Source organism: Columba livia, chromosome 1 (assembly GCF_036013475.1).
Source record: "Columba livia isolate bColLiv1 breed racing homer chromosome 1, bColLiv1.pat.W.v2, whole genome shotgun sequence".
NCBI classification, from domain to species: Eukaryota; Metazoa; Chordata; class Aves; order Columbiformes; family Columbidae; genus Columba; species Columba livia.
In genome coordinates this window covers 122,562,258-122,706,436 of record NC_088602.1, presented here as the reverse complement: position 1 = coordinate 122,706,436, position 144,179 = coordinate 122,562,258, and the positions used below count along the sequence as shown (strand labels likewise).

Below are 144,179 nucleotides of genomic sequence, written 5' to 3'. Positions count from 1 at the left end.
ATTTGAAATGATGTTCTACAGTATCTCGAGCTGTTTTCTCCAAGGGTTTCTGATCTCTCATCCCATTCTCTTGGTTTGGATCAGGTTTTCCTATTTACAAATAGAGGTACTTTTCTAAAGGATTTGTACATTTTGGCAGAAGAATGCTTGCAAATTATGTTTTCTCCCTTCACTTGCGGTTGTATCTATTATCTCTAGGTGCACTTAGGGTAGAAATGCAAGTGAAGCCTTTGGAAGAGGAGGGGAGGAAGACACAGCTCCTTCAACCAACTCACTCATATCAGCTGACCTGAATGGCAGATGACAGCTCAGGCAGCCAAATCAGCCAAACAGCCACAGTAACAGGAGGATAGTAAGATCCCATCTGTAACACTGTCTAACTTCTTGTGAGGTCTTTATCTATGCAAAAAATTTGAGATCAATTTCTTTTTTTCTGATGTTTCCAGAGTTACTGTTGTTATTAAATGTTTTCCTCTTTACAGAGAGCAGCATTCACCAGAAACAGAGATTTTAAATTTTAGATGGGAGAAGGGGAGGGGGGGAGTTTCTTATTATTTCATTTCCATTTCATTACATCAAATAATTGAATGAAGGATTTTGAGTCCTTTGCAGTATCTAACAACTTCTTAGGTGGTCAGATTCCATCAAGTCTCTTCCAGTAAATAAGAAGCATTCCCTTCTGAAAACCTAAAATTAAAGTATATATAGTTCTCATTAAAGGGCATAAACTATGTTTACCCAACTGCTCTATCGAACCAAAGAGCAGAGGAGATGGGCATGGTAACCAGTACACAGCTATCTGCAAAAATGCACCTTGGTCTTGTGGCAGAGCCTGTATCCAGCCCATTAGGTAAAGCCAAGTGCCCATGCAGACTCAGTCTTGCAGAGACTCCCACTCCACACCATCATAATTTTTAAGAGACAGCTATGCATCCTCTACATACAAGCTGTGTTGGCTTCCAACCAGTCCATCAGCAACAACTTTGTCACCTCAACAACTTGTCTGGCTTCAGCATAAGAAAGTGCTCACAGGTGAAAGGCTCTGTACTCCATCACCCATCACATACCACCTGCTCCTGCCAACATCCATATATTAATTGCATAGCATTCGCAAACAAGAGCTTGCTTCTTTGTCACCATTCAAAATCAATTCTGCGAAGAGCAACTAGACCTTATAAAGAACAGCTAATAATTAATTACACTCCAATGGTCTTCCAGCTAGCTCCCATACATCATAGGCTGTTGGATGCTTTTAATCAAAGTGCTTCATTATCATATAGCAATGTATCACTTTTTCTTTTTTTTTTTTTTTTTTTTAATAAAGGATGACATTTTTATGGCAGTAACCTTAAACTTTCCAGCCACACATCATACTAGTTTAGAAATGCCATGAACAACTACAGATATAGTAGCAAACTATTCCTCCCTTTGCTAAGTGGCACCCACATGCTTTTGTGGTGGTGGAGGGACGGATATAACAAGTATCATATCACTTCAACAAGGCAGTGAGGTATGCAAGCAACTTTTACCTTTTCTCCCTCCCCATCGAGCCAGATTAGTGACCCACTCTGTCAGCAGCAGGGTATGGCACTCCTGAATTCCCTGACGCAATGCTACAACCCATAAACTCCTTTCCAAGTTAAGCAATCTTGTTCACCACTTAAAAACTAATCCTGCAGTTGAAGTGACCTGCAATAATAATTTGTTCAGAATTTTGAATATTGCTATTCTGTCCAGTGGGCACTGAGAAATCCTAGACAAATGGCCACAGTTTTCACATTCCTCAGAAGAACTTTCATGAGGAGGAAAGGCAGGGGGAAGAACACAACACAGACACCACAACTTGGAAAATCTGGTTATGAGACAACCACCAGTCTTGAGGTAAGAATCATGTCTGCTCACCTACAACATTTAGTTCTGCATTTTCTTCTGTTAAATAACTCGAAGTCCTTCCCACACATGTTCAATATATTGTACTGACTACTCTCCCAAACGCATAAAAAATGCTCTCTTGAAGAAAAGTAAGTCCCTTCTAAACCATTCCTGACAGTGGACTTCCACCCTTCCCTGCTTTTTCAAGGTTCACCTTCTCAACAAATGTCTGTTCTCCAAGAGCTAGACTGTAACTAAAAAATATAGCTAACTGCCATAAGGCTGTTAATAATGTGGGGTTTGTTTGTTGGGTTTTTTTTTGTTGTTTGTTTTGTATTTTGTTTGTTTGGTTTACATTTGTTTATGCCCTGCTGGTAATCTGTGGGTTGTTGGTATGTTTTTTATGAAAACTATGTATATATTACGGAACTTTCATATGTTTTGAGACATAGTAATAATCTGCTGACATTCTAATGGAAAATTAATCACACAAGACCAAATACATCCAGCCTTTCTGTTCAAAAGGCCGGGCTAAAAAGCCACACAATTCATACTCCAAGAGCATGTAGCCAGTTTTATGTTTGTCACCCACTTTCAAATCTGTTAGGGCTTCTGATGACAAAACTTCCCACAAGAAAAAGTATGCTGAACACAGCTTTAAGGATTCTGAACAGCATGGAAAGTTAAACATGTTTCAGGTGAGACAGATATGACCTATTGAAATAAAGTAAGCAATACAGAAATCATTCAAGTTGTGCCATATGACCTTTCCCGTTTCTTTCTTGTGGAGACAGAAGGCAAATACAATTTTACCCACACAGAACAACACATGGGTTAAAAAATATATGGTGAAGGCCACCTTATATTGAGGTTCTACACAGCTTCAACCTTTTTTTAGACCACAGGGCCTTTGCAGCATGCTCAGTACCAGCTACTGCAGCAAGGAGTGCTCTGCGCTCCCACAGAGCAAAGAGGCAGTCGGCTGTACTGAGCTACTGTAGCCATTTCCTAGATGTGAGCCATCATAAAAGCCCCAAAGAAAACATTACACTGTGTCTTGTAAAGCTTTCTATAAAGCCATAAAAATACAAACTTTTGGCCCAGTTCACTGCAATGGGTTTAGGGCTCAGCAAACACATCACCTGGAAACAGGTCTAACTGATTTTTAAGTCTGGTACTGCTTTTCTTCATCATAACCCCTAAGATCTCATCTTTTGTGTTTTCTTAAAGAGCATTCTGGACATATCTGGAGAAAGCACACTATATTAATATCACACAAACTAAAAGGTGTGCTTAGTAAATGGCTGAAAAGGAACAAAAACCGTCTCAGGTTTTTCTGCTTGCTTTTTAACTACCTATGAAGCATAAGTACAACAGGGAAAATTGAATTCCTTTTTCACAAAAGGAGAAATATGAAGAAACAAAACCTCCTCCTAAAGCCTCAAAGTCTCATCCATCTTGTTTCTCCAAAGAGCATCCCAGATATACATGGAGAAAACACGACATATCATTATCACCAGAAATTTGAAGTATCATCCCTTTATCAGATCCTATAATTTCATTTATGTTAGACATTAGGTCAAATTAAGGATAAATGCCTCCTCCAAATATTTGCATAGAAAATGATGGTTTCCTTCAATGAGCAGTGTTTCACAAGCAAAACCAAACAATTCTCAGCTCCAGAGTATTTTAAACAGTATAAGCTAAGTTCCCTTTCCACTCTCACATAATGCACTTCTGGGATCAAACATGCAGATAATATAAGTTTCTATAGCATCATATCCCCCTACTGTTACTTGGCCTCAATTCTTCTTTCCTTGAGGTATGAGAATGGTCACTCACAGTGCTCAGGAGTGATCAAGATATAACATAAATAGGAGAAGTATTTTAAGGAAGCTTTCTGGTCTCCTCTGTCCACTGTGACACAAATTTTAACCTGTCCATCTAGCACATAGGTTATTTTTACATACCTGATAACAGACAGATATGGAAAAGACAGTCTAATGGTGAGACAGTGGAAATAAATTTAAGGTACTAAAAACAAACACATGCTTTTACCTTTCATCCTAACAACAACAAAAAATGTTATCCTGACAAAATAAATATTATGCTATCATACAAGCCAATTTGAAAACCCTTAGAAGAGGTATTTTTAATTAGTTCAGTCATATTTCTTGTCTTAGAAGTAATCTTCTTTTGGGTTCTTCTGACATTTGGTACTAAGACTTTAGTTTCCAGGTTTTTTTAAAAAATCAGCTTCCTACATCATTAAAGCAAAATGTAAGCAGTTCAGAAATTTGTTTTCCAATAATACATATTCAAGTAGGAATGAACAATTAAGCTTCGACTATCCAAGTTGCAGTATTCAAGTAACTCCTTGAGTACATAAATGCATACAAAGGCTCAATTCATTTGAATACACTAACTGCCTATGAGATGCACCATTTCCTGAGCTTTTGTTCATATAGCTGCTTTTATACAAAGGCCTCATCGTATTTCATTAAAGCTGGTCAGTAAGCATCACTCAGTCACATTTGTCCAAGCGCTTTGACCACTGCCAGCACAACACACAGTGCTATGGAAATGGAGAGACAGCAGCAAGATGTGGTGCCATTGGACGAGATGATCATTATAGGTCACTTCTAACTGAAAATATTCTATTCTAAAAGAGTGTCCATGTCATCCAACAGCAGAGGGCCAGACTGTCCCCAGGAGATAACCAGGCTGGGTTGCCCATGGTCACAGCCACCTCCAGGAACCTTGGCTCTTGGGAAATCCTGGCAGGAGTTCCCTGTTTACCACAACTAGAAAACCAGGGACATGGGGAATAGCCTTGCCTTAGACACACAATCCTTTCATCCAGCATTTAAGCAATGAATTGTCTGATGAATGGCTATCTCCCACAACAATGGCTCCAGTCAATGGTGCCAAGCTCACCAAGAACAGGTGGTTCCCTTTTTCCTTTTGCAGAAGTCAGAAACAAACCCTTGACCTCTCACATCAGTTCCTAGACAGAACATCTCCCACGCCAGCAACACAAACACCTGCTTTCACCTAAATGAATACAAGTACATGATAAAGCAGCCAGCAAAGGATCCCCCCCCTGAAGGAGGGTTCTTATGACAGGCTAAACACTCACACTTTGGTTGCTGGAAGCCACATCCAGATGTACTTTACATTGCTTACCTCACACGACTGACACCTGTTCCCTGATCCGCACATCATGCCTGCACAAGAGTCTTCAGATTTGGAATTTAGCTCCTTCTCACAGTAACTTCACTGACAGCCCTGGAAAACCTGGATGTCTGGCAGCACTTTGAAAACCTTGGAACATCATAAGCCACTTTGATTCCTACTCATTGCAAATATTTAAAAGTTCAAGAGTGCTTAGACAGCATCCTAGGGCATGCTCACACCTCTGAAATGGTCAACTTGGGCAATTGCAAAAGGATGCTTTACAGCCCAGATTAGTTTACCAACAGGCTCTCTCAGACATTTCCACCCCAGGCAGAAGCATGTCTATGGGGTATAACCCAACTCATCAAATTTGAAGGAAAGACAATTTTCAGACCTGCCAACTGAGAGATGTCATTATTCAAAACAACAAGCTTAAAGAGGTGGAAGGGGGGGAAATCATTCTAAATCAGGAGTATGAAGTTACTGACACAAATGAAAGGTCATTTCACCAATTATCTCCTGCACATATTTTGCATTAAATGCTGCATTATTCATAGCTTCACTGGGCTTTCTTCTGATTGCTATATGGAGAACTGAATATTTACGTGGAGCATAAGGTTAAGTTACAAGTCACTGAAAAATTATGATGATGAATTTCAGCTTAATAAGTAGTGACACAAGGGAAAAATATATATATGTATGTATATATATATAAAATAAATACACTGTGCTTAATTGATTGAAAAAGCCTGCTTTTCTATTCAAAGTGTTCCTTTTACTATGCAAAAGAAGGAGTGTTAAGGAAGATTTCAGGATGGTTCAAAAGAGTTTCATTTCCTCTCTGGTTTAATGTTCTGATTGATAAACTTTTTTCTAATTACATCGTGCCAATATTAAACTATCTCCATTTACAAATTTTAATACTGAACAGAAGTCTCTAAAGCCATACTTACAGGAAGAATTTCCCCCCCCCCACACACACAGTTCTTTCAAACCAGTCCACTGACTGGCAGCAGAGGAGCTGGAGGGGAACAAGCCACCCGCTTACCCACGACTGATGGTGGCTGGGTGGAGGCCAGGCGCGAAGCCCACGGGTTGCTGGTGACAGAGACAGATGCCTCTCAGAAACAGGCGTGTAGCTGTACAGATGGCACCAGCAAGAGATCTTTGGCTTCTTTAACTAGGGGATGTTATCCCGTGAAGAAGTGTCTCTGAACAGAGACAGGCAAGAGCAGGGTAGGAAGTATCAGCTTGCCTATCAAGTGGGAAAGATTTTAAGGCAGATTGAGTCGTGGCAGATCACAAAATTCTCATATTCTAAAAGCAACGATCTGGCCCAGAGGGCTGAAATCTGGGGAAGTGTTAAGAAACTATAGTAGAGTCTATCAGAGAAACAGCAATGAGACACTTTGGGAAACTTAGATGTCTGTATAGTACCCCTATGAGCATGGAAAAGAGAAACGGAAGAACTGGAAGCTGTAATATTTGAACCAGTACTAGAAGAAATACTCTTGGGCAAACTGTACAGCTGAGCACAACTTACTGTGTAGGAAGAAAGCAGGACATTATTACATTAAAGTTCAAGAGCATGTATAAAAAAATGCAATAAGGAAAACAATAACAAAAAAAAAACAACAAGAGTGATGTCATTATAGGAGTCTTAGCATGGCTAGATCAAAAACACACTAAAAAAGAAGCCAGTGTTTCCTCATGCATAGAGCAAAGAACTTCATCTAGATATGTTGATAAAGCAGCACAGGGCCACACTGACAAACTGGAATTCAGGGGGTTAATGTTTCAGCTGGATAGCCTTTTCCCTCCTGCCCCCCACAAGAAAAAAAAACACAGAGGAAGTACTAGAGGGGAGCTATTTCAGCTCCAGTCCTGACTAACAGGAGAGTACCAATTGAGAAGTTGACATATGGGGGTAATAAATAACACTTTGGATTAAAGCAATCAAAAAAGTATGTGTATATACATACACAATTATTTTAAGCGAAACAGCTTTTCTTCTGATATAGAGGAACAGAATGCATAGCAAGACCATCGAGGCAGTGCCAGAAGTTATTTAAGGCACTTGAAAACAGAAAGAAACATAAATCATATGTCAAAAACAAGTATACATGGCTGAGGAATACAAAAGAATCAACATTAATCAAAGCACATTAGAGACAAGACACAAAGGGACAAAATGCATCAAGAGCAACTTCATTGGAATACAACAGGAGGAAACAAAGGAAAGCAAGACCTCCTTCCTAAAGAAAAGATAATGAAGTATTTACTACTTTGTGCCACAGACTTCACCAAAAGGGGACGCATCTTCAGCTTCATGGGGTAACTCCTGGGAGAGCAGACCAAGGGCTGGACAGGCAAGTTTCATATCAGCTGTTAGACATGGAGAACATTCCCTTGAAAGATGTCAGAAGCTGCAGGAAACAATCTCCAAAGCAGGTACCCCAACAGCACATAAAAGGAAACCAAAGGGCTGGAGACAGGCAAACACAGCACCAGCTTGTGTGGAGGAAAGAGCACCCACTGCTTGTACAGGGGCAATCGCCCAGCCTACTGCCACTGCGAGAACTACCCTAGCTCTGTCAAAATTTAAGATTCTTGGTACCTGATGTGATCAAAGGGGGTAGGTTTCCCCTGGCAGACCAACCTCTGGTCTGTTATGGAGGCACATCACTTTGATAAAAATCAATTGACTCATTTGGTAGGGTCCAACTTTTGATAAGCTGGACGGCTTTGCAGAAATTACCTTCCTAAATTCATTGCAACAATAGGATAAAAGTCTCGTTTCCAGTCTTTGCTCCCTCTCTCCTCCTTTGCCTCCTATACAATGCCTTTGAAAGGTTAAATACACAGGTACTTCTCTGCAGCTCTTCACTGTCTACTTGATCTCCCTAGGAAGTTCTCCATTGATATAGGATAATTAGGAAATTTCATGCTGTTTGGACCTGTAAGAGTGCACATCTCCTTCTGTAGTGGTTAGGCAGTGGTAGGTTTGCTCCAATAAAACCTAAATTAGGACAGCATTCCCCCATCATTATCTTTTACTTCTCTGGGAAACCAAATCACAGAGAGGAAACATTTAACTGCCATCTCTAATCCAGCTGTGTTTGCACAACCAAAAAGGTCCCAATGCAGTCTCCTGGCTGCACTCAAGATCAGAGCCCAAGCCCTACTTGCCTCATAAACATACAGTATACGCACATCTGGAAAACAAAGCAGAAAATTTTAAACAGCATTGGGAGGTAAACTACAACCAGTAACAGAAAATTATAGTCATGCAGGACACATGAGAAAGCACGTTTTGAGACAGTAGAAGCTGCTTTTAATCTTGAATTTCACTGATGTGCAGTTATGTGTTGTTATGCTAGTGCATTGCACATCCAGTTAATGTTATAGGAGGATTTCTGAAAATGCTCCTTAAATTTTAAACAAATGTTAAACTCTTTGGCAAATGGAAATTATGGAGGATTTCCCTATATTTTTTGTTTGAAAACATTAGCTTAAATAAGTTTTCGTAGAAGAAATATACTTTCACAGTAGTAGGTAGAAAACTTTGGTCTGAGTTTATGCTTTAAGCTTGCCTAACAATGTTCACTGCATAAGTAATGTCAGGAGAGCACCGGAACTGAATTTTTAACCATTCACACTTCAATAAATTTTACACTTCAAACTGTTGTTATTGAAATGGTAACTATAGTCTCTTTATACTTATTGTAATTTTCTGTTTCTTAGGAAAAAAGTTATTTCATTAAAGCTGTAGCTCACAAACACCAGCTCCAAAAGCTTACAACTGCAAAATGGCTTGATACCATCTGGTCATTAGTAGTTATGCTAGGAGATGACATCTCATCAGTATCACCCTGATAGCAGTAGAAGGTAGACCAAAGGATTTTTGCACAATGCAAGAGGCTGTAGACGTTAGCCAGATGATTTCTACTGTGCTATAGGCCACATGATCTACACATTCAACGGCAGACAATCTTTCATTTGCATCAAAAGACATACCGCCAACATCTTAGGAAGGAACACCATTAAAACAAACAAACAAAAAACCAAACATACAAGAAGCAGCGAAGGATCAGATTAGTCAGACACCCATCAAGGATGACTTCAGTATACTGCACTCTGGTGGACCACTTTTTTGTCAGGTTCACTCCATGTTTATACTTCTATCCATCTATCTCAAGATCTTCTAGAAATCAAGCATGAGATGTGGCTGCAAGGCACAATTAGGCATGAGAGTGGTGACATATGAGAATTGCTTGTCATTATTTGATCTCAAATGATTTTCAATAATGCTTTACTGTTTCAATAATTTGCATTCTTATTAAGATGAATTAAAATCATCATGTTGTATCATGACACACCTCATTAATACAAAGCAACTTTGTACCTTTATCAGTAATATGCTTTTTCTCAAAAAGCCCAGTGTCCTTGCACTAGAAAGCTTGTAATGTTAAGTTACGTATTTTATATTTTCTCGACATGAGCATGACAAATCCTTTCTATGGCTTCTTTGTGTATTATAAAGTACTTCATGTACAGAGGCAACATTTTGCTTAATGTATAGTGGAAGCACAAGTATTGCATTAATACTATCCTTGTACTGTTTCTGCATTTTATACCCAGACATAACACAGTGCATTAACACACTCCAGTGGATTTATGTTAACAGCTGAGTAATGAAAAGATAAGCATTTATAAAACTTGATATGATATTGAATCCATTTGGACCAAGACCAGGTATAGATGTCCTGTGTGAAAGTGATGGGGAATAGGAGACATTCCCTCTACCCCCATATACTATTTTATTTTGACTTGAGAACATGATATAATTTGAAATACACACTCTCCAAGCAGCATGATAGAGAAATTTCCTCTCTAAAAAGCAGGAAGCTATTTTTCAAATGCCAGGTTTTAATTTTGAAAAAGACTACATTCAAGCTAAATCAGCTACCAATATTTTTTAAGTGATCTGAAACATGACAAGCTTAGCCAGCAATAGAAAACCCATACAATCTATTCTCTATTGTCTGAGGGTTAATATAGTTATACCAAGCCTATTACTTCTGAGCCTCCTAATGAAAAATGTTCTATTTAACAAAGTGAACATCAACATCCTGAAGAGGTTCCTCTGCTATCTGTCTTCTACCTTTAATTTTAATTAAGAAAACAAATGGACAGTAAATTTGAAGCAAAGAATCAACATTAATCTCTAAATCAAAAGGATTTATATTGAGATTACAATTAATCACATGCATGAAATATCTTATTTAATAGGGTGATGCCCTCAGTTACTTTGTTTAATCACTAAAACAATTCAATTTCCAAAATTAGAATTTGGAACCATTCCAAACATAACCCATTAAGATTATCAATCCAGCAAGAACAATGACACTAAACCTCTGAAAAATAAACTCTTCAAAACTTTTTAATTCCTACACTGAAGAACATAAAGTGTGCCCAGACCGAGCAACCCCTCAATTAAAAATAGGGAGGTATAACACACCATCTAATCAAGAAGGTGACCCCAGGACATTTGCACAGAAACTTGTTGGTGACATTACTCAATCCCCATTCAAATGAAGGCAATTAGGCCAGATTTTAGCCTTGAATTAGCAGATCAACTCCACCATATTCCTACATTTCCCTTCAGTTACACTGGATGTGACTTTGGCTATTTAATCGAGAAAGGATTTTGCCATCACTCTTAATAAAGAGCAGAGAAGACAGAGTCTTAGATTTGCACTCACAATTACCAGCTGCCATGTGAGATATTGCACAGAGATCACATCTTGGCCCAGATGCACAGGCAGGCTGTCATCAAAACGAAGGCCCCAAGGTACACCCAGCAACAGCTTCTACAGCTGGCCAAGCCTTTTATTCAGGTTCATTTTAAACCTGTTTCTTCAGCAACCTTATTCAAACAGAGTTACCAAACAGTTACAATAATCATTTTCCATGCCTATCTGTTGTCAAGAAGGGGCAATCAAATTTCCCTACAAGGAATCTCATGTTGTCCTCAAAAACACATGAAGATGGGTGGTGGGATTTGAGAAGGCAAACCAACACAGTCAGTTTCAATTTAACCTCGATGTCATGTTTTAGCCAGCACATCAAAGCACGGCCAGAACTATTCACCAAAACATGAATCTAAACACACATCTTTTACCTCAAGCCAAATGCCATAAGTCTTCAGATATTGCCTCAGCAAAATTAATGCAAGACTATTCATTATGTGATCAATAAGCCTGTCGTCTTACAGGCCTTTTTTCTCTCGCCCCACTTAGCTTCCACTCTGTGGCAGGGTGGATATATTTAAAGGTATGATATACATTAACTGAAGACTGCCCAATGATTTCTGTTCTCCTCTTGTACTCTAGCACTATGTCTTCCCTTTTTTTTTTCTAAAAAAAAAAAAAAAAAAAGAGAGAGAGGAGGGGTGGGAATCAAGAAGAAATTGGGTTGTGCTGCTCTGGACACCCTGAAGTGTGTTTGTGAGATAACGTCTGTGTCGTATCTTAGTAGAGAAGAGCAGTCACATACTGCTTTCTTACTTAAATGACACTTCTCATCTAAAAAGTCATTTTTCAAGTAGATTTTTTTCGCTTCATGTGTTCAGAGTCATGCTGCCAGCAGAGAGGAACAAGCCCTTCTGGCTCCCTGCCCCTCTCCACATGCCAAGACTCCTCCAGTGGCACCTCAACCACCTTCTTTTCCACCTTCCCATGGCTCCAGCCATGTACTGCTCTGCGAAGCCACTGGCAGATGCAGAAGAGCAAAAAGCACCTCCAGCTCCAAAGCCAGACCTGACACTGAGACCTCCCCAGCCGGCCCTCACCTTCAAACCTGGTCACTGAGCCCTCTGATAAGAGACACCAATTCACCTTGGTCCAGGGACAACCCCAACCACAAAAGACATTTACCATTACCCCTCAAACCATCAGCCCATCTCACTGCCTGGAACAGCTGAGCAACTTCAGTCATTCCTCTAACCCTCAGGAAAATACAAGTTTACTCATTAGAGCAAGGAGCCCACAGGTGCTCTGGAACTAGCATCAGACAAAAGCAGACATCAGCATGCAGGAACACGCTCTGGGCATTTTCCTCAAGCACACACTTAAATGCACAATAAAAACAATGGAGATGGCTGCTCACAGAGACATAGTGACAGAACTGAAGTGCAGACCCACCACAGACCGTGACATGTCAGAGTGTCCTCTGCACGCTGGCAGAGAGGGAGGCTGGATTGCATGGGGAAGCTCCCCACACCCCTCTTCTAGGCTCTGCTGTTATCCAGGGCAGGAGATGGAGGTTTGTGCAGATAAGTCTAAGCTCTCACTGAGTGTATATTGCCTGAAAAATAGCAAAATGCAAATTGCACAACAAACTAGATAAACTTGCAGGACAGCAGGGGATGTAGCTACAACCTAGTGAAATCCTAACCAAGACAAGGGAGGTTGTTGCCATACTCAGTATTTTAGTGCTATGTTGTCTTACAGGATTTTTATGAAGCTTCCCTTTATGCTTCTTCCTCCTAAAAGCTTCTTTAGGTAAAGGCTAGTTTTATACTGCCTATTTCTCTTTGGCAGTACTTTTTGAAATGACAACACATGCCACATACAAGGGATTAGAGCTCTGACTGTTCCCTAACCAGACCTCCCATCCACTGAGAAATGTTGTCATCTTGTTACCTCCAGGAACACTATAGGCTTGAACTTCCCTGAGTTTCTGATGCATGTGGAGGAAGTGCCAGCAGTTAATACAAAAATAAGACCAGCTACTGGAGGGGGCACCATCTTACAAAAAAATATGAAAAAATATAAAATATAAAATATAAAATATAAAATATAAAATATAAAATATAAAATATAAAATATAAAATATAAAATATAAAATAATGCCACACTTCCCAGCTAGCTCTGCAGCTTGTCTTCTTGATGTGTCAGCTACCATGTTGCCTTCGGGCAAGAAATTAAGAATATTAACCAACAAAACAAGTAAACACATATTTTTGTGTGCTTTTATAGTGTATAAAGATAATGCTTCCTAAATAATTCTTATTTTTGCTGGCACAAAACCAGAAGCAGAATATATGCAGAAGCAACCCATCTTACCTCTTCTGAGCACCCACAGTGAACTAAAGGGAGCCAAGAGCAAAGCATTAAGCTTCTCTGTTCCATAAAATCAATTGCAACAAATTCAGCAAGAAGACACAACATTTGAAACCAAGGGCAGTAACAAGAAGGCAGTTTACTTCATGACACTGGGCACATACTTCAGCCGTACCACTTGTTCTTCCCACTAAGTCAGCATTCCCCTCAAAGCCATGCCAGGTGTAGGCTCCTTGGGGCAAGGATGAGGCACTGCCATGGAGCCCATGCTGCCTTACAACAGCCCTGCTCAGCTGGAGGAGACTCAGCCAGCCATTGCCAACCAACACAGCTTCTTCATACCCACAGAGCCAAGGAGGGTTGATTGATTGTATTAATAGGGGAAACAGGACACCTTACATTAGGGGAAACCAATCCTTCCCATTGGCAATGGAGGCCCTGCCTAGAGCAGCACTGATGCTAAATAAAGCAGAGTGATTAATGGAGAAGAATTGATCCACCCAGTCCTTGTCAGGCAGCCAACAACTGCTTTAAACAAAGACGTCTATGTGTAATGCTACCAGGTAGTCACTCAAATCATGCCACAGCTTATAATGCCTCCTCATATATTTCCCCACTTAAGTCCACCCTTCCTTTTTAACAGCTACTTATGCACTAAACAATCGCCTTTTCTACACACAAGACTGACAGCAGAAAAACATCCCCAAGGTACAGCAGCCTTATCCACCCAGCTTTCCACAGGTCACGTCCACTTTTTTTCAGAAACAGAGACATAAAATGTTTTCAGAAAAATTAAGGGAGTTCAGGCCAAAGGAACTCCTTCAAAGGAAAAAGCAAGATCAAGGAAGGTCTTGTGAAGCTTCTCTGAGATAGAGTTTGTCAACAGGTAACAAAGGAGCTAGGAGGGAAGATGTGTATGGCTTTCAAGACTGAAGTGTACCGTGCCAAAACCCAGCTTGGACTAGCCACAATGAAATATGATTATTGCCTGTTGTCTTTTGGCAGTATATGTCACATCTATTCTTTTATTATTATTATTATTATTGATACATTTTCCTGAATTAACAAAAACTCTTTAATTCCTTGGCATGGTTGGGCAGGGGAGTCACATCAATCCCTCCATGAAGGGCAGAAGCACTCCTCTCCTTCAGATGTGACCCTCAAAACTCATTAATTGCAACAGCATCCTTAGGGCCCAATGTTTGCACATAATGTCCCTGAAAGGGGAAGGGAGGGAGAAGAGATGAGCACACCTCCAACGAACAGACGGCCGACTGCTTGATCTGGCTTCCCTCCACCCCCACTATAAAAGTCCCCAGGGCAGAGCTCAGCTAACAGAAAGGGGCTTTGCAAATACCATGCTAGATAAGCACAGTTGCATACGCAGCTTTTGGCATCTGTTTATCATTAAAGATCACCTCACCTGAATGGCTGGGGAAACAGACCACCTGTTTTTAAAAATAGGTTTAATCTCTTTCTTACAGAAATCTGCCTGCACTGAGTGATGCTTTAAAAATATACCAAGACATAGTGCTAACACTGAAGCATTTCCTTTCCCAGCCGGGCAGGGATAAGATCTGCATCTCGCAAAAGGCCAACATATGGTGCTGATAGCTCCCTGATTATGTCAACATTTATTAGTTAAGTAAAAATCACCAGTCTTCTTTAAAGGAAGGAGCCCAGATGCCTGCAATTAATATTTCTCCACCCCACCGAAGAAACTGTAACGTAATTCCTGATGTCTCTACTTGAAAAGACTCAAAACTCACAAATTATGTCATTAGAAACAGCAATGGGTAACAAGAGGTTCAGTATAATGTATTTTCATTAGCCGAGGCTAATTGGAGCCAAATGAGTAAAACAATGCTGTAAGGGCGAGCAGCAGAAATCCTTGGGTCTTTAGTAGACGAAATAAATGAGGGTAATCAGCAGCGTATGCAGAATACGGCATGTTCAATTAATATAAATAGGATAGCAGTCAACTGCAGCGCTCCGCCGGGGCACAGATGAGTGCTGGTGGGCAGCAGATGTCTTATTATATTGTACAAACACAAGCAGTATGGCAGCCTAAACCAGCGAAAACACTCGGGTTTGAGGGATACCCAAGAAACAGAACTGAGGAGTTAAGAAACCCACAAATTGCCACAGGAGGAGGTTCTGCTGAGCTGAGCCGAGGTGTCTGGAGAAGGGGGACCTGGGGAAGAGATGGAGAAAGGGGAGGAGGCAGCTGCCTGTCACGTTAGAGGAGAGACAGTCGTGGCAGCTCTAACCTTGGCAGCTGTAACACTTGCCACCTGCACACACAGATATTTTGTGGGGGTGGATTATCTGATCCATCCTCCTCCTCCATCTTTTCATCACGTCAATTTAATTGTTACAGTAACGATAGTAAATTGATTTTGCAATTTCAGCTTTCAGACCCTTCTGAATTGAATACAACCAACCTTGTCTTTCACTTCAATCTTCTTCTCAATAACATCAAGGCTGCTGCCCCTCAATTTTTTCTCCTTTTATGAGAGAGAATAATTATGAGATCCCTCTTCAGCATTTGCCTCTGATCTCATATGTGACATAGTGTGACTTTTTTTTTCTGTCCCCATTAGGCAACCCCCCTTTTTTAATATTATGCTTTGGAACTTAAGGCTTTAGTCAAAAAAAAGTCACAAAATGCATGTGCTTTTCCAAGTTATTGGATTTTTTATTTAATTCCCAATATTTTTTCTTTTGCAATTCTCAAATAGCAATTGCCAGTAATTCTATTGTTGTTCTCCAAGTATAAAGTTCATAGATTCACATCCCTGTGCAGTCAACACTAAAGTCTACCATAACAAAGCTACTGAATTTAAGCAAATCATCTGAAAGCTTAGTGAGTTATCTATCACCCACATCCACAGAAAACCTGCCTACTTTTCATATTCTGCAAAACAGTAATAACATTCTGCAACCATTAATAAAGTTACAATTTCATTATCAAGTCCGCACTGACTAATCTTGACTTTCATCATGTAGTGTCATTACATGATGCCCTAGTGACAAGCAGTGTACAACACATTTTCAGTCAAAGACTGATTTTATCTTTTATTAATTTATTAATTTTTATCACTTGATACACACAGGTTTTGGGTTTGTGTTTGGGTGGGGTTTTTTTGTTTTGGTTGGGGTTTTGTTTTTGTTTTGTTGGTTGTGTTTGTTTTTTCTTTTTGTTTTTAATTCTAAGATCTCCTCTCCCTCCTTACTCTCCCCTAGTAGAAAATAGCTCTCACATTCAAGAAACCCAGGAAAAGAGACAGATGTTAGATACTAGAGGAACGTCAAAAAGTCATTTCACTATGAAACTGAAGGTGAGTTAGCATTTTTATTTCGTACTGTGTGCATGGCTGTTGTCTGAAGGTTAAGGCAGACAAAAAATTGCACAAAAGTTAACTAGCCAATATGGTCACAATGAAAATAAAAAAGTAGTCAAGTATGGTGTATCAGGAATGGTTTAGGAAACAGTCGCATACAGGAGTAAAGAGTTGGAAGTAATTACATGTAGTGAGTCATGCAAAATTACTGATGAGCAGCTGAACATTCATAACCATAAGCTGTTAAAATACATCCCACATTCCTGAATTTTACCTAGACATTTGTCTCTTAGCTCTGTTTTTTGGCCCTAGAAATCAATCTATCTATACCAAATCCGAAGAAATGTGTTAGTACAAAATCAAACAGCCGTAATCCTGAAACTGATTTATGGAAGAGGTTTAAGGCTGTATCACCCAAACAATGCTTTAAAACCCTAGTAGAGGCAAACTCATAGACCCTGCTACCACTGAATCTGGAATAAGTACATGAAATCCAGAGCAAAAAGTTAAGCTGAAAGAATTAATCCAAGTAATCTACTAAATGCTTCACAAGCAGCAATTGCCAGCACCTGCTCTTCTGATGCTGTGTTATTATTCTGCACCAGACAAATCATGCTAAGAGACATTAACGTTTTTGGTTTTTTTTCTGTCCTGTATGGAGGAAATAGAATGAGTTATAAGACAGACTATACAGATCTCCTGAAATAAGTGAATGTGCATGTTTGAGCTGACCAAGGTCATTGGCAGTGCAGACAGGCAAAAGATCAACTCCTTGGATCACTTACAGACACTACAAAAGAAGCCTGACTTAGATTTAAATTATCTTTTCATAGAAAAAATGCATTCCAGGGATATTTCCCTGTGAAATATTGGAGAAAAAGAAACAGATGACTGACATCCATGTGCTTTTCTGGTCCTTAGATTGTTAGATTGATGCTAAAAGCAAAATAATTCTGTTCCCGTCTTCCCTGAGTGGCTTAGAACAAGGAGAAACTTGAAAGAAGAATCCATACATCCACAAGGAAATTCAATAACGTTTTTTTAAAGCTACAGAAGAATCTGTGATGATAGAAAAAAAGCCTCAACACTTGAGATGAAATCCTGGTCCCAGTTAAGATAGTGGTGAAACTCTCAAGAAGCCTATAGATTTGCCCCTTCTGCTTTCTTGTACTCTTCCTCCCACTTTCAAGTAATTGAGCATAAAAGTGGTTAAAAGGAAAAACTGTGAAGTGTTTCTGTGAAACAGAAATAAAACCTCCCAAAACCACAAATCCACACTCATTTTAAATAATATTTCCCCCAAAATATTGCAAAAAAGTAAAGCAACAGTCAAAAATGTGCATGTGCACACTTTCAGGTGGAGAAACTCTGGTGAAATATATTTCTTTTTTAGAAATAATTCAGCATGAGTATTTCTGTTAATACATGTATTTCAGATGTAGGTGAGAACAGTTTTCTAGAACACTGCAGAAAGAACATAAGTCAAAAGGTGTTATTCCCAAGCATAGTGTCCAAACCACCTTCAAAGTGAAATCTTACAGATTTTGCTATCGTCTCAGTATTTGGCTTCCATATGAAATAGTGGGAGAAGTGACAGGAAGATGGTCAGAGGGAGTAAGTCGCATGTTTTTCAGCACATAGCTGACATCTACCTTTGTAAATACATTATCTTAAAACATCTCAGTTACATCACTGCTAGGAGAGGCTTGAAGGAGCTGCTTAAGATCAGAAGCCAGCCCAGACTTCAGCTGCAGGAACTGCTACAAGCAACCTGCAAGCTGTTAAAATACATTCCGAGTTCCTGTCCTGCCCTGGGACTCACGGCAGCACCCTGCTTGGCATCAACATCTCCAGACAGAGCTTTGGAGGGAAGAGCTAGGAAGAAAGGAGAGAAGACGCCGTAAGCAAAGAGAATAAAGCCTTATGAATCAGAACAGAGTGCGTCTTCCTTAAATCTGGTCTTAAATCAGTCTGTTTACTATAAAAGTAACTGCAATTTAAACACTTCGGTTTTGGTTTTTAAGTTGCTCCTCCAAGAAAAGCAACATCTTATCTCTTCCCCAAAATAATCTTGGTAAAACAGAGATACTTCAAGGTTTTCCAGATAAACGGAAATTGTTGAAAAATCTGGTTTTCCAAGTTATATGTACATGTGTGTATAATTACCTGGGTTTAGCTTTTACTATATAGATCATATTACGTAGGGCAAGTAACTTGTGAGCCAGATCACCCTGACACCAGAGGTACTACTGGGCAGTCTACCTGCAGCAACCCCTTCTTCCAATAGCAAGCCCATCCCAAAGGTTTATCTGATAGATTGCTTAGGTTAAACTCCTGTATTCCATCTCACGTTAATGTACGTGTTTGAGCATTTTTGTAGAAAGGCTCCCTATTTCCCACCAGCCTTGCTTCCTTGGCTTCCTTTTTGCTCTATATTCTCTTTGCTATGTAGGCAGAAGGAAATATCATCCTTCTGATACAATAATAGTGATTTTCAATTAGTGGCCCCTCTTCTATCTCAGGCTTGAATATCAGCCAAAGAAACTAAAAGTGCTGATGTAGCGACCTTCAGCAGCCTTTCCACCAATACCAGCTAGAACAGAGGTCTTGTAAACTTTTTCTCATAAAACAAAAAGCTCAAAATACTACTGCTAAACTCACCCTTTGTATCACTGTATAACAGAAGACTTGTACAGGTACACGGTCCTTGCATTTTTTATTGCCACTTCAATGGGGAAAAACCATCGTGAACAACTCCACTGTACCACAGTCAGAGAAGCCATTGGACAATTACCAACTAAGTTTCACAGCCAAAGAAGATGAAGATAATCAGTTCAGCTGATGTTTATTCAACAGACTCACAGCTGAGGGTTCACTTCTGCAGTGCCTAGCTTGGCAGATTAGCCAGAGACCAGTGAATGTTTCTCTGCAAATGCTCTTTATTTGCTGGGCAGGAACTGTGGCCAGATAAGGCTTTCTGGCCTGACAGGCTGTCTCAGGCTTTTGGTTTGATTCCTCACATGACCTTTGCCAGTGAACGTGAAGACCCGAGGAGGCTGTGGGAAGAGCGCTCTTCCTCAGCAAAGAGGCTTAGGAGGCTCCAAGTGTCCTTGCTCTGCTCAGCATTCAGGAGTCCCGTGTCTGGTGTTTCCAAAAAGGAATACTCATTCTCCAACTCCCCTCCCTGGAAATACGTCAGTCCTTTTCCCCCTCACAAAGGAAAACATCTTTGCCAGTTCCCTTCAGCATTGCCAGTCTGAAGACTATGTTATCCACAGTTCATTGCTTTGCTTTGATACATTTAGGATTTCCTGCCAGAAAAATAAAGTTCTCTTTAGGGGCAGGGGGAAAACCTCAGTCACCATGATGTCCAAAAGACACAGTTTTCCTTTCACAGCTCCTTGGAAACATGCAAGGACACAGTGCTGCAAACATCACAGGCATTTACAAGCATGAAGAAAGCTTTAATAGAAAGTTACAGACAGTAGCAAGATTGGTTTTGCCCCTCACCTTGTTATCAGTGAAGCACTGATGAAGTATGTCATTAGCACCCTCCTCTACACTGACTCAGCTACTCCAGTACATCTTCAAACTTGGATGTCCCAGTTACACCCTTACAATGGAACCTACATAAATGGCTTTGTTTGAATCTGTGTGTTCTACAAACAGAAACAGTTTCCCTATTACCACTTGTATGCCACCCGCATCCCAATTTCTACCTTACACTACTAAAATTCACCTTTCTAGGCTACTAATATGATATTGTATCAGTAAAAACATGCAGAACCTGGTGAAGATGATAGGCTCCAAAACTCTCACGAGCAACTTCTGTGATTAACTTTTTACAACTTTCAGGCATGAATAGAAAGAGTTATATTTAATCTATTGTAAAGGTACGTGTGTTTCAGCTGCTGTTTTCACAGCTTGTGCTTTAAACAGAAAAGCAATAGATAAATGTCAGCATGGGTTTTAACTACCCTATTAGCATGCAAGTTTCAATTCTGATTTCTCTCATCTTTCTCTTACACCAAGAAGTGATTCTCTGGTTTTTGAGCAATACCACTTGTAATTAAAGTTACAAAGAGTGTAGATAAACTAAGGAATAGGAACAGGAGAGAGAAAAAGAGCACCAAGACTGCAAAAAGTGACTTATAATAGGTCATGCACAAGAAGCATTAAGCTTTTTCAGAAAGGACAGCAGTTGTGTAAAATCACTAGCACAAACAGGCTATATTCATTTACAAACAAAGCACATAACCAAAAATGCCTCACACTCAGCAACACCACGACAATAGCAGAAAATTCAGGCAGCCACTAGCTAACAAACCCAGAACTTTGTTTCATTCAAGAGCACCATAGCAGCCTCTACTGTCATTACTTCCAGGCAGGTCTCTCTCACAGCATGTCCTCAAGCCTCTCAAATTCAGAGCCATTTAAAACACAGTATTTTGTGTTTAGAATACACCAGAATTAAGACGTGAAGACCAAGTTTCATTTCTGTAATTTCTGAATAATTTCACAACACCTTAGCTCAGTGCTGCTAGCCACTGTTCAGTTCTCTTTTTTTCTGCAGATAGAGGGAAAACAAAAGCTGCCACAAATACTGATCATCAGGCCTCTTCCCTTCAGGAAGGACTTTTACCATGACAGTGAAAACCAGGTCAGCAAGGAGCAAGTTCATGATTCTATCCAGTACAGTCACCAGCTTGCTGAGCTATACTTGTAGGTTTTGCGCCAATACCTCACCACAAACAAGCCCCAGTAAGTCTTTCTTTCTAGCTCTAAAAATGACAAAAGAGGCTCCCTCTAGCATTAATTTTTTCCCCTGGCCATTATTGCTGTTACCACATCAATTCTGGTAAGCAGACTGACCAGACACCTGAGAGACCAGTGAGCAGGAAGAAGCACAAGGTGTCCAGCTCTCACAGGCCATGCTGGTGGCTACACGGGCATGCGGAAAAGTTCTAACCACCCACTGCTTTTTCCCCAGTCAATTTTCAATTCATACAAACCACGTGGGATCAGATTTTATATCACCTGAAATGAGACTTGTGCCATAGGACAGGATTGTTTGAAAGTTCAGGCAATGGTTGTTCTTTACTCCGTTATTTTTATCCATGCCATCAGATGTTGGTATAAAACATTACAGAAATAACCCTTATACCCCTCTTGATGAGTGGGTCTCATCCACTTTCACCAACCTTCTCTGCCCCATGGCAGATGAGACACCAGAAGATCAAACAAAGGGTCCTTCTGCTGGAGAAAGAGCTCTCTCCACTTAAACAGGGCATCTTCTAATTAAATTCAAAGTAAGCCCAAATAAATGCCTTGCTCTGCTCTCAAAGAGAGAAAGAACTTGACCTAAATTGCTGCTTAATTTTTGTATTACACTCCCATCATTCATTGCCATTGACAAGTCAGCTGTGATTAATCATACATGATTGCATAAATCAAGACACTCCACAAAATAATAATTAGTATATTAGCACATACATATAACTTTGCATTCTCAGAAACACTTTACAAACATTAACCAATCAGTGTTTCTTAAACTTCTTTCCCCTGCATCTCACCTAGCTCCCTCCTTTTGATTTCCCCTTCTCTCTTGCTGAGCTCTTGCTTGTTGCAGGGAAGCTTCTTCCTCTCCCAGCTATAAAAAAAATCTCTATGCTACCCTTTCAAACCACACCCTTCTCCCCCACTTGCTCCCTTGTCTTCTCTTTTCTGCTTTACACCCTCAGGCATCCTTGTTCCAATTAAAAAAACCCAGCTGGAGCAGCTGAAAGCAGCCTAAGTACCCTAATGAACAGTGAGATGTAGCAAAAGAGATATTCACAGCTTTACAACGAGGTGAGCAACACAGAGGAAAGGGAATATTAATGACAGAAAATAGGGTAAAGTATGTTTGCCTAAAAGTGAGGCCAGCAGAGAGCTATGGAAAATAAAGAATTAGGAGAAAAGAGGAAAAGAACTGTTCACATTAATGTTTGCCTTTTCTTATCATGAAGGATTCAGATGTGGTGAGCTCTCTTATTGCAAGCTGCCCATGGAGACACAGCACCATGTAAACCGTAGCGAAGACCAGAAGCTGTTGTTGACAGACATTTAAAACACACAAATTCAACAGCTCAGGTTTCATTCTCTACAAATTTCCAGATATCCACAGAACAGAAATGAGATATGGACAAAATTCAATTTGCATTGAAGAAAGAAGAAAAGGAAATTGTAAAATAAACACCAAAGATTCAAATAAGTCATTTTTTTTTCTGTTCAGCATGATATTCTGAAAAAGTTACAAGAACAGAAATTTCAAGGAGAGATAAGAATCATTTAATTTGAAGGCAATGCATGCAAAAATCAGATTGCTACAACTTTATTAATAAATTTGAAAGTAACCATTTAGAAGTTCCTAGGAATGAGAAACGTGAAGGTCTCAAAAAGCCTAGCAAGCAAAATTAAAAGGAACCTCTCCTGCACCAGCTCAAGTTTCACAACCTGATGGAAGCGATTGTAAAACAAAATAAAGATCCATTGAGAAAGAAAGCTCAGCTGGTGATATCAGATGCCCAGTGTCTCCAAGGAAGTTCAGAAGAAGTGGATCACTCTTAGTTTCCTGCTTGTTTTTGCTGCAGCCATTCCACACATCCAGGTGCACTGGGGTCATGCACAAAGTCCAGCGTGGACTGTATATGCACAACTGGCTTTTTTTAAGATAATTTCAGTGTTGCTGTGAGGTGTTTAAGACTGACCAGACATCCAAGGTGAAAATTCGCTTACTTTCATACTACGTGATTTTGATATTCAGTGTCTGGCTGTTAGGTTTGAGGTAAGGAGTCTTCCTGAAAGTGAAACCGAGTAGGGTCATTTTGGTTTTAACTTTTTTCCACAAGATACAGTACCATTTGTTGTCCTAGGATCATCTGGGAATCCAACATAGGAAACCTCTGGTTTTCCCAGGGACCCACAATATTAGTTGATGACATCCCTCTCCTCTGCTCTCTTCCTGCACCAAAAGGCAGCTGTAGCTGTTGGTCCTTCCTGGGAGGCTTTGTATGCATTACCACATTTTGGAAAACACCTTGGGGCTTGTGGAGAAGACATTCTGCAGATGCAGACAGAATAGGGAAAATAAATTTAAAAAAAAAGGCTAATATTTGTAAAGGGAAAAATAAACATTGCAAACTCATGGCTATCCATTCTTCCCAGGTGATAGAGCTGTATGCTTTGAGCCTCCAGCCTATTCAACTCTGTTCAAAACCCGCTCATTGCCTTTTTGAAGGGCTCCTCTGGTGACACTGTAAGCCCCCAGCCCACTTTGCTGTTCTCGTCCCCTGCCTTCCCAAGCAAATATTGCAACAGTGCTGGCTGGCTCTGCAGGCTTCACACATGTCCCATCCAGTTGCCCAGAGGTCCATAGCTGAGGTTCAACAAGAAGGTAGCGGGCTGCCTACTGGCATCAGGGCGGCATGTCTGAGACCTTCTCACTCTTCCACATGGGTCTTCTGGCTGGAGAAAATCTCCAAAGACACACACAGTGCATGCAGGGACTGTACCACAGAGCAGCATTTGCCTTATTTGCACAGTGTAATGCTGATTAAAAGACAAGGTGTGGGACGGTCACACTAGGAATGACTTCTGTTTTGCTGGTGATGGGAAACAAAAAAAGTATTGTGGTGAAACTGGCTCAATAAATTACATGCAGCAGACTTAATGCAGGTGTGCTTTTTTGGCTGGGGCTTTACACAGAGCAGGCAGGGGACTCAAGTAGTGACTCTGAGGCAGGGAAATTTGAGATTAGTGGTTCTGCCTTCAGCAGAAAACTGATTATTTGGAATTAACGTTAATAAATCTAGCTTTCTTTTCCTATACTTACTCCCCCTTCTCCCACTCCTTGCACAAAGAGTCCCTGCATGCTGCTGGCTGATTACAGTAGCCAACACAAAACAAACCTCTTTCCTTTTCTTTGTGTCACGTATATGGAATGATACAAAACCTTTGTGTCTCTTGCCACGGCTGACATGCCAGCCAGAGCCAGCAATCTTCACTTGGCAGGAATTTCCATGTGAAAGGAATATTTTGAAGAAAGCCTGTGGGCCGGAGCCAAGGTAAAAGCTCCTCACTCCCTCTAGCAAATGCTGCTTTTCCAGTGTGAAAGCATGAGCCACTGCCCTCCAAACCATCATACCCATGGATTTGCCCCCAGTTGGAGCCTGTCATCTTCACAGCAGGAGCAGAATGAGGGTTTTCCAGTAGGATGGGGATCACCAACAGCACAAACATTGTTTCTTCATGAAGGAAAAAAACTTCAGTCCCAGGTTTTGGCCAGCAACTTCTCTCTAATGCAGACAGTCCTTAAGCACTTTGCTCGATAGCATATAGAGAACCTTCAAGGGGAGGAAATGCCAGGATAGAGATAGGTCACTTGGCCTTGCAGGGAGAGAGGTACAATCACAGGCAGTGCCTGAAAGCTAAATCCAGGTGATTTAAAATGAGAAGCAAGGTACACATTTTTAACAGCTACCCATTGAAATGAACTGTCAGGGGGGTGAAGCTGGCTGTTTTCTGTTTTGTTTTACTTAAATTTCTCAGATCAAGACTAGATGCCCTTTCCTGTGTCAGAAGTTACTGGCGCTTGGAATAAAAGTAGAAGTGAGTGAGACTTGCTGAGCTGCAAATATCCTTGTATGGGGTGAGCACTGCAAAAGAACAAAGCTCTGTAGTGCCAGGGTTTCAGCAGGAATATTATAAATTACCAATATTGGTACTTCTACCTTTTCAACTTGAGCCATTAGTTGGATTCGGAATCTTGCCAACAATGTCCCTTAGGAGGGGCAACAGGTGATGGAGTCAGGAAAGTCTTCACACAGCTAGTCCCCAAGCACAGGAGGAATTGCAGAAGAGCAGGCAGCGACTTTACTGGTGAGGCAAAGCTCTTCAAAGTCACCTCAGCAACAAAAATCCTCTCTTGGCTTTCACTAGGAGTGTGCCATCAACATCACCCTCAGCTTTTTTGCTGCCTCTTCAGTGCATCTGATACCTGTTGCTGAAATAATCATTCAGTTATGCCCCAGGCAATTTTCATCCCCAAATTTACCTCCAGACTCCAGGCCAAAACTGCCTGGTTTTGGTCAGTAATTCTTACTGTTTCAGCCGTCCACCCCTTGAAGGATCACAGTGGCTTCCTGCTGTCCTGTGGGATGAGGAAGGGGAAGACAGAATTACACTCATCAGCTCCTGCAAGCTTCACCCACCACAACTGAGCTGTGCACACAGCAGTGACAGACAAGCTCGAGTGATGGCAGGCAGCAGGAGATGGACCATTGCTAAAAAAGACCAGCGCATTTGTTGAACTCTGCAAGCAGAAGCAAAAACTGCTAGGTGCCATTTCACCAAGCAGGTCTCTGCTAATTTCCCTGGAGGGTGGCTGTGCAAACCTCGGGATCGTCACACGGGAGATGCTTGTCTTGTGGACGAGATCCTGCAACAGGATCCATCCTGGGCAGGAGGATGTCAGCATGCTGCTCTGTGTACTGTTGCTGTCACTCTGCAGCACGTGTTATTGTGAAACTTGTCCCCGCTTGCTGGGAGCTATCCTGAGACAGGTAGAAAGCACAGGGGTCATGGAGGGCTTGGCCAATGATGCTGCAGCGGAAACAGGAGATGCCACCACATTCACCTTCCAGTGCTTTCTGCCATAACTGGGTCAAGCAACATGGCCAGAAGCGGCTTTAAGAGCTATTGCCCTTACACGGGGACTTACACACATTACCATTTCTTGCCCTTCTTATTTATGGCGTAAAAGTTTGTTTAATCAATAAGCGTAGGTGGCAGATGCTGTAATTGCACTGCAGATGAGATTTATCGTTCCATACACTAATTGCAATAAATACGCGTTTACCATAAGACCCAGGGGGAGGAACATTGCAGACCCCCCCCTCCCCGGCAATGCATCGCTCTGCAGCTGCACCGCATCCCTTCGCGTCGCCCCTTAAGGCTCGGGCTCTGCTAGGTTCAACCCCGCAGGGCTGCGGGGACACGGGGAGCTGGAGCCACCTTCCTCGCGGCAGCGGGCAGGGACACGCCGCTCCGCTCGCTGCCCATCGCCGCCCGCCCGCCCGCCGCCACCGCGGGGCAACAGCGCCGCGCCGCGCCCGCCAAGCGCACTGCGCCGGTGCGGGTGGCGAGAGGGGACTGGGGTACAGCCCGCTGCTCCTAAATCCTCTCCCGCTCAGCCTTTTGGGGGGATCGCTGACTGCCACAGGGCGGAACCCCAGGTTCCAGTATAAGCTGGGGAATGACCTATTAGAGAGCAGGGTAGGGGAAAGGGACCTGGGGGTCCTGGTGGACAGCAGGGTGACCAGAGCCAGCACTGTGCCCTTGTGACCAGGAAGGCCAATGGCATCCTGGGGTGTATTAGAAGAGGGGTGGTTAGTAGGTCCAGAGAGGTTCTCCTTCCCCTCTACTCTGCCCTGGTGAGACCACATCTGGAATATTGTGTCCAGTTCTGGGCCCCTCAGTTCAAGAAGGACAGGGAACTGCTGGAGAGAGTCCAGCACAGGGCAATAAAGACGATTAAGGGAGTGGAGCATTTCCCTTATGAGGAAAGGCTGAGGGAGCTGGGTCTCTTCAGAGAAGAGGAGATTGAGGAATGACCTCATTAATGTTTATAGATATGTAAAGAGTGAGTGTCAGGAGGATGGAGCCAGGCTCTTCTCGGTGACAACCAATGATAGGACAAGGGGCAAAGGATACAAACTAGAACACAGGAGATTCCACTTGAATATGAGAAGAAACTTCTTCACAGTAAGGGTAACGGAACCCTGGAAAAGGCTGTCCAGGGAGGTTGTGGAGTCTCCTTCTCTGGACACATTCAAAACCTGCCTGGACACATTCCTGTGTAACCTCATCTGGGTGTTCCTGCTCTGACAGGGGGATTGCACTAGATGATCCTTCGAGGTCCCTTCCAATCCCCAACATTCTGTGATTCTGTGAAAGGGAAACCCAGCCGACAGCCTGCAGCTCAGTGCGGGGCTTGGAGTTGAGGTGGGAGAAAACTGAAGGGGAGCTGGGGTGCACTTGCTGCGCCCCCGCTTCACCCAGCGCCTGGCTCTGCCTCACTGTTTCACAGGGCTCCCTTCCCCACTTTCTCCTGTCGTCACTTCTTGGCTGGCTGTGGAAGTACCAAAGGTCTGGTTTGCCACGGGTTCACAGGTCTGACTGATGCCTTACTGCTGCAGTCTTTAGTCTTACGATAAACTTCAATACATCATGAAGAGCAATCAACAAGTGGGGAGGAACTTTCCTTTTTCTAACTCACCACCTGTTGAAAATGGGTTTTGGAATTACCCCTTACTGCAAGGGGCATTTCTTTTCCTGACTTTAATGTTTCAAATATAGCTTTGTTTTATTGCAAATTACACTTGTTTTATTGCAAATTACAGCTGAAAGGCTCTTTTCTGGAAAGATTCCTTTCTGTAGAGGAAATTTGGTAATTGCAAGCTTTCTTTGGGCCGTTACTTGGCCCATCCTCAAAGTAAGCTCCTGCTGGGTGGGATGACATTGTTCTGCGCTGGTGGTTATGAACTATAGATGTTAGTTCACTGGCCCTAAGAGAGATTATAGATTACCTTTAATAGGTATAATCACTTCAGTCAAGACTTCCATGCTGTCTCCTATCACTTGCGCTAAGGGACTCCTGCTTTGGGGGATTTTTCTTACTTATAAGCTAGCGCAGATGAAATATCCCATAGAGAAACACTGCTAGTACATCACATATACTGTGTTTTCTGTCTTGATGAAATTTGCCAGACAGATGACAATCACATGCAACTACACACACCCTGCTCAGGTATAACACATTACACAGACAAAGGCAAATTTCTCCGCCACAGCCCCTAGAAACACATGCCCTGTGCCTATTGATGTCATCATCCAGCCCAACTCTGCGTGGCACCAACAACTCTCACCCTCCTTCCCCAGTTAGCAGATAACCAGACATTCCTCACCTTCCCAGCTCCTCTGCATCCTATTCCCTTCACCCCAGCAGCCAACGTAATCACCAGAGGGCTCCTTATCTCTGTGATAATCTCTTGAATTGTCTTCTGTCTCCAACACCTAATCGCCCTGCCCCTCACCTACTGAGATCAGCTGCTTTCCTATTGGGAATAAGAATAAAAAATGAACTCTGGGAATAATAAAGAGTACAGAAAGCTTTCAAGTTCAAATATAAATAAATAAAAGGAAAGAGGGAGGGAGAATTGCATGCTTCTTTTGATTAATTCCCTTTCTTCCCGCCCCCAAAGACCATGCGGTAAATAAAATGAAGTACAGTCCTGACAGACACAAACCTTGACTGTCTGTTTATAGACGGCGTGAGTGCCAATATTCCAGAGGGACTGTGCAAAATGGATCTGTCAGTGAATCAGAGCACATGTTACAGAGTGTGAAGGTACATGCTTCACATTAAAAACAAATCCTTCAGAATGTGCAGAATACCCTAAATCTACATCTGCCACACTGGTTATTTCTATTACATTCTTAAAATTCATACTGAATTTTATTTTCCACATCTTGGAAGTGTTAGATCTGCAAACCAGTATTATAACGGCAGCTGTTATGAAGTTCAGCTCTGAATAAGTATGTAGCTGAATGTTGGCCGGAATTCTGAATTTTCCCTCTGAATATTTTTCCCACCATCTTTTGGAAGCTGCCTGGTTTGAGAAAACCATCACTTCTGCCTCCCGCTCCCATGATAACTGATACCTACCATGTTTCAGGATGATCAGAAAATGCCATTTTTTCCACACCTGACTCACCCCAACTCCAGTATCATCTTTTTCTTTTCCTCTTCCAGTCCTGCAACACCAAAGCCCTGTGCTGCTGCTTTTACATCTCCATTACTTTGGGCCAAAGAGCCACATTCAATACCACTGATGCCACAGTCATTAGAATGAATTTCAAGGAGCAGAAAGAAGTTTAAAATTGCCAGGCAAATGACTAAATTTGGTTTTTTTTAATCTCCTTTGTCACCATTACCACCTCTGGACAAAGGAAGCAGATTTGAGGAGAGTTTATGCTGTACAGCAATTTATAATCAAAATTTTGAGTAAGGTCTTTGATCATACCAGAACGCAGTCATCTGCATTATGAGGTAAATATAACACAAGAGAAACAAGTCCAATTATGAGATATGGTTTAGTATCAACCAATAACCATATTGACTGATTGTTGGTTTGTTGTTTTTTTTTTCATAATGAGTTACAGCTGCATTATATACAGTCGCTTGCACCAGATTGCAGCGTGATTTTCAAAGTGTCATTTTTCAGATATGAGACTTTTATAAAAGCTTTCATCACAACAAAAGCTGTTGTGAAAAAGCTATCATCCTAATAGCATACTGTCCTAAGTTCATATCTACAACAAATTGAAACATTTTAATTTTTTTTTTTAATCCGCACAAACATGAATGCAGGCTGGAGCACAGCAAAAGCCAAACCCTTTTACTGTTAAGAGCTACAGAAAATGCCAGTTTTGCTCCTTCTGATCTTGTTTTTACTTGGAGGTGGAGGAGAAGACAACTGAGCATTTCTTCCCTGGTCCTACACTTCAATGGAGCTGGAAGCTGTTGCCTTCCTCTGGTTGGTCTTTGCCAACTGAAATAGTATAAAATATTTCAGTTCAGCACTCCTGTTTTAGCTTAGTGCTCCTAACTCACAGCTTTTCCTACAGGACTTTGAAAAATCCGTTTCCTCAAAAAACAGCACAACCCTTTCCCACCCTCCAGCTGGAGATAACAGAACCAGCCAAAGGCATCAACACAACTTTGCCAGGTTTGAGCTGTGTCTCTGCAGAGTGTTCAAAGTCTTGACATGACACAAAGCCTAAAAAAGAAGAAGGAAAAAAACAAAGAAAAAACAAAACAAAAAAGTTGTTGCTATGCATTCCAAATCTTGGCTCACTCATCAATTAGAAAGTATGAAAAAAGCCACGCAGAAGTACTGCAGAATATTCTTACCCCTGGCTTCTCAAAATCAAGGTCCCTAGCACTTACTAAAGCTTTTTATATTCTATTTTTATATTGTTGCGTTTTCTCCTCAGGTGCATGTTGCAGCTGGACAGACCTCTCTGTCCCCGGTGATTCCCCAGAGCAGAGGGGACCACCCCCTTGCCCTCAGGACCGCGCTGGGTCAAGGTCCCCTCACAATTACACTGCCACTTCATTTCCTTCAAGACATTCATAGTGGTCAACACCTTGACCAAGCAGCCTGCTTCCAGGCAAAGCCTGGGTTTCTTTTGCACGCCGGCATCACCAGAAAAGCACCCATGGACTGATCTCACGTGTGCACTTTCTCCTGCCGCAGCAGCTGGGTCAGAAGGACTCCCTGCAGCAGCTTCTGACAGCGTCAGCACACTGTTTGCATGTCATACAGTCATAGAATGTCCTGAGTTGGAAGGGACCCACAAGGATCATCGAGTCCAATTCCTGTCCCTGCATATACCTTTTTGTCCCTGCTGATACCTTTGGGACAGGCATTAGCAGTTCTCCCCACACACACCAGGGACATGAAGGAAAGCCATCTAGTTCATGCTGAAAAGTTGCTTTTCTGACGTCGCCTCCCTGCATTAAGGCATTATCTGAGCACACACAGTAAGTAGCAGTCTTAGATGAATATTACACTTACATGCAAATAAACTTCTCTGTACTGCCCAGGCCACATAATTCCAAGTTCACTCTAGCATCCAAAATGGTGTTTTCCACACCAGCAGATGTCCTCCACGCAGCAGCTTCACCTTAGTGAGAAAGATCTTGCAGAATCATTGTGAATGCTGTGAGAGTGTTTACTGTCTTGGGTACATACAGAAGATATATCTAACTCATGTGCTGCTGAAGGACAGGAATGGAGGTTTTCGTTTGCTCTCAAGCCCACCCATCAAGGAAATACAAGAGGCAACAGTGCCATCAGGGACGTGCCACCAATCCCAAGTAAAAGGTCAGGAAAGGAGTTGTGTGAATAATTCTTCAGGGATAGCATGAAATTAGAAAAAGAAGGTGACTTGATCAATGGAAAATGTTATTTCTGTTGAGAAGAAAAAGGGTCACTTCTGTCTGTACATAAAATATGAGAATAAATGCATTCGGACACAACATTTGACTGAAAAACCAAGAGAGCAATCACCAGCACTACTGTAAGTGGCAGTTTACTTCCCCTTCTACTCACCTCAGGTTTTGCGATACACCTCTGGATTTAAAACTAAAAGAAGAAAACAAAAGAAAACAAACAACAACAAAAACACAAACCAAACAAACAAACAAAAAAAATAAAGAGTTTGCAATATTCGGTCTTGCACTATTCCTTGAGGACATTGCCTGGTGTGCACTCAGCAGCTGAGATACACCCCAGAGCAGCAAAGCTGGAGGATAGGAGGGTAGGCAATATGCAAGTCAATAAGAAAACCAGAGAGCAGGCCACATATATGACCAAAGGAAAGAATGAACGCAAGAAAATGAGAATTTGAAATTAAAACATACTAAATACTGTACGTTCAGGAGCACAAAGGTCATCTGATAACTTCCACCTGCAGAGATCAAGCTACGCCAGGAAAAAGTAGTTAAATAGAACTCCATTCTAGCAGCCCTTCACTTTTGGCCTGGGATCTGAAGCTGTACTTTTCTGGTCTAATTTTACATCTGTTCAAAAAATGTAATACTACATAAAGAATATCTCTACAGAGAGTAGCACATATAGTACTTACTTTTGTACATGGCAAGTCTACCTAACCTAGTTAGAATTTGCCAGATTAAAAATAGACTTTGAAGATTTGAAGTGTGGCAGATGACTCAAGCAACAACAAAAGAACACTCTCTTTTAGGTGATGGAATTTTTTTTTCAACTGGATCCAGGATAGATATACAACCCATTTTCTTACTGGAGTGAACTACAGTCCAGAGTGCAACACAGGACTCTGCATGTTAATGATGCTGCACTAAGTACCCCACGTGCTGTGGTAGGAAGTGCAGAGCCATTTCCCTTCTTGAGGAAACACAAAACACAACATAGTAAGGGAAACAACCTGAAAATATGTCCTGTATTCAAGTTAAAAAGGTGAGAACTAGAAGATAATGGAAGTTAAAATATTTTTTTAAAAAGCCTATTCCCTATTTTTTAATGCTGTAGTTGCTGTAAGCAGACAGGAAAATACAAAGCCTCTCATTCTCTCCAGCCTTCCACAGGGTACACAAGGCCAGGGGAAGCACATGGTGGGATATACCATGTGCCTTCTGATATGAAACACAGATTTAGGCTCTATGCACATGAGTAAATTAGGCAAGGGTAGCTGTCCTAAAACACTACCTAGGTAACTGCACCACCTCCATGCAATTGCAATGTGGCATAGTTACTAATTAAACTTCCAAATATACAAAACGTTTCTGCCTTCCAGGACATGATAAATCCCAGCTTATTTCTTTACGCAGAAGGAACCAACACCTTACAAGCCAGCTGCAGGATGCTTTTCTTAGCAACCTTCTACGTGCGGAGTCACACAACCAAGAAGCACGTTTCAGGACAACCAGACACTCTTTACCTCTGCCCAGAGCTGCTGGAGGACAGGGCTGGTGATTTTTTCAAAGGAGCTGCAGCACTGTTTCTTCTGTTAGGGGATCAGCAAAAAGAGTCATCTATGGACCAGTTGTTCCCTGTGGAGCCTTCCATTACTTGGAGCCTGCAGCCAGGTATTTTCCATGACAGGGTTTAAAAAATACATATACATCATACTTAGCAGTGTCAGCTGGTTGCCAAAGTTTGTCAGCTACAGCTTGCACGCATCCAACCTTCTTTAGGCCTGAAACAAAGCCGTCTGTTATGTATGTAAAAGCATTAGGGCAAACATGGTGTTCACACTCCCAGTGCAAAATTGCTTGTTGTTGGTTTTCCCTGATGCAAAAGCCTTTAATGACGTTTTAATTAGAATGCATTAAAAGAAAGTTTTTATTATCTAATTGTTTTACTGTCACCACTCAGTATACCAGTGACACTGCTTATGCGTACAGGTCCTTGTTCGCCAGCCAGCTGTAAACAATGGCACACTGGGCTGAAGCAAGTGCTGTCTTCTCAGTCATAGAATCATAGAATAGTTTGGGTTGGAAGAGACTTTCAAAGGTCATCTAGTCCAACCCCCTGCAGTGAGCAGGGACATCTTCAACTAGATCAGGTTGCTCAGAGCCCCGTCCAGCCTGGCCTGGAATGTTTCCAGGGATGGGGCATCTACCACCTCTCTGGGCAATCTCGCTTTCTTCTCACTTGTCCTGCAGCACCTGGCAAGCTCATGAGCTGGTTGACCTGGGCTACAACTATAAAAGCTGAAAGATTCATAAGAAAATCCCATTTGGGGCCAATAATATGGAAGACCAACTAGCACTGAAATTCAGCTCACCTGGGGAAGAATTTGCCTTCTATTCCTCTGAAAGCCCTTGTCCTCACTATTAACCCTTCACTGACATCAAATTATCTGGTTTATTGTTCTCTTGCCTCTGGGAGAGTCCTCTCCCTTTATGTCTGGGGAAAGCGACTGTTGAAGACACACAGAAGGAGACTTTTATGATTATTATAGTAGCTGCAAAAGTCATGTGCCCCATGGAAACACACTCAGGTTGGTTTCAGGCTCAGCAGCACCAACGCTGCTTTTAATGTAGCAATGTGTCCGCAGACAGCCAGGGGTACCCACAGCAGCCCAGCTCAGACACATTTCAGAGAGTGGCACCTGCAAGGGGATGGCAACACCCTGGAAGATGCAGGAGACCTGTGAAAGGAACCGTTGTGTGGGGACACAGCTGGAGACACGCTTGGAAGGAGGTGCTCCATGTCAAAGGGGGTCACAGCTCAGGGACCCTCGCTGAGGCAGGGACAGCCCTGAAGGTCCGCAGCCAGCCCACACTGGGGTATGGACACCCTTGAGGGACTGTGGCTTGCTGACCCTCCATGCCAGGGCAGGGGCACCGCTGAGGGTAACACATGGCAGCAGCAAGGGAAGGGGAGACCAGAAAGGTGTTTGACTGAAGCTGACCCTGAGGAAGGCAGAGGAACAGGTTTTCCCTGAGTTTTTTTTCATAGGTTTTCTTTCTTCTCAACCAGCAGTCAGCAATTAAAACTTTGTGTTAACTGGCAGTAAATTTAGTCACGTAAAAATTCCTCAAATCAAGACAATTTTGCCCATGGCACATAATACCAAGTTAAGTTTGCACTTACCTTGGAAGGCTTCCAGCTTATTTTATCCTATTGGACACAAATCTGAAACACACAAAGCACTAAACAACAACGTCAGGCATCCAAAAGGCAGGTGTGTAAAGTATTTCCACTTCACGTTCCTTTACATTACCATAGTAGTCAGTGGCTAAGGTGCAACAGGTAAATTCAGTCCTTATAACCCCCCTAGCCAAGGCATGAAGGGTTCACACATGACGTGGCCTTTGCCGAAACTGTATCTGATGTGGATGCATCCACCACTGTCTCCCTTTGCAACTTGCTGATACAGAGACCTCATCGTTTGGTCACTGTCAGTCTGTCCCAGATGTGATAAAGTGTACCACCAACTAAATTGAATTGTAAATTGAAAATACTGAGATCCTTTCACTGCCACAACAACTATCTCTAATAGCAGTGTTTATAGCGTTTGCATCTCATAAGCTGAACTTTCTAATTTCAGGAAAAAAATGGCTGTTCATCTGAGCTGCATTTCAGATGCACGTCAGCTAGCAAGTAATTGAAGACAAAGTGTTTTTTCTGTAATAAACCTCCATAATGAAAACACCAGAGTAAAATCCTAAAGTTCAACTCAATACATCACACTAATCTTCAGAATGGGATTTTCTCACTACTAATCTTGTTAGAGCTAGGGCACTCTACAAATATATCTAAAACCATAATTACTGAAGAGATATTAAAAGGATCAATTTATTTCAATAAAAAATGCAAACTTTGAGAAGAATTCATTAATACTCAAAATCCAGCCATGCAATAAATCATACTAATGAACTGAGAAAAAGGAATAGATGAACAAGTACTGACATGATGTCTTATGCTTATCGCTGTTAAAGAGGAACTGACAATTACTCTGTTTGAAATGTAACTCTAGTAAGGGAAATGCTAGAAAGTGAGAGAAAGGCTTGTTAAAAATATGTATGTGCATATGTACACACATTTTAAAAATGTATTATGACGAAAGCTGATTTAATTTACTCCTAAGGAGGCTATAACACCATTTTCAACACCCTTAAGCTGTGTTTACATTAGCACGCAGTGCTGTGCAACAGGAGCATGAAACAGCTGTTGCAGAGAAGCTGCCAGCACACAAACTGTACGTGTGCTGGGGAGGGTTACTGCCAGCAAGCTCCAGGCTGGTCCCGTGCGCTGACTGCCAGCAGTGAGCAGGGTACCCAAGGTGCAGGGCTGGAGGATCCCTCTAGTTTGCTTTTGTCCGATGGGAACTGAAAGTGCACGCTCCAAGGGTGCTCTGTAACGTGAACCAAAACACGTTGATGGTGTGTGCAGCAGCAAACATGAAATTGTCATCAAAAACAGCTCCCTGACTTGCACTAAAATGCCTCCTACAGTGGGAGCACTCAGAACACTGTAGATGGTTTGCTCCAGAACAAAAACAATGAGACACAGCAGAAATCTAAGTGACACACTCACCCACGTTACCTAGATGATCCAGTGACAATAAGGGGTACCTAAAATAGCCTTTTCAGTACCAATGGGCTGTGATAGCTGTCAAGACAGAATGTAAAAACATGTTTTTCCATATGCTTGTGAGGTTCTGTGATTTGCTAAGATGAAAATTCAAACATTTGGGTTGGTATTTTGGAACTGAATTATGCCTGTTCGAATAGCGCACTTGGAGTTAGCCAGTCTGCTTCAATGGACACTTGCAGTAATTTTCTATAGGCTTCCAACACAGGCTGAGACCATTTTACCAATACCTGTATGTTCAGTGCTCCTTAAACTCACTGAAGTGAATTCCTGGTGCCTCAGCTATGAGACAAAGAGGAGATATGTGTCATGATGGGATCTGCACTGGCCACAGGACATGCTTTTCTACGGGAGATTAAAGCTTTGCATATTATGAGAGAACACCTTTTCACACCCTATTATCTTCAAGGAGTAACTTGAGAAAGAAGCTGGAAATGCCAACATGCAAAAGATAGCTGTTATAAATAGGTCAATTATTTTTTTTACTGCAGAAGCTGATTCTAACCTCACCCCAATTTGTTTGTGCAGTTGAAAAGACGTACAGTTCCTAGGTCTCCTTAAACAAGTCACAATACACCCGAAGGCTGAAAATGCCTGTCCAGAGAGACAAGATACTGTGATCCAACTAGATACAAGAGACAGAGAAAACAAGCAGCAAAAGCGTACAAGATACATTAAAAGAGAAAATAAAAAAGCTTCCCTGACACTTAACTAAATAGAAAGAAGCATCTCATCACTTTTTCCTACCTGCCATCTGCAAGCTTTACTCAATTCTCCAGTTCTCACAGCAGAGGAGATGGGGAGTAGTACTTGCTGCCACCTCTCCTGGTGGAGAAGTCTTAGTCTGTTCACTCATTACTCACCTGAAAAGCTGCTCAGGCCCATTATTACAGACAGTAACTACTCTTTTTCTTCTTTTGAGGTTCTCAGACACAAGCCACCAGGTTTGGGGCAGACTTCAGCAGCTCAGGAGCGAGAAAGCTCTGAGACAAAAGATGAGCCTCTCTTTTGTTTTGTTGAATTACAGTCAAGTTATTAAAAATCGCTCTTTCCTTTCTTTCAGTAGTCTCATGTGGGAAAATGCTGGCAAGGCACCAAAACCTCATCTAGATGAGAAGCTTCGGCTTTTACTGGTTTTAAAATGAGTGATTTATGGCAGCACGTACACCATGATGTTATTCCCCTTGCAGGCATGCTCTCAGAGTGCAGAGAAGAGGCGGGTGTGCACCAATTACATGTCCCTTGCTGCTTCCAGCCTCTTCCAGAGTGGAGGCAGAGGTCAACCAAACCAAAGACCAGAATGGAGGAACCATCAGGCTGCGTGCCATTCCCCCCTCTCCTTTCTAACTGTCTAACTGTTAGTGGCTTTCTGGATGCTTTTTTACTGCAATTTTAAAACCGAAGCCAGTACAGCTTGCACCATTGTCTCTCCTCACAATTAAGACTATCACAAAAACCTCTGCTTTGTTCTAATTCATGTCTCTAAAGAGCCCATGTCAGGGCAATTACTACTGGCAACAAACCAAATACATTTTTGTATTTTTGTTCTCTCCGTAAGTTTATCAAAGCAAGATAAGACATTTCCTGCTTCTCATTCTGCTCTATGCAAAATGCGATGGGCTGGGCATGTCCAGCTTCTCTGCTCAAACATAATCGCTAATATGTTGAATATGTCTGTTTCCTTGGCATTTTCAAGGAGGACTGGGGAACCTGAAATACAAAAAAAAAGATACACTTTGAACACAGCGTGATGCAGAGGGATAGAGGTGATTAGGATTTGCAGTTACGAGCAGTATTGAGAAACAGCCAACTGTGCTGTCTTCAGGATGCGAGTCATTTAAGCTAAGCATTCTGGGAAAGAAAAAAAAAAAAACAGAAAAAGGAAAGAAAAAAAAACAACAAACAAACAAACAAAAACACACAAAAAAAACAAAACCAACCAAACCAAAGAACACACACAAACAAAACAAAAACAAACAAAAATCCAAACCAAACAAAAACAGCCAACCACAAACAACACAAAACCAAAACAAAATAAACAAAAAACAAACAGCCCTCCCCCAAAAAAACAAGCACGAACAAACAAACAAACAAACAACCCCCCCAAAAAAAACAGGGAAGCAGATGCCAAAAGACACACATTTGTTAACAAGTCAGCTGAAATTTTATTGCCAGGAAGCCACCTTATCATCATAATGCTCCCTTCTACAACCCTAGAAAAACAGGTTTCCTGAATATCACAGCTTGACATCACGGATGGGCTGAAATCCTCAGAGCATCCTTCAGATCCGTACCGAGGGCTGACAGATCGCCTTCAAGCCCCCACTTTGACCAAGGCGAGGGAGCCACTGGCGATGTCTGGCCATTTCGTGGCCAGCAACGAAAGGGGTAAAGCCGGCACCGCCTCCCCTCTCTCCAGAGCAAGCCGCGGCTGCTTGTGCCTCATCTGTGCGGGGTGTGACCCAGCGCAGGGACGGGCCAGCGGCGAATCCGCCACCAGGTGTCACCAAACGGCCGCGCTGGCCGCAGGATCCGAGCCGAGCCTCGGGATGTCCCGCAGACGGCGCAGGGGCGTTAGAGCACGGTCATTATTACCTTTACGGTTACAGGAGGTCCTTTCTTTCCACTACTTACAGCTGAAAATTAGCTTCTTTTTAAAAAGAGGATTCTTTGCTGTCACCGTTTGACTGCAGGGCAACAATAAACCGTGGCAGATGCTTTGTTAACCCTCTCCCCTACTCTCCTTCTCAGCCCCCGTCACCCTCCCCACTAAGGAAAGGTAATAGGAGGGCAAAGAGAGGCAAAGAGAGAGGGAGGACTTGCAAGCTGGAAAAAGTTTAAAATGTTTTCCTAATGCTACTAATAAAATAGAGAAAATAATACAAAATATACAAAACCAATCTTGACATTCCCAGCACCAGCTGCTCCAGCAGCTGCAGGGCAGGCACCCAAAAGTCCTGGGTTGGACTCTGAAGCAGACCAGAACTGGATTAAAGGATGCAGGGTCTGTCATTAAGCCTCAGATCACAGGGACGACAGGCAGGGTCCTCCCCAGACACCAGCCGTAGTTGAAAAGAGACAAGACTCTCGCGATTGCCCACTCTCATATGGTGTTATGATGTGGTTGGGATGGAATACTTAGTCGGTCAGTTTCAGTCACCTGTTCAGTTCACTCCTCCTTGCTTACGGGATGTGCATCCTTATCAGCGACCTTGCATATCATTGCTAAATCTACCAAAACACGCATCCAACTTCAGAAAAGTGCAGTTACTAAGAAGAACTTAGCTGAAAGAAAAATTCACTAAAAGAGAAACTGGTCTTGCTTTTAATAAAACCAGAGCACTTGCAATCAACTGGCATCATTGTACATTGCAGGTTTACTCACATGGCATACGGGCTAATTGACCTCCCCAGAGAGAGGCTTAACTTCACACCAGCCACAAACTGAAACTCAAAATCTCAGATTAAGGATTTTAACACCCGTGGAGGCGTTGACAGTATACCGCAAGTTCTGCTCTTTAATGTCTTGCCCTCCTCAGCTAGCAAGATGCTCCACCAAGCACTGCTGTGGTCACAGCTGTCAGTTGTCCTCCAACTTTCCTGCACATGGGCCCACCACAATGGCTTGCCTCACCCATTTCTTCATCAGTCTTTACTGATGGCAATTACCAAAAATAAGACCTACCCCAAAAATAAGCCCTAGCATGATTTTTTCAGGATTGAGGATGCTCAAAATAAAAGCCCTACTCCAAAAATAAGCCCTAGTTACAGTTTGTAAAAAAAGCCGATTTAAATAATGTCCAGGCAGCTATACATGTAAAAAATGTAAGCATCTTTGGGAGCAAAAATTAATGTAAGATCATGTCTTATTTTCAGAGAAACAAGGTGAGTTTGTCTCTTTCTTGTCTCGGGCTGCAATATGTCCCTGCTAGTACTAGAGTCTGAATTGGCAGCTGCACTGTAAGCACATCAGCGTTGCACAGAAGGCAGGAGAGCCCCACGTTCTGTCTTGGTGAACACGTCAGACTCTAAATCAGAGCCTGAGCATTTATAATGAAATACATCTGCAAAAATAGCTGTTGACACCAGTTCCTATTAACTCCACGCTGTGGAAGAAAGACGACATTTAATTTAAGATTTCTACTTTGTGTCCTGAAAAAATAAATAAACTTCCAATCTGCAGTAAGTCTTAAAAAAAAAAAAAAAAAAAATCATTTAAACACTGAAGTACATTGCGTGAGCTAATGGCCAAATCCTATGATTTTTGCACTCTTTATCAAAGGTCTATATTTCTCCTTTTACAGAACTTTATCACCTTGCAGAATTTACCCTTTCAAACACTCTGGGGAAAAAGAATAAGCTATTAAGACTGATAAGGGATTGCAAGAAATAGCAAGCAATGCAAAAGAAGCAGAAGTGTCTCATGACAAGGGAACATAGAAGACTTCCTGCCATAATGAAGACAATCAACACAGGAAAAAAAAAATAAAAGCAGAACAATAAAGAAATTATAAAGTTCCATCACCTGGAATGCCTTATTTAGCTGTTTGTGTCATTCATAGTCTTGGAAGTGCCTCAACGCTCAATTTCAAATACGAGCATGCATTAGAGGAAACAACTAAGAAGAACATGGCATTACTTACCCGTCTTTAGACTCCATTCTAATAAATGTCTGTGACTCTTTAAAACCAGTTTTTCAAAAGTATGTGACATTTGTCCAATATATCTGGAAACTAGAGAAAAATCAATATTTCAAGCAAAAATTCTCCTCCAGTTCTTCATGCTTAACAGTTAAACCTGTTGAGTTCTCTTGGTTTAGTTTGAAGAGATCCAGAAATCAGTCACAAGGTAAAAATACATTGCAGCAGGTGACATTTGAAGACTGATAAAAGAAAACACTGCAGTTCCTACTAATGTCATGCTGGCAAAGTAGCTGCATTTGCACATTTGATGTAATATTAGATCTTAACATTTAATAAAATATACAGAGAGTATAGAGATACAGTACCTCTGCAACAATGCAGTCTTGCTGCTGCAATCATCTTTTGCATTTATTAACACTAGGATTTCTTCTGCCACCAGTTACTGAATGGCAGGACTCCGTAGGATGAACTTACTCTACACATTCCTTCGCCACCTTTAGATCTGTTGCTTTCTTTCAACAATTACGTAATTCATATTAAATCTGTTTTCAGGTACAGACCACAAAAAGCATTTGACTTATGTGAATTATTTCAACTGTTAAAAATGTTAGTAAAGATTTTACAAATAAAGTCAAATTCATACTATTTGGAAAGCATAAAATCCATGCCTAGGAGGTATACTGCATTAAGACAGTTTCCTATAGCAGGTTCTCAAAAAACACAGCACAAGCACTTGTCCAAGCAACAGAGCAGAAGATGGGTCAGCACCACTGATTGTCCTGCAGACATCTGCCTGCCCCCCCCCCCACAGCAGGGTTTGCTTCTGAGCTGCAAAGCCAGTATGACCCTCAGCTTGAAGAACTGTCCTCAGAAGCATTTCAAGTCCAACATACTGTTAGCTTCCCATTTCAAACACACAACTACTAATTAGGAGATCTATATGCTTCTGAAGGCATCCAGATCCCCTACAGAATTAAGAGCCTGCACTTTTACAGAGCGCTTAGCAGAGAAACTTCATTTCTATCCTGACTCATTTTGATGAAGATATATGAAGAGGACTGTAGGTACTCTGCAGCCAGTGTGAGAAATGTTATTGCTCGCAAACATTTCAGATGAGAAAACTATCACAATTGCAAACAAATTGTCTTCCTCAATACAATGGTTTAACAACTGAACTACTTCTGCAGCCACCACAGAAGTATATTACAATAAATCTGTGAACTAATAAACTAGATCTAATCTGGGATGTGAAGCTTTCTTTCCAGAAGCAATGAAGAATCCACACTTTTTGAAATAGTGCCTGTAACAAGTATTGGGTTTTTTAAGTTTGGGGAACTGGATGTACGATGCAGAATCAAACAGCTTGCTTAGCCTTCAGCCTTAAGATTTCCTTCTCTGATTATCAAGCAAGCAGGACCTACAAGAAGAATATTACACACCTTTTACAAATTCCTAAATGCACTAAAAAATCGAATTTCATGGAGGGAGTGAACATCCAGAGAAAACACATTTCTTTTATTACTGTTACAAGCTTGATAAAATAACATGAAATTGAGCACTACTGGATATTTAGTCCACAGATGCAAATCAGAACTCGTTTAATGCTCTGTTGAAGGTCTCCTTGTGACCACTTCTGCACAGCCAAAGGAATACAGCATAACCTGCAGTAGGGTAGCTGGCCTGCATAATCACAGAGGTTCTGCTCATATATTGCTGTAAGACATTACAGCTTCCTACTTTAGAAACAACAGCAATGAAAAAATCAGTCTCTGGTATGGCTGATTAGGACAGAGGGTCACGATTTCCACTGTTTAACAGTTATACAGTTCAGCAGGTTCTGCCTGCTTTGTTGCAAGTCAGCGTTTTCCTTACGATCAAATTACTTTCCAGAGACAGATCTAGAAAATGTAAATTTAGCATTTCATCTTAAGTGGTAGTGATATACATAAAAAAATGTTAGTCAAAGCAAACACTTTTATTAAATACTACTACAAAGAAAAAAAATCTATAAAAACAGTTTTAAAGAAGTTTCATTTAATTTCATTTTTCTGAATCTCCTAAAGGCAACTGAAATGGTCATTGTTTCCAAACGTCAACCACCTAGAATTTATTTCAGGTGTGAACAGCAGCATCTATAGGGAGTGATGAAACCACTTCCACAAATCTTTCAAGCAAAGTTTTTTAGCTGTACCCCATTTAAACAAGTCCTAACTTTTTCCTTAAAGTCAAGGTTAGACTAAAAGTACCTTCTGAAATTTACCCTGCAGTTAGTGTTTCTCTAGTCTTAAAAATTCTGAACGTGACATTGATTTGAAAACTGAATTCTGAATTCCCAGTAAGAACACATTATGTAAACAATAACCAGAACACCAGAAACAATATCTGTGACATCTTGTGGTGTAGTACTACAAATACAACATCACAACTGTCACGTGGCACAAAAGCAACACACTTCTACATACATGAAATGTCAAAGAGCAGAGGCATCACCACCTCTCTGCCTCCTCTACAACTGACTACAAACCAGCAGCAGCTTTTAAAACACAGTTCTGCCTCCTTGAAGACTGAGAGCCTGAAGAACCATTATAAAACTGGAATCTTTTTTCCAAGTGGAAATAAAATGCATTTAGAAGGGTTGAGTATGCTTTTGAAAGAGGGAATGCCTGCCTGGGAGAAAAAGAGGAAGGTGTATCACAGGATAAAAACTCATACTGGTTCCTAACTGCAAAACTACAGTTACTCAGCATCAGCTGACTGTCAGTGCCACCAAGTATTCAGGTGGTGAGACTGTAAAGAGCAGACACTGAATTGTACAGCAGCAGCCTGGGATAACTGCTGCTCATCCAGAGCCATCAACTGCTGACACCAGCTGCTCCTTGGCAACTACAATTTCAAGTAACCATACACCAAAATTAGCTGCTGCTGAAATCAGTTACCACTCAGCAGCTAATGAGCACAGACTAACATATGCAGATTCTTAACAGCCTGATAAAAAATGCAAGAGCAGCAACTGCACCAAGAGTTAATCAGTAAATCATGATTTACTGATTACTCCACCCCACAACAGAACAGGGATTTACACAGAGCTCACAAAGCTGTGACAATTTAACTTTTTCTTGCGTACTTTGCGTAGGGGAACAGAAGATGCAAGAACAAGTTCATTAGCTATCAGCCCTAGCAAAAAACTGATCTACCACAAAGCTCCTGACATTCAGTATTTTGAAGTTACCTAGCATAGACTTTTTGAAGGTAAGAATTAAGACTGCTGTTTGATCACTTGCTTAATCCCACAAGCAATCAAGGTCCCACCAAAAAACCACAAATTTTCATCACTGTTCTTCAAGCTGATACTAGCACTGGTGTGGCCAGGCTTCTTACAGAGCTGACCAGCCTGAAGGGTTTCTGACAACACATTGGTTTTCACCGGGATCAGTCCCCACTCCCTCGCTCGCCTTCAGAGTCAGGACAGGTGTTAATGCCAACACAAGGGGGAGGTAGGGACAGGGACCGGAGCGGGGGAAGGGGACCACCTGCACCACATCAGATTAAAGCAGTGATTAACACACCACCCTTGGTCATCTTCATGTTTAATACACTGACTAAAGTAATAGCTATGCTGCCAGTTACAAAGTACAGTTCTGCAAACGATAAAATATTTAGTTGGATTACAGGCCATCATACTGAATGTTGACAAGGTATCCATTCAGGCTTTTGTCCTCACCTGAAGAACAATGTAATTCTCAACACATATGAGGAAACTGCCTCTTCCAAATTTTAAATTCAGGTTGATTTTTATTTATTGTACATAAGGAGCTGAAGAAGTGACAATTCAACTTTTTATAGGGAAAGAACATTCTAACACAGTATTTGAAGTTTTGCTTAGAAATAATTTTAGACATTTTTAAAGAGAACTCAAGATTCATACTGTTCATACAAATCCATTCCGTGCATACCTGAATCTTCTTGTTTCCCCTCACCCACACATCATTTTACCATTTGTTGTCTTTGACAAATACATCAAAACCAAAAGAACTGTTCCCATGTTAACAGGGAATGTTTCAATTTTCACAGTTTGTATTGGTGAAGCCATAAAATGAAAACAAAACTTGCAAACAATCCAAGCAAGCTGTGGAAAAAAAGTTTTCATCTTGTTTTCACCTCTAATCACTTATAAATTAAAAAAACAAACAAAACAAACAACACACACAAGTCCTACCATGGTAATGATTTAAGTTTTTAAGTAGTAATTGGACTATTTATTTAATATCACCTGTCTTTGTAACTGCCCAGTGTTAAAAAAAATTGACTTATAGTCAATGTAGTAAAGCAGCTCAGAGCAGATAAAATTCTTATTTTGAGAAAACATACAAAAATCACAACCATTATATTAAAAACTCTGTTGTAAGTATATACAAAATAATTATCAAAGCATTTGCTTCATATAGTGTTGCTGGAAGTCATGAAATCAACTACTTGATCCAGGACAGTTCTAGAAATGGACGTCTGGGTAACCATCTCAAATTTGTCTGCTTGGTGACACAGAACAAGAGAGTTTGTCTGTATTCATTACAAAATTGGAACCATAAGGTAAAAAGGAAAGTATTAATCCAAAATAAAACTACTTCAGTGACGTTAAGTTCCTTGCACTGTCCCATTAAACTACTTCTGTTGTTCAGTGAGGGAACCGCATTTAGAACATAAATGGCAGCAGCCTCCACTCATGTTATTTTGTCTGTTCTCTCCAAAAGCTCTTACATCAGCAGATGGTTTTCTTGGGACTTAGACGTCCGTTTCGACACTCACCAAGCCCAATTTCAAAAAGCCAGAAGCAATGAAATCCTGTTACAACTCAAGAGTTTGAACTGGTGACCTGAAGAGAAGCCACCTGCAGTTTGTGAACCCCAAGTCATCTACTTCATTATATACTGCTGCCAACCCATGTTGAAATGTAACCATGTTTTATAACCCAGAATAACCAAACTAATGCCATTCCTAACTACAGTACAACATCTAAAGTAATACACTAAAATATTTGTCAGCTGTTGGAAAGGTGCCCAAAAGCATCACCCATGTTAATACTTTAAACTCTGCATCTCAGTTTGTCATCCAGCAAATCTGACTCAAAAAAGAGACAACATCACATGGCTGCAACCATGTCAATATTCAGCTATGCACTGCAAGTGCTGTATGTCCCCCCCTCACCTAATCAAGTCAGTTGTGAAAATGTTGCTCAGAATTTCTGAGGTTCAAACAGTCAGGTCTTCCCCATCATACAATTCTTGCAGTTGGTTTGGTTCGTATTTTATGGAGGGTTCTTCAATTTGTGTTCCAGGCTGCAGGGCATTCTGTCCAACTATTTTAAGATTCACAACTTTTATTTTCCAGGTATTCTCCCTAATGGGACAGCTAATGAGTCCAAAAATTAGTTCAAAGATGCCCAAACAAGTGTTGTCTCGATGTACTGTGCCAGCCACTGCTACCAGTACTAACCCATGTGGAGACATGGCACATTTCAGTCCATTGCCATGCAAATTAGGGTTGAATAGAAGACATTCCTCTTTAACCAAGGAGAGCAGGCGAAGGCTCACCATTTCTGCACCAACGTATTCTTCCCTGTTTTTTTCTAATGTGTTGTAATGGAACTTCATTCTGGCATTCTCCCAAAAATGCTGTGGTCCCCATCTTTCTTCAGATTTTACTCCCAAGGGATGTTGAGAATTCAGGAGTTCAAAGAACCACTGACAGAATACTTGTCCTAGAGCATGAATGTCTTGTGACGACTTTTGTCTCTCTCCATGACTCTGCAATCAAACATATGTTTTTATTAAAACTATTTAGCCTTAGCATGCGAGATTACCACTTAGAACAACACAGAATCATGTAAATACTTATTTTAAACATTCTTTCTTCCTCAAGTGTTCTGAGAGAGTGCCTGAAGAAAAACAACTAAGTAAAATCTCATTTATTTTTAAGATCATAAATTATCTTATACTCTAGAGAATCAAGGTAGGCTCTTTGAATTACAGTCAGAATAGTCACTTCAGTTTTGTTTTGGTCTACAATTTATAAACAAAGAGGAAAATCCTGGTTCTACCAAAAAAGGGCATAGGAAGGAGTTTTTAACAACTTCCATGAGACCGGGCTTCTCACAGTGAAAACCAAAATTTGTCCTGAGTAAAACATGCTTTGGTTAGTAACTTTTAACTGGCCTTTACGTTTCCAAAATAAGGTTACAGAAAAACAAGGAGGACACAGACACAACCCAAAAAGCTAATTTCATATTAAGGCATATCAATTTACTAAGAAGTGCTTATAAATAAGCAACTATGTTGAGATGTTTTTCCTGTTTCATGTTACCTTCAGTCTTTTCTTCTTAGTACCTTTTAATTTAGTTGTGTTGGTCTCTGCATCTTCATATAGCTGGTAAGAACAAACAGTACCTATTGGGAAGTAAGTCACTCACATCCTAATATCCAAAGCTCACGGGATACTTCTGATTTATGGGGGTATTTTACTTAAGTCCGTGGAATACACTAACAAAATGCACAATTAATCCAGGAAGAACCAAAACACAAAGAAGTAATGTATTCCAGAACTTTTTCTCCACCAGCTCATGTGCCTGGATTTAGCCCTACTGGGCAATAAGCCTGCCAAAAGTCATCCAAAAGATGCTTGGTCACTTTAATGAGTGATGTTTGTCATCTTCACCTTTTTCTAACAGGAAAAGATCCAAATAAAAGAAAACTGTAGGTTATGTTACCCTTGCTCCTCCAAAACAGACAAAAGCCTTGAGGAATCTCACTTTTCTATTTGTACAACTGATCACTTAAACCAGACTGAGACAATATGACATTGCGATAGGAGGGCTGCAGGGATTTTCACAGAGCAGCACAGGCTTACTCTGGGAATGAAGGCAACTCCATTCAGCCTGTCATAAAACCCTTGCTTCAGACTCATAAAATCCTTTCTTCAACACTGCATCTTCTGAGAAAGTATTTTTAAGGAGTGAGACAAAGTAAACATTGCTAGCAGACGGCTAAACCTTCAAAGAATAATCTGAAAAGGCTCAAAGATTCTTGTCTTGTTTAGAAGCCTAGAAGAATGGGCCAGTGAAAGAAAACAGGAAACCGCCCCAAACACATTGTCCACTGGTTCCCCGTAGGTTATGGATAAGCCACTTGTGTCCTTTTTTGCCTCGTTTTACAGAAAATGATACACACATTCCTAAAATATATCTAAGATGTAGGGGAATAAGAAATACTTTAAATATGTACTGCACCAAAGCAAGCAGTAAGATTTTTTAGATGCTATTATGGGTCAAGCTAAGCAAAATATCTAATCCTTGCAGTTGAATTCTTGGTATGTGTAGAAGAATAGCAAAATTTAAATACAAACATTTAGGAAACAAGTTGCTTAGGAATTAGATATTTAAGACAGATTCTTAAGTTGATTATAAAACATGTTTAGTTTAGATGACAATTCTTTCTAAAGGAAGGTTCACTGTAAAAGGCAACAACTGGATGCTCAAGTAACAGTCCCGTGAGCCTACTTAATTTATACATATATAGTTTGCTTATCCTCTACTTTTTCTTACAACAGGTAAGATTTTTTACTTAAGAAAAATCATCCAGACTTTCCAGTGTAAAGATACATGACCTCCAACTGTAATATGGCATGTTGTTTTGAACAAGAACTAAATGTATGGTTATTTTGTAGGGCTTCTCAGTATTTGCAACTTGACAGCAAGATGTTTAGAAGTAAATGAAATATCAGGTTTGCTAACATCAAAGTCTAGTAAGCATTAGATTAAGTAAGTTTTAAGTCGGTACTAAGTCTGAAAAGTTTGGAGATTCCTATATAGAAATGCTGTAATTGTTTCACAATTAACAGTAATTAATTTCTAATTCTGTTATGTAGGTTCATGTTACCCATTTCTTCACAATGGTGAGGGCCACAAGAATTAAGAGAAAACAAAGGCAAAGAAAGATGTATGTAATAAATAATCCAGCTGAATTTCTCATTCTTTGTGAATGTGCTTTAAGTACTTTGGAGAATTTTGTTTACTTGCCTTCAATCATGAAACTTTGCTAGGGCGTGATACCTGGGAAGTGTTCTTGCACGAGCAACATTCTCATTTTTTTCCCAAAGTACACACACAAAAAAATTGTTTTGAAAACAAATCTCAGCTAAATTCTCATGGGTTAATCCCTGAGAGAAAGCTCAGCGCAACAGGTTGTCAACAGCTACAGAGCTCCAACAGTCCAGCTGGTGGGGCTGTTGCCCATTAGGTCTCAGAAGTACAACACTTAAAAGAGCAAAGTGGCTATTTAGAACTAGATGGTAAAGATCCAAGACTAATAAAACACTGAAAGTTCATTACACCACCAGGATTTGCTAAATGTCAAAATTCTGAACTTCAGAATAACCTGTAATTGCCAAAACACATTTAGTTCCACTGTATTAAGTGTTACTAACATCAGAGGAGAAAAAGTTACATGGATCTGGCACTGCTACAAACTTTGCATTTGAACAATATAAAAATTCTCTAAAATCCATTCTGCACTCTATTAACTACAAGAGCTAAGAAGGAAACACTTCACAGACAGTGCTACTTCGATTGTACTGTCTCTAGAAGTAGATCAAGGCCACTTACAAAGAGACGATTTTCTCTCCACCCACCCCAGCTCCCCCAAAATGTTTCAGACTACATTCTGACACGTTTTCACCCTGTGATCTACTAGCATCTCTTTGCTCTGCTCCGGTATGTGCCCTATCAATGGTATAACTAATACCTGGTGTGACAGCAGGATGACTGGAAATCCCAGATCCACACCAAAAGTTTAAGAAGATCCACCACATTAAAAAATCACAGGGGGCTATGCAGGGTTTCTGTACCCAGACAACTGTTTTCAGTTGTCTTTGAATCCACAGAATTACTTGTGAATATCCTCTATTTTAGCTTACAGTACAACTTCAAAATGAAAAGAATGAAAAAGAACCCACACATTAGAATTCAAATGCACTAATATACTTTGCAAGACAGAGCAGAAGACTGTGCTCTGCAAGTGACAGGTTGGCATAGACGCCTTAAAGTGAGGTAATTTAAAAAACAAACTAACACCAATGACAAACAAAAATGAGCAAACCAAGAGTTAAAGAGATTCAGTACGTTCCTAAATAGGGGTGAAGAGCCACATTTTGGATGTACATTAGAACTCCTGCACTGGCTACCTTGCAAAAGCAAAGCTATGCATACTTGGGTCTTTCAGAAAACAGCACTCACCTCTTCATGTGGTTTTCTCTCTCCTGAGTCCCAGGCATGTGTTGTGCACTGCCCACTCCAGTACTGCTTTACACGATCAATGAGCAGATGTTTCTCAGCAGAAGGAGGCACTGGAATTTCTTGTGCTGCCAAATACTTAAAAATTATTTCTCTGTAGACTTTTCTGCGTTTCAGAAGTTCTTCTACACTTTGGCTGTAAACCAAAATGGCATGAATGGCTTCTGCAAGTAAAGAAATGTAAGTTAGCAGTTACTTCTCTCACTATTAAAACCCAAACATATGCCATTTCTTAAGCTCCTGACCAGCACCTCCAAACACAGCACAAGACAAGCCTAAACAAAATATTTAAAAGTTTGTTTGCAAGCTGAAATCTGACCTAATCATATTAGACACAGAAGATACCCAAAGGCTTGGAAACAGGGTTAAGAAGTGGTGCTGCTTTTACAGAAAACTTTGCTAGCCTGTAATGTCTACTTCCTGTTTAATGACTGCTTGGAACTTATGTATGGTTTAAGCTTGATGAAATGGATGCAACCTTTTCTTCCAAATGAAATTACTAATATTCTTCAAGTATTTTCAAGCTTTTCAGAAACTCCAAGCGCTTCAAGAAGTATAAAGATTCTTGCACACAACGCACTTCACCTATATTTCCTAAGATGCAGCTAGCCTTAGCTTCAAAAGAAGTTCATTTAACATGAAATCACTTAGGGCTTCCTGCTTCACGTCATCATGTATCACCTTCACTTAGCAAAAACTGAGCTCTACTTTATTCTCTGTTTGAAAAGCTCTGGGATATTTCAAAATAAGCCAGCCACCTGTCTTCTTGGAAGCAAGATTAGACAGAGAAAGAAGAACCAGACAAATCTTTTATGGCTCTTCTGATTATAGAACGCGCATCTTATTTCTGCGTCAAGTGGGTAGTTCAGACTATTTGGTCAGAGAACATATCGTTGTTTTGAAGAATATGCAAGTTTTAAAATGTTTCCCGTGAACAGAAAACTGACAGAAATGCAGAGATAACCAATGTAATCTCTGATTTCCTGTATGTTGACCACAAATTCTAGTACCAGAAATCTGCAGTTTTTCAGACAATAGACAGCAGTTTGCGAATGTGAGGTTCCATGTAGGTTCCTGAAAACTGACAGAAATGGAATTAAATCCATTTTATTTCCACACTAATAAAATTACTAATCTAGAGTTCATAAGAAAACACCTTTGCAGCACAATTAGAAAGCACTGAAATGCAACATTCAGAAAAATTCAGCTACAAGGCTTGGTGACAAAATTAGGAAACATGACAAATTGAAATTCACTTTTAAAGTAGTTGTGGTAGCCAGTTCTCACCCGAACTGAGGCTGGGTGTTTAACATGTTGCCTATAAACACTTAAACAAGAAGAGACTAATTACTGAAGTAAAACAGAAACAAAACAAAAGCACACATACACACAAATCTCTTAATTTAACCTACAACCACTGCAAAAAGCAGATTAAAAAAGCAAGAAGAAAATCTAAAGGAATAAGACCTTTTTAAGAAATGTGTATGGCAAATTTTACAGGTGTGAGTTATATCACACAAAATGTATTCAAGGTTTTTGGATGAGTATATTTCAGGGCAATGTGCTGAGTGGCCTCAGGTAACTCACATACAAAATAAAGTTTTACAAAACGAATCTCAACATCTACAAAATGAGGGAGGATGGTCACACCTGAAAGCACTCTGTTCTACAAAGAAATTAGTTTAAGATTTGATTTGTGTTTTTCCCTTTCAAAACCTGAAAGCAAACATCATTAACACAAACAACAAGAGACATCTGAGTTTTAAATATTGTCTTAAACACTAAAAGGGCATGAAAGAGGCAGAGTAGTGCACCAAGCTCCTTGAGTGGGGGGTAGGTGTCTAAGAGAGAAATATACCCTGTTTCTGTGAAAATAAGATAGGGTCTTACAGTAATTTTTGCTCCAAAAGATGCTTACTTTTTTACTTATACAGCTGCCTGGACACTATTTAAATTGACTTTCTTTATGAATTGTAACTAGGGGTTATTTTCGGAGTAGCATTTATATTTTGAGCATCCTCAAAAATCCTGAAAAAAATCATGCTAGGGCTTATTTTCAGGGTAGGTCTTATCTGCTCGGAGACAGGGTAAGTGCTTGAGATCTAAAAATCTGCCACAAGTCTTTAGCAGCCCCAAGTTCCTTGGCGAAAACAAACCCCAGGCCCCCAGCAGCCAAACCCCACTGCTGTTGGGACACACACAGGCCCACCAGAGGAAAAGGCTCCCAATGGCTACAAACAACCCAACAAAACACAGCTGCACATTTCACACAGAATCACACAGAATGTCAGGGATTGGAAGGGACCTCAAAAGATCATCCAGTCCAATCCCCCTGCTGGAGCAGGAACGCCTAGATGAGGTTACACAGGAATGTGTCCAGGTGGGTTTTGAATGTCTCCAGAGAAGGAGACTCCACAACCTCCCTGGGCAGCCTGTTCCAGTGCTCTGTCACCCTCACTGAGAAGAAGTTTCTTCTCAAATTTAAGTGGAACCTCCTGTGTTACAGTTTGTACCCATTGCCCCTTGTCCTATCATTGGTTGTCACCAAGAAGAGCCTGGCTCCATCCTCCTAACACTCACTCTTTACATATCTATAAACATTAATGAGGTCACTCCTCAGTCTCCTCTTCTCTAAAGAGACCCAGCTCCCTCAGCCTTTCCTCATAAGGGAAATGCTCCACTCCCTTAATCGTCTTTGTTGCCCTGCGCTGGACTCTCTCCAGCAGTTCCCTGTCCTTCTTGAACTGAGGGGCCCAGAACTGGACACAATATTCCAGATGTGGTCTCACCAGGGCAGAGTAGAGAGGAAGGAGAACCTCTCTCGATATACTAACCACCCCCCTTCTAATACACCCCAGGATGCCATTGGCCTTCCTGGTCACAAGGGCACAGTGCTGGCTCATGGTCATCCTGTTGTCCACCAGGACCCCCAGGTCCCTTTCCCCTACACTGCTCTCCATCATGTCGTTTCCCAACTTATACTGGCACCTGGGGTTGTTCCTACCCAGATGCCAGACTCTACGCTTGCCCTTGTTATATTTCATTATATTTTCATCAAAGTTCGCTGCAGCCCCGCACCCGACAGGGCGCAGCCAGCTCTCCAAGGCGCCGAGAAACCCCCGGGACGCTCCAGCACACCGACCCAGCTCGCTTCCCCCCCAGCCCGCCGCTGTGAGCCCGCCCGCCCCGGAGCCAGCGGAGCAGGACGCGCTCGCAGCCCCCGGCTCCCACCCTCCCGGCCGGGAAGGGAGCCCAGCCGCCGCGCCCTGGGGCGCAGAGGCGGACCCCGGCATCCCCGCCGCGGGGTCGAGAGGCGGTCGGGCCGGGGAGGCCGCGGTAGGAGGAGGCAGCGTTCCCGTCCCGGTCTCCGCGCACCTTGGCGGCTCTCCGGGTGCACCAGGCGGTTGGTGACCGTGTCCGTCAGCGCCAGAAGCTCCTCGGTCTCCAGGAACTCCAAGAGCTCCCGGCACCCGGCTTGTTCACGCTCGCTCAGCCCCAGCGACGCCATCGCCGCGTCCTGCCCGGCGAAACTGAAGGTGCCGCCGCTTCCTCAACGGAAGTCGGGGCAACGGCCGCTTCCTGCGCGCCACTCCGAGCAGCTCCCGGTGCCGCCGGCGGAAAGAGCGGCCGGCGCTGAGGTTCCGCCCGGCAGCGAGAGAAACCTCCCCCGGGTTCGTGATCCTGCCCGTGGGGATCAAGGACCAGGTCGGGGAGGGCCCGACAGCTTCAGCCCAGCCCACAGGTGGAGAAAAGCCACACGAAAGTGAACTTGAATGTATACATTAGATTTATGATAGACGTTATAATTATCACCCTTCCCTTCCATCAGATCGTTAAGCTGTCACGCTAATTCCACTGCCCGCACCCCCCACGGCCCATGGAGCGTGGTCTGGGAGCGCTGCAGCCCCATCTGCTCCACATCACTGGCCACGGGGTGCCTGTGGCTTCACCTCCTCATCACTGTGAGCCCAGCAGAGGATCACAGAATCAGAATTACGGAATAGCTTGGGTTGGAAGGGACCTTCAACAGTCACCTAGTCCAACCCCCCTGCAATGAGCAGGGACATCTTCAAATAGATCAGATGTTTCAGTCTCCAGCAGTGCACTGTCTGACCATTTCCAGTATTAGACCTGTCACAACAATCGCATTGCAAAATGCAAAGGAGAACAGAAAGGGAACCTCCCATAGCTGCTTAATGATGGTTTTCCATCATTAATGCAGTGCCCACACATCCAGCCTTACCACAGCCTGCCCAGAGCTGGAGGCCTTATACAAACAAGGCTCCCAGCAGGGTCTAGGCAGCTGCTCTGGGTGGAAACAGGCTTTGGAAGTGTACTGGTAGGCCTCAAGCTGAGGTAACATCTATGGTGGTCACTTCAGCTGGACTGACCAATCTTTGGATATCAGAGCTGCAACCCCTGTGGCATTTAGTCTTCAACTTGTGACTGAAGGAGGTGTTGGACACCTGGGGAACTAATACCAAGCAAGTTACACGTGCCCGCAACAGCAGGAGGTCTGACAGCACAGCACCTGCCCAAGGAAATGAAGTTCTGTGAGCCAAAATTGCTTTTCTATTATCTGCAAGGCTTGAACCTTGTGCTGCTCCTCCACTTGGCAGTATTTTCTCTTGATGAGGAGAGGAGAGGAAGAGGGAGAGGGAGAGGGAGAGGGAGAGGGAGAGGAGGGGGAGAGGAGAGGGGGAACATAAAAGGAAAAAGATAACAGAAGCTTCAGCTGAGCTAAGGACCATAAGCTTTGTGAGGGTTGGTGCTGCAAAAAATGTAGATGCAACGACTGCTTGACCTCACTGTGGCAGAAAAAGCAGGCGCTCTCATCAAACCCATGCTTCAGTATGGGCAGCATAAGGAGGTCACCTTTTGGTGCTAAAGCTGCCTGTGATTTCAAAAACAGGAAGACCTAGATTCTGTCACTTGAAGACAGGAGTTACAATTACTGGTGATACCTTTGCACAAACAACTGAACGCTTCTTTATAGTAGGCTCTGTTCAGACCTGTAGTAACAAATGCCCCCGCGCTCTCAAGATCTTGTAAACCTAAGACAGAACATTTACATAAACAGAGAACATGGTCCCACCTCCCATACTGTGCATACATTTTAGATGTCTGATTCCTCTTTGAGACATAAAAAACTGCTCATGCAGATCTCCCAGGTTTGTCAGAAGGAAAACCAACACACATTCAGCTACAGTAACAGCTATTCTCTTGAGTTATAGCAATGAATTAAAAATAAACCAGAAACAGTTGAACCATTTTTGCCCATGAATTTTAAGTCCATTCAGTCCTAAAGCATCCGGAAACATTCAACACAATAACGCTTACTGTCTGCTGTGCCAAATTTCCCCTCACGTGTACATTGATTTAGTATTCTTTATGCAGTTCAAGCAATGTGTAACGGTTTCTATTGACAAGATCAGCCTCATGTATAATATGCGTGGCCTTGGCACAGAGCTATTACCCATTCTGTAAGACCTGTTACTAGCACACTCTTCACCTACATGAGAGATCTCCCACCACAATACACAGTGCAGCCTTCTGCATATCGGTATTAGAGTTTACAAAGCAAAACTGGTTCATCGAAAATTGGACTACCTACATGCCACCAATTTAATATTGCTGCTGAAATTTTCCAATTTCTTAAAATTAATCCTGCAAGCTTAAAATTAGAAAATGCGTCTGAGAAATATAAATGACCTTTCTTTCATTTTGCTTATTTTTCAAAAAACCTATTTTAGATTTGCAGCCTTCAGCGGAATATTATCTGAGTATTCTAGAATTCAGGGGAAAAAAAATCAAGATGCCATTTTAAAAATTAGATTATTTTGTTTGCTGTGTTTTCAATGAACATTTTTGTGTGGATTGGGGACAGGTTGCCTTAAAGTGGTCACATTCCCATTAATCCTGAGAGAAGAAAAGTGCATTGTCATCAGAGAGATTGGAAAGACTCTTTAACATTCAGAACTGATGTTTTTCCCCACTTTCTTATTTGAAACCAAGGCCAGTCCTTCTAGGAGGATTATACCTATAGCTTGTAAACGCTTCCCTTTGGGGGTGGTGGTAGGGAAAATCTCAGAAGTAGATTTTGGTTTTCTGTCTTTCCCGTAACTCAGAATTCCCCATGCTATAGCGTTTTTATTCAAACTTTCAGTTGACTTTGATCACTGACGAGGAATGTAAACTGGCATTCCTAATGGGAAATAAACAGGAAAATTATTAGCATATATAAACAAAAGGTGAATAGAAATCTTGCAACACTAAACTGCTGTTGTAATTCACTACAAGCGCTCCTCTTCCTCCCCGCTCAGAATTTTATTTACTGCAAATTATATCCCTAAAATGTCAACTGTTCTCTTATTTCTACGAGGTCAGTGCAGAAGTCAGGCACTGAGACATACGGTACTGGATTAAATCACACTGACGCATAGAAATACCACTTCAGGCAGTGGTAGATACTGCTCCGAGTCACACAGCACTGCTCTGACATCAAGAAAGTACAAATATGTCTAAGGCCATTTGGATTGGCAGGAACTGAACTGAAACACCAGTTACAGGCTCTCTTTTTTTTTTTCCTTCCCCTCTTCTTCCTTTGAGAGATAAGCAAAATAAATGAGAAATTACTGACTATAACACAAGCAAACACATATAAATTTTAGTGTAATCTGTAGAAGTAGCTGTTTTATAGGTGGGCACAGTCGAAAACTATAATAACTAAAGGATATTTACATACACACTTAAATGATGCTGGCCATTGCATTAACTGATTTTACCACTATCATCTAAACTAAGTTTTCAACAAGTGGGTTCATAATAACATTGAAGATTATATGTATGGTCTGAAATATTATAAAAATGAGCAACAGTAGATAGTTAGAAGCATATTCAGTTCCACTATACCTCCCATTCAATCATTGATATTAGTTTTCTTAGATAATTCTAAAAATCAGAAGAAAGTATGACCATTTCAACTTTCAACATACAAAATTCAAGTATGTACAAAGTTATCTGCACACTCAACAAGTTCAAAGCTGACATTTCCTTAAACTTATGTAGACTATTTCAAGCACCCTCGAGCACCTCTGTAGTCTATTGAGCTGGCTTCCGATTGTCGTGTGCTTCATTCATCCAGGCACCTCAACCTCCCCTTGGGCTCAAAGCCCAATATTTAGCCCTCACAATCCAGCTGTTTAACACTGGACACTCAACTTCTCCTGCCCTGTTTACCAGCCACACTAACCTGTTGTGAACTGCGTCACTGTTGAGAAAATTTAATTTATGACATTGCACTGGGCCACTGACTTAAGGTACAGTTTACTGAGAAATTGTTATTTCTCTGCCTGAAATGTTAGCATGTCAAAGGAATTAAAACAATATCCTGGACCTAAAAGTTTACATTTGGTATGCTAATGTATCTTGCAGTTAATTTATCAAATGGCTTATGTATACATTGCCAATTTGATAAATATTTTGCCTGCAACATGCATATGCCATAGTACCAGAGATTTGAGAACCATTACCCTTATGCCCAAACTTAGTAACTTTCTTAAGCAAGAACTTTGTCAAAGTAGAAAAAAAAGGTAAGTTTGAAGTTACACACACAGACAAAAGAAAAAAAAATCACCATTCAAAATTTTGCAGAAAACAGTCAAAATCTCTGATCAAAGAAAATTAAGAATTTACAGGACTATGAATAATAAATCTAAATAATCCAGCATTTTCAGATTACAGTATTGAATTTTTTGAAGCAAAATTAAAAAATACTTACACTGTCTTTATCTCTGAACTACAGCATTCCATCAAATGGACTAAACAGAGCAATGGAAAACAAGTGTATCACGCTAGAGGTTACTATCTGTATTAGCAGCATTATCAGAAAAAAACATAAGCTCATAAAGTGCAACAGCTGAGGCTCAGCTTTATGTACTAGTGCCAACCAACCTTCCCAAGAGGTTGAGGCCAGCGTTTGGTACTTGCAATGCAGAGCACCAAAGAACTTTAACAATTTTATGACAGAGGAAGACAACCAACTAGAAGCAGAGGTATCTTAAAATTGCTGCATCCAGACTTGTTTGTGGCCTCAAGCTTGGCTTTCAAGCCCTACACAATGGCTTATGTGGTTAACCTCCCCATTTTGAAGTCATTGCCCCTCGGGGTTAAACACCATACAAACTATTAAAATGAACACAGGTCTGCTGATTACTTTGAACACTACATATGTTTCCTTGCAAGCTCTGTTCCTCCCTACCACCTCCCTTCTCTCTGCCCTGCCAACCTTACGCTGCTCTTCATACGCCTGATAAAAACCAGGACATGAGCTCTCTGTTACCAGCTCAGGACCTTCTCAGGCCTGTCCTGCCCAGAGTGAGCAGATTCCCATTTCCCCTTCTGCTCTGATTGATGCTCTTGATCAGGGTACACAGCATCTGAATGATATGTGATGCTTGTAAATTACTTTGGTATACACATTAATTACCAAGCCTGGTTCCCAGTGGCCGCAGCTGACTATGGAAATAAATATTCTTGAAGTTGCCAGTGTTTCAAAGATGGCTAGAGCCAGTCAGACCTGAGGAGGGAAGGAGCTGCCTGGTGTCTAAGGTTCAAATGCTGATGGAAGCTTTTTCTGCAGTAGGTGTATTCTTCATGCAGCTCAAACCGATGACCAAAAAAAGCTATTCTTCTCCCTCACACACAGATGTGTTTCTCTTGTCAGCAGTTATCTATTTGTAAAGAACTTATAATACTATGACTTTTTGAAAATTTATTTAACTGAGAGGTCCCAAATTTCATAGAATCACGAATGTTAGGGATTGGAAAGGACCTCGAAAGATCATCTAGTCCAATCCCCCTGCTGGAGCAGGAACACCTAGGTGAGGCTACACAGGAATGTGTCCAGAGAAGGAGACTCCACAACCCCCCTGGGCAGCCTGTTCCAGTGCTCTGTCACCCTCACTGAGAAGAAGTTTCTTCTCAAATTTAAGTGGAACCTCCTGTGTTCCAGTTTGAACCCATTACCCCTTGTCTTACCATTGGTAGTCACCAAGAAGAGCCTGGCTCCATCCTCCTAATACTCACCCTTTACATATTTATAAACATTAATGAGGTCAGCCCTCAGTCTCCTCCAAGCTAAAGAGACCCAACTCCCTCAGCCTTTCCTCATGAGGGAGATGCTCCACTCCCTTAATCGTCTTTGTTTCCCTGCACTGGACTCTCTCCAGCAGTTCCCTGTCCTTCTGGAACTGAGGGGCCCAGAACTGGACACAATATTCCAGGTGTGGTCTCACCAGGGCAGAGTAGGTAGCTAATTAGCTAGAAGGGAAAAAAAAATAAAGGGTGGGGGCAGAGAGACAGGATTTCTGTTATTTCTATTTTGATTTCCTCAGTAAGCCTGGGTATTCTTGGGTTTAGTCTCTTCAAAGCCAAATATCCACACACCGGCAACACCAAGACCTGGCAGCTTTACACAGGTGCTGTGCAACAATCATATACCAAACACAACAGGGTAACCATAGAGATTGCAGCAGTATTTTCAGAGAGATTCCCCAAAAGACAACATCAATTTCTATCAACAACAAAGACAACGTTTTATTGAACAAATCTATATACAGTACAAAAAGGTTTTTAAAATGAGACACTACTGTTGATTTATTGCAGTTTGATGGCTCAGTTTTAATTTGTACTCTTATATAAAATGCAAAGTAAAATAATTTAACATTCAACAAGGAAGCACAAATTTCCTTTCTTGCTGAACCTGTAACAGCTTTTACAAATTAACAAGAGTCCCAAAATGCATACACTGCATTTAATCAGAAAGGTGTTATACAGTACCAAATAAATTAAGAAAATAGTAACACTACCACCCCCTTTGAGTCTTTTGTCCATAGCACTGGTGTTAAACAATAAAATAAATGAGTACAGCTGAACCTTCAATGTGATATTAATATCACAAAGTTTAATGTTATAAATTATCCAAACTATACAATTTATATAGTTTTAATGAATATGGCTAAACAACCAAAGTACCAGTGACCTTTCCCCACAAGTATGACCACTTTCAACCTACGTTCAGTCTTTATTTTTTTGTGAAAGGTGCCTACCAAGCGGCAACTCTTTGAAAATTAGAACCTACATGACCTTGACAGTGAACCATGAGCGGGTCAGAGTAGACAGTCTGACAAGGAAAGTCTAAATCCAAGTTATAGCCACCTGGAGGAATACTCTTAAAAACATGATTACCAGCAATGGAATGCACGAACTTTGATCCAACAAAGCTCCGAAGTTCACGTGTAACTTCAGGCAGCTCTAAGATATTTGCATGCTTACATTACACATGTACTTGAGTATTTATTGAATCAAAGTGATGCATCTCAAGGAATTATTTCCAATTATATCACGCAATGCTTAATGCCTGGGAAAAACACCCAAAACTTTCAGTTCTAGATTTGGAACCTTTCTCAGCCCTAGAAGTTGCAGGCTTAATACAGGGTAATACTCAACATACTAAAGAATCCCTAAAAAGCATGTAGAATTATCCCACACACATTACAAGTATCTTCTTGCTCTTAATTACAGTCGTGGAATACTGCAACTATCTGAGAATACCAACAGGTACCAGGGACTAGCTTCAAGAAAATACAATGTCTTTTGAAGTAAAAATCATTATTTAAAACAAAAATTACCACCCATTTGCTACTTTATGTCAGTTAAGCATATTTCCGATAGGTGTGAGGTGATGTTCACCTGCATAAGAACTCAATTTTCCAGTTCTCCAAAGTGCATATACTGAACACACGGTATAAACAAATGGTGGTGTCCAAGAAAAGCGTCTTTGAACAAAGGTGAGTTTAATGCAGGTACAAAAAATTATGGTCACAGTTTATGCATGTACATAGATGCATTTAGCTACACACTTTAAACCAAAGAAAATACAAGCCTCAATCATGTTCTTAAAGCATTTTCCAACACATGGTGCTCCAAGAAAAGGCAAAAAAGCACCAAAGATTAATGATACATTTCAAAGGCTTTACACAAACAATTTTGTCATATCTACTGAGTGAGTTTTCAGTTTAAAAGTGTAATACTGTGAAATTAACCTTTTTTTTCCCAAATATTTTTAAGCAAATTTAACTAGATTAACAATGTGAAGCAACAGAAGGGGAGCCTGGGAACATTCAAGATGATAACCATGTCTTTAAAAATTAGTTGGCAACTTGAAAGCAAAAAATGTGAAAGTGCATTTGGCTGATGAGGTCCCCCTTAATTTTACATTTAAAAAATTTTAATGTATTTATATATGTAAATATATATATATATAGTGCATGTATATATGTATTTATAATGAATGATACATTTATTTTTTGCAACAGCAAAAAAGAGATTCTTTGGTGCCTGAAATATCACACAAATCTCCGATAGTGGGCCAGTCATCAGTATTAATGTAATGCACACATACCTGTGATCATAATTTTATAACCTTTTGCATTAATCCAACTCAAAGTTAAGGCAAATATTTTCTAGAACTCAAAAAAGTACGATTTTGAATTTGCATTCTTCTTACCTCCCAGGAAGGGAAAAGGAAGAAAAATTAATGCAAATACCTGTTTAATTTCACAGAGGATTATTAGCAGAGGCATTACTGGACTATTAAATTCCAGAACTACTTAATAGCCTGTTTTACAATGAAACCCATAGGTTTGCAAGTGTGAGCCATTGCTACATTGAACAGATCTGTTACGTACCTCTTGATTTGTTACTCATTAGTTTTTAAATACCTGTTGATTTAAGCAAGTTGATCATCTTATTATGCTATACATGCATTGTGATGAACTATTCGGTGAGCAAACTAGCTGAGCAGGAACAGCTGGTCTTTGCTGTCCAACGCCTCTCTAGTGACTCCATTTGTACACACCAGTTTTCACCACTATACTTTCCCATGCCTAGAGTCACATTAACATTTTCAGCTGCCCACATAGAACAGGATTCCAAATGAAACATTTTTAGGTGGCGTGACAGTGTAAGATAAATTATAGGATAATTTGGCCCAGTAATTAGACAATGTGCATGTTTGTTACATATCTGTTAAGGGTGGGAAGACCAAAAACTACAACAGTATCTTTTTGGTTTCCAGATGTCCTGTATTTCGGAGTTAGATTATAGAGCTGAATGACTCAAATTTCCTGTCTTCACATTTTGATTGTTTCTATGAGTAAATTTAGGATAAAGTGCTTAACATTTAAGTCTCATTCCTTCAGTAACTTCTGGAAAAGTCTGTCTTTTCAAGAGATGCTATTAGATAGGGTTGTAAAATGGTCTTAAGGTTGAGTTGATACATACTTTTTCTCTTCCTCTAGACAGTAAATTAGTTACAGTACTGAGTTGTGACCTACCAGCTTGAAGCAACATCACATGTGAAACAGGCTCTGTTTTTTTTCCCAACTTGACATGTGTCTTGCTTTTGTCTGCCTTTTGTTTGTAGGAAGCCATTTCTAGTTCTTTTCAATCATACCAACAGCTGAAGGACCTCTGTATTTGCATAAAATTTAACTCTGCCCTGTAATGCAAACTTAACCCCCTTCACATGCTGTATTTGTTGCAGCCTCCTTCTGTTAATATTCACGCAATCTGTGCCTGTACGGCTTGTATTAGTCTTCCTGCACCTACAACAGATGTTTTACAGGACACTCGCAACATATACATTTACCACAGGCTTGAAAAGGGTTTCTCTTGCATGCATCTGACTTCCACTGTGCATAGCTTTCACACTTAGTATCACATCAACTCACTTTTCCTTGCATACTTTGTACTTCAAGTTTTTGGTTATCTGAGCATTCTATCCAGGTTCAATTTCTTTCTACATTCCTCTTTTCGGATTCTGAGTATAAGATTATTAAATGAGCTCCACGTTTTTTAGCAGATAATAGAATCACATACTCAAACTTTGAAAACAGAATGTGTGGTTCCTCTATGCATTTCTTATTCATATTATAATAATGTAACACCTTCTTGAATTATTTCTTCCCAGCTATGTGGATAGATACCCTTTAACCACACATTTTCCAACTAAAGCAGCTTTCAGAACTGTCTGATTTTATTTCCATAAGGCAATGAACAACTCTGCTTTCTCCACTTGCTCAACTGTATGTCTTATTTTCCTTAAACTTTCATACTGGAAAGACTGTGCCGCTAAGCTTCAATCACAGATTTGGAATGAATGTGGCTTTTCAGATAACTGGTACTTTGGGGATTTTGTAGCAACCTTTCTGGACTCAAGACCTGCAGAGCTCTGTGAGTTTTGTCTATAAAATGTGCTTTGTATTTATCAAGGTCATGTTTTTCTTTAGTAATTTGAGACCGCTTTATGATTAAGGCCAACTGGGAAACGAGCTGATGCTTCTTCACGTAGTGTTTTCTTACACCACTCTCCGTTTGATACACTTTCCCACAACATTGAATCAGGCACCTGTAAAAGAGAATGCATGGGGATCAAAATGAAGACCAACCAATGTAAGTAATTCTTCAATTTAGAACACTGTTCTATGTTTTTTGACATGTTTAATTTCAAACATGCAAGGAAAAGCAGACTGAATTACCTCCTTCTGTTTTATGAGAATGCTTTTCCATGAGTGCTGCCCACCAATTCTCACTGCCTCTTTCTTATTCTAAACAGCATGTCCAATTTGAACTTCCAATTTAGCACAGTATTGTGACTTAACTGACTAAGATCTAACGTATTACAATTGCTTAGAAATCATGTCTATCTTATCTACTCCATCAGGTTGCCTGTTTTCAAAGACTTATTTTCTGGTTGGTATTTACCTCCAAACAAACCAGCCCAGAAGGACTGCAAGACTTACTTTCATCATCTGAATCGAATCCAAAGAGCGTCTGACACTTCTTTTGTGCAAGGTGAGCCTCAAGTGCTTCTGAATTACAGTAGATGGTCAAGCATTTGCGACACCTAAATCTTTCTGTTTTGCTACACAATTTGTCTTGTTCAGAATGAGCATCTACATTATCAGTCAAAATTTTTCTACGTTTTGGCATGCTAATGTATTGTTCATCGAGATAACTTGGAGGCAATGGTCTAAAATATGGTTTTGTTAGGATGACACCATATGAAGTAGTCTCTGTTGTCTGGTTTGGTTTTGAAGGTAACTGTGAGGCAGCAGTATTATTTTGTGACGTATCATGACAATTCTGTAAAACTGGTAATATTGACCCATTTTCTGTCCTTGTTTCACCTGCCACTCTGTCCAAAGGTATTTCTGATGACTTTGATGATGTCTGATCTAGGTCACTGTGCCCATTGACTAGTTGGTCACTAACAACATGACAGTTTTCAGAATTTGGCTGTGACACAGGTGTCTTTTGGTCTATCAAACTTAAAACTGTAGTGCTACCCTCAGATGAACTTTCATTTCCATTGTGAATTATATTATTTGCTTTCTTCTCAACACTTTGAGTATATGTCTTTGGTTCTGTAGAATCCTTCCTTGACTTCCAAGTTGGAATTGGTAAATCTACAGTTTCTTTTTCATTAACAGATTCATCATCATCTTGGTAACTACAAAGTTCTGAAGGATCATCTGAAGAATCTTTTTCACTTGCATCTTCTGAACATTCTGGTGTTTTATTTAAATAATGCTGAGCCTCATGTTCATACAGCAAAGGGAGCTCCTCAAATAGCTCAGAGCACTCTGCAAAATTGCATTGAGCTTTAAACACAGTATGACTTTTTGTATGTTCTGCAAGCTCAGTTGACAGTTTAAATCGCTGATTACAATTAAAGTGTAAACAAAAGTAAACATTTGGATACACATGTCTCTTCAGGTGGTCTATAAAATGTTGGGAATCAGCAAATTTTCTCTGGCAGAACCGACATTTTCCTTTATTCCACTTCATTATATGCTGCTGCACCTTCATATCAGTTGGATGAGCTTTTCTCGCATGTTTATTAAGGAATCTTATCTTTTTAAACACTCTAGCACAACCATTGGCAGGGCACTTAAAGCTTCCTTCCTCATCCATAGCATCAATGTCTTTTTGAGGGCAAAAAGCTCCATTCACTTTGTGCAGAATAGGTGACTCTTTACTGGAGTTCTCGTCATCTTCAGGCAAGCTTTCTGTACTTAGAGCATCAGGAACATTATTAAAACAACTGTCGTTACTATTTTCAGTAGCATCATCCTGGTCACTTAGATGGTTTTCCACTGCATCAAATACCTGTTCTGATTTCTCGTCCTCCACCTGGACCACTTGGTCAGCACTTGGAGCTACTGCAGTCTCTGGTTCATTATCTTTGGAACCATCAGAATTCCCATTTTCAAGAGACAGAGAAACATCAGAACATTCTGGTTCATTAAGAGCAGGAGTCTGCTGACCAGCCTCAAGAACTGCAGCAAGGTGTTGCCTTTCTATCTTCCTGACGTGATTCTTTAAGTGCTTCAGCATAAGTCCTTTTTGCCTGAACTTTCTGGTGCAAAGTACACAGGAAAAACTGCCCTTCTTTTGGTGAGCTTGTGCATGTTTCACAATGTGACCACCAAGAAATTCCTCACTGCATATCACACAGCGGTGCCTTGGTACAGTTTGATCTAACATTTGAGATGCCTCAAGAGCTTCATGGTTCTTTTTGGCATTACCTTTGGACTTGGCTTCAGAGAGGTCTTCAGGGTCAAGCTCTCCATTGCTTACATCTGTTAAACGGACACGTTCCTCACTCAGAGCCCTATGCTCTGTTATCTTCTCTGTATTTGCAGTAGAGTTTTCCAGTGTGCTTTCACTTAAGCCAGCCAAGGCTTTATCCCCCAATAATGCTAAACAATTCTGTTTGATCATCAAGAAATTCCAAAACTCAGGATCAAAAAACAAACCTTTTTTCAAAATTGGAAGCAACTCAAAACGTACACGGTTTTGAACAGAACTAGTGCACTCATTGTATTCTTCATCTGCACATTTATATAAATGTTCAACAGTGTAGTAAGATTCCAAGGTGCGCTCAAGAAAAAAGACTGAAAGAGCACAAATTCTGAGGATCTCCAAGTCATTTGGCAGAAAATGAGCAATTGCTTTATAAATAAGACTTTTCATGTTGGGATCTTCACGGAGATCCAACTGTAGGGCACACCCACATATCTCAACGCATATCTGAAGACCATCTTCACCAACCTGCAGAAAGGAAATTACAGTGTACAGAATTACTGAGTATGCATAACGTTATTTTCCTTACGGGCTTACAGAATGCTACACCTTAAAAGTGTATTAAAAAATAAATCATCAGACCCACAGAAGATAAAAGAAAAAATAACTAGCATGAATAATGCCCAAACATCAACATCCCATGTATTTATATGCATTCACTCAGGAGTTCAGAAAGCATCATGCTAGTAAACTTCACCTAAAGGCATGTACATTTTAAAATAACGCTTAAACAAAACTATAAAATACAGACACAGATACAAAAAGGCCAAAAATCTAGTTTGCTCTGAAAGCCATAAAGCTACTGTCAAAAAAGCTTCAGATACTTTTGCCATGTGTGGTTCTATAGTTAAAGACAATTATTTGGGGGTATAATACAAGGCTGCAGCAAATCATATCTGATTTAGCAGCATCTTTTGTCTGCACCTTCATTACCTAGGCTGCTTCACACTATAACTGGACGGTTACTCTATATTTTGTCCCCGTTCTAACTCATTTAACTTGCATTGCATAAAAATACAAGCTATAAAATACTGCCCTCAATTTTGAACCATGGCCACCTGGGAAACCGTAAGAACCCACAGCCAAGCACAAACATGTAATTCGGAGGGATGATCAGAACCACGCTGACCAAGAGATAGCAGATTAAAGTAAAAGGTTTCAGGAACCTTAGAAATAATTAATACCTACATATATTTAAATATCCGTTAACAAATACATGCAATGCTTCACATGCAGTGGGTTATTAAAAATACAATCATTCAGATGTAAATCTAAATAAAAAGTTATTCATGTCACTGCAAGTACTTTAGAATATATAGCGGGATTAAGATCTTGAACAGCAGCAAATCCGTGCATTTAGAATTGCACAGCAGCACCCATGACAAAATAATTTACAATTCATTTAGGGCATAGAATATGAAGGAGCTCTGTTCAGTCAGGTTAATGATAAAACCCAACATTTGTCTGAAAACAACTTACACTCCTGTGTGCAAAATGCTACATGTTACACGTTTTGCAGATGTTTGTATGAGACAGTATAAGACTAACATCTGAAGCATGAAACACAGTGCACTTTTCTGAAGAAAAATTACATCATCTATCTGAGCCTAGCTTTTCCTTTACGTTACATTAAGCACTTCTTCAGATTTGATTAGAACTGGTGAAAGGATTCAGAACTTTACAAGGGTGAAAGGCAGATACAATGACATTACATAAGCCCTACTTCCTCAAGGAGTCAGGCTTAAAAACAAACAAAAAAAACCCAAACAAAACAATCGATCCATCTTTCACATTTACTGCATGTATTTATTATTAATTTCCCCATTTATTTATAGAGGATGACATTCCTTAAACTTACAGTAAACAGAAAGAAAAACCTCAGAATTCAGTAAAAAAAAAAAAAATCAAAAAAAAATCTTAAAACCATACAACAGATCAAGGGCAATAATGGCATTAAAGCACATCCTGGAACGTGACAAAATTTTTAAATTAATATTTTGCCCTTCCCCACTCCATCTTAACTTTCCACAAAAAGTGGCTAATACACAATATAACACCAGTTCTTTTTACCTTAACTAGTTACAAAAAGAAGGGAGGGTGTAAAACAAACACACTTACTTCATCCTTAATGACTTTCATGAAAGGGAAAATTACTCTGACATTTGTAGCGATTCTTAAAAGCTGGTAGCACTGGTCAACAAATACTTGTTTTGATGGGTTAGATTTAAGCTGCAGCTTACTCCAAATGAAGATCAGGTCCCTATAAGTACAGAATGAAATATTTTTATTAGATTGAGTTTTAGAATTCTATCACCAAGCATGATGCATTACTAACAACAACTATTTGCATATTCTGTAACTAAAATAATATTTGAGGGTGTAATACCAATTTAATTAACACCACAACTGTACACGACATGCACAATGGAAAATGCAACTTAATTACTTTGTTAACGCATTCAGGGTATCTCCTATCACTGAGCCAATTAAATATTCAACAAAATATTAATGTATTCAGCTTAGTATCACAGAACTGCATAATAAAATCAGAAGCTACAGCATCCAGCCCTTAACACCACAGGCAATAAACATCAGGCTGAACAGCAAGCTCTGGGTACTCTTGGGATTAAGTTACTTTCAGTGCAAGGATGAGGAGTCCAGAAGAAGAACTATCTGCATGTGGAAAAAGGGAGGATTGTAGAAAGCTAGCTTCTGATATGGCCTGTTGACAGAAAATAGTGTGTTCTCTAGTTATGCATATTACAACATAATTTTATTTTGTTACTGCTGTCGTCACTGGTCTTTCTAGCCAATAGCAGTTACATGGAAGTATCAGGCTCTACAGCTATTCATACATCCTAAGTCAAATAACATTTCTGATAGAAGGAAACATAAGAATAGTCTGCTAGACTGCACAGCAGAGCTACCACACAGGTAATGTGTTTAGTCTATAAAATATAGAGAGCCTGTAAGTTCTATGCACTTTAATTCAGAGACTGGGAAAGGCAACTGGACCTAACTTTGAGTCACAACAAAATTTACTAGCACAAAGATTTTCACAAAGGAGTAGATATAATTAGGACTAGACAGAAATCCCATCATAACATTACAATGAGAACAAGGGACCAATCGACTTTCATTTTCTGAAGGAAGACACCTTTTTTTATTTCACCAGGCTCCTCCCTCAGAAAACACAAGCCCAGTTACTAACAAAATATTGGGCTGGTCTTTCAGAGTCTCTAGCCTGTGTAAGACACAAATCAGACAAACCTTTTGAGATTCAGCTTGTCTAGTGTGGTTAGTACCTGCATGAAGGGAAGTGACAGAAATGCCTAGGACAAAACACTACTTTTAAATTTAGGACAGCTCCACAATTCTGCTCAATAATTTAAGAGCAAAACAAGAGAGCTTGACTGGTTTTTTTTCATTCAGAACCCAAGAAAACTGAAGGGAAACTGTGAAAACGGAGTTCTACAAGCTGCTCTACCCACAAAAAAAAATACCAGTCTTACAGGTTTTCTGAAGATATAACCTGTTCACCTCTGCCTTCACCAGGCTGGAAATCTAATTTCTTGAAAGTCTTTGATAACTTTACATACAGGTTTGAAACTAACTATTGTCTTTGTGCATAAAACCACTCATTAAAAAAAATCAATAAAAGTCTCAATGTGAAGTACCAAACAAACAACTGAATATTTTTGCCGTTAAATAATACAACTTATTCTCTGCTTTGTCTCACACCACTTCAGAGCAGGTCATTTCAACAGCAATCTCAAAGAATTTGAGAAAACTCAAATTACTCTTCTGAGAGATTAGTGGTTCAAGTGGCTTGTCACGTGTTCCGATAAGTGTGACAACCGGCACAAGGAAAGAACTGAAAAAGAATGCAGAAAACTGAAAGTAGAAGTAACAGCTCCATGGGTGAAAAGCAAGCTGTTAAATCCGTTTAACCATCATCTGACTAGACCCTGATGTGAAATAGTATTTTAGTCTTATTCCTCCATGTAGACATGGAAGCTTCTTCTCAAGCACATTTCTGACACTGATAATCTTTAAGGATTAAAGCATTCTTGAAGTGCTGAATGGACTCTATTTCAACCACTTAAAACACTTCGGATACCAACGTTAATGCTGAAGTCAGCAGCACTTGAGACATCTCTGTGTCACTGAGCACAACTGAGAGATGATAAACTTCAGATAATGCAGGCAGGGGTAGTTTTCTATTTGCTTGATCATTATGGCAGAGTAGTATGGTACTTGAAAAGATTTATTTTTTGGATAGTGTAACTTAGTTCACACTGAGGCCTGTGCTTAAATTATTATGGACGTGTTAGGGCAATTTAAATTGTTACTGTGAGATCACAGAACTCAGTACCTCTTTACCAGAGCCAACCAGGTATTCCAACCCATTAACCCCCTGCAAAACACCAAAACCGCTGCATGCCTCCATGAGCAACGTAAGAGAATGGTTAAGTCCCTCGTACCTTAGCTAGCTCTAAAATATTTGCTATTCTTGATAAGTACAAAGTCTGTCTTTCCTTGGCTATAGATAGCACACTTTACCAAAATGTTATTCAAATCACAAAAATTACCTAAAGGCCAAAGAGTGTTTGACCGTGTGGGAAAAATTCCTTGACCTACTGAATTCACTGCACAGGAACAACTTGACAAGTGCCAAAACAGCATTTAAAATTTGCCTGGCAGAGAAGGCAAGTCATTCTGCTACACCTGTTCCATCAAAATTTGGGCTGTCTTCCTGAAGAGACATCACTTTTTGATACTGGAAAGTAATCACATCATTATGGACTGATCTCTTACCAATACCTTCTACACAAATATTTCTAGTAAGACCAAGCACAGCTTGCTTTTGTGATTAATTTGTAAGTGGGCTTTCACTTCAGAAAAAAATATTCAGATCATCTGAATATAGAATTTATTCTTAACATCAATGAAAACAATGAGTTTTGTGACAGAGCTACTTAAAGTCCATCTTCCTCTGATAATGAGCACTAATGGTTTCAGCATTAAGATTCCACGTAGTCTGCTTCACATGAAGTGACAGCAAATATCTGCTATTCACAGCTTTCTAATCTATTTTGATATCTTTGCTTGATTCCTGCTAGATCAACAAAGTCCTCAATTCCAGACAAGGCAAGATCATTTATGCTGTGCTGAAGATGTTGAAATCTCCTCTACGGAAAAATACGCAGTGTGGGTTAATTTAAACTGGCTCCTACTTCTTTAAAAATTTGAATTATGGTACAGTCATGTCTTCACAAGCTTTATCCCAGTTTACGTTATGTATTAAGCATTATGCAGATTTCTCTTGTTAGGTACGCAATTGTAAGGCTCAGCATCTGTAAATAACAAAGCAGCTGTTCTATGCACAGGCATAACTGCTCCAAACTATTTCAAAAATCCTCAAGGTCTATATTCTCAACAGAAGATTAAAATACTAAGAGATGCCAAAATAGTTTAGTTGATAAAAGATATCAAACAATAGTTTAATCTCTTCTGGAATTTCATTTTGACATCCATTTTGCCAGAACATAGGGACAGACATCCTGTTTGGAATAGCACTTTTAAAATGGATGATGCAAAACTTAATGAACAACTGAATAAGAGCACGCTTAACATGTTACTACAGCATAAGGTATAAAATGTAGGTTTAATTCCAATATTTAAAATGCACTTATTAAATGACTGAATCCCTGAAACAGAAAGCATTAATCATATAACTAATAAGTCTAGGCTACATCTGCAAATTTCCTGATAAGTAAGCAGTCAGGAGATGCAGTATTTGAGCAGGAATCAGCAAAGTCAGATTTCATCCCAAAGGTGGTCACTGGGCTCACACAAACAATGTGCCTTTTTGACTGAACTTGGTCATCTGTCCTATGTGGACAGTCATGCCCACCCCTTTCTGGACAGACTGAATGGAAAATGCCACCAGGTACCACCAATACATTGTATTATAAATGTATGTCATAATCACAATTCCAAAGGTTTTGATTCAATGCAATCAATTACTCATCCAGTAGTTAAGGAAAAAGTTTATTAACAAATCAAGCATTAGCATGTCTGACCTTCATTACTTCCTCAAGAGAAAAAGAAAATACCCATATTTTCAACTCTCTGAAATCTGGGAACAGGGAAATCCTATATAGATTCTAAACTCAATTTTAAATTAGTTATGCAGATAATTTGATCTTTATTTATTAAAAAAATCAAATCCTTGCAAAGCCTTTTTGCTTCATCTACATAATGAAACAAAGAAATTAAGCATACTTTATCAAGGAAGGCAGATGTTACTTTAGGTACAGAAATTATACAGGCTCGGCAGAAAGGATTATCTTCCTTAGCCATTTTTCAGTCCTCAAAATGATGAAGTTGTTTTGACAACTCTCTAAAAAACGCTTCTTGGCCATAAAATGTCCAACTATCAAACTGATTCAGTGTGTGTGAAGAAATTCTTACTTAAATGTTTTGTAGAGGACCACCATTTATGTTATGGCTCTGTTTATGAAGTAAAAGTCTTGGATAATTCATAGCACATTTTCAGAACCATACATTATCTTTTTAGACACGCTGCTGACATACTACAGTTTGGTTGTTACGAGCAGTGTCATTTAACTAGCAGAAGAGCAAGATATCTGCATTGCCAGAGAGTCTACAGACTGTATATTGTCACACATTTATAATCATAAATGCCACATTTATAAGCATTTACAGCCTAAAGTATATAAAGGCTCACCCTTCTTTTATTCTGAAACAGTTATTAAGTGTTATGTACTATGGAAGTTACCACCGTACATGATTGTGTGTAAAAAGGCAACAGGCATAACAGATGTACTAGGAATGTTTAAAAATCATGTTGGAATGTTTTTACCTGGTATTTTAAACTTGAGCTACATCCCAAAGTTAGATGAGTTTCATTTTGGCAATAAGCATTTATTATTTGCTAAGCCGCTTCACCAAAAAGAAAGTATTTACCATATACAATACATGTCCCCATTTTGAAGCTGTGGGACTAGGAACGATTCACACAGCTGTAAGGCTAAGGTAGTCTTCCCTTCTTTTTCAGTGTTGCAGATGATCTCAATTCCACTCTTGCAATCAGTCCTCAACAAGTGCTATATAATTAAAATAAAATCAATTTAGACAAATTTGCTAACATGAAATAAAAACCTATCAGACCTTCCTATATTAAAGCAGCTACTGAAAACTTCAGGAATTGTTATTAACGTAAGATTTCTTTGGAACAGTGTTGTGTAGGTCTGTAAATAGGGATTTGGGAGATATTTAGAGCTCTTTCATACTTATTAAGAGTAATGACAATCAGAATAATTGTCAGAGAAATTAAAAGACTACATAAAACCACTTTTTTTGCACGACAGTTGCTTGTTATTAAAACAAGATTAAGAAAAGTATTGTTTCTAGTAAGTGCTATCACTGGTAAAAGTAGGGCCACAGTCAGCTAGAGTGTAATTTCACATACTGGGGCATTATTAAAAAAATACTTGAAGGCTAAGAAAAGTATACAATGTACAAAACACTAGATTAGGCTCAAGTGCTTTTGCTAAAATAATAGTGAAAATTAATCAATACAAAGAAGTTACAAAATATTAATGACTCAAGTTATTTAGGGAATGTATCTACAAGTAAACTTGGCCAAAAAATTCCATTTAGGTCAACAAGATTTGTAGGCACTTAACATTAAACTTTTCAAAGCTTAAGCCAGCACTACGTTACGCAAGACCAGTATAGTTTCCTGATTTTACAACATTTGGTTCTACAAAACCAAACACCCCTCTTGACAATGTGTATACAGCAAGTATAATGTATCACTCCATTTAAAAAAAAAAAAAAAAAAAAGCATACTGACAAACAATACCTCCTGGAATAGCTGATCTTCTAATGGTGACATATAAAGACAGGTGAAAAGAGCTTGATGGAAATACAGATCTTTACTGATATCTGGATGATTTATGCAAGATTTGATAAGAGCCATTGCCTCAGGGATGCGTTCACAGGCAATAAGGTATCTGGCACGTAGTTCAAAGAACAGTGGATTTTCAGAGCTTAAATATTTGTTAACTGTACAGAAAAGAAAGATTTAAAGGCAATTAGAATATGAAGTCCAAACAATAAATATATTTAAATGTAATGTTGTTTTTAATAGTGCAGTGACAACAAATAATATAAAAAAGGCTCTGCTAAAGAAGCTATCATATATATTAACTTAAATACCATCAAGAATCTGTCCTGCTGGTTGCAAACAGAAATTGTAATTTTTCTTAAACCAGTAATCTAATTTGGTATTTTGTTTCTAACAGACCAGCACAAGGTGCTGCAAAGGGTTAGTAAAATATACACTATATAGAAGCATTTTTGAGAAAGAAAACTCCCTCCTTTCTCAGCACTGGATTCTGGGCGATTGTCAGAAGCATAGGATCGACATCACCTCCAAGGCTATAAGTACTCAAAACAATTCAGGGTAGCCATTATCCATTCAAATGGAAGAGCTTGAGGTAGTAAAAAAGTTACTTACAATTCACATGCTGTTGTTTTAGGTAGTTTTGAACAACTTGATTTTGACTGGAGAAGTGGCAAATATACTTCTTCCTCAAAAAGTGCTACTAGATACAATTCTTACGTCTAAATCCCTACTTAGCTTTAAATGATAGGCCCTAATATCTGCAAATGTGTTTTTTCAGATCTGAAAGCTAGTCTTAAAGCTAGCATTTGAATGACATTGTTTCAACTGCAATACTCAAAATACTTAACATTTAAATAATTGGGAAATTATTAAATACATAGGAGATGTGCTTGAGATCCCTCTTATTAAAGATCACACAGATTCTTGTATCTCTTAGGATTAAAAGTTAAAATATCACTCAAGGCTATAAAATGCAATAATGTTGTTTTTATTTTGAGAATTGTTTGTACCTTGTCTAGTTAATGCACACTCCGAGGTATTCATAGTGTGTTAACATTTATGTAATGTATTGGACAATATGGCCTAATCATCATCTTTATTCTCAACATCTACCTTAAGAGAACATTAAAACCCCACAATTTCCACTGCATGCCCTGTAGCACTGTAGTGTTTCATAAAAAAAAAAAAAAAAAAAAAAAAAGAAGAGAAGAGAGATTGTCAATTTAAAGTCAATGAAGGCTAGAAGTGAGCATGAAAAATTTCTATCCTAGAAGGAATGTGTATTAAGGAAGTTACAAGCAACTTCAAGTGACACTTGAAATTATTAATAGAAACTATTACTGAAAACCACAATCTGAACAATCAAGAGAATTTTTTTCCCCAAAATAAAAAGATTACTTGTTTAACAAGCTTTCACCTAAACTTTTCTTTTTTTAAAGGACGTCTCGTTTGAAAGACATTCCTTATGCTCAGAAACAGCATTTCTCTAGCATCTTTAGTTTTATTCAAGGTAATGATATTATATGCTAATAAACATTAAGGAATATTATTCAAGGTGATTTAAGGTCCGAGATGAGATTTGTTAACAGATGTTAACTGTAAGCTCCACCATAAAAGCAGATCTCCTTCCTACTATCCATTAGTGCTTCTGGGTACAAACTTACTAAATATGACGACTGAAAGAAAGGCCAGTGTCTAACAGCTGTCATTAACTGCAAGAAAAAGTGTTCCTAGAGAACAATCCTTAAAGCCAAGTAAAGGTCTCTGCTTTTTGGAATTAACATACTAAGGATAATAAACCAAATCATTGGTTTCATATGCAAACATCACCCAACAGACTACTGAATATTCACATTGAAAAACTAGGCCAGAAGTACTTAGCTTTTGTTATGTGCTAATGTTAAGAAAATGTTGAAGGTATAAAAACTGCCTGTAACACCCTTTTCCCTCAAACAAGGGAAAATTATGGTCCACAATACGCGTTAACTTTTTATCTCATTTCCACTTTCTGTGTGAGGAACTCTTAGGTCAGCATGCCCCTCTGTTCCAAAAACGAGAATCCCACTTCTGACAGCACCACATCCTAGGGAAGGCGGGCTCCCATGCCCTCCAACACTGTTTTTAAACAGACTGCGAGTTTCAGCTACACCACTGGCAGGATTGTGCCCTCTCCCTGTAGTGAAATTCCCTTTTTTCCAAGGCAGCATTTACAGCTCTTTTATCCCCCCCAAGCAAAAGACAACCGCTAACTATAGTAGTTTTTAGCCAAGTCTGTGATACATTAAAAATGACTTGGGAAAAACAACATCTGTTCTTGTCCAGGCAGCATGCACAGAGCTTTGCTTTAGAGCGATACATGCCAACCATCAGCTCAGAAACTAATTAACTGCTCACACCTGAGTGTACCCCTCTCTACAATATTATCTTCTAGATGTTCACAGTAGGCTGCCTTATTCTCCCCCATCTATTAGAAGTTTATTGCTTCTGTGTTTCAACTCTGCTGTTTTTCTTTAAAGCCAAAGACTTTAAGACTTTCCTTTCCAGCCATGTCAAAATAGACTGAAACAGCTCACAGTGTACTACAACTCACATAAATACAGACACAGCGAGGTTTGCCTTGCCCTAAGCTTCTCTGTGTAATTAATGGATCCAAGACAAGATTATGTAGTTCACACAGTGCATCCAACTGACTTTTGCAAGCAATGGTTGGTGATTCAGCAATAATAGCCAGTTTTCCTCATTTAAAAGAGTGATCCCTGAGGGAGCTACATGGCCAAGTTTCAAAATATACGCCAAATACTGCCAGCCTATAATGCAGCACAGAATGTTTGCTTTGTGTAGGACTTCATAAGAATCAGATTTGAGAGGAAGTGCGAGGAGAAAGAAAAAGCCTTCGAAAGACATTATTTAAAATAAAATGTTTGTCATCATGGATGAGATATGTCAAGGGTGTACGTGGGGATATTGGAAGATAAAGGGAGGAAGAATACCTCAGCAGAGGGGAAGGAGATGTGGCCTGCAACATAAGGAAGCAAAATGACCATCTAGTGACAACAGGCAGTCTCATTCCTACTCTGTCAGGTTAAAACTAAGTAAAAATCCTCAAACTGTTACCCATCATATACAGGCTTCATGATGATAATAAGGGAATCATTAAGGCAAAAGGATTAAACTAATTCTTTGCTGGAGAGATGGAGACTGAGACCTATCTTTAGATCACTACCATCAAAACTTCTAAAATTCATCATGTGATGCAGAACAAAAAGATAATCTTTGTTTTCATTTTGTTTCTGTAGGCATTTGACTAGAAATTTATCAGCTATATAATCAAAATAATGGGTAAACTATGTTGCTCAAGTGCTTGCTTCACCAGAGAGACAAAGCAAAAACGGCTACCCACTTAATCATGTTAATTTGCTATCAAGAGACTTTCTCTGGTTAAAGAGGCAGCTCACTGAACTGTTCTGACTTTATAGTCCTCTTCCTCTCCCTACAGAACGAACACATTGTCATAAACACAGCAATGAATTTGAATAATGCATTATACCATAGTAACTGAAGAACTAGCGTTTTCTACCACTATCAAATAGAAACAACTTTTAAGAGGTCCTTAGTGAACACTGCTAACAAATAAGTTACATAAGATGTTAGTAAAGACTTTACTGTAGCTTGGGTATTTTTCCTCTCATGAACTTTCATTAACATTCTGGTAATGTTTGTTTCCATGTACTGTTAAAAATGCTGATTTACTTTGCAGCCTAAACAGAAATATTTCTCCTTCTCCTAACTCTAGGAATTACATATTAAACAGAAAGCAGCTATCAGGTGTAGTCACAGGCCTCATTCTGTAGTCACAGAACCAAGAAAAGCCATAAGCCCAAGTATTTACAATTTGGAAGAAAAATTAAATGAGTCAGAGTACCATAAGACAGAAATACACATCAGGTCCTCCCCTGACCACGTTACTGTAGTAGCCTAACTGAATTTAAGTCACTCGCCATGTGCCTTCAGGGCTTGAACACCGGGGATTGGTAAATACATTTTATAAGTCACTCCTCAATAGGCTCTTGTATCTGAATAATCTCTACGCTGTAAAAGTAGAATTAAACTACTAGCAAGGAAATTTAGTTTTCTTTCAAATAAAAAAAGGGACCAGTACATTTTACTACAGAAAAGCAGTTAAATTGAGTGCAAGTCCACCTATCAACACTTGCCCGTAATATCAAAAAAGCATAATTTAAGACATTTTTCAGTACTCTAAAAAATTAAGCTGGTAAATTAAATACCTAATTCCTGTGATACAGGCTTTGCTTTAAGAATTGCTTGTAATACTGGATCCTCCCATGGTCCACCATCTCGGATGATGCGAGTCACTAGTTCCAGGTTCATATTTCTGTATCTGTTTAGAAGGTTCTGACATTCCTACACATAAAAAGAAGAACAATTAGAAAGAAGAAAAAAAATGTTGTCTAAAAATAAAGTTAGGCTATCAAAAACATAAGAAACAAGAAAACTCACACGTTTCAGTATTTCCTCAGTCAACAATTCAAGCTACAAAATCTTTTATTGACTAGGTTTACACAAAGCCCTAAAGCAACAACTCTAAAAACAGTGACACAGAACCGTGGAAGACAGAATGCTCAGGTCTTCTATACTCACACAGCAAGAGCCTGTCATCTGCATAACAACGCAAAAACACCTTTCCTTGAATTAGAGATACTACTGGCATATGCTGTGAGAGAAGTCTTCACCTCATGCTCGTCTGAACAGATTTAGACATGTTGGCACTGGATTTGTGATCCAGTGATAGTGTTTGAATCCCACGAGGAAAAATCTGAATTAAGCCACTTCAGTCACGAGCCTTCAAGCAACCATTTTTCTCCAAATGTCTACATAACAGAAATTATGCCTGCCTAAAAGAATCTGGAATGTTTTATCCACCCATGATGATTTTCACATATACCAAGTTCCCCCTGCTCCTTGTTATTTGCTGGTAAAAGTGTCAACATTAATGTTAATCAACAGTGGAATTTTTTTAAAAAAGGTATCTAATTTTGAAACAAAAAGATGCAGCTGAAGAATGGCTTTCATGCACATAAAACTGACTTCTTACCATGCTTTTTTTTCTGTAAATTCTTTCAGTTTCAACTCAATTTCAGTTTCAAATCAACTTTTTTCTTTTCTATTGAGATTGATATGTTTGATGGTAAAAAATGGTTAAGTAACTGAAACAATGGTTTTCACTACCAGTTTGATGCCACAACTAATTCAGAAATTCTTTATCTAGAAAATTATGTAAAGATATCTTTTGATATATTCATTGTTTAAAAGTTGATGCAACAGAATTGTAATACAAAAGCACAGCGAAAAAAGTACCATACATCACACTTTTTCCTAAATTTTCTTGTTCATAGACTGTTTTTGAAAAGCACTTATTGCAGGACTGCCAAAATGTCCCATTACTCTTATGCAAGAGGCCTACCCATTCCTGAGGCTGCTAAGCCACTCCTTGACCCCATTCTTCCACCAGTTCTAATCAAGCATGTAATTGCTGCTAGTTTGATAATTAAGGTAACAGTAATGAGCTGACACATTTATTTGTAGCAGCAGTAGCAAACAGGTATCAACATAAAAATAACAGAAGGGATAGATATTTTTCAAACCGCAGTTCCATGATCAGTATTAACACAAAAAACAACCCTGTCTTCCCTCCTTTTCATACAATCAAGTTTCCTCTCATGGTGGCACGAGTGCTCGTCTTCCCATGTAGTGAACTTAACTCTCAAAATCAGTTCAGGTCAAATAGACTTCTGGCAGAAACGGTAAATTTTAAAATCCAGAATCACTTCTCTTATGCACTTGTATATAGCCATACTAAACTTTGTCCCAGTCTAGCCAAGAGTACAACAGTTTTAAAAAATGCAAGTCTACGCTGACCTGAAGACTTCATTAAGATAGAGCTTCAATTTCAAAGTTACTGTTTAAAACTGCAGAGGGAAACTTGAGGTTTCATGTCATGAACTGGTACCCAACACTGGATGATATTAGGTTCTAATTAGCTATAAACAAGCAATGCTTCTCTCTTCTAGATGGGAGATGAAAAAAATAATAATAATAAAAAAAAACCATCTATCTTTAACAAGATCAGTATTACAAACAAAGAGGAGTACATTTTACTTAGTCCGAATTGTTCGGGTTTTGTGTGTTTGTTTTGGTTTTTGTTTGTTTTTTTCACATGGTACGAATGTAAGCAAAGTAGCTACCTTCTTTCATTATAATGGCACATTTCCTCCAGGTCATATATCCACAAAAACTGTCTTTACATGTACTAAAATAAAATTAAAGATTTATATGAAAGTAGGCAACACTACCTGGATTGAACCTAAAATATCTTTCAAAGGATCTTCATAGAACTCATCCTTTCCAAAGAACAGCAGCAATTCAAAAAAACTCCTAAAAAACAGAAGTATTGACAAGTCAACCAAACTAAAAATGTTAATTTAAAAAATGAAACTACTATAAGGCTACTAGTTTTCACAGCACTAAAAACAAAATTAGGATTTTCATAAGTTCTAGACTCGTGACCATGCCAGAGTTGCTAACGCTGACACTCTCTAAATGCAATTCATACTTCAAAAACTTTATCATGATCTGATATTTTGTGCTGGATTTTGGAAGCTGGACTTCCACAGACACACTGCAAATACATTTTTCATCAAGCACCAAGTTGCAAATACAATGCCGCTATAGATAAGCTAACGAGACCAAATCAGTAATAAAACCAATTATACTTAAGCATAACTTAAAACCCCTTCTGCTGCACCTTTTACATTAAGTTCAGGACATTCAGACTTGCAGTACCTGCCCGATTTCTCCCTCAAGAACTCATTTCCTCCATACAGCTTCTCCCCATTCACCATTAGTGAACCTTCCCCCAAAGCATATGTCAGACATGCAACAATTTTGAGGAAGAGATAGGACAACTGTAAAATTACTACAGTATACACAGTGTATAAGGAGTTACGTTCAAGGAATAGTAATTTCACATGAATGCAGATTCCTGGCAATTCATATTTTCAAGTATGACAAGCACATTCTACTAACACATTTTACTCCATTTCAGCCTGTCTTGCCGTAACACCCACTGATGTCTCTCGGTGAAGATACAGGTTTAAAGGTGCTATTAATTTCATATTTCCAAATAAAAGCCTTTTACTAGTAATTTCATATTTTTAAAAAAGCCTTCAAAGATTATTTTCAAAGGGAGACTTATGGAACTACATCCATCTTCTGAGTGTGCTGCAGTTTAACACAGCAGGCAGCTAAACACCACATACAGCCATTTACTTACTCCCTCCAGCCCCCCAGTGGGATGGGGGACAGAAATGGACCAAAATAAAAAAAAAAAAAAAAAATAGGTAAACCTCATGTGTTAGGATAAAGACAATTCAATAGGACTGGAAGGGATAATAATAACAGCAACAGTAAAAATAACAACATCAGTAAAAATAAAAAGAGTATGTAAAAAAAGTGATGCACAACACAATTGCTTGCCACCTGTCGACCAACACCTAGCCTGTTGCTGAGCAGCAGTTCCTGGTTAACTTCTCCCTAGTTTATATACTAAGCATGACCTCGTATGGTACGGAATATCCCTTCAGCCAGTTTGGGTCAGCTGTCCCGGCTGTGCCCTCTCCCAGCTTCTTGTGCATCTCAAGTCTCCTGGCTGAAAAGCCCTTGACTTGGTATAAGCGTTGATTAGCAACAACCAAAACATCAACACTCTTCTTATACTAAATCCAAAACACAGCATAACACCAGCTATTAGGAACAAAATTAACTCTATCCCAGCCAAAATCAGGACCATATCCAGCCTTTATTCTATACCATCTACATCAAGCCCAGGTCTCACACTTTCCAAAACATTTTAGTTAAGCACCACCACTTTTCTTGTCTTTGGATATATACAGACAGGTATCATTCCCTCAGTCAACAGGCCATCCCTCTAAAATGTCCATTGAGTTAATTTAATCCATGACTTTGGGCTCCATCTGCCATAACAGTCTTTCAGGGCAGGAAAGATGGTGTGTGGCATTGGATTGTTGCATACTGTGTCCAGAGCTTGTAGCTGGTGCATTTGGCACAGCCCACAACCACAGTCTGCATGCTGAAGATGTCAGTCCCAAGGGAGTTGCTGGACACCAGCTGCTGAAGCTGGTTCCGGTTCCATCACCACTGCACTGTGCTCAGTTTGATCAAAGTTCATTCTTTATTAAACTAGACAATCTTTACGGTAGTACTATTGACATGCCATATAGCAACTACTGCAGTGATAACATACAGCAGGGCAGGGTTATATAGCAATTAATATAATACAGTTTAATGCATTGGCTATTCTCAACCAAAATCAAAACGCCTTGAGGAACATATCAGAATTCTCCATCCTGCTGCATCACCTACCAAATGCACTCAGATCTGTGAGCAAAAGCAGTCCCACAGATGGGTTTTCCTCTGCCTGAGGCAGAAATAACCCAGACTGTCTTTCCCCAAGATATTCTTTATGTGCACCACAGGGACTTTATCTCCTTCTACAGTACGTGAAAGTTTTCACTGAGCAGGGCCAGCTTGACTGGTAGATCCCCTAACGGTAAATAAACCAGGCGGCTATTGCTAAATATATATCCCAATGTCTGGAGGTCCCATCACCCATTGCTCTCATTGTAGTTTTTAGCAGTCAATTGTATCACTTGATTTCCTGGAGGCTGGTGCATGACGTAGGGTGCAATACACCCACTCAATGCTGTGCTCTTTGGCCCAAGTGTTTATGAGGTTCTTTTAGAAGTCAGTCCCATTGTCTGACTCAGTTCTTTCTGAGGTGTGATGTTGCCACAGGACATGCTTTTCAAGGCCCAGGGTAGTGTCCTGAGTGGTGGCATGGGGCACAGCATATGTTCCCAGTCATCCAGTGGTTGTTTCCACCACAGTAAGTACATGGTGCTTGCCTTGGCGGGTTGCAGGAGGGCGATATAATTGATCTGCCAGGCCTCTCCCATTTATATTTTAGCCATCATCCCCCATACCAAAGAGGCTTTAATGGCTTGGCTTGCTTGATTGCAGTGCATGTCTCACATACAAGAGTATCGAGTGCAATAGTGTCCATGGTCCAGCCCACCTCTCGATCACAAGCCCATCTATATGTTGCCCCTCTTCCTTGAAGACTAGAGGTACCAGAGGCCCACTGAGCTAGAAATAACTCACCCTATGTTGCCACACCAGATCCACCTTAGCAGCCTGATCCACCTGCTGGTTGTTTTGATATTCTTCGGCAGCCCAACTCCCAGGTATATGATCATCTATGTATTTTTACAACCAAGTTTTCTACCTGGGCAGCACATCTTGCCACAATGTGGTAGCCCAGATGGTTTTGCATCAGTGCTGCTGGATAGTCTGCTTCCATTGCTGCAACCACCCCCACAGGGCTTTTGCCATCATCCATGAGTCAGCATCAAATACTGGCCACTCAGGGACAGGGATCAGGTTAGGGTTACCATCTTCTCTCCCTCTTAGCAACAACCAAAATATCAATATATTTTTAACCTTATACTAAATCCAAACCACAGCACTATACCAGCTATTAGGAAGAAAACTACCTCTATCCCAGCTGAAACAGTGACAGCATAGCAATTCAAATGAATTGATAAAACTTCAGTTTTATCACAAACAAGTTCTTAAGCAACATGAATTTGCAAGTGCTACCTCAAAAGAGGTGGCAGATAAGGGATAAGGCAGGATTGATCCTTTCAACAGCAGCCTAGATTCAAACTGACCTATGGCCTCCATGTTTTCCATCAACTTAAATTATTTGTCTAGCATTTTATTTATTTTAATACAGTGATTGAGCTAAATAATCCCGATAGCAGATTTAGAGAGGCTGGTAAAAAGTAGCTTTCCAGAGCTCAAGTCAATTTAGGTCTTCACTGACAGAAGCACACTTCCAGATAATACCTGCTACTTAATCAAGTCAATCAAAAACTAGGTAGTTGGATCTCATGGATCTACAGACAGCTCCAGTGCACATGCTATTGCTCTGCCTTAAAATTCTGAGAAACTTATATTCTATTTGGAAAAGGTAAATACCAAGTACCACACTAACATAATCTGCAATTGCTAGTTGAGAAAGTCATGAGCAGCAGCCAATAACTGAGCGACTAAGAGGGAAAGACAGAAGTGAAAAGATTACTGGAAGAAAAAGTGTGCATCTAGGGTGTTTTACAAACAGGACAGGTTTTGGTCACATAAGAGAAGAAAACATGAATAACTTTCTTTACGATTATTCAAGGCATTTTTTCCAAATGAACAGGGTGAATAAGAAGGCAGAGAGGGAAAAAGCAGAAAATGACTCCTGAAAGAGGCTCCGTCAATCTTCCAGTCTACAGGTTTTTGACTCAAGATCTTGCTCACGGCAATTTCTTTTCCAGCTACAGCATTTAGTCTTTCGTTGTGACAGCTCTTAAGACAAAAGGCAGATTTTTGGGAACAGCAGGGTAATGAACTCTTTCACAGAACAATTAAATTCACTGCAGTTATCCCCGAATTTAAAGTAAAATTTCAACATACTTGAAGGTAACACTCAAACCTAACCAGTGATAAACTATGCCAAATTTAAGATACACGTTCATTATGTTCAATGACAGAATTTTTCTCCAGATTATGTCCTTAAATCTCAACTCAAATATGGAATGAAAAAAACAACCAGTACCCGAATAAGTACTTTGTTTTGAAAAACATTTTCTCATTCCATGTTGATAAACAAAATTTTGCAGCATACTTGACTCTGAGGAAAGGTCAGGCATGAGTCATGTCATGATCTGGAAAGCAGCCAAACTGGGACTTAAATAAGAAAACAAAACTAGTTATAGCAAATAATGCATGCATCCACTTTTATTTGCTCTAACTGATTTAAACAGAATAGAATCTTGAAAAACAGAAAAGAAGTCTGGAAATTAATAGTTAACAAGTGTAAACTAGTTTTCTTCCTTATCAGTGTACCTGCTCCACACTTTCATCATACTAATAAAGGAAACTATCAAAATATTTATACTTCCTCATCAGTCTCCTTTCAGTAAAAAATACTACAGCCAATTCCAATGTGGCTCTGTTATCTCAAACTAGCCTGCAGCATTGCACCTTTTTATAACACTGGTGCTTCTAGATTTATCATACCACTACTTTGATACTACTGGCATCAGAAGATTACCTAAGAACACCGGTATCCTGGCACCATTATTAAAACCCCCTTATATTAATGGCAATACAGATGCTGCTTCATTTGTGATGAACAGCAAAGCTAGTTAGTATAGGAAATGCACCATACTGTTAATAGCTTATTTTCTTGTTACCAAGGAAATCTTATAGTAGTATGACAATACAGGCAGATTTTTGCTCTCCAAGAAGTAAGACTTAATATACACCAAATTTTCAAAAGAGATTTAAGCAAGGTTTCCCAGGTAACTGCAACTACTAGGTCCCAGGATCCCTTTATGATATCATATGCAAAACTACACCAGCCAAGCAGATTCAGAAGAAAAAATAAGCTAGCATTCTAGAATGGAAGTCTCAGTGAGTAAACCCAGCCCCAAAAACCAAGAGAGACAAGGGTGACAGGAACTCACTGATACAATTCACTTCCAGATTATCAGGAAGTGACCACCCTACATACAAAGAATACCTGAATTTCTACCTTTTTTCCTCCCCAAGTTTTGACACTTAAAAGTATATAAAAGTGGGATTTGAACTTTGTGAGTTTTTTTTCCTAAAAACCTAGTTAAAAAAAAAAGTCACCATGTTTTGATGCAACTGCTAGTCATTCTCCAATACCTGAGCATTTCGATTTTAAAAATTGTGGTCTATGATTCCAAAAATAATCACACATCAAATAGTTCCACACGCACACAAAACAGTTAATATTCTTGATGAAGTTTCACCAACACTTAAAGATACTACGTACTCTGTAAGTATACTGAATAAAGCCTTCACTACTATGTAATTAGTACTAATAGCTCAAGAACAGTGGAAAAGATAAACAACCCAGTCCTCCTGAGCAAGTAAACTAAGAGAAGAAGACTAGGAGAGCATTCACCTCTGAGCACTAGATGAGGTGGGAGTGAGACATTTACTCACAAAATTCTGAACTGAGATATCCAGCTGTATTTGAAAGCACAGCTCAACAAGAAAGCAGTTTAACCACCCAGATGGAAAAATCTGATTTACTCAAACTCACAATAAAGTTAGCTGTTAGGTTTTTGTCCCCATTTGCTGAAAGAAGATCAAGTACATCACATCTTGGCTAAGTACACCTAATTCACTTCAAGCTTTTTTTTTTTTTTTTTTTTTTGCCTCCATTCAACATTGAGGTTTTGAAACCTGAAAAATAGGGTTGTAGTGCAAGGGAAACAAAAAGCAAACAAACAAACAAACAAAAAAACCCCACACACAAACAAACAAAACACAAAAAACAAAACCTACACATAAACAAAACACAAAATCCAGACTTTTACTTATCTACTGATTATTACCCTGATACTTTCAGCCTTCATGTAAGAAAACCACCAATACATCAAGAAAAATCAAGATTATAGTAGGATTTATGAACTATAATTCTGCAGTTATTTAAGCTGAATATGACTTTTGGTCAGTTAGCTGTATAACAAGTCATTCCTATAAGCATTTTGATGACAGACATGAAAAGAGATTTTAAAATTGACTCATTTATTAAACACTACCAAAAATTTATCTTAGCAAATACTTCGCTTATTACACCACTAGATGTAGAACAGTAAAAACTTTAGACAAATTATTTTAAATTATGTATTGTCAAAGGTTGATCTTCAAATACTCCAAAATAAGATTTTTCAAAAAGAAGTGAATGGTGATCACTTATATATTTGGATTATTCATTTTACCAGAAAACTCTTATGACACAACAGTGTAATAAATAAAAAAACTAAACTGAATTCTAGGTGGTGTATCCTCAGTTAGCAATTCTTGATTCCAAGTAGCTACGTCATCTGGTAAAACCACTCTTATAATCTCTGTGGAGCTCTGAGACCCTATGCTATTACAAAAGTAACATTGCCTATACTAGTAAAGACAGTAAGAATAATAATTAAAAAAATATATACTTACAAAGCTAGGCTACTCAATACATATTGTACGTGCTCACATTCAGCTGGGAATGATACACAGGCAGATGTGAAACAACAGAGAGCCGTCTGAAGCACCTGAAGCTGAGGCAAAGGAACCTGCCACCTTCCAGCATAGTCTTCAACAACCTAATGACAAAAACATTGAAATATATATTAGAATGAAAAACATTCTGTTTAGTCAGAAATAATCAGTTAATATTGAATCTGCTTTATTTTCCCTCCTTCTCCCTCGGAAGCAGTGTTTGTAATAAAAAAAAAAAACAAAACTGTCCTGATGACTAGCCTGCACCCTTCTAGCCTTTAGGTCAGCAGATAAAGGCATGAACACATTAGCCACTCTTTCTTATCTGATCAAATTATTTGGTCTTTTTTATCCATATGATGGAACTAAAGCTAGTTATGCCCCGAACTACAGTTATAGAACTGTATCACTATTTATAGAGAAACATGAAGGTGTAAAATAGGTGTTGTAATGGAGAAAAATCCTTGTCTGGTCACCTAGTTAAGATTGTTTGTACTAATAAATGCAGATTTCCAGCACTGACTATGTCCACATTGCAAGGCTCAATAACTCAGCACCATCTGGTATTTCTACACAAGTGTCCCTATGCTGAACTCCTCTGAAAGGCCCAGTCCATTTAGAACATTCCATGTATAAAACAGCACTGAGTTCAGCACAAAGCATAGCAATAGAACAGATGTTTGTAAAGGCACCCAGCAATTCTGTGGCAGACTAGTTGTTACACTGCAGTCTCCCAGCAATTAGAAGGCCAAGGACTTTGGATCCTCTTTCCTCTTTTAATCAACAGCTAAGACATGACTCTTAAGCAGTATTCTAAGCAGAGATCCAAAACCTTCTTCCACACTCCAGCATACAGCTTATGTCACTGCACTGCAGCCAGCCTCCTTTTGCTCACCTACTCTTATTTTTTTCATCCTAACAGCACAGCTTCAGTATAAACAGATGAGTGGCCTAGCTGCACTTCAGGGCTCAGGGCACTCTTCTCCAGCTGAGGAAACCTGAGATCTCCCACAACCTGAGAAAGTGAAAAGCAGGTGGCGAAACACAATGCCAGACACCATGCTGTAATGAGAAAGGCAAAGCACTTCATAGCATATGGAAGAGACAACTGGATTCAAGAAACCTATAAAGTCCCAATCCTAGTTACACCGGGCCCACCTATCTCAAGAACCAGACTGGCCAACAAAGCACAGGCTAAACCAAAACCACATATATCCCTCTTCAGGATTTCTTTTTGACTCTAAAGTCTGGGAATCCCACTTAGACTTGTCTAATTCCCTGTGAACTAAGTAAAGGCTTTTAAGTCAGGTGAAGTGGCCTATATTTTGAGTTCCAAAGCTGTGTGCCTAGCTTTGTTTAAGGCTCTGCAACATGAGCAGGTGAGTGCCCCATTTCTGACAGTTTGGTTATAGCTGCTCCAAAACAAAGCACTGATAATGGCACTGGTAATTTTTTCTCCTCACCAACAACAGTTAAGACTGATTAATATTTCGTGAGTAGATTTTGACTTTCTACTGAATTTATTTTAATAATTCCTGTTGGAAATCTGCTAGCTTTATTCAGCTGAGATCTAGGTCAACTGGAAAAGAATTAACAGACTCGTAGATAAATAGTCTTCCTCTTACAAGAAAGAACAAACACTTTATAAAATAGTACTGCCTCACACATCTATTGCAACTTCTCTGAAACACTTTTAACAAGGTTCCTTGTATAGGAAATCTCAAAAGCCTTAGAAGAAACCAAGCAGACAGAGCAAACGAACACACTTCAGTGGTTTTAGCCTCCAAATGGTCAAAGGTAGAAACAGAACATCCGCTCCCACTATGGTGTTTCACAATACTTTGACCTTAGAGGCACAGTATAGATACAATCACCACCCAAGAGCAAGACTGTGTTATGATGGTAGATGTTTTAATGAAAAAATCACCTCAATGCTAATCACAACAGCCAAGAAATCAAATTAAACATTTGGAGAGCAGTAAGATTAAACAAAGCAGAATGTTAACTTCTCAGAAACATAGTGCATGCCCACACCTATAAAACTGCATGCTGGTTTGCTACCTACCCTTTCCCGTCTCAAAACAGGATAGAGAAGGCCTGAAAAAAGCTTCAAAGGAAGGCAAAAAGCACTAAGAATTGAAATAAATTTCACATAAGGATCAATGCAGCTAACTAGGACACTTCAGCTTGAAAAGAAATGACAAGTGCAGAGAGGGACACCACACAAGGTTGGCAGGATCAAAATAAATTACATGAGGTAGTTCTTCATGCAGTGTGCAATTAAGCTGCGGAGCTCCTTACTAAAGGAATGCTGTGGACACTGAATGCCTACATGAGTTGAAACAGGCTGCATGACCTGAAAAATATCTCCACTAGAAGTTACAAAACAGTTTAGAGAGGGGCAAGTCACTGTATTTGCTCATCTCACTCTTTGGTTAGGCATATATGAACTCTTGATAAGATTCTGGTCCTAATGTCGGTGTATTGCTTCTGCAAATAATCAGCATTCAAAAGAAATACAATGGCTCATGCTGCCGACAACAGTTTGACACTGTATTCTCTGAAAGGTGCAGTCCCACTGCCCGCTCTTTATAAAGGCTTATACAGTCCTACTAGTTGCCCTTGCTCCACCTACAGTGCTTATCTGAATCCAAAGTAAACCAGTTCAGGACCTAACCAACTAACCAGCAAAGAACAGTCTCCTTTAAAAAAAAAAAAAAAAAAAAAGCCAAAACAAACCAGTCGTCACTGAACACCAGCTCTCTGAACTGGCCCACCACCATGCCTGTGAAATACCAGAGGCAGTGCAGAAAGGAAAGACACCGCAACAGCAACATTGCCTTAGTTAGGCAGTCAGTCTGCAACTCCATGTATCCACAAACGATTCACAGCAACAGCCTTCCCATCCCAAACTGGTCAGGAAGAATATGAATAGCATCCTTTTTTTTTTTCCCCTGAGTGTGGATACCTGAAACCATGCCTTCATTAGTCCCAAGGAAAAAAAAAAGTCTAAACTTAGTGGATTCTCAGCAGACTTGGAAAAATCACCAGTAAGAGATCAGGGTGAGGAGGGCACAGGTTGCAGGAGTGGTGAGAAAAAGCTAAGTATGAAATAAATGCCCAACCACACTCCACACACACATTCTACGTGGAAGGAGGAAGGAACAATATATGTTTGTTTCACAATTCCATGTATATTTCAATGTGTACTTTAAGTGATCTCACAGAATACCTTTTTCTATATTAGAAACTAACACCTATTTTTGTTCAAAATACATCACATGCCATGCTTTGAAACAGGTCTGTAAAACAGAGAATAGGTAAAGGTTTATAACAAAAAGAACCCCCAACACAGACAAAAAAAAAAAACCAAACCCTGGAACACTTTACCACTTCTGACATTTCCCAAGGAAAACGAAAGTCAAAGGGACATGCATATCTTCACTCTCATGTTGTGAAGTTGTGTAATCAGAGCACTTCAGAAAATCAGACAGATTATGCTGCTTGAGTTCTAAATGTTTTATTTAAAGTTCACGTTTATCAGCACATTTTTAACAAGCACACTAATCTCAATATAATGAGGTCAGCCAAAGAAGCAGTACATAACATTGTCAAAACAAAGTGGCCCGTTCCTTGTACAACATATAGTGCAGAAAACCAGAAGGGAAATGACATTTTATGTGACTTTTTGCAACAGCTCCCTTTGAGAACTCTGTTCAGGTGCAATTTTTATATACTTGAAGACTCCATGCATCATTTCGCAGTCTGTCTTTACCTTTTAAATTACTACCATCCATAAAAGAGACGGTGGGGCTGTATGTCTTCCCTTTCTCATTCAGTGCAAATACAGATACCGAAAGTGAGGCTGAAACATCTTTCTGACACTCCCCTCTATTCAACTCCACCTTTCTCCCACACCAATACACTATTTTCCCTTCTTTAATACATTTGTGAAATGCAGAGGAAAATCCATTATTTGGATGTGTCCTCTGAAGTGCAAAACCAAGATCAAACTTATCAGTCTCCTATAAGAAGTTTCTAAGCACACAGCTAAAGCAGCTAACTCAGAAAATAACAAGGTAGTAATTAAAAGACCTGTATTCATGTGAAAAATAATTATTCACGGAACATTATGTTCTAACAGATTAAATATACACATTATTTTAAGTAATTAAATAAATATATAAAGTGATTTGACTATATTCCAAACACTTAAGAGAAATAACATTGCAAAAAAACCTAGATTTGCAAATACATAGGACACAAGAAACAAATGTTTCATGCAGTGCTAGGCCCTGAAGTTGCTAGAGGTTTTCCTGTCCCACTCCACAACAAAAACAAAAAAACTAAAAAGAAACAAATCCCACCAATTTTGTCACAACTATGATTTTAAATGAAGTTACTCCCATAACCTTATGTGAGATAACAGTAAAGGAAGTCACCACAGGATTAAAATGACAACAGTACTTTTGTGCCCAGCTTTCAGAAAAAGAAAGCTAGTTGGCAAATATAATGGCTGTCACAGAACAGAACAAACCAAAAAGGATTTAAAATGCCAAGTAAAAAAGGGGCCTGTTCAGCAGAAGAACCAGAGCAGCATGGATACCAAAGTTTGCTTCTAGCAGAGAACTTGAGTAACACTAAAATTAGTCTAACTGGAAACATCAGAAGAAATAATCACACCTTTTTTTACTGTCTTTTTAACATTTTTAGTTGATGATGAACATTTTGTTCTGGTTCTGCATACAAAAAAGGTAAATGTCCTTACAAAAAAAGGATTCAATGATCCAAATAGAGAGAAGAAAAGGTCTTAAGATTTAAAATAACATAAACAATTACTTAGTAGATGCGAGTTTTAAATGTTTTTATATGGTGCAACTAAGGATGTATGCAATGGTTTAACTGCAATTCACATGCGAATATTACATAAGGAGTAACCAAACATAATCACACTTCTGGCAAAAGAAAAAACATCACACAGCAACAGCATGACACATCCTATGAGACAAGTTTCTGCCAAAGCTCTACCCTTAAAGCTAAGTGTTTCCCCCACCCTTAATCACCAAGATCTCACCCATTTCCTCAGCCTGTTTGAGGCAAGAACAACATCTAAGACTGGGTTCCATATATCCATTACATTTAGCTACCCAAAGAACCAGCTTCCATACATATTTGCAGTCTGCTGCTTGCACAACAATGAAAACTATATACTAATCCTAGAAAAGCATTTTCGGCTACTGTAGTAAATGTACCTGTGTAAGGTTTTATGACTGAAAGATAAATATTTATATTGAAAAGAAGGAATAGTCCTTCTCACCTTTTGATTAGCTCCCCCTCAGAGTAAAAGTCAACAAATTTAAAGAATTATCTTGATCATACATGGAAGAGAGAACTGACAATCCTGTCAACACACATATGAATTTATATGCCCAGATCACCAGTGATATAAGTAAAACATAACTTAAGATGTGTTAAAAGTACAAATACTTCTTTCCTTCATCTGAACAATTGGTACCCAAAAGGACTTAACTTTCTGATTCTTGCATTATATACTGCCATAAGCGTGCCTTTTCTAATTTGAAAAAGCCCACGCAGCAAGGCTATCAGACAGACTATGCTACAGAATCATCATTCAATGGAGATCCTTCTTTTTAGGTATAAAAGCCTGCAGCTCCTTTATAAGTTAGAATCTTGATATATTTTTTTCCATCAAAATTCAAACGCTTCTTTTCAAACAAAAGTTAAACTTCGAGACAAGGTGTTAAAAACAGGAGAAGCATAAATACCAAGAAGTTTGAGAGTGCAAAATGAGAAGTTCCACAGAAGGAGAAAAATGTTACAAAAATAAAGTATACAATGTATTTGTACATTTGTGCAATGGTTCCTTTTTTAAAATACTAACTCCTTAATTGGACTTCCAAAACACGGAGATAATTTCTCAGGGACAGCAGGCACGAATGCTGAAGAGAAGCCCATACTAAGAGAAAAGCGAGTATGTGAATAAGACTTTATAATGTTAATTGATAAGGGCATTGAAGACTGACTCCTTCAGCCTACCGATCTGCAAATGAAGAGGTTGCAAATCAACTACTGTTGTGAACTCTCCCAATTCTGCGAACAGCCTAATGTGCTACTTATCCCAGAACCCAGCCTTGCATGACAGTGGCTTTTCAGGAAAAGAAAGAGTGTCACCAGCTCACCCCAGACACCCTGCTTTGGGGACAGGTAATCTGCAACAGAAGGGAACGCTCACACTTGGCAGTGAGCGTGACCTGGTGCTTGCCACAGTTGTTTTGCAAGGATTTCCTTTTAAACCTGTACTTTACTTAGATCTCAAGCAGCACAATATTAAACTGCTAATCAGCAAATTGAACATGCTTGTTTTCACCAGCCAAGCATGGAAAAAAGACCCAGTAAATAGAGAACACAATGAAAGGTTAATTTCTAAATTTAAGCCTTTCCAAGTAGCTACAGCATTCTTTGATACGGAGGTAAATTTACTTACTGCAAGGTATGGTTTGCCCTTTACATGTTTTCACATAACTAGCAATGTCACACATTTAAAAACCTGAAAAACGCCAGTCAAATAAATAACACATGACTTTCAACAGTACTCTCAAAATCTGAGTCATTAACATATATAAAGCTTTTTTTTTTTGGATGCTAAAAAACAAAACAAAACAAACAAACACGCTAAAACACCACAAATCATTACAAGAGAAAATACGGGGTTAAAAATAACAAGCTATACCTTCTCAGATAAATAAGCTTCAAAGACATTGAAGAGATCACTTTCTGTTACTAGTACTCATGTGAGCAACATTTCAGTGGCTAAATTTTAATATGGTGTATGAAGATCAAATATGGATCCCAAAGGTCAAAAGAGTAGTAAAATGAAATTCTGGTATAACCAAAAGGGGTTTTTGTGGGTTTTGTTTGTTTGTTGGTGGTGTTGTTTTAGTTTTGTTTGTTGGGTTTTTTTTTTAACAAAATATAAAGGCAACTTAACAATTATTGACTTGAAGTTCACAGTAAGAGTCAAAAGCAAGTACTTTCAAATTTAAGCATGTCACAAAAGGTGTGAAAATGTATTAATCTCAAAATCAGAAGAACAAACACTCAAAGACATACATTTTTGTACCTCCATCCTTACAGAGCAAGACAGACAACAGTTGAGTCATACATCCCCGTATTTGTTTTTTGTATACTAAAATAAATCCAGGAAATACTATCTTCTCTAGTGTGTTACTAAATTTTACTTCTTAGCTTTGGAGTATAAACCCAAGAATTATTTTTCTAGCAGTGACTCAAGATACCACCTATTAATGCAAGCCAACTAGGTAATCCTTATTTTAGGAAGTCAGATCATACTGGAAAGCCATAAGCTGATGCCACGGCAAGAGCAGATTGAGTAGTATTTACCCTTCATGTTATTACCTTGTTACTTTAGATCGGACTCACCTTGTGTTTATTTCAGTCAGTAACGAACAATGTAAAATAACATCTAGTACAGTTATGCAGCCATGTGGACAACTACAGAAATGCTAGGCGTAACTTGTAACATTTTGATAAAACTTAATGTTATGACAAAAGATTCTGAAGAGAAAATGCAATTTCAAGCTAGTTGATAAAACTATATCCACCTCATGTGCAACAAAGTAAGCTATATACATTTGCCAGCTCACTGATAAGGTCTGTTTTTAAATCAAGTAAATTTAGAAATTCATCCTTCTAATTATAAAAGTATTTCCTCTACCCTCATACCAAAAAGAAACCATTTTCTCTGCCCTTCATCATTTGTATTTCACTAACACAAGAACCTCAATAACTCTAGACTTCAAGGAATCTCATGAAAGAATTTCAAATTCCACATATAGTATAACAAATTGAAATTCATGAAGCTCTTTCAAATGTTTAGACTGAGGGGGTTTCTGCTAGGTACCATCTTTCAAATTTCCTCAAAGCTACAAAGTAGTTACAAGACACCTTGTTCTTTCACTTGTAAAAGCTGGGAACAGCAGACTTGCTCTTCCCAACATATAAGTGGTTTCAATAGACAGCGAACTTCACAAATAGGAAGAAATGCCAGGTCACCAATTTTTAGAAAGTAACATAGAAACTTCTGGCGAGATGCATCAGCTGGACACTTAGCTTCCAATGGCCTCTTAATTCTCAAGCACAGAAATTTTGATTTTTGTTTTCCATATGTCTTCAATCTCAAATAACCACCTAAGAAAGCATTTTATTCCACTTCGTTTTGGAAGATTCAGACTGTAATGACTCTGTATGACCATGAACACCTACAACAGAAAAACAGATCCCAGAAACTACACATGGGTTTAGAGACTCCACATTCCAACTTCATCTTGCATTATTAGATCATGATTACACATATATTTAAAGAAAATGCTCTGAAAATCCAGTCATCTTTTGTAACTGTTACTTAATCTACTTTCTGAAAGTTAAGTTCAGGTGCAATACTCCAGGCCTCAAGAGTCTCAAACCTGACTGTTTACAGCAATGTTCTACCTTTCTAACGTATTTCAAGAATGATGCTTTTGAAAGTCTAAGCCACTCTCTTACTCCATAAGATCAGTCAAGAGGTCTTTCCTTCTATCTATGGAAAATGGCTCTACAAAAAGAAAAGGCTTTAACCCTTGCTTCATTTTTCCTGGAGCTCTTGCTGAGATATGTGAATTGTGTGCATCTTCACACAGTATAACTACAAGCAATCTAAACAATATTCTTTTTGGCTGACATGAAGCTTCATCACTGTGATCAAAGCACAGCCATATATTTTAATAGTTTGCTATTCTGCAAAATAAAAATGTTTCTTCTGGGTAGTTCAAGCTCATGGTATTATCACTAAGCAACTATTTCTACAACTGCTGTTCAACTTTTGACATGGGAACAGGAACACAGAAGGCAAACTAGGACATTTAGAAGTGTCAAATAACCATTAAGAAAAGTAAAATCATGTTACCAGTGTGAAGTGGAATGAGGTGGAGAGGCCTGATCTGCACAACAGCCAAATATGACTTTCAGAAGATCTGGATAGAAAAGTACAAAGCAAGAGGCTCTGACAAAAACGAGAGCCAAAGGGAAAAATCGCACTAAAAAAAAAGACATATCTTTGGGAAAAAAACAAACAAACAAACAAACAAACAAAAAACAAGCCCAAACAAACAAACACACCCCCCCACACACAACTAAATAACTAAATCTTATAAAGTGATACAGTATTTAAATGAGAAGTTTTTATTTTTTACAAGTGTGACAAGAAAGACATAACCTAAACTTCATGATACTTTCTGAAGAATAAATATAAATATGCTTCATCACTTACTAATATGCTGAGGGCCTACCAGTCCTCTGGATATACAGGTACATACAGACCAGTATAATTACACCACTGTCAACCTCATGAGGGTAAATGAGCTAATGTGGAGCACGCACAACCTCATCTGTTGTCAAACCATGAACGTCACAAAGCCACAAGCTTTTCAAGCTAGTACACTACACCAGTTAGGATCTTGTATTTATACAGTTAAATCAGTAGAAGAATCCATTACTATAAAACATGCTTAAACAAAACACAGAAGACTGTATTTTGAGTTAGCACATGACTGCTGATCACACTAGACCAAATTTAAACAAAAAAAATTAATCGCTGGAGACGAAGTATTAAAATATTAACTTGCTTCCATCAGGAGATTATTTAAACTGTGCATCGTTAAAAAGAAAATTTAAGAGAAGAAAGAGAGCCCTCTCTCTATCAGAACGCTGGCCGCTAATGTGAAGAGTTCATAAACTCAAAGCAAAACAAAGTAAGGGAGAAGGCTTGGCAATCTTTCTACACAAAAGAAACTGCAGAAGTCAAGGTCAAATGATTTAGATATTCTACCATTACCGACAGTGCTACAATTATTTTATATGAAAATTCCTTCCCTCATCTTGTCCTCTTCTGTTCCCTACCAATTCCTAGCTTTGTCTGAGCAATAGGATCTGCATTAGTTTATGAAGTGATCACCCTGTTCACACTTCCTCCTTAACAAAATGAATTCAACACACAGTAAATGTAGCAAGAAAAATTTAAGATAAATCTCTCAGTCTTTGACAGAAGCAAATGACTTTTCAACCTGCCAACTTAAACAGATATGGCTGTGATTTCTTAAAATTATAGTCTACGTTACACTACAAAAAACATTCACTTCACCCTTTACTGACCTCACAATTTTTCCACACTTACTAAGCTCAGAGAAATCACTAAACAGAAGAAAATATAAAAGGAGCGATAAAACCCAAAAGCAACTTGTGGACTTATTGAGCAGTATACTACTCAAGATAATTTTAAGCACATATTACAGTAAATAACATTTCCAATAGATGTTTTGTGGAATGTTAGAACAGGAAGAACAAAAAAAAAAAAAAAAAAGAACAGAAAAACACATTTATTTAATATTCTGTAGTGAGTTAAGTAGCCAAGAAGTAGATGAAATTAAGTAACTCCATACCAATATCCTCTGAACTGTGTTTCTCCAAAGAAGTAGTGTGGCTGAAATATACCCAGCATAACCAATGTTTCATCAACACCTGCTGATGAAAGCAACTAGGAAAAGCAACCTGTTGTTCCTTGTTACTTTGCAAGGCATACATAGAGACGGCAAAGAGCACAAGAATTCCGGGCCCGCATGAAGAAACGCTGCGTTCCAAAGAAGAAAAAAAAAACCACTCTGGTCTAATTTAGCCACGGTTATGGGAACTGTTTCCGAGGCTCTTCCTCCTTCCCTCCGCCACCCACCCAACTCCCCAGCCCAGGCGAAGCCACCCGGAGTTGTTTTGCCCGCAGCACCGCACGTGTCCCAGTTGGCCGGGCCCAGAAGCGAGTCCCAGCAGTGGCGGGGGCTCCGCCACCCTCACATGTCTCCGGCTCTTCCTCGCCCCCTCCCGTCCCGCTCCCCGCGCCGGGAGGTGCCTTCCCTGCCCTTCCCCTCCGCAAGTGCCCCTGCCAGCCCCAGCCCGGCCCCGCGCCACCGGGCCGGGGGCACTCGGGGCCAGCACCCCGGCCGCCCCCCTGCGGAAGAACAGGCGTCGCCTCCGTTCTCCTTCTTCGCCACAAGACCCGGGAGCGGAGCGGGCCGGGCCCCTTCGCCACTAACCCCCAGCCCTGCCTCGGCACTGACCCCAGCCCGTCGGGGAGCGGCTCGACCCCCGCCCGGCGGAGAGCTGAGGGGCAGCGGACGCGGCGCCGGCTCCGGCCGCAGCCCCACAGCAGTCCCGGCCCCACGGCATCCCACTGCTCCGCCAGCCCGAGGGGTCGAGGGAACCCGATCCCCGCCGCACCCCAAACCCGCCCGCGGGGGGGAGGGGCGAGGAGCGGGCCGGGGGGGCGGGGCGGCACTCACCTGGCAGAAGCGGCGGCAGTAATACTGGCTGTTGAGAAGGGCCGGCAGGCCGGCGAGGGGGCCCGGCGTCACCAGCGCCTCCAGCTCCTCGCTGAGCCGCTCCGACTCCTGATCGCTCTCGTCTTCCGCCATGCTGCTCCGGCCGCCCTGCGCGTACCGAGCACCCCCCTGCCCCCGCCCCGCCACGCCGGAAGGGGCGCCCCCCGCCGCGCTGCCTCACGTCCGGCCACGCCCACCCGCCGCGCGCCTATTGGGCCAGCTGCCGTGCCGATCAACGGCGGACGACGAGAGAACTCGCTGATGACCTCTGACCTCTAGCTCCTCCCTTTCAGCCGGCCCCGCCGAAACGTCCTTCGATTGGAGCAAAAGTCTCTTCGTTACTTTGTCCCCCTCTTGCCATTGGCTGCTCATCCCGTCTGTTACACCGTCCTCCGCAGCCTCCTGCCGACGACTGGCCAAAGCCCTCGTCTGCTAGACGCCACCGTCTCACTTGCGCACTCTGACTGGCCTGAGCATGCCTCCATCAAGGCGCTTACACCCGCCCCTCACTTCTAATAGGGCAAAAGTACCGCCCATCTGATCGCTGCTTTGCCAAAGGAAACCAATCACCGAAGGGTTTCTCCCCCTCGGCCGCCGTGTGGCTCCGGGCAAGAGGCGGGCGGTCGCGGCGGTTGCTAGGCGGGTTGCTAGGTCCCGCCTCCCGCTGCCGCCAGGGTGGGTAGGTCCGTCTGGCTGCGGCGCGGCGCTGGCTGTGCGGCGCGGGGCCCAGCGGAGGAGCGGCGGCAGCGGCCCCGGCCCCGCGGTGCCGCCGGCTGGGCGTGGGGAGGCCGCGCGGCCGCAGCGGGTAACGGCGCCCGGCAGGGGGCGGGCGGGGTCGGCGGGTGCAACGCGGCGGGCGGCGCTGCCTCGGCGGGGCCGGCCCGGGGCCGCGCTCCGCCGCCTCTGGGGTCCCGGGGCTGGTCGGCGACAGAAGGGGAGGGAGCGGCGGCGGCCGCCAGCGCTTGCGGAGGCGGCGGCGCCTCCCGGCTCTGCCATGGAAACACCCGCCGTGCCGGGCGGGGGAAGGAACGGGGCGGGGCCGGGGCGGGAGGGGCCGCACCTGTCTGCTGCTGCCGCCGCTGGCGGGGGCGTGAGTCTTGGGGTGCTAACGCCGCCGGGGCCGGGCCATACCCAGCCCCCCAGGGCGGGGAAGGGACAGGAGACAGGCGTCCGACGGGCGCCGCCGCTCCGCAGGGGCCCTCAGGGGTTAAATGGCGCCGGTGACTAATCCCCGGGGGATATGAACGCACCGAGTTCTGGCTCCCGCTCGCAGCGCGGGGAGCAGCGGGACACAGCCGGCGGTTGGGAGTCCCGACCTGTTTTCCTCCTCACCCGAAATGCCCCTTGGGCTCGCCGGGAGCTCCCGGGCACGCGCCGCGGTGCTGTCTCCGGTGACAGTTTTTGGCTCCCGGCGCCGCGGAAGCGCCTCCTCCCCGTGGAAGTGTCACGGAGGGTCACAGGTCGCGGTTCTGTCCCGACGGGCCTTGTCTGCAACGCACACCTTCCCCTGCGCTTGGGAGCCCAGAAGCGGTTAAGGCGCTTAGTGGGTATCAAAGAATCCGTGCCGAAACTGGAAGCAAAAATACTCACCAAAAATCCTGTGTTTCAGGCATTGTACTGCTCACAGGATTCCTACAGATCTTGATAAAGCCTGAGTGCAAACACCTAGTTTGGCAGAAGATTTATTTTGACATTGCAGAAGCCAAAGCAACAAGTTTACACTAAGTCAAAGACTTGTTTTCCACTTGATTCCAGGAAACAGTTACTTTGGAAACTCACAGGGATAAATTGCGTAAAGAAATCAAAAGAAGATTGTTTATCTTAGTCTATAGTGTTGTGTAGTAAGTATCAGTCACAACTTACTGTTCTGTAAAGTAGCAGATAGTGAAAAACAAAACAAACCCCAAAAACTAGGAAATTAGCTAATAGCAAGATCTTTGTCTCCTTTTTTCTTTTTCTTCCCCAAAAGGCTGACATCCTTAGTGTAGCCATTGTTTCAGAAAAAAGGACAATTCTGAAGACTGAATTCTCTGTTCTTTTACTCCGGTACTAGAGCAAGCAAAAGGAATTGTGGACAGCAGAAATTCCATTCAGTCCTTAGAGCTGGACAAGCTCAACTTACACTTAGTTTGGAAATCCTGGTGTTTTAAAGGTGAATCTTTTAAAATGTTGCAACAATAAACTCTCAATGTGTAACGAAATAAGTACAGAGAATAATACATCTAGAGGTATTCTGATCTCTCAGTCTGCCTTGTAAGCAAAGGCAATACACATTTTTTCAAAGCTGTTTATACTCATAAGTAAATGCCCCAGCAACCCAGCAAAGTATTTGCCAATATATATATTTTTACTAAACATCTATTGCCCTTTTTTAGATAAGGAAGTGGGTAATTAGTGTAATGAATGGTCATTTTGCTCAGAAAACCTCAAGCCAGAACAGAGCTGTTTCTTCAGCTTTACTTTGAAAAGTACTTACATTATCTTGGCTGAGATTTACAGCAGCTACTCTATTTCTCAGTAACAAAAAAAAAAAAAGAAATAAGTTCTTGATTTTATTATACTTGACTAGGTATACTTGCCTGCCTTGGTAACAGCATAATTTAGAGTGATGTTAGAAAGTGTCCAGCTCTTGTTGTTATCAGTTACCTTCCTCAGAGAAGTTGTCATCCTTGAAAATACAGGTTCTTGTTCTGCATTGAAATTTATGGGATTTTCTGTTCATATTAGGCTGCTCCACCAGTCTTTAGTTTCCATGACAGAATGATTTGCCTTTGGCTCTGAGTTAAGGATCAATCTAATAGTTGTGGTTTGAGCTGGGGCAAAAGGCAGGGGTGTTCCAAATAAGTGCTGACAAAGCTCAGGTTTTTTGTTTGTTTTGTTTGAGGTTTTTGCGTATGTTTTTGTTTTACTGGCTTTTGAAAGTGACAGTAATGGCCTTTTTGCCTGATATTTGGACAACTAAGTTTTTGTAACGGAACTAATACATATTTTCAGGAAGTAAACAGCAAAATACCAATTCAACATAAATAAGAAACTGTCAAATATGTTGAAAACAGTAAGAAGAAAGGACCCTTTACCCTAAAGAGTAAAGGATAAAAGCTCTTCAAGAAAAAGCAAAAAACCTTTCTGTTTGACTTTCAGTGATAAACAGATCAAGTTCTGAGGGTTCTGTTGAACTTTGTAATTGTAGAAAGTATTTTACCTTGACCCATGAGGAATTTTGGTCTCCTAAGTTCTTTTGACTTCAAGATGAAGAACCTTTCAATAATAGTTTCACACATGTCTCACATGTAATTATCTTTTAGATGTCAATAAGGGCTACACTGGATATTGAACAGACTGCATCTAGAACTGTTTGATTAAAATCAATAGCACGTTTTAACAGTAATTTTTTTTCAGCTTTCAGGTAAAGTTTATTGAAGGCAACAATGGAACGATTTGGAGTGAAGTCTGCTCCATCACGCAACCGCTCGAAGACTGCTTTGTATGTAACTCCTCAGGATCGCGTAACGGAGTTTGGCAGCGAGCTGCACGAAGACGGAGGAAAACTCTTCTGTACCTCCTGCAACGTGGTTCTGAATCACGTTCGCAAGTCTGCGATCAATGACCACCTCAAGTCTAAAACACACACAAAGCGAAAGGCAGAGTTTGAAGAACAGAACGTCAGGAAGAAGCAAAGGACTCTGACTGCCTCCCTGCAGTGCAACAGCACTGCCCAGACCGAGAAAACCAGCGTCATCCAGGACTTTGTGAAAATGTGCCTGGAAGCCAATATTCCACTTGAGAAGGCCGATCATCCATCTGTGCGAGCCTTCCTGTCCCGCTATGTCAAGAATGGCAGCTCAATACCTAAGTCAGACCAGCTAAGGAAAGCATACCTGCCTGATGGGTATGACAATGAGAACCAACTCATCAACACTGAAGACCGTTGAGAAGAAAACTGTTTTCATTATTGTTGTGAAGTTTTACATATTGATGGTGTGGTTTATTTTTATATTCATGCATATATACAGTGTTACATATTGGTTTTACAAGCTATTTTGTATTATTGTAGAAACGACAATCTATTTGTGAACTTAATGGTATGCCACAGACTGTTGCTAACCCTGCTGTGGACTTCAGAGCTACACTGATGTAGAACTCATGATGAATGTAGGGAATATACCTGGCATACACCTTATCTGTGCTCAGTCCAGCTGTAACTGATGCTAAGAAAAAGGCACTTGGATGGAGGACCTCACCTAAACTGTGCATCTAAACGTATGAAGAAGACGATGCGATAGGGATTGTAATCACATCAGTGGATTGTTTTGTCCAGTATCCTGCCCATGAGTGACCAAGAAGAAGTGCTGCACATTTGAAATGCAAGAAGCTGTAGAGTGGTTAGTTAAAGTATAACTACTCTGCTGGAGGAGGATTATTGCAAATTCATACTCAAGTTTGGTTTACATTCTACAACAAGAATCATTTTTCTTGGAGTATATTCTCTTATTCTATTTGGTGCTACTGTGGATGTATTCATTATCTAGCTTGAGTAGCCAGTGTCTTGTATTTAATTCCGCTATTCTCAAAAAGCTCTGCAGGTTTATCGTGCTCATTTTTTTTTTTAAATCACCATTTCGTTGTCTTGGTTTAGCATGTCCCCTTCAGTTTCAGTGCCAATCTTTGAAAGCTGAGTAGACAAACTGGTAACTGAGTGTGGTTTGAAGTGCAGCTGCTGGCAAGTGAAACTTATACTGGACCAAGAACTTAGTAGAGAGGATCAATGCCTTTTTCATATTAGCAGGACGAAGTATACTAAATCTAAATTGGGGATGTGGGAGGCACTAAATTGCAGAGTTGAGAAAGCTTTTTTTACAGTGCACAGGAGAAGAGGCTCCTCCATCTTTCCTTGAAGGTTCTCTACATCTCTGGCCTTAGTCAAAGGGAGTAAAGTGATTAAAATAGTTCTCAAAATAGTTACTGCACAGGCTATCCAGTACCTGTAAGCGCAAACAGGAAAGCGTGTATACTTTGAAGTTATACTGGAATTACAGACCTGGACTGTGTTTCTTTGCCAAGGCCACATCTATTGGAATGGGAAAAAATAAAATGGGAAATTGAAGAATTTCAATAATGTCACCCTCTCCAAAATCTAGTAAACTATTACTGAGCTATTCTGTATTATTATGCCAAATAGTCCACTGGATGTAAGTGCTCTATAAGGTTTTTGAATGCAATGAGGGAGCGTTGTGCAAAGTGCTGGAATACAACCAAATTCTGCCTGCTCTAGGTTTCCTTGAGATGCTCTGGGCTCAGGGAGACACCAAGCATCTTCTCACAGCACAGAAATCCTCCACTCAGTGGGTACAATGGTCTAAGGGTGCTTTAACTCCCTCAGGTGGAGACAGTTCTTTTCAGCTTCTTTTCCCCAGCAGAGTTTCACAGTATCTGTTTCTCAATATTTCTTTTATTCCAGATACTTGCAGCAATACTAAGTAATTGCTAAAAAGAGACAAAATAACCTGCCTCTTTTGTTTCCTATATTTTTCTAGAGCAGTCTCTTTCGCTGGATTGAGAGAGACTTACATACTTAGTAACAACTTGCGTTTTTTGTGCAATTAGCTTCTGCAAAAAGGCACTTGTGTTACATTATAAGCATGTCTTGTAGCCTTCTGCTATGAGACCTGTTGGAGTAAATGGACAAAGCTGAAAAGCAGGAGGCTGCCGGTCCATGTGTACTCAATACACTGCTGCACCTTTGGTCCCTGTTGAAGCTAGCGGGAAATCCTGTCAATGATGCCGGTTGCTAGTTTAGAACTTCAGACAGAAATAACGGTAGTAAGATTTTTCTCTAATCCTAGATATCAAAATATGCCTTCCAACATACTGTTTGCTGTTGCACAAGCTTGAGTTTAGCTTAAGATCATGAACTGCCTTGGGCTAGAACTGTTTTATAAATCTTCTTAAGCCAAGTGAAAGGTACACTGCCAATAGCCTTTTCTGTCCTGACAGTGATTGAAAGTGGTTTTTTACAGCTGTCGTTTTGTTACAGTGAAACAACATCCTTGCTCTGTTTTGTTTTTTTTTTTTTTTTTTAAACTTATGTATACTATCTTAGAATTGAAGCAAAGAGAAAACAATGGAGTATTGTGAAAACAGGCTTCCGTTAATCAAAAGCATCTAGAGAAAATTGTATGATTAAAAGGTATGAATTTGGGCTGTTAGCTCAGTTCTTGCTGACATGGGGTTTTACGGGCTGAACCCCATAACCATTTTATATAGGATTCAATGCTGTATGTTTTTCCCTTGACTGGCAAACTGACAGACATTTTGCAGAGCTTAATGGTAAATAGGCTCTTGCACAACTGAAAAAAAAAAAAGAAACCAACCAACCAAGTTACTTCTGCTTATATGGTTTAACATAAAAATAAAAGTTAGCAACATAAACAGTTTTTGTTAAAAAAAGAAAATCAGTCATTTTCAATATGGCAAAGCTACATCAGAACACTCAGTTTCTCAAAAGCTTACTCTACTTATAAAGCAAGCTGTGTACAGAGCCTCAATTTACAGAATCAATGCAATTCTGTAAGTATTTTCAGTAATTATTCTAGTATCAATTTATCTTTTATGCTGAATTACTGCAGAGGGTCTGAGCCTGGTGAGGAACCTTATCAGTGTAGCCATAGGCTACCAACTCATAATAATTTGGAAGCAAGAATTGGTCATCAGGATTTTGAACAGAACCGACTTAATTCCAATGCACAGCAATTTGTAGGACACTGGTGTCTAAATAATAGGATATTTTTGTAAAAAAATCAAAGTGACAACATTTTTCAAGCTTTCTGAAAATCAAGATACTGATCAATTGCAAACATTCATAATGGAGAGAAATAATGGAAAACTAAGCACTTCCAGGTAATCTAGAAAGAATAATGAATAAGTAAGTTTATATTCATGGACATAGCCAAGATCATCAACAAAACAGTTACACTTTCTTTAAAAGTAAAAGTGGTTTTCACTCAATCCTGGAACAATCCTTTCAACAACTCAAGTTCAGAGCATAATTTTGCCACTGTGCCTATAATTGGATAAAGCATAACCTCAGTTTAATTGCTTTTGATCTTAGGGAAGATTTACAGCAGAAGATTCCTGGTGTATCTAAACCTAAGTAATAACTAATTCCTAGAACAGAGGCTGATTTTAAGTTTTTTTAACAGTCTCTATGTGGTTTTCCTTTTTTTGTGCAAGAACACTGCATTATTTTTCCATGTATTTCCTGTAAAGAGTCTTCTCAGAAGTAGGGAGGGTGGTAGCAATGTCTGCTTTTCATTTTACTTACATATGTAGGGACAAGCTATAAGTGATACTTTTTTGCCAGGTGGTTTTATTAATACAGATGAAGTTATAAACGTAATATTTAAAAAAAAAAAAAAAAGCATTTCCTTCTCTATGTACTCATATTAGTTTAGCCAACTCACAGCTAAAATTTCTCCAAAGTGCTTTTCTTGGAACAACAGTTCCAAAGAGTAAAATACAAACAGGAACATTTTCTGTTTTGTGACTACTTACATGTACGCACCATGTTAGTTTCAGCTTGCATGTTCTTCAAAAAACATGAGCAAGTTCTAACATTTTTAAGCATTTTGAAGCATGTAATTTGGCAGGTCCCTAGAGGAGGTGAAACATTCACCATAATGAAAAGGAAAGCTGTTTTTCAATTGAGAGAGAAACTTGGTTCCGCAAAGTATGGGATATTCTCATGATAAAAGGACTATTTTTAGCCAGAGCCCCTTTTAGCAATTCTGTTGAGCTGAACAGTGAAATACTCCCTGCTACGTTTTGCAGCAAAATGAGATGCTTTTCAAAGGGAAAAAAAGAAAAAAATATATAAGAGCTGGAAGTTTGTCAAGGATAATCTCTATTTATATTTACCTATAAAGAGAGGCAAGACTCACAGTTGTTGTGTTCACATTTTACTCACTCTTAACTCTGTGTAATTTGAGTGCTTGTTGTCTTTGTACAATTTTAAGATTGTGTCTAACTTTCAAAATAAATTTTTTTTAACAAAGCTTCTCATTGTAAAAATACTATTAGAGTTTAGTCTCTTTTGGGTTCCTGGAGATGCTGTGTTTTTCATTTGTTGGTAAAGATGTTTTGCTGATGGTAAGTGGCCACAGAAAAGGTTTCATTTAAACAAGTCATGAATTTAGGATTAAATACTGGAGTGAGGCTGAAAATACCTGGGTCCTGCAGTGCCACAAGATTTTGTGTTAGAACGGTAAGACCAGAGTAAGTGATTTAAGTTTTTATATTAACATATGACTGGAAGAGAAATACTTTACTTTGTAAAGTTTTCACTTGGTGATGGAAAAATGGTCCTTTTTAAAAAAAATTTTAAAAATTATTTTTTCATAGAATTTATGCATGATCTCATATTTTGCCGATAGAGCGGCTAAAGAACGTGGCAGTTCATGTATTTGATAATGTAAGATAGTAGAAATGGATGGTGACCAGAAAAATTTAAGAATGTACATGCTCTTCTATGATGGCTTAAGGTAATATCAAACTATATGTTGAAGCAGCTTTTTAATGTATCTGTTCAATCATACCAAAGTTTGTTTCAGGACTGGTTATACAGAACCCCTGTTTCCTGTCAAGTATGTGACTTTCTTCATTCCATGATTGTGCCTTCTGTTGCAAGTGAACAGCACATGAAATAACGGTTATGCATTTTGACATTTCAGTACGTGTTTTGTAGCTATAGGATCTTGCAGCTGCCTAATGCTTCAGGCCTTTTCAGGAGGGGCTTCTGCAGTGTGGAAGAATCAGGTCTTTCCAAACTATCTGCAAAAAGGTCACAGTTTGATCTCTGTCCCCCTTAGGGACTTCATGGAAATTAAGCAAATAACATCAGCCCATCAAAATTATCAAGTGTAGGTTATACGTTCATTTTCATTAATTCTTATCTGGCTTGACATCTCATGATGGATCAGTGATAAACTTGTGCAACCTCTCAACTCATGCATTTATTAATCATTACTTTCTCATTTTCAGTCATTTTGAGGTCACAGCACGTTAAGATCAAGTTGCTTTTTGTTGTCTTTATACCAAGTGGAAAAGCAGAATAGAAATAAACACACCCTTTTGTAAAGTTTTCTAGTGTGGACAATTCCTCTTTGAAACAGCATTATGTGTACTTGCAAAATCAACATATCAGTAAGGATTTATGTGGAAGCTGATACAGAATCAGGTGAAGTATATATTTAAAATTAATCATTAGGCCATGCTAAATTCTTACAATGGCATCTTATGTGCCTAAGTGAATCACGCTGTTTAACCCATATCTAAGATGCAGTAGGATGAAGTATACATAACTGCTTTTAGGCTACATTTATACTGATAATTAGGTTTGACATTTGTCATTTACATAGGCTGGACAGCAGAGATTAGACAATCTGTGGCAGTTCTGCTTATGTCAGGTAAGGATTTTTTTTTTCTGCTCCATTTCACCCCCATTTCAAGGGGTTTGGAATTCGTGGGTCTTCTGCTGGTAGAGGCCACCTCTTTCATTTTCAAAGGCAGATTGCACATCTCACAAGTAAAAGCACAAGGTGCAGGCTCTGAGATGGGATGCAGAGAGCTACTGCCGCTATCTCTCAGGTTTGACAGAGGGCAGCCTCAAGACCTACTGCTTCTGAAGCCAAATGTTATATATTAAGTATGCTTAGTATAGTTCTAGTCTATAAAATACAAAATTAAGTATAAAATAGAAATTTAAGCAATTGCTGAGTACCTGTTTGAGTCCCTTTGAGTTTAGCTTCTGAGTGTCCCAAGTCTGTGCTCTAGGTTTCAGAAACAAGAAACATTTGAAGATTTAGTGTTGTACAACAACATCTGCTTTGCCAGAAGATTTCTGCTAGACCTGGACAAGAACATAAGGAAGATTACTGGTTTCAGTTGGTATGCAAAGCCCACATTCAGCTGAGCCAAACAAGCACAAGCAATTTAAATGTATACAAATTTTAGATGTATTTAAGTACTTAGCTCTCTCTATGTGTGTCTTCTGTCTAGTGGTGTGCAGGAATGCGAAGTAAAAGCAGAGGACTACTTAAGTGTAGCGAAGTAGCCAGTTCTCTCTTATATGCTTCATAAACACACTAAAATCAGTACACATTCATTAGGACATTTCTACTGTCTCAGTAGAGACTTTTATTTTCTCCTCCCATATGACCCTTCTGTTCAGTAAGAAATATTGTGTCCCTGATGAAAATAAGGAAATCTTCCATTTTCTCCTAACCTATAGAGTAGCTTATAGCAATGCAGTGGAGAGAAGGCATCATTCAGCAGTTCTGTTTGAAGCTGGAGGAAAAATAATTATGAGCTTTAGAGGTTCTTAGGGGGTTTTAGTATATTGGTTTGCCTCAAGTGTTGCTTTTTTTATCTGTCATTCAGTGTATAGAATAGCTCCCAAATTCGGTATTAGATTTCATTGCAGTAAATGAGACCTCCTTACCTTAATTCTTTTCTAATTAGCTCTAAATAGCTTCCTCCCCACTCTTATTTCTTAAGCCTGCCATTACCCTAAAGTGAATCCAATAGCTAGAATACCCATGCTTATATTTACTGAAGTGTTTTATATACAGCCAAACCCTGAACAGATTCTAAACCAACTCCATATCGAATGAACTGACACCCCTTGCGAGAGCATCCAGGCCCATGCTCAGTCTGCACTTTAGAACCTAGTACAAGATGTATTTGTTGATTTAACAAAGCTTAGCTCATGTCATTAAACTGAAATTGCATGGGGAAAAAAAGCAGGGAGGTGCAGATAACCTCATATTGTGGAAAAAGGAAAGAACTTGGTTACGAATGAAGTAACTGATCCCTCCTTTAAGAGGGAGCTACTGCGGTATGACATGAGAACAGGCCGCAGGGACCAGGCACAGCTCCTGTGGCAGCACAAGCTGCTGCAAGCTGCAGAATCACGAGTGATCGGCAAGGGGCTGAGTGGGAGATTCTAAATTATTGTTGCTCCTTGAAGGCACTAAGGCTTCTTCATGTAGCGTAATGACGGTACTTTCCAGCAGACCTATTGGAGCCCACTATCTAAATGCTGTATCTCTTTGTGTGGTTGGAGATCAATGCCAAACCGCCTACAAACAAGGAAAATGCAACACCAAAACACAACCTGGTCCTGTCAGAAGAAAAACTGAGGTGAAATAGAAGGAACATTACACAGTGGTGTTTTGGGGGGTGGACTGGGGTTTTTTGGTTGGTGTGTTAGGGTTTGGTTTGGGTTTTTTGTTGGTGGTGGTGGGGTTTTTTGTTTGTCTGTGGATTTTGTTGTTGGGCTTTTTGTTTGTTTGTTTTGTTGGAGTTTTTTGTTTGTTTTGTTTTTCTCCCCTCACTTGTATTCAGTAAAGAACCAGCAGACACAACAAAGTGGACTGAATCAAATGAAGAAAGTTTCTACTAATAGCAGTCCTGGGGTATTTAAGATTACCCAAATTTTACTGCATGTTTCTTGAGCCTCTTCCTGAAAAGAGTATTCGATGTACCTAGAACTGTGCTAGTCATGGTGTTTGAATTGCGTTAATTTCTCTTAGTTCTTTAAATACTTCCTATCTCTCAGAACGTAGCTGAGGTCTGATTTTTATGTAGCAAGGAAGTTACTGATTTACTGCTGATAGTTGAAATTAGTGCCATCTAGCGACATCTTTTTCTGCCACATAGCAGAATGATATTTCATCTTGAACTAAATGCATATACTTCTCCCTCTTCTAGTTAAGCAGTTTTAGATTAGGACTCTCATTGCTCTCTTTGGTAATTAGTTATTTTATATTTACTTTGTATTTACTATTGTTTGAAATATGCTTTTAAAGCAAAGCTAGAATATTTTAGTGTCCTAAATTTAGGGGCTGATTTTCTCAAAAAGTTAGAATATAAGTTACCATTTGGAAATCTAAAAGATCTCACTCATAACTCAATAATATTAAAAAAAAAAATTTAAAAAAAGAAAACTCCCAGGAATGTCTCAAGGAGTTAGTCTTAACAAGAAAACATGAAAATTCAGATTCTTTGCCATCTTCCAGCATATTCAGCATATTCTCAAAATGCACCCACCAAAAAACCCCACAATCCTACTCTCTAGCAGAAAGGAGATAAAGGAAATAAGGAAGTGTCAGCAGTGATTGTAGAAGTCACATATGCCAAAGCCTTTTTAAGAAAAGGGCCCCAAAAACATGGATGGGTATTCAAGATATTTACTACTGAAAATGCGAAGTAAAGAATCCTCACAAGCCACATACAGTCTGCGGTACAGGAAACACAAGCTCCTTCCTGCCACTCTGACCCACCTCACCTCTCCCAAAAGGCTAACGTATGACAGTACCTGTCTTACAGTTCAGAATGCCTCCACAGAGCTACCAACAAGGAATTATCCACCCAGAAAGCCAATCTCAGAACACTGTAGAGAACAGACCAAACCTTGTTTTATCAAAAAGCTTCATCTGGCAGAAGAAGACTCAGCCCCAAACAGTTCTTCTAATGAGAATACAGAGATTAAGGACCAACTAATGATATTAGATTGCTAGTAGAAACTTTGGGTAACTCAACATTAACACAAGCAGAAATGACACTGCCAGGGAACACATCCCTTAAGGACCAATTTTACTGTCTGAACCAGTTGTGGATTCAGCCGCTAGATGTCTTCAGTACACAGAAATGCAACCTGCGGTACCCGTATTTTGTCTCAAGTGGAAGCATGCTATGTGTGCAGTTACACTCACACTTTTATTTCACAAATATTTTCCACTTAGGCTGGATTGTAATTTTTGTAAGGCTATTTCAGTTCCTCACAAACATCAGTATGATTCTCTTGATCATCAAGTACTTAGCTAGACACTTCCAACCACAAAATTTTGGAAAGCTGTTATATTATTACTATTTTCTCCAAAATATTACTTGGAAAAACTCTTGATAATTTAGACTTTTGTTAGAGCAGAATATGCATATATTTTGTCTAGAAAGCTTGAAATATTTAGAATAGAATAGTTCAGTTGGAAGGCACCTACAACAACTACAAGTGAGTACATGTTATTAAGGGCATTGTCCAAATGCCTCTTAATTGCTGACAGGTTTGGGGCATCAACCACTTCTCTAGGAAGCCTGTTTCACTGTTTGATCACCCTCTGGCTAAATAAATGCTTCTTAATGTAATTTAAACCTCCCCATTTTAACACAGGATTTAATAACTGCACTACTTTCTTCCTTGGTTTCTATTTGTGGTTGTTGTATTTGCATTATAAGCAGAAGTGATAATTACTATCTAAAAAGTTCCTGTTCAACCTTAGTTTGGTTCTGACTTTATGAAGAAGCTCTAAAATGACAGAATTTTGGGGGAAGGTTCAGTTAAACAGTTCAGTGGTTTAGAAATATTTAGGGGCAAAAGGTGTGGGGGACATCCTGAAAAAGGACCCATAAAATCGAAACTGAAATTTCACAGTCTTATCTTATGAGAGTGCCAAGAACTGGAAGTAGAAGCAATCATCTCTTATAGTGCAGATTATTGTAAACTAATCTAAATGCAAATTAAGAATATTCAGATGTGTCTCTGACACCTACGAACTTGTGAATAGGACTGCACAAGTTTAAAATCCTGTTGTGCATCCCTTCTCCCTGTATCACTGCTTTTAAAATCAAAACCACAACTGCAGGAGCATCTTTAAAAAAAAAAAGAAATCTGCAGCTGTGTTCATTACACTCTAAGGGGAGCCAGAGGTGGGTGAAAGATGTTTTGCCTTGGATCGCAGAAGAGTTCTGAGATTATATGAAATGAACAAGCAGTTCACGTTTCAACCACACACACACACACACAAAAAGAGACAACTGTCAGATTTTTGCAGATGTGTTGCTTCCCCGCCCCTTTCTGCACTGCAGAAGAACTAGAAAAGGGAATCAGCTCTGTCATACACCCCAGGTAAACCTAACAGGATGCAAGAGGCCATTTGAACTGCACTTTTTAAACCCGCCAGGACCTCTTCTCTCTACCATGCCCAGAGAATGAAGGCTCTTCCAGTCATGCTGATAAAAAGGATATTACTGTACATACTTCTAGCAATGCTGGCTCAGAGCAACTATCAAGTTTACGGTAAGATGCAGTCTTACAATTTAACCTGTCTGTAGTTATTAAACATTGCAGAAGGAGAATAGGAACCAAAGCAGTGCTTAGTGTACTTTGGAGATAATCTGTGTCTGATTTTATTACCACATCAGAGACTCCTATTTTGATTGAAGAGGAAGGTGACAATAATTGAGAAATATTCAGTAACTGTCTAGATCAGAACTCTAGCACTTGGGGACGAAATACATCTGGCTTTGTGGCCAAAGGCTCTGCTTTTAGGGGGTTTGGCATCATTCAAGCTTCTGCTTGAAATCTGTGAATCCTACTAACTCTGAACTAAATCCCATTTGCAATTAAGTTATCCTTACTGGGTAAGTGTACCTTAAATTATTGGTTTAACTCCACCTAACTTTCATCCTGATTTCAACTTTGCATCTCCGCAATTTTTAAATAGAGAGATTCTCCTAATTTGGACTGATGTGAGGACTACACTGTGCTCAGTATGTTTCTAGTATTATTTTTATTTTATTTTGCTTAATGAGATTATTTTGTTTCGAGTTCTTCCTTGCTAGTATCATACAGGAGTCGTAAGTGCTGGTTTTGAAAGGAAGAGAGTGATACAGAAAGGATAATATCTGCTGCAACGGATGCGCTCAGCTGCTGTTGGTACATTTCAGACGTATTAACTGATAAATTGATCAAAACAACCTTTTTTATAAGGCACTGACAAAATTACAGAAACGAATTGGCTATGTGAAGCTTAAGTCGAAATGTATGAGTAAAGTCTGCAAATTTATTGCATCTTTTGACACATTTGTTTTTATGAATAAAACACATTCTTAATACAGGTAAGGTTAAGCAAGCATTCAGAGTATCTGTCTGGGAAGGGAAACTCAAATATTTAGCTTAAGAGACACGAATTACCATATCAGTTAGAGGTATCTATTTCCTAATTGGGGTGTGGTCTGAGCTCGAGGAGTCTACTGAGCTGCTTTACATTTGATTTTCAAATGAATAAATTAGCTTACTTCTTAAGGAGATGTATCTAGAGCTGATAACCTCCTTCATGCCTCAAAAAGAAACACCTTCTTGTCCTTTAAGAGTTAACTACTGTTTCTGTTCACTTCATTAAGTCTGTGTATGTTACTAGTTCCTCACACTATCACCTCTCTGCATCATCCAGCATAGTTCATCAATGCATGGACAAATCCTCCATACTCATCTGCCAGGCTCCTATACACTCTTTTTAAAACAGAATGTAATTTCTGTCATGTTGCTTATCGCATGAATCTTGTTTACACATGTTTTATTTTACTAGGTTTTATTCTTTGATCTACATCTCAGAGCAGGTCCTCTGAGAACAATACTATTTCCTTCTATACATCTATATTACTACAAATACCAGAATCAAGTTTATAGGAGCATTACAGAGCAAAAAGTTTTGCAAGTCAGTCTCTACACAGCCATGATGTAATTATTTTTTTAATGTATTTACATTTTAGCTGTAAGTTTTCCAAGCTTGTTTGGTTTTTATTTTGTTTAGAAGTAAGCTGAAAATTGAAGCCAGCCTCTTTAAGCTTTGTATGTTGCAAGTCTATCCAAAATTTCCCTTGCTCCCAACAGAAACTAAGTTGACCACACAGATTTCATATTCAAAGTCAAAAACCTGTGATATTTTTTTTTTTTAAATTAGGGAAGGAGAAGTGACCTTGTTTCTGATAAGTCACAAGCAGAAGGACCTTCTCCCTTCTCACTCCAGTAATTTTAGTCCAGCCAGACCTTGTCTCCTCTATAGCACCAAAAAACAGGTTGTTCCCATCCAGTCTCCTGAAGAGTGGTTGTTTGATGTCTGGACAGCAGACATAAACCAAAACAGGTGTTTCATCCCAACAAAAATAAAACCCAGCAAACCTCCCCTTGCTCCAGGAAGGCCCAGCCAGTAACTAAGTACGTGCACACATGCCCACTAACGGTGGTCACGGTTCTCGGTGTTAGACCTGCTTGTGGGATAGCCTGCATGTGCTGGCACTCAGCAAAGCAGAAGTGTTCCACCTTCAAGCTTCAGTGATCAGAATGTTTCAGTCATCAGCATGCAGTTCTCTGTCAGCTTTACAAATGCTACCATTGCCAGGAAAAACAAACAAAACACCAAAAAAACCCACCAAAACCACAAACAAAAACAGAAGAACAGTAAGAAACCCAGAAAATCCTTCATTGTACACCAAATGAACAGAAAAAGTACATTACTGTATCTTTAAGATGGCATGAGAAAAATTAAGGGAAAAGGACTAAAATTATATTTCTATTAGCATAACGACTTTCTTTGAAAAATCCAAATTCTAATATAAATACATAAAATGAATAAACCAAAATATTGCATAATTCCAGGAAAAGCCTTCTCTGAAGCTAGGAGAAGTCTGAAAAAGGGCTATCCAGGTATCACTTAATATGTCTTCTGAAGTGCTTATCTTTCTAAATATACCTTACCTAAATTCCAGATGGGAGCATATTTTCCTTCACAGCCTGTTTCTTTGTTGTTAAAATTAACAAAGTCATGAAAATTTCAGTGTTAAATCTGAAACCCCAACAAATCAATGCACTTGGTGTAGTTTTTGTGCTATGGCCCTAGTCAGAAACTTCACAGAACACCAGACCCGAATTAAAACCATTACTAGCGCTTTGTCGTGTTCAGAGACAGATCCAAACACAGGACTCAAAACTAACTGTGGGCATTTAATTTTCATGAATAGTTGGCATTTCATACCTCAGCCATTTTCTGCCTCAGGGAATCATACATGACTTGTATTCTATCCCAACTCTTGTTCCTTTTTTTTTTTTTTAAGGGAGGAGAGACAGAAAAACAAAGTAAAGATAAATCCTTTTGAAAATAAATGCCTCAGAAATTTCAATTAATAAGTCCTGGTTTGCTGGATACCATTTATATGTCAAAAATTAGAAGGCTCAGTTTTAAAATTTGTAGCTATTATTTTTCTACAACTGGGTTGAGTTAGGTAAATGGAAAGCCATCTCCGTTAAACCTCTTTTGCTTGCATAACAGATCATGTCATGTCTATGTTTCGTAGAACATAAGAATGAGAAAAATAAGTTTTTTTATAAGAGAAACTATTGTTATGGGAATTTCCCTATTGTACAAGTTATGGAATACATGTTTTCATTTGAAATCTTTATCCTGGCAGTACACTATACAGAAGATTTTCCTTCCCTGTGAGCCTGGCTCACCACAGCCTGTTCAGAAACACACTCGAGCTATCTAAAAGAAAATGAGCTTTTAGTCAAACTGCATCTTACTGAGGAGTGTACGTTTGAAGCTGATATACAAAGGTTGTGTACGTTTAAAATTCTTTTACTCTCTTGAAAACTGCGCGTTCAGATTTTCATCCATATATGTCATGCTGAAAACCTAAGAGCTCATAACAGTGTTAAAGAAATAAAGGGTAATTCAACTTATTCTGGAAAGCACATATAGAATAGAATTGGCAGATGGTGTCTCCACCTTTGACTTCTCATAAGCCACAGGAGGCAGCAGACAGAAAAGAGCTAAGACACACAGTCACAGGAAAAGTACGCCAAGCCGTGTCTGTGCTCATTCATTAAGTGAAGTTTATTTCACATTTTTCTTTCTAATGACAACCAATGAACAGAAAAGGTTCTTGCTCATTATCAGGCATGTTGATTTTTTTCCCCTGTTCAAAAAAAATAAATCCCTCATTCTCTAGGATATTACGGTTTATATTATTATTTAATCCCAATTCTTCACTGATACCTATTCCTGCCAAATGGCCTTTACAAGAAACCTGTGAAAGATATTTTAAAAGTTTGCCTTAAATATTTTATACTATATTAGAAGTCCCAAGTTTTGGGGTTTTTTTGTGTGTTTTTTGTTTGTTTTGTTTTGTTTATTTGTTTTTGTTTGTTTGTTTTTGTTTGTTTGGTTTTGTTTGTTTGTTTTGGGTTTTTTTTAAGATTTTATCCACTGTTTTTTATCCACTTAAAGTTTCTTGCCAAGTGAGGTCTGGTTTGAGAGACAGCAAAGGTTAATTAGAGATTTCAGGGCATGTTCATTATGAATTCCCACACTTAATTACTAGAGGAAAAGGGCTAGATTATAGGAAAAGGTTTTCTCTAGCTCAGAATTGTAAGTTTTGAAGTGCAAAATAATTCAAATTAAGAATTTTCCAATGCCTGAGAAAAATGTCTAACTCTTATTCACTCATCTTTTATTGTTCTCGAAGGTCTCCCAATCAAGGGCTAATAACACTTACCAAGGAATAGGTTTCTTCCTAGCAAAAGGTTGAAAACCTGAAGCCCAAGTCATTCAGCCATCAGTCATTAACAAGACACAGAAACACACGAGCAGTTGTGATTATTTTTCATGCTCAAATCATTGTCTTGTAACTTCTTTTAAAAATATATATATAATTAAGGGCCACCTAAAGTCCCATTGCTTTAGCCTCTGAAAGGAAGATCCTTTTGCAGGCTCTGAGGACAGTCTACAAATTCTCATATGCACTGAAAGGCAACCAGCAGCTTGTATGGATCCCAGTTAGGAAGTTCAAAGATTACTCTATTTGACTGACAGAAGAAAAATAAAACAAAACAAAACAATCAACAACAAACAAACAAATAAAATGCCCACTGAATAAAATAGTGATGTTTACCTGGCACCCACAGGCTTCTTTCAAGGGATCCACAGATGATAACTAAGAAAATTAAATCAGTTTTCAGTAAGCTAAATTTCTTCCACCAGGTTTATAGCTACTTTGGAAGAAGGGAAAAAAAAGGGTACTATGAACTAGAGGAAATTGAGAACCAAGTGGAACCAAATAGTCTCAACCTCCACATATTTTAAGGGAAGAGAGGAAGAGGGTTTGTGCACTAGGGTTAACTGACAGCAGGCTGCCAAACACTTTCACCTGCACCAGCAGCTGGTGATGAAGGCCAAGAGGTGTGTGGACACTGGTGTCACACAAATATCTACCTGGAAGTACCTCTGAGGATCAATGGGACAGGAGGGCTCTGCTGCTCAGAAATCGTGGGCAGGCAATGACCTATTGGGCTGGGTGGCAAGGGCAGTATGAGTTTTACCACATGCAGTTCCCAAAGCTCAGTGGTACGTTCCATAGGTAACCCCTTGGAGAAAGCAAGGATGTTGGAGTCAGGATCATCCAATGTGATGGATGGACTATATTTGAATTATACTAGTAAGTGAATAATCATCACCAAAAGTGAATGATCACTACCAGAACATGAAGGAGCAAAACTGTGGCATGTGTTGGCATAGGCACTTGGGAAAAAAGGAGAAACACTATTCAAGCTCACCTGACTGAGAGATGTACTAGCACATTTTAGTTGAACACCTCTTTAAAAGGTACTGTATGAGCAAAAAGTAATAGAAGTAATACCAATGCCAGTGGAACTGAAACAAACAAACAAACAAATAAAAACCAAGCCAAACAAAACCTCCAAACACCAGCCAACCAAAAAATCCCACAACAAACCTCAAACCAAACCAGCCAACCAACCAACAACAACAACAAACCAAAAAACAAATTGTAATCAAGTAAATGCTTCACAAGCAGTGGAATAGCTTCTTATGACTTAGTTGAATGTTCATCTGAATTAATAAGGATTAGTAACCCTGTCCCAGGTGGATACTGTTGGATGCACAAAATTTGCTCAATGCTGATCAGGTGATTTTTCCAAAAGTGACAGTGGGCAGTCATTTATACTCTGCTGTAAAAGCACTGGGTGATTCAAAATCAAGGAAAACATGACTCCCTGCATTGGAAAAAGATAGGATTGAAAAAGGTGCAACAATTTCTGTTCCTCTGCCTGGTTAATAATCTGAATGAGAGAGTGCCACTGAAGTCTGTTTTAAAACTTCAAGAGAAATTGGACTTCTGGAATATTGTGGTTTGTTTTGCTTTGGGTTTTTCTGGTTTAGTTGTGTTTTGTTTTTCCCAAAGGAGAATTTTGGAAAAGACAAAACTGTATGATAAAATAATTAGATGAAGGACATCAGAAAGTATCTGTCCTGCAGAGACCTGCACATGCTTCATGAAATACCTGTTACATACGATTATATCAGAAGGAAGGCTACTATCAGGGCACAATCCAAGCTTTATGGATACTTCCTCAAGTGTTATCTTCCATGGCAATGACTCCTCAAACAACTGAAACCTTTACTTTCTAATTTGAATTTTTAGTTTCTATTTTCACACTCCTGATAACCATGCGCCGCTACTGTGGTATGACCAAAATAGATATGACCCACTTATCTGAAACCAAATCATGCTTTCTTTTTATCGGGGTGGAAGAGTCTAAGTGAAAGATAAGTCATCCGTCTTCAAAATTAAAATATGTCTTTCAATAATAAAATATGTCCTGTTCAGGGGAGCAGAAAAGGGACGGGGTGACTGGGCAGGGTGTGCTGTCTTAGCAGCTAAATACTACCTGTGAACAGGGCCAGGCTCTACATGCTAAAGCTGTTGCTATTGCAATACATCTACCACATAATATAGCTTGAAATAAAAATAAAAATAAATAAATAAATAAATAAATAATGTATATTTACTCTATCAAATAATACATTTTATTATTTTATTCACATTAAATATCTTACAATAAGTTAAATGTTATATTAAATATATTGCTATTGCTGCCACATCCAGACGGATGATCCCTGGGAGGATGTCTCTTCCTGTACACCACACATTTATTTATAATCAGGAGCTATTATTGAGGCAATGTTGTGGCAGAAAGTAAATCATGAGCATATCTCATGTATCAGTGGAGACCATGTAAGAAGTACCATAGTGCCTAAGACCAGTGCTCTGTCTCCGGCAGCAGCAAGAAGAAAGGCTGCTCAGGGGGAGCACATGAGCATGGCCACTTTCTGTGGTCCACTCCCCTCCTGTCCCCCCAGCAGTGAAACAGTTGCACTGGGGATATCGGCATGTACATCTTTCCAAAGTCCTTTCAGAATCCATTTATGGACATGATGTCCACAAACTTGTCTACATGCTTACATACACTGACAGGTTAAAAGGTAAATTCAGCTATACCCTGTTTCTCTGAAAATAAGTCAGGGTCTTACATTAATATTTGCTCCAAAAGATGCTTACTTTTTTACATGTATAGCTGCTTGGACACTATTTAAACTGACTTATTTTTTTTGACAGTAACTAGGGCTTATTTTTTGAGTGGGGCTTATATTCTGAGCATCCTCAAAAATCCTGAAAAATCATGCTACAGCTTATTTTCAGGGTACATCTTATTTTTGGGGAAACAGGGTATTATCCTGACAGATGTCTATGCAGGATAGTCCTCAGGGTTGCCAGTGATTCAAACTCTGCAAGCTTCTACAGAAACCAGTTACAGTATTACTGTTTTCACAGTTAGGCAGTTTTCCAAACCATGTAATTAACCTTTCCTACTTCACTTTTAGCCCATTATTTCCCCCTATACCTAACAGAAACATGAAAAAAACAGACTATTTCATTTATTCTTCCTTTATGTCTTTGCATAGTTTTATGATGTTCTTTCTTCTAATTGTTGTTTGTTTATTTGTTTGGTTGGTTGGTTTTTTAAGTGAAACAACCCCAAGATTTCAAGCTTTCCTTCATGGTCTTCTTATCATGTTCATGGTATTTGCTGGCCTCTTTCCAACTTGGAAATACTCCAAGCATTGCTCCCCTTCTTTCTTAAAGGGCAGTGCAAAAGACTAGACAAGACCTAGGTGCACTTACGAGTCCTTACCAGAACACAAAGGCTGTTGTATATCCTCTGTATGTCTTCTCAAACCGAGCCTGCCTTTTTACAAATAATTTCAGTAATTTATCTGGTAGATCTAATTGACTGCTGGTAAACTATTGACAGCTTCCTCCGTCCACTAACTAGTGAACTAATATTTTCTTAGTTTCTCTGTTGCACATAGCAGAGATATATCAGAGGTGACAATTTCTTGCAGTGCCTACAAATATCAGCCTTACAGTGAACAGCCTCTTCTTCATTATGAAGCAAGATCAGGCACGCTTGATAGGGCAAAATGAGAACAATATTAAAGATTTAGGTTTAGAGGCAGATTAGTGCCTTCTCATTTTCAGACGTCCATTCTCAGTCACCTTAAAGAGAGTAAACTGAAAAATCAACAGCAGCAAAGCATTAGCTCTGCTATAATGAAGGCTGTGAACACACTTATGCTCCAAACTCAGTATTACTGAGTGCTCTACAATTAATTTATGGTGTGGACTAGTCTGAGATCTGTAGAGAAAAGGCTTGCAAACTAAAGGTCATAAATGAACACTTAATCTGGCCATCCCAAGCTCTTGAATACACTATCCAGGTGTTCACAAGGACTGCTAAATCTTGTGCATAAGAAACCCTGGCTGAGGGCGGAGATGAGGTGTTCAACATCACGGTTACGTGCACTGGCTGCCTGGGGGCCCAGAGCCTCCGTCCCTTGAAACAGCACCAGCTGCTGACAGACAGACAGACCCCTCTGCTCCCCACACTGCTCTTTCCTCCGCTTCCACAAATTTACAAGAATTGTGAAGTAGACAATAATCTGAAGTAAAGCTAAAAGTAAGAGAAAAGAGTGTGAGAAAGACAGCACAGGAAAACTTGCAATATATATTTTATGTGTTTCCTTTCTAAACTATTACATCTGTAACTTGACTGAGATATAGAAAAAGGTAAAATTTCATATCGGTGGAAGAAAGTGCATTTTAACAATCCTTCTAAAAATGAAAGAACCAATAGTCTAGACATTATCTGCTATCACTGCCTCATATAGAGACCAGATCTGCTGCAAGCAGACAGGGGAAGTCTTGAGTAATGAGAGAGAAGAAACTGTGATCAGTGTCATGGAGAGTATATAGCAGACCCTGACCACCATGATTTCTGTTATATTTTTTCTTCTCCTCCAGGATTTGATGCCACTGATTGTCCAGCTGAAATTCAAGTTAAAAGACAGTCCCAGTACAAAGTTTATATTGGGAACTCTTTGATTATAGACTGTCCAGTTCATTACTGCAAGAAAAAGCCAGTCATGCAGTGGTGCAAGTTGGAGGAGGCTACATGTATCCTGGTGAAGGAGGGCAAAGCAGAATGGAAGTCCAAGATGTTTACTCTGGAGTTTCTCTCAGTTCATCAGAATGATAGTGGGCTGTATCGTTGTCGAGCAATAGAGGACAACTTGCACAGTGAGAGCCATGCAATAACTGTTATTGTTGAAGGTGAGACTCCTATATTATGAAATAAGTCTTTTAAAGAAAAGGATGCCACATACAGAAAAGCTCATGCATGCTGGATGATGGCTTCTCCTAACATGCTTTACTGGTAGCGCAATTGTACCTTCTTCACGCTTCTCTCCTACCTCTTGGTAGGATAGAAACAAAAGGAAAGAATAAAACAAAACACCAAAAAAACCCCAGGAGGATGTGGAAGAGAAAAGCAAAGCTGCCAACAACCAACAGCCACTTGTGGACTATTTGATAGTAAAAAAATATCAAATGGAACAAAAAAAGATTGTGGAAGGACAGCCTGGTTATACATCAAATGGACTAGACGGGATGCAAATGGTCATGTAGTAGTGTGTGGGCACACAACAGTAAAGAGACAAAACAATTCAAGTGTCTTGTTGAGAATGACATCTCTTGCAACAAACAGAGAGAAAGTATAATTTTGTACCCCAAGAAGTTCAAGAGCAGGAAAGATTACAATAGCTTTAAATGATCTTAAGGGCAAGTGAGGCTTTCACATTAACTTAGGCAGTCAGGATGCCAAGTCTAAATTATGACTAGCCAGGTCTGCCCTCCTTAATGTTGTGCTGCAGGTAGAAAGTGATCCGTGTGGCTGCAGTGTCCTACCGACCCCAGGCAGCTGAGTAGTAAGATTTTTCTGTTGCCAATTCGTCTCCTGCTAAGTTAATTAACTTTAAGACCTTGTTTATTGCCACAGAAAATGCTGCAACAGGGGGAACAATATCAAAATGTATGGGTGTAATGTGCTAGCAGACACAGTATGTGCCCAGCTCATGATGCAAGTTTCCTTTTAAATACATTCTGCCAATCTATTTATTTTAATGCCAAAGAGGCCTGAAAGAGAGAATTACTCTGTTGACAGTGGGAGACCAACACGTCATTCCCTCTCCTTCCAAAATGTCCTGTCTTCTGCTTGTTGCATTTTGTTCCCTCTTCCATCAGCAGATTGAAGAGGAGCTTTGTGAAGACTTCAGTATGTGATACAGAGAGAACACAACTGCAGTGCAAAATGTCAGGTTGCTGTTTCACTTCCCTGTCTTGTTTTTATCTTTCAGAAAAGCCTGCAAACATTATCACAATTTCACCAGAAAGTAAGTCGTAATTCTTATTTCTTCTTTAAGAGAAAGGAACTAATCTGTATTGCTACAAATTTCTGGTTAGTGTTTTGAGCAGTCAGGACAAATTTAATCTCATTGCTGAACTACAATTGCTTTCTTTCCATTTGAACAAAATACAGTCTCTCAAAGGCCATGGTTTTTGAGGCTAGGACTGTCCAGCATCCAGCATAAAAGGGACAAAGCCAATCAAAATACCTCCTCGTGGTATACTCTACACTTCTGACGTGCTCTTTCATATCCAAGTGATATATGTCTTATACGTACAAAGTGTTAGGAATCATGTTATACCATCACTTTAGCATTGCCTGAGGTATGATTTTTACTCACAGTTGTTTATTGTTCACAATTACAATTGCAAAAGTATATTGGAAGTTCAGAGCGGGGCTCTAATTCTGAGCATTTATTCCTTCTGCCAGCCTTCTGCCATGCATCATACGTAAACTATACTCTCATACTTCTAGAATGTCCATGGAGATAAGGTTGTCTCATAACATACTGTGCCAAATTACAGAATGTTTAGGCACATTAAGAAGCCAGTTGCATCAGAAAGACCTAATCTTAAAGCCAGTCAAATATTTCTCTATGCTAATACATGTTACTGCAATTTTAGATACCACTGGCATTTCAGAAGAGTTCCAAGAAGCTGGAAACTACAAGATGTGGCACATTATTTGTGCTTCAGCAGCTGTGGGTCTATGTTGTCCATTCATCATCATATGCATGTTCTGGTGTCTAAGGAGGTACCATGGTGAGCAGTTTTACCATCTAACCTCTGCCTACTGTGCATTTGATTCTGCTCCTTTTCACAGCTTCATGACAGTTGCGTTCAAAGCTCTATGTAAATCCCCTAATAATTACCGCAACTGGTTGCTGAGGCGTCCTTGTTGAGTGTGTCAGTTAGGAGACTGAATCTTTAAGAATTTAATTTGCCCCATGTATTGCTCCCTTCCAGAAACAGAAGGATAGAAGTAAAGTAAAAACAAATAAAAAATTCAGACTTTATAATAGCTGGATATTTTTCTCCTGTTTTGCAAATAATCAAACTAGAAATAAACAGGAGTTTTAGCCTTGCAAATGCAGTCAAGCCCTATCAAGTTACATTTTATATTCCTAGTTTTCCCTCTAAATTATCAAATAATTACAGTACTAATCTCTCCTGCTTTGCATCAACTCTTACACAGCTGCTATGTCCTAAATCAAGAGTGGCACTTGGAGTCGCCCATATCTTAATCTAAGTGATCTTGCATTTGTCTATTACAATCCTATGGATTTCTTTTAATTTAAAAAAAATGCATTATTTCATCTTCCAATAAAATTGAACATGTTTGCTCAAAAGATGTGTTTAGGATTTTCCATGCCTTTTTCTCCCCACTCAGTTCACTGAACACAGATAAAACTGGCCACAAGTACAGTAGAAACTTTTTTGCTCCTATTCAGAGGAGCTCTGCGGAACACAGAACCTCATGCTATAAATATGTCATTCTCTGATGGTTAGCTTTTGTCAGAATAGCCATACCCAAATCTAGTTTAGAAATAGATTTTCATTCTTTGAAGTCCACTCAACAAGGCAAGGACTCCTGTATTAATTAATACTCCCTCCATAAGCAGAAAGGCATCTTCTCAATGCTGATTTATTGAACCTTTCTTTTTTCCCAGCAAAGAAAAAAAGAACTCCAGTAACTCAACAGAGACAAGTGAGCCTGGTATGTTTAAATTTTTCCGTCATCAAAACCTGACCATGTCCTGCATAACCACGCACTGAGAACAAGTCTTTGTGTAGTACAAAATATGGCATAGGATCAGAGACAGATTTAGTGACCATCTTAGTGCCTGGACCAGGGTTGACTGGTGTGAGTTATCATCATGGCTGAGCTGAGGAAAGGAACTAAGGCTCTTAGCCACTAAGGTAATTTAGGTATTTAAATTCCTGTTAAAACATTAATTTGCAAGTATCATTGCAGTAAGAGTTTAGTCACCTAAAGCACCTCTGTTGATTTGGTTCAGACTATCTGTGTAAGTCAAAAAATGACGCACATAGCAAGGAAAATGATTGAAAAGATAGACTTTCATATGCAGCTAGCATGAATTCACACAGGTCTTGCAGACAGTTCCAGAGAAATTAGGTGAGCAGAAAGCAGAAGGCAAAAGAGGTGACTGGAACTGACAGCTGTCAATCACAGGGGTAGTGTTGGCAGGTATCAAAGGGCACCAAACAGGTTGCAGAGCTCTCAAAGGGCGACTTGGGGGAAAGAAAATTAAAAGCGGTATATTCTAAGTGGCTAGAAAAGTGGATGTCAAAAGAGGACTTCATTAGGGAGAGATGAATTTATAGAGGAATTTGCAGATTTTGGAGAAGGAGAAAGATTTATCTCGAAAAAATAAGACAAAGAGGATAAGAAGCAAGTGATCAGGAAACAGAAGAACAGGGGCAATGAAGAAAAGCTTTTCTGGGGTTTGGAAGTAGAAATAAGGAAGATTTCATAAACTAAGGGAAGCCTTGAATGAGTGGCAGAGAAGAGCTCTCTCAAAGCAATATATCTGTTTTGCCTGACGTTGGCATCTTGCAAGAAAAGACATGAGAGCTTAGGAAGGGAAATGGAATGAGGTAGGACATATAAGAATGATTTCTAATTTTATTTCAACGATCAACATAAAACCTGGTGGCCAGGTAAATCCAGTTCAAAAGTGTTCAAAAGCACTTTTAAGGGGTTAAAGTAACTTGAACAAAATCCTACATCTCTTATTTAGCAGGAGAACAGGCAACAATCAGAAATGCACAGAGCTGTACCCTGTTCTGTTTTCTGCAGGTCAGAAGTCCAGCAGCTACTCCATCCCGTGCTGCTGGGACAACTGAAGCTTCAGAAGAAAGCTCCTCACTTTGCTATTGCTCCATGGCAAGCCCACTGCAGGCCTTGCACAGCAACACAATTTATGACAACTATGTCCCTCCCTGGAATGTTCAGAGGACATTGCCTGGTGCACCTCACAATGATCCTGTTATTCCTTCCATCCCAGTTTTACCTGAAAACCCAGATGTCCTCACATATGCTTCACTAAATCATTCTGCTTCTGCAGAAAGGTGCCAGAGAAGGGAACAAACTGTAGTAAATGAACTTACAGAATATGCCTCCATTAATGTAAATAAATAAATAAATGTGGCAAGGGCTTCTCCAGACAACCATTTTGCATGCACTCTCAGTTCTAGCTTCCCTCAAGGATGGTGTTTCTTTCTCTTTTGAGAAAACTTCCCTTTTGTTAAGAAGAACCTATGGAAGCTCCCCTGCAACATCAGAATTCAAAATACATCCTGTGTTGATGGGTGGGTATTTGCACTGTGTGTTTGTCTCTTAAATGGGGGAATAAGCAAACAAACAAACAAACAATGTGTTTTCTTATTTTTCCTTTTTTTTTTTTTTTTCAGGGTTCTGCTTCTACTCTGACTTTGATTTGGTTACAGTTTGAATATAGACAGAGGGGAGAAGGGGAAGGTTTTCCTAGGGTATACATGTAAAATGAATCAATGAGGAAGATGATACTGGGTCAGGTTAATTTCTCCCAAGTAAAAGCTAAGAGTGCCTGTGGGAGCATTTTTCTCAGAGTTTCTAAAAACATCCTTCTAAGTATTCAATTTTTCATTCCAGTTTATCTCTGTGCAAAGTTATGTGAGCACCATGAATGTCTAAAGCTATTATTAAGCAAAATCAGGTGAATGCTTGTGTATCTGTGTGTTTGTTTTTTGTGGAATGCAGGAAAGGCAGAGATGGTTGTTTTCTGTTGGCAAAGAATTCTCACAAATGTGTGAGAAAATACTGAAATATAGTGTACTGTGTTTTTCTCTCGGTGGGACGGTTGGTTAGTGAAGTTATTGCATACCGCTTTTGTCCATGATGATTCAATGGAAATAACAAATGATCAGCAGTGACTGACCCCAGTCAAAATAAAAATATTTTGTTCAAAAATAAATGTGTATAACAGTGTCATACTAAGTTATTTTCTGGTTTTGTTATTGCTTTGTATAATTTTTGTTTTGTTTTATTATGTAAATTATCAATCCAGTAAATAATTAATAATCTTCATTAAAAAAATAATAGAAAACTCTCTTCCAGAAAAATTCAGTTTGCTCTTTTTGTTTTAGTGGTCCAGTCCTTGTATAGCTAGAGACTAATTATTTCAGGTAAAGGACTGGGAAACTTGGAGGAAGTTAGGTATGAACAGACCCAGAAATAGACCTTTAGTAGCATTTATTGCTCAGCTGATCAAGGTATAATTGTTTTCATAGACTACAAGTAGCTTTCAGAATATGAAAAAGAAGGTTTCTCTGAAACAGATTCTACCTCAGTGATCTTAAACTAAAAAAAAAAAGGACAGACATTCAATGGAGAGCTTGCATGGATTTGAACAAAAGGCATGAAACTTCTTTAATTGCTTTTCATGATCTGGATACAGACATTGCAGGCAGAAGGGAAAGAGTAAAATGTACATCATTCCACAGAGCAAGTACATGTGAAACAATATGGTTCTCAAAGATGCTTTTCAACACTCTGTCCATACCATGGTACATGTAGTAAAGAGTCCAAAGACCCTCAGGAGGGAGAAGAGGGGTACTGGGGACAGGCAGGTTACCTGCTTGAGTTTCCAACCAGCCGTTCTGTACATTCATCTGGGCACGTGCAGCTTTCCCTCTGTCATCCCAGAGAGCTGAAAGAACCAGCAAGTCTGTTCAGAGCAGCCTCAGAATGACGACTGGCATCTGGGACCTAGAATGAGACCAAACACACATGCAAGAAGTATCGCACCATCAAGAGATACCCATACAGCAAAGCTGAACCTTGGCTTAGCAAGGTCCCCAGAGAGCCAGGTTTGCTTTGGAAGATGAGATTTTTGTAGATAAACAGGAAGTACCTCACCACCTTACCATCAAACATGCTAGTGTAGAAAGCAAAGCACAGGAGCCTGCAGTAGGTGCATTTTTTAAGTGAACAAATTGAAAGACTGTGCCTTTTGAAGCAGGGAAACAAAAGGCTCTGACTGAAACCATCTGCCTCTTAAGGTGCAGATAATCCATTCCGATAAAGTATAGCATCACTCAGTTTTCGCAGCCTTTTGAAAGAAAGGAAAAAACATCTTATTTCCACTGTCCACTGGCTGTAAAACTGCCAGTGAACAGAAGGACTGTATTATGTCACCTAAAGTGCTACATATTCATCTCAGTCACCTCTCAATAACATAATGTCACATTTGAGACATCACACCCAAAGATGGTTGTGTGTTAAGACCCAGTGGATGGCCTCCAGATTTCACAATGTAGCATCCTACTATAGAGACAGGACACTGGTGGGAGCAGAGCAGTCTCATGATTCACCCTGTGTGATCAGCACCCAACTGAAAGAAGCTAAGTCTGGCTTAAACCATGCAGTGAAACCACACAATCACAACAGTGCACTAAAGGAAACAAATAGGTTCAGGACCCATTCCACGGGAGATGTATAACACTCGTGTAGCCTCCCTAAGACATGGTCTGAGGGCCTCAAATCTGTCACATGATTTTCCTCTTCTTCCCTTTGCTATTTTTGCACCAAATATGTTGTACAGGTATAGTCACACAGGAAGCCCAAAGAACAGAAACAAAGCTATACAGCTCTCAGTTAAACCCACAAACCCACGTAGAAGGAAAATAGCAAAGTCTGTGGAGCTGAAGGTCTCTTAATGCCAGCAAAACAACATTATTGCTCTTCATTGCAATCTCTTCTTGCAAGAGAGTGACATGTAACTGGTTACTCCCTCCCAAGCAACCCACACAGCACACAAGCCTTTTAGAAGATTAGATGGGATGAGTGGGCTCTTAGACAGTAAAACACATCAGCCAACCTAGTTTCACTTGATCCTGTGATTTCCCCTCTTCTCTCCCCCCGAGTTGTGCTTCCTTATAGACATGAAAAAATTAGGATAGTGTAGGTTTTATTTATGTGACAACTCTTGGGCCTCCAATGTCTATCAGACAGGGCACTGCTTCTGGCAAACCAAAAACTTTTTCACGTTGTTAGACCAAGCAACAGCTTGCTGAGCCTTGCTTCTCCACCTGCATGTTTTGCAATACTTTCCACTGCATGCCTACAATAGCCTGACCCCTCTTTTAGCTTGTAAGGCTCACAGACAGTGAGGAGAGCATAGAAGCGAGTGCCACAGCTAAAAGTACATGAGAAAAGGAGATTGCACCTCCAAAAAAAAAGGTGTTGTCTTCCATTGCTAAGTTTCCTGCTGCTTTCCCCCTAAGGGAGTAGCCAGGGCTGTAAATTGCTGAGTGCCCTCAAAATGCAAAGAAATAGGATGTACAGACAGTGTCTGTTCCTCGATTCACCTGAGCCGCTCCACCTAAGTCCTGCTGTACCTGCATTACCTGCATTGTTAAAGCACTGGACTCAGGAGGAAAAAGGGGCAGCACAGACAGATGGAAACATAGGATAGTTTGGGACTCAGCAGCTAAGCTCCACACCAAAGCCTTGCTCCCTGCACCCCAGCCGTCCCTTGTGCTGCCAGCTTCGATCTTTCCAAAGTCCAGGCAAGTGGTACCATTCCCTGGGTTTCCCTACATCCCATATCCTCAGGAGGGGACAGAGGATGCAAGCCCAAAGCCAAGCCCTGGACCAGACCACAGCACCAGCCCGGGTGCACAGGCAGGCTGAGGGAAGAGGCAAACATCCATTTCCCTGACTGGGCTGTTCTCCATTATGCTCCTTGCACAGGGTTCCTCCTTCTGTGGTCTCCAAGGCCCTGCTTCCCTGTCCCATTTCATATCAACAAATGTCAGCCCAGGCAAATGGGAACCAGAGACAGGAACAGATACACAGACTGTTTGGCCAGGGAAGAGAGAGGAGCGGATTTTAGGGGGAGACAGAGAACAGGAGAGGGAAACCTGAAAGAGTACCCAGAGAAGAATCCCCAAGGAAGACCACCAGAGCCTGGAAGACAGCAGAGCTAGCCACAAAGCTTGAGACGAAAACAATCCCACGTCCCTCAATACAGAGAAAGTGAAGAAATCTCATTTTTCTGTAAGTTTTAAGTGGCAACTACTATTTTCCATTTAAAAAGCCTACACTGGGCCAGGCCTGCTAATACGCAATTTCTGCTCTCTCAATGAAACGGAAAGTGCCCAAGAACAACATATGCCCACACTTCCATCTGCACAGGTCAATGGCATATGCCAGCCATATGAATCAACTGCGCTCGTATTCTCTCAGTTTCACATAGGTGATCTTACTGTACCTTTTACATTCCTAACCATGTCAATTACATACATAGCCTGAACTCAAATTTCAAACTCCTGATCTCCTTTCTGCCTTCTTGTATGTATATACACACCTGTGGGTTCCCATGGATAGAACACCACTATGATATAACTAAAGCAACAGGAGATAATCAGTATTGGAAACACTATTAAGAGGCTGAGCTGCTAACTGTTGTGAATCTTGGCCTGTGAGACAGAGGAGTTCGTGTTATAATGGACTTGTATAATTAGTTATGCATCTTGTATAATTTATTTTAGTCAGGAGACATGCTCGATCAGCTCAAATTTAGAGTAAAATATATGCATGTAATAAGATGTAACAAAACTGAGAACACAGGAGCAATAATTTTGCAAAATTGATGAGTAAAATTTTGCTGGCTTAAAGCTAGCAATATAGCAGCTGCATTTGCATCCAAGTGGTATTTATTCTCAGGTAAACCAAATTGAATTATCTTTTCAGATGAGATTTTCTAGATGAGCTACTGCATTTGCATCACTTTTTAGTTATTGCACATCTGCACATGGCATTACCAAGACGCCACTCAACAGCAGGGCTGTGGTGTTTGCTGCAGCTCCACCACCTCTGCTGCTGAGACACAAACCTGTCATCTAGCAGTGAATCACACACACTCAACTTTCACCCTGTGGCTTTGTAAAGCGGAATGGCATTTAGAGGCAGGCATGTTCGACAAACACACTACTGGCGCAGGAAAATGAACTTGACGATACTGTGGTTAGAAGCCAACAGTAACTAACAATCTGTCCAGTCCATCCCAGCAAGACATGTGCACTGGGACTCAATGCTTCCTAAAATTAAGCTGCTTTGGCTAATGAGGATCTCTTAAACCTACTAATAACCATCTATGTTTTCCCCTCTTAAATTGTGGCTAGTAATATATTCTGTGGACAAGTTGCCTCTCAGCTGGGGCAGTATCTGGAAAAAGGCACACCTACTGCACACACAGCATTTCTGTACATAGCCAGATGCACCAATGTGGGAAACTGCAGCACGTCTGTGGAATCCTTGACAGAAAATATGAGAGTAGAGATCAGCCTTGAGATATTAAGATTTACCCTTGAGAAGGATGGGAGTAAAGGAGTATCTGGAGAGAGGAGAGATGTACCCATGAGAGAGAAGGGGATAGAAGAATAACATGGATGACAGAAAAATTAACTAATGAGATGTTAGTGCTGTAACTTGTAACCAATAGTGAAAAGACACATGAACTGATAGAATTGAATAAAAATGCACTTGTAGCAATAAATGGCATCTATTACTTTCATCTTGAAAGAACTTGGTCCATGTCGTTTGTCCGTCTCAACCATGACACACCAACATGTGTCTGTTGGCTGAGATCTGAAACCATGACCACAACTCTTCAGGTCTCAGCATCGTTTGCCAGTTTTTCACCCAACACAAAGGGATTCAGCATTGTCAAAATCTACAGAACTACTTCACCTCACAGTAGCTGTTCAGTAGGTATTCAATTTTTACAGACAATAGTTCTTCAAACAGAGCTCAAAGTAGTCCATAAAATCACTACTCACAGATTTCTAGCTGCAGCCTCATGGGTTTAAAGGTTTACATTTATTTTCTCTCATGTGACCTGTTATAAAACAAAGTCTGCCCCAGTAAAAGAGATGGGAATGTTGACTTTTAGTGTGCATTAAGAAACTTGCCTACTTTCTAGCATTTCTGGATTATGGAAAGGATGGAGAAGTAGGAGAGGCTTCTGCTAAATTTCTTTCTGCCTTTTTAAAGTTGTTAAAACCCAAAAGTCTACTACCTAAACTTCACATCAGTGGTTTAGCCTCATTATGCTACATTTTCACAAATTCTACAGAGAGGTCCAGAACATTTGGGAAATGTAATTTCAATTGCATTTACTAAAAATGAATTGAATAATAACTTGCAGCTCCCTTTGTCCATGCCTTAGTCATTGACTGTTGTGATATTCTGGTAGAAGTGGTAGTTTCAGTAGACCCTCTATACTCTCAAGAAAGTCATATTTAAAAGGTTAATTACAATGGCAACCTCTGCCATGGTAGGAAAGCAAGACACAAAAACTGACCTTATGTAATTTGTTGTTACAATATCAGTACCAGCTTCCCAGCTGAGAACTTCACAGATGCACATGATGGTTGATTACCTCACTCGGAGGCTGAAAACATCTGTGATCTGTCATCTTGCTCTTTTCCAAAGTCTGAGATTTTACTATCTCACACTGTAAGTAAGTGATGGAAAGTAATAAATGCACTTTGATTTTGGACATGAACTTGTCATAATGAAACAAGGGTTGAGCGGAAATGGCTTTCAATACCCATACAAGGCTTTCGTCTTCCAGTGTGTTTTCTTCTTCTTCTTGGAGGGGCTGCAGAGCTCAAAGCCTACAAAAGAGAAATTAAAAACAAACAAGAGACAAATCAGAAGTCTTCAAGTACTCTGACTGACCTCAAATTATGGGAGTGGGTTCCAGGAGGCAAGCTCAGAGTATAAGTGAACCGAACAAGAGCAAAAACTCTTTCCAGGATCCTGGAGAACCCCAGGGGTGTAGCCCATGCTGAAGTGTAGATTTCCACTGAGATGTGAAAGCTGACAAATGCTCAGAGAAAGATTTTAACTGGATGAGATAGATGTACAAGGCCAAATTTTCTCATCTTTTAAAGGTTTTCAGCACCTTCCTGTTGACAAGAGGATATCTGGTATCAGAATCAGCACTGCAATATCTGTCACCTGCGCAGAAGGCGCTGGGAACTTTTTCCCTAGCGAAAAAGGGAAGAAATGTAAGTCATCCCTAAAGTTGGCTTTGTAACAGATTTCTCAACATGTTCTGCAAAAATGCACCCATTTCACATCTAGGAAATGCAAGTGCTAACTGCACAGAAATCAGATTATTTCTGGCTCTCAGTTCCAATAATGAAATGGAACTGCCTTCCTGAAAGTCCAAGCACAAATTTTTTGGCTAAAAACGACACATCTGCTTTTGGTAAAACCATCTAGGGCTATGCTTAAGATCACAGTAGATCTCATTTGGATGGGTCATTCTGGTCATCCCTTTGTCTATCCCGCACTTTAACTAAGGTCAACTTTGAAGGTACGCTAGGCTGCTCAGGGCTGGGTGCTTTTCAACACTCCACCTTTCCTATCTGTACAATGAGTGAAATTACACTACGATTGCAGAGCAAAAGGTTACAGAAAGAAAGCTGGAAAGGACAGTGCGATCCAGGACAAGATCACAATACCAAAGCCATCCCCAATAGCTCTTTCTCTAACTTGTTTCTAAAGACCTTTAGTGATGTTCTTTTTCACTCAAGACCATCTATTCCAGCATCTTATAATCACTGCCAATAGAGGTTTTCATTTAGGACAACTTAAAGCCATTACTTCTTTTTCTCTTTGAAGCAGATGAAGAGAACATTTACTCTTATCTTCTTTACAGATTTGCGTTTGTGTATTTGAAGACATCACATCTCACAGTAGACTAAATCACTCTAAGTCTTTCAATGTTTCCTCGGACTAGCAGTCTTACTGTCGTTCTTTCTGCTTTCTCAGACTGGTTGACTTCTTTATTGAAGCACCATACCTAAAAAATCAGACTCGCTACCTTTTAAAATCATATTTCTCTGAATCAGTAAATGCAGTACTCAAATAATTCCTTCCTAGTTGCTTTACAAGGGAGACGAAAATCAAGCAATACCTTGTGCTAGACAAAAGATTGTGAATTTATAGATCTGGAAACACCATTCCTGCTCCAGAAAACAGACAGGTACTACATAATAAGCTTTCACAATATTATTATTATTACGAAAACAATCTTAAGGCCATAATGTCAAGGGAAGCATGGCTTGTGAAAACTCTTTATACAGCTGAAATGAATTTTCAAATCACATGCATTTATTTTGCCAGGAGTTGTGACAGTACTGAGTCTGGACATACCTGCCAACACCTACTGCCAAAGACTGTGGAAAGAGGAGCTAGGAATGTAACTTATTCCTTCCTTCCCTTGCAAACACATCATAGTATCCTTTTACCTTAGAAACCACATAAACGCATACTGATTAGGCCAAATATATAGCCGAGCTCTTTTGGTGATGAGTTTGCATGTGAATAGCTCAGCCTGCTGCTCTGTAGTTGGGGACCACAAGAATTCCCTGCAAACCCCATCCCAGACAAAAGTGATCAAGTCATGAGCTTCAACATCTCACTTGGAAGGGATGGGGCCTGAAGACAGACCAGAAAGAGAAGTCAGCTTAGAGCTTTTGAAAACTTAGATGAAAATCTGCAAAAGCTATCTGGCAAACAAGCTCCCAGATATACAGGGTGAGCATCCTCTGCCACAGAAGCATATAGTCAGGAGAGGGTCATGCATGCTGGAGAAGCCGTGCTGTCTAGCCGGACACTGCAGCAGCCACACCCACCACATAGGTGAGAAGGAGATGGCTCTTGTCCCCTTGGTCCAAAAGGATCACCATCAGCAGAAAGAGCACGACTCTTCCACAGGGGGGTAAGGAGCATGTCATCTAACCCCTCCGGACCACAGCCAAGAAGCCTTCATTCTGGCCATGATCTCCTCTCCGTGTCCTGGAGGGTACGTTAATCACCTATGGTTTGAACAGCTAGGTAGCTGACCCTATTTGCAGGCTGGTGTCACACCCCTGTCCCAGGGAGGTGCCCAATGCCTAGGGGTGGGGCTGCCCCCCCTGTGTTCCCTGGCTGCCCAGCTCCTGGATGGGAGGTGGGACAGGTCCTGGCTGCCAGCCCCTGCCCTGCTGCTCCAGGGAGCCCCCTGCCCAGGCAAGGAAATCACCTGCCAGCTCACTCCACTACTGTGAGAAACATTCTGATTCCTCTGGGGTGAGGGAAGGGTATAAATAAAAAAGACAATACAATTGCCTGTTTTCACTTCATCTTCTTACTGTAAAGAGTAAGGTGGAAAGTACCAGACTTGTAAAGCACACTGTTATCTTTCATTTTCTACATGTGTGGAAATTTTGGACGAATGTGTCAAAGCATCCTACTTCCTCTGGGAACTGTTTTTACTAAAACCTCTGATAATCTCAATTTTCTTGCACAAACAATACCCTGAAGGTTAGATCTGGTCAGGATTACTTTCTGTGTATAAAGTAGGTAATGAGTCACAGTTACTGCTGTCTGTGTAAAACCCTGAATGCAACTCAACATCCTTCCAGGGAAAAAATAATACACCTGAAATCTATTCAATGCACCAAAAGTGTACACAGAGAACAAGTTGTAGAGTTTCCACGAGCGGGTAAATATGAATGACATAAGTGGCAGATCAACCCACTCACTTGCATTTGCAAATGTTTCCTTTTATAATAAACATTGACATCTGAGTTCACCACCATCCTAATCTAACAGTTATTCCCAAATAGTTAAGTGAGGGTAAAGTCTCACAAAAAAAAGTGGATGTTACTGAGGGAATACATGTTAAATATCAAGGAAGGCCTCAGGGGGGGTTGCCTACATCAGGGATTTTTTCCCAGTGTTTGCCAGTATTCTACCTGCCTGTTGCTATGAGAGAATGGCTGGTAGCAATGCTGGGAGCACATCTGTGGACAGACTGACCACATCAGGGTACTCATGCCTGGAGGATGCTGCTCCATGCAGCCCAGTAACACCAAGGACTAAAAAAACTGTGCTGGCAAAACCTTAGCTTAGTTATTCAGCAATCACCACAGCTGAAACTTTGAAGCTCTTTCCAACCTAGACAAGAACTGAATGAACAAGCAAAACCTCTGCCGCCTGGCCATCTTCTGAAGAGAAGAGAGAAAAAAGGGCGTGGGGAGCGGATGGGAGGATGCAGGAGCGCTACGCTTGCTTGGCTGTGCAGGGGCAGAACGTTCCCGCCTCGCACTGTTCTCTCCCCTGGGTGTACAGCATCCTCCCTCTCTTCTGATCATGCTCTTAACGCCGTAAGATGTTGGGCTGAAGACTACTGTTTTGGTAGACCACTAGATGGCAGGAAAAGGCAGAAATTAGGCACCAGCCGCATCTGCCTCTCCTGGAAGCAGGACTCCCCCCTTCCCCCCACCAGCCCCCAGCTGCGAGCCAAGCCTGCAGACAGGCCCCCCTAAATTCAATGAGGGCATCAGAGCACACGCACAACCCCTCTATACCCAGCAAACGTCAATTTAATTTCCTCTTTTTTCTTTCTTCCTTCCTTCTTTTTTTTTTTTTTTTTTTTTTTTAATTTTATTGTGGGTGTTCTTTGGTTCTGCTTTGTCGTCTTACAGTGCTGAAAGGAAACATGGTAACTGTGTTTTGGGATGCCACTGAATTGTGGCACTGTGGCGGTGCATGAACAGGGCCTATTAATTTTAGGGTCCAGTGGGTCCTATTCTGCAGTTCTTTGGAAGACAGCATGACATGCCACCAGACTAACATGGTTTTCACTGATTAAGAACAAAACAAAACCATTACAACTTATATCCTTAATTGCTCTCCCTTTTGCTCCTTCTTGTGAAATGTTATTTTTTTCAGAGAGAAAATCCCACAGAACTTTTGAGATTTCAGGGCTAAACAGGTTTTCTCTGAGCAGGTTTCAGCACTACTAGATGGAGTATCATATTGATTTGCAATTTTGGTCGGGACAACTGTCATTTGCTCAACCAGAGAACACCAAATCCGTTTTACAATATTTATTAAGTTTCAAGACTTTTCTCTAAGACTATGCTTTTTAATTACTCTGGCGTCAGTGAAAGAACATATCAACCAAAACCAGAAACAGAGCAAGATTCTTCTTATCTATATTTCTGCTGCTTCCTGTCTTTCTTGACTCAGAGAAACCCCCTACAGTTGCCCCTGTCCCATCCCTGACCTGAGCCTCTGCTGTGCTTTGTCGCATGAAGCCAAGGCAGGGAGGTGAACATCTTTCATTTGGTGACTCTCTACTTGCTACCAGTCCCACCCCCTACGCCCACTCTGCTAACAGGCTGCCACAACTGCAGGGTTTGCTTCTACTTGGCTGTCGCAAATTAACTCCTAAAATAATTGACTTTCGTTTGATTTTCTTTAAATAATGTGTTTCTTTTGAACTGAATTTCTCTGCATTTTGTACTCCTATCCAGTGTTGTCTCTGACAAATAAAATATTTCAAAGCTCGCTCATCTTTCCTCAGAGTTTCTATCTCCTTCAGAAGGTAACTAATCAAAATGTGAAATAGAACATTATTTGCCACACAGGATATAATCAAGCATCCCAAAACTGACCTGGGCATCTTCCCCCCGGCTCCCAACTTTGGTGTGGGATTCATCCCACCCACTGCAGGCAGCTACAGGGGAACATTTTATTCGAGTCAACCACTACCAGGCTTTCTTAAGACCAATGAGGGAAAAATTAATCATATTTCACAATTTGTGAACATTATAGATAAGAGGGAATTCAGTTAATCACACCATAAAAATGTTGATTTATTCCTTGATTGTGAAGAAAGCCTTCCCATCCACTGAGTAGGGACCCTGTGAGTTCTCTATGAGCTTCACCAAGGAGAACATGACTTTCTATGGTCTGCTGTCATACTCTTATTTTCCACCATTGGCAAGCCTCCTTTCCACCTACAGTGAAGTACACCTGTCCGGATCAATTAAGACAGGTCTAAGAATGAGATCTGCTCACCTGATCTGTATTCTGGGTCTGCGTTTGGTCCATTGGGTCAAGATCCAGCACTGAAGATCCTCAAACAATGTCTATTTGTAGATGAACTGCTACAACTTCAGATAAAAACTGAGCAGAGAGCAAAGTTAACACGAACCATGGCAGAAAGTATCTGTCTCAGCCCCTCAGACATAAATGAGTGGAAGCGGATGAAGCTACAGAATTGTTCCCAGGAGCCCAGAGCAATGAGCGTGGTTGACAATGTGAGGAAGGTCCCAGCGCAAGAGCAGGAGCGCACCCCTGCACAATGCACGAGAACTGAGTTTTCTTCTTCCCCCCTGAGATGAACGTGGCAGCAAAGGGAAATCAAAGATTTGTATGAGTAAAAAACTTCAGAGCAGCCCATAGATTTCCTCCGATCCTTACAGCATCTCAAGAGACATTACAGATTTTTAGGTAAACAAGGAAACGCATGGTAGGTCTGATGTTACAGTTTTTGTATTAGATAAAGCAAGTACAAAGGCTAATGCTGGTGAGACTGAATTCCAGCTTTCCCTTCTGTCTCACAGAAAAACAATTTTGTTACAGCTGGTCCCCGCCATATTCTGGGATAAACACCTTCTAAGGGCTCTTGGCAGATTAATTGAAAGGAAGAAAATTAATAATGAGAGAAAAGAGTATTTTTATGGTTTCATGTTTGTCTAAGCAGAGAGCATTACAGGGGAGCAGACATACCACACAAGCTGTTGTGGCTGCAGTTAACCTCTTTCCATCACAGAAGAGGACAACTCCTTTGTGATATGTGGGGGCAGGGATGTTAAATTCCCTGGTGTGATTTCCTGTTAAAGCAGCTCCATTAAAATCATTGAAAGATAGCCATTAGAAACACACATCAAGCATCACTCTAGAGAGTGAAGAAAAACCAAAGACTAAATCCTGAACTAGTGCTTCTCCCCTTCCTCCTCAGCCAAAGACAGGGCTCCTGGAAGGACCATCAGAGAGTGATGTCCAAGAAGTCAGGAGAACACCAGGTCAGCTATTTAGCATAACCCCTCTTTCATGAATTACATAAATGGATATGGGGGAAGAAAAGAAAGGAAAGAAAGGAAGAAAGGAAGAAAGGAAGAAAGGAAGAAAGGAAGAAAGGAAGAAAGGAAGAAAAGAAGAAAGAAAGGAAGAAAGGAAGAAAGGAAGAAAGGAAGAAAGGAAGGAAGGAAGGAAGGAAGGAAAGAAGAAAGAAAGAAAGAAAGAAAGAAAGAAAGAAAGAAAGAAAGAAAGAAAGAAAGAAAGAAAGAAAGAAAGAAAGAAAGAAAGGAAGAAAGGAAGAAAGGAAGAAAGGAAGAAAGGAAGGAAGAAAGGAAGGAAGGAAGGAAGGAAGGAAGGAAGGAAGGAAGGAAGGAAGGAAGGAAGGAAGGAAGGAAAGAAGAAGAAGAAAGAAAGAAAGAAAGAAAGAAAGAAAGAAAGAAAGAAAGAAAGAAAGAAAAAGAAAGAAAGAAAGAAAGAAAGAAAGAAAGAAAAAAAAGAAAGAAAGAAAGAAAGAAAGAGAGAAAGAAAGAAAGAAAGAAAGAAAAAAGAAAGAGAAAGAAAGAAAAAGAAAGAAAAGAGAGAGAAAGAGAGAGAGAAAGAGAGAGAGAGAGAGAGAGAGATAGAGAGAAAGAGAGAGAGAGAAACAGAGAGAGAGAAAGAGAGAAAGAGAGAGAGAGAGAAAGAAAGACAGAAAGAAAGAAAAAGAAAGAAAGAAAGAAAGAGAGAAAGAAAGAAAGAAAGAGAAGGAAAGAAAGAGAAAGAAAGGAGATTTACTCAAGGTCCATGCAGCAGATCAGTGCAAGTGTGGCAAGAGCAGCCAAGCCTGTGGTTGACGCTGTGCATTTACAGAGCTGAGGACTGCGGTGTAAAGTTTCCTCCTTGCATTTACTATTCTGATTCCTGTAATGTGCCTTACCCAAAAGACTGTCCTAGCAAGGCACACAAAGGTCAGCTTTCCATAGCCAGAAAATATAGATATTGTGTTTAACTACCACTTACCTCCCAAATAACACAAAACAAACATAACCTATTATGTAGCCCCAGAGAACAGTAAGTTCCCTAAATATGCGGAGGGAGACTATTCACTCAATCTTGAAGATTTTAACAAGACATCTAAAATTAATCTCCCTGGCATTCTCACAGTTCCTTTTTCATTTAAAAAATATCCTTTGTTGGCTAGTGTTTTTCCAGAATATGGGCTATATTGCCAGCATGTGTACCTTTGATCACTAGTTGCACAGGATTAGTTTAAGTTTTTAACATTCTTGCTTTGCTTTGACATTTAGAAGCACTAGACACACTATCTACTAGTCTGTCATTAGGTATGCAGATACCAAATTGGTTTAAAAACTGTCTGTTATCACAGGCAGTATTTTGAGTCAGCCCCCACTTTTGAAGTACACCAAACGGCTATTCCCATTGTTGCTTCAACACCACTACTACATCAACACTTGCATTATAGGAACTATTCGGTTGCCATGGAGCAAATTACACACTGAGAGGATACTGTAACCTCTGACTATTTGTCTTTCTCATAGAGCTTCAGTCACTGGGGAGGGCAATGGACATATCTGCATTCCTGAAGAAAAAGAGTGGCAGAGAGTCAGAAAACTTCACATAGAGATGACTTTCACAATTAGCCAAGCTAAAAACATTAATTCCTCATCCACACATGCAAGATGAGGCCTGCTGGTTATTAGGAGGCAAAAGCGGCAGTGTTTTATGTGTCTGCCTCAGGCAGTGATCCTGAGGCTAACAACAGGTGAAGCTCACAGGAAGATTCAAGACTTCTCATTAGGTTATCTGGTGTGGCACACAGCTATGGTGAGACTTTTGATTTCCTTCAGACTCAGGGGTCAAGAAACCCAGAGGAACAAGTGAAGCTGCCTACGCTGACAATGCACAGAGGGACGTGTCAGAGCTGAGCTGGGCTGACGGGAGCAATGGCCCCTGGCAGGCCTCTCAAGGAAAACAGATCAGAATGATGAAATTCCAGTTTTCCTCTTATAAATGGTGAGTGCACAGTGGCCCTCTCCAGACTGGACACACTATGATAAAGAGAAATAAACATAATTATTTTATTCTGAGATAGTCCAGAGCTTGCAAACGTTTTTGGAATACCGATCAGGCACAGCACAGCTTTTCGGTTGCTAAACAGAGATTTTAATGTACTTACTTTCGAAAAAATATTTTTCTCCTACCACCTCATCTTTGTTTTCCCTGAATTTATTGCAACTGTAATTTTATACCCAGCAGGAAGGTTATATATATGTAGCAGATGAAGAAGCATATTCAGGGTGTGGGGCACACAGAGAAACACCCTATAATTTTCACAGACACGTAGTGTCTGTCACCCTGTAATTGCTTTACTACGGCTAAACCACAGGCTTGGTCTCTGTCAAGAGCCACTGAAAGAGGAGAAGGATACAGAAGGGTAACTGGCCCTGGCAAGGCAGGCAGGGGCTGAGCTGGGCACAGCCAGGGCACAGCTACGTGCCACCCCCCAGAATTAAATCCTTTGTTTTGTGCTGACAATGTGCCAAACTGGGTCCAACCAATTTAGGGGGGGGAAAAAAAAAGTCTGAAATATCTCCAGGAGTTTCAAGTGTAGGAAAACAGCATTTTTGTCTAAAATTAAAAAAAAAAAAAAAAAAAGGGCAAAACGGGCAAAAAGTATTTGACAGCTCTGTCCAGAAAATTGTGGCCTCTGGGATAACCCAGAGGAGGCAGATGTTTGCACTGCTGCTCAGATCAGTGGTACATACCTGTAATGTTTAATACAGTTGTCATAAATGATCCCTTGATTTTTTCCCACAAGAAAGTTTTTCAGAATTTGTCTCCTCGTAAGTTCTCCTAAAAAGTTGAAAGAAATGTTCAGAAAAAAATGAAGTTTTCTGATGAAGAAGATAATTTTTTTCAGATAGATTGTTTTGATGTAACAAAGAATTAAAAATCAATTCTGTGATACTGTAAGATTTCATTTCTTCTTTATCTGAATAGGTGGTTTATGATTTCATTTGAAAATGCTATTTTAACTCATGAGTGCCTTTCTTTTATGTCTACTAGCTAAGCAGCTAACCTGTTACCATATCAGCTGCTGTTTTATAAGTGGTTGCCCTGGTTAAGCAATGAATCTGACCTTGAAAGGACATGGCAAATAGGGCCTTCATGGTAGACAAATACATCTGCTGTCTTTAAGTTTGCGTCACAGTCAAATTGTTGTGTTAGTCCATGATGACTCACATTGCTTCAAGAAAGAGAAGACAAAGGTAGGAAGCACTTCCAACCTGATTGTGCACTACTCATTTCCTGAGCCTTGTGCCTCCAGTCCTCACTGCCCCCAGCCACCCTGCAGCTCCCAAGGGCTCTGCATGCCCATGCCCTCCTCTTCCTCAGGAGGGAGACAGAAGAGGAGTAGGAGTAGGGTACAGGAAACTATGGGCTCCTGAAGCGCTCTGAAGAGTGAAAAATCACTGAAAATCACATATTGAAAAACCAAAATAGATGAGTGTTTTCTGTTTAATTCACTGAATGAGGGAGAGTCCCATGAGGAAAAAGTAGGTTGCGATTATGCTCATTCACACATCCAAGGAGGCCAAATTAAGATTACATACATAAATTTTTTATTCTATAATTTTGTAACTTCCGTTTACATAAGGGCATAATGCTGTTTTTCCTAATAATCATCCTGTTATCTGGGTAAGTTACTTTTTTTTAGGATTGCCTTTCCATTTTTTGATTTCAAGGGCAGACAGTGTTGTCTTTGCCCATGCCTTAGTCTTTTCCATTCTTCATGTAATTAGCTTCAGACACTCAACCACAAAAGAGGAGTTCACACACCCTTTTCCTGTACATTACCTACCACCCATTCATCAGTGGGATCCTTGTTGCCAATTCCCGTTAGTTTCACCAATAATGCTGCTGAAATAATGGTTCATCCATTTAGGACAAACACTGTCTTTCCTGTTGCTCTTTGCAAACTACTTTGAAACAGCACCCTGAAGGCAGTGGGCTTCCCCTTCAGTTTACAAAACTGTATTTTGGGCCTCACTGAGTGTTTTGTGGCACCACTAGTCAAATTCCAGTCCAAGCAAGTCCAGGAAACTAAATAAGTCACAGACAAATGTAAATGCAGTTACTTGCTATCTAGCATCCAGGCTTGGACATTTTGGGCACAGCTTTCGGAAAGACCTTAACACCTTTAAAACACCCACTGCTTTAAATAGCGTATAGAAGAGGGGATTTCCTTGCTGATTTCACTCAACTTCAGATTAGGCCAGGCAGGAAATGTCACTTATCTAATGCATTATTTTTGTCCTTAAAATGACACCAGCTGCCAAACTGGGAGCTAAGGAGAACTAGGAGGGTCTTTGCTGAATATGTCAAAGTAAATAGAAATGAACAACTTTTCCTGGACTCCGATAATTTTTCAAAGAAAAGAACATAAAGGCTTGCAGGACAGTTCAGAAAGCACTGATACATAAGTTTAATTTAGTTTTAGTGAGTCACTTAAGTTGATGTTCAAATTTAGATTCAATATAAACAGAAGCCAAGACTATATACAAATCCGGTAATGTAAAATGAGTTAACTTTTTCTGATTTTTTCTGCCCATGTGTTAGATTAATTTCCCAATTTTCAGTTTCAGCAGTAAGTCAGTAATACGGTAAACAAACTCCATGCAAGTAATTTTGTGACAAATGGACAGGAGACAGAATCAAGAATTGACATTCAACCTGTTTGACTTCCATGGTATACTTGAACTTCAGCCTCTAGATGGAAGACCTTCTACTACAATGTTTGCTGCAAGCAGATCCAGGTTACATATTATTTTTTTGCTTTTGTGACTAACAGCAAAAGTAATGTAGAATTATTTTTCTTGGGCAAATTCATGAATACAGTCACGTAGGATCAGCTTAGTGTCTTTGAAGCCTAATCTAAACCACAATGTGCACCTATTCAGCAGTACTACAGTATGACATCAATCAGTGCCTGTCACCCATTTTTGTATGAGCTGAACAATAAACCCAGGTAAAGTAAAACCACAAAACAGAATATATACAGCTGTTCTGCATGCCACTGGTATAGTTGACTTCATAGCAGAAAAATTTACTCCACATCAAAAACCCCAGAAATCTCACTGAACAAAAAAAAAAAGGGGGTTAATGCGCTGCAACC

General features: G+C 40.0%; 4 protein-coding genes and 1 long non-coding RNA gene across 14 annotated transcripts; 2 read left to right on the top strand and 3 right to left on the bottom strand.

Annotated features, from left to right (window-relative positions):
- Positions 1-44,682: 44,682 nt before the first annotated feature.
- C1H3orf38 (chromosome 1 C3orf38 homolog) lies at positions 44,683-53,841 on the bottom strand. Its single transcript, XM_005502602.3, has 3 exons — positions 53,626-53,841; positions 50,194-50,414; positions 44,683-46,711 (listed from the first exon to the last, which is right to left on the bottom strand). The coding sequence occupies exons 1-3, from the start codon at positions 53,756-53,758 to the stop codon at positions 46,157-46,159; spliced, it is 909 nt and encodes a 302-aa protein (XP_005502659.2). The 5' UTR covers positions 53,759-53,841; the 3' UTR covers positions 44,683-46,156.
- Positions 53,842-59,821: 5,980 nt separating this feature from the next.
- Positions 59,822-98,734, bottom strand: ZNF654 (zinc finger protein 654). 3 transcript variants are annotated; one of them, XM_065076305.1, is made up of 9 exons: positions 98,533-98,734; positions 87,086-87,231; positions 80,272-80,353; positions 78,187-78,322; positions 73,856-74,058; positions 72,955-73,094; positions 68,080-68,221; positions 64,116-66,429; positions 59,822-63,721 (listed from the first exon to the last, which is right to left on the bottom strand). In XM_065076305.1, the coding sequence occupies exons 1-9, from the start codon at positions 98,662-98,664 to the stop codon at positions 63,714-63,716; spliced, it is 3,303 nt and encodes a 1,100-aa protein (XP_064932377.1). In that variant the 5' UTR covers positions 98,665-98,734; the 3' UTR covers positions 59,822-63,713. The 3 variants fall into 3 exon arrangements, with proteins under 3 accessions (XP_064932377.1, XP_064932384.1, XP_064932390.1); XM_065076312.1 differs by lacking the exon at positions 98,533-98,734 and adding an exon at positions 98,311-98,443; XM_065076318.1 differs by lacking the exons at positions 80,272-80,353; positions 98,533-98,734.
- A 231-nt stretch (positions 98,735-98,965) lies between these two features.
- CGGBP1 (CGG triplet repeat binding protein 1) lies at positions 98,966-106,622 on the top strand. Of its 7 annotated transcripts, XM_065076363.1 has the most exons (4): positions 99,253-99,376; positions 100,327-100,412; positions 100,541-100,723; positions 101,971-106,622. In XM_065076363.1, exon 4 carries the CDS (start codon positions 102,000-102,002, stop codon positions 102,501-102,503), a length of 504 nt encoding a protein of 167 aa, XP_064932435.1. In that variant the 5' UTR covers positions 99,253-99,376; positions 100,327-100,412; positions 100,541-100,723; positions 101,971-101,999; the 3' UTR covers positions 102,504-106,622. The 7 variants fall into 7 exon arrangements, with proteins under 7 accessions (XP_064932456.1, XP_064932451.1, XP_064932427.1 ...); XM_065076360.1 differs by lacking the exon at positions 100,327-100,412 and having other exon boundaries at positions 99,240-99,376; XM_065076371.1 differs by lacking the exon at positions 100,541-100,723.
- Positions 106,623-107,969: 1,347 nt separating this feature from the next.
- LOC135580544 (uncharacterized) lies at positions 107,970-139,355 on the bottom strand. Its single transcript, XR_010475309.1, has 4 exons — positions 137,999-139,355; positions 132,684-132,750; positions 127,701-127,834; positions 107,970-108,475 (listed from the first exon to the last, which is right to left on the bottom strand). It is a non-coding gene; the product is annotated as an uncharacterized LOC135580544 (long non-coding RNA).
- On the top strand, positions 112,456-127,040 carry BTLA (B and T lymphocyte associated). 2 transcript variants are annotated; one of them, XR_002413683.2, is made up of 7 exons: positions 112,456-112,702; positions 121,624-121,932; positions 123,015-123,050; positions 123,688-123,825; positions 124,734-124,780; positions 125,885-126,396; positions 126,499-127,040. XR_002413683.2 is itself a non-coding variant. In XM_005502599.3 (6 exons), exons 1-6 carry the CDS (start codon positions 112,615-112,617, stop codon positions 126,224-126,226), a joined length of 960 nt encoding a protein of 319 aa, XP_005502656.2. In that variant the 5' UTR covers positions 112,456-112,614; the 3' UTR covers positions 126,227-127,040. The 2 variants fall into 2 exon arrangements, 1 of the variants encoding a protein (XP_005502656.2); XM_005502599.3 differs by having other exon boundaries at positions 125,885-127,040.
- Positions 139,356-144,179: the final 4,824 nt, after the last annotated feature.

Coding starts and splice junctions, on each gene's coding strand:
- C1H3orf38 (XM_005502602.3), bottom strand. CDS start 53,758: ATGGCGTCGCTGGGGCTGAGCGAGCGTGAACAAGCCGGGTGCCGGGAG. Junction 50,415..53,625: donor GCACCCGGAGAGCCGCCAAG/GTGCGCGGAGAC, acceptor CTTTACTTGCAG/AAGCCATTCATGCCATTTTG. Junction 46,712..50,193: donor AGAGAAAACCACATGAAGAG/GTGAGTGCTGTT, acceptor GTTTGATTGCAG/AGTCATGGAGAGAGACAAAA.
- ZNF654 (XM_065076305.1), bottom strand. CDS start 98,664: ATGGCGGAAGACGAGAGCGATCAGGAGTCGGAGCGGCTCAGCGAGGAG. Junction 87,232..98,532: donor ACTGCCGCCGCTTCTGCCAG/GTGAGTGCCGCC, acceptor TTTTGTCATTAG/GTTGTTGAAGACTATGCTGG. Junction 80,354..87,085: donor GTATTGAGTAGCCTAGCTTT/GTAAGTATATAT, acceptor TCTGTTTTTTAG/GAGTTTTTTTGAATTGCTGC.
- BTLA (XM_005502599.3), top strand. CDS start 112,615: ATGAAGGCTCTTCCAGTCATGCTGATAAAAAGGATATTACTGTACATA. Junction 121,933..123,014: donor AATAACTGTTATTGTTGAAG/GTGAGACTCCTA, acceptor TTTATCTTTCAG/AAAAGCCTGCAAACATTATC. Junction 123,051..123,687: donor TATCACAATTTCACCAGAAA/GTAAGTCGTAAT, acceptor CTGCAATTTTAG/ATACCACTGGCATTTCAGAA.
- CGGBP1 (XM_065076384.1), top strand. CDS start 102,000: ATGGAACGATTTGGAGTGAAGTCTGCTCCATCACGCAACCGCTCGAAG.